The sequence below is a fragment of the Taurulus bubalis genome (genome assembly GCF_910589615.1).
Source record: "Taurulus bubalis genome assembly, chromosome: 6".
NCBI lineage: Eukaryota > Metazoa > Chordata > Actinopteri > Perciformes > Cottidae > Taurulus > Taurulus bubalis.
Genome location: NC_136594.1, coordinates 25108601 through 25233230, shown reverse-complemented (window position 1 = coordinate 25233230; position 124630 = coordinate 25108601). Strand labels below are relative to the sequence as shown.

The following is a 124630-nucleotide window of genomic DNA, read 5'->3' as shown; positions in this document are numbered from 1 at the left end:
AAAACCATTCATACTTTCTTAGCACCTCTTTTTATTCCGCTCGCCTGATGATTCATTTTTGTGAAATTGATCATCGGTTTCGAGCTCCACTGCCATCTTATGAATATGAAACATCATTTTGGATGCATAAGTGTGTCTTTTGCTTGTGCTTTCACACTATTTGTCGGTTTGGTGAGCACAATGACTCCTCCAAAGATGGAGACATTATAAGTGAGCGGGGTCAGGCACCAGGGACAACTTCACTGATAGTGAAAAATCTAATGAAACAAACAATGTAGACTGCAGTTTCGATTAAAACAATCTAAAAAAGCCTTCATGATTCAGTGTGCATTGATTCTGCTCTCATTGCATTTACACACGTTGAGTTTGTTAACGGCATAGAGGCCAAGAAGCATGGGCAGGAACAGCATTGGTCCTGTCATGAGCTCTTAACCCTATTCTGCAACACTTAGGTGGCAAAATCTGAACATATTTTATGTATGTTTATTATATCTATTGGCATTTAAATCCTAGGTACTATCAGGTTTAACCCATTGAAAATGTCACTCACAAAATAGACGAGCAACCTTGTTTCTGCATTCATAAACTTGACTATAACACATTGGCCCGGTTGCCACCAGAAGCAGGACGGAGTAAATGAACATATACTCTGCAAACCGTCATATTTTAAATAGACACTGTCAGATAGGTGGTGTTATTGTCTGCAGTCAAATCATATGTTATTAGAGGATTACTGTATCTCTGGTAAAGCCTTTCATCACCGCTCTCAGATGAGAGAAAGCTCCAGCAGATATGAGACTTCTTATTTCTACAACAAAGCAGTATGTAAAAAAAAAGAAGCAAATAAAAGAAGATCTTTCGTCTCCTCGCAGGCCTCATGTCTTATCTCCCCTCGGGCCGTGTGCTCTCTCAGCGACGACCACGTGGAGCGAGGAAAGCCCGACCCCGGCGCTACAATGGCGGCTTTGTCCTCCCGGAGGTGGGATGAGGAGAGATACCATAATTGCTTCCTTTTGCTCTTTTCACACCAACGCTTCCCCACTCGGGGTCATCTGTGGCCGGGAGGAGAGAGAAGAGAAAAAAAACACAGAGTTAAGGATCTAAGTTCACACGGCTCGCTGCAGAGAGAGAGAGAGAGAGAGAGAGAGAGAGAGAGAGAGAGAGTACAGTATGTACAGATACTATGGGATGCATTTTCTCAGTGGCTACAGACGTTTGTTCAGCATCATCAATGGATGTAACGATCTGTGGAGACTCGAGGCAATGTGACAACCCCAGAGGGCGGTTTAACTGTTCTGGATGTATTTACAGAATCCCCAAAGACTCGTCCGAACTTTCTCTAAAGTTTCCAGCATTATCTAATCCAGACAGCCAGGACATAATGTCTCTTCTCTTTTTTTGTGCTGAATATTAATACACTTTTGTATGAAAATGTGTTATATTGGCACGAAACAGCAACATATTCCAATATAACTGATAATATATTTGGGCATGGAGTTCCGGCTGCCATTATTGCTTTGAATTTTGTAACAGCAATGGTGGACGAAGTAAATAATAACACACTGTAGAAATACTCCACTTCAACTAAAAGTCCTGCTTTCAAAATGTTGCTTAAGTTAAAACAGTATAAACAGCAAAATGTACGTAATGCCTGTAATGTAAAATGTCCCCTGTGACTGATCTCTTACATTATGACATTATTGGATTGTTAGTCATGCATCAACGTGTAAGAAGCATTTTGCTCGAATCAGTTTTAGCTACTTTTATTATTTTATTAAATAATCTGCTATAAATAACATAGGAGGGACATTTTTTGTAAAACAAAGTTAAGCACCTGTACCTCAAGTATTATACTTGAGTAAATCCTCTACTGGAAATTTGGGACAGAAGCACATCGATGTCCAAAGTACCGCCTAATGCAAAAACCCCCATCTGCGAAATGATTCAGGAAAAGTGGGGGACACCACCTATCTGCACCTTTTTTATTATTATTTTGTATTATGTATTGGGTATCCTTAACAAATATCATTCTGCAAGAAAACCTTTTTATTTATTTTTTCTCAAAAAAGTGAATTTTTCAGATAGGAGGTTTTGCTCTGCGTTGTTTCAAAGATTGTTCGGTAATCACCTCTCAGAAAACTGGATGCCTATCTCTGTGACTTGAGTGGAATGGCGCTGTCACGCGCTCGAGGTCCAAACTGGGGCGAGGTTTTGTCGAAGTCGAGCATCTGTGGATGAAACTCATTGAAACCTAATATCTCTTTTAGAGGGAGCACGTTTCTCACAGGCTCTGTGTTACATAACTGTGTGCTGTTTGCCGGCTGGGCGCTGATGGAGCCATTAGAGTAAGTTCTCTCAGCGTATCGGCGGAATGACAATCACATCGAGGTCTGTTATTATTGTCACGTATAGGAACAGACGAGGGGAAGCACTTTCTCTCTGGTAGTAACTGAAGAGAAACCCCCACCATTATGTCTGACCCCCGATGGTTTGTCACATCCTCACAGTTGAACGGTGAGTGGGTGCTCAGCAGCGCTGGTTTCGCCTGATCTGAGTCACTGGAGTTTTCTATTCCCGGCACAACATGTGGGCCTCCAGAAAGTGCAATCTATCGTCCACTGTGCATGTGGGGAAAGACGTGATGGAGAAGTAGCTTCTTTCAGGAATGAATGCTGACAGTATCTCTGTGGATGGCTATAGGTCTGACGGTCGGTCCATTTGATCTCTGGGCGATAAGTCAATATGATGATTTACCGTCTTGCAATGGAGTCACATTGCGATGTAATCATGTCGAGATGTCGTGATACACAATTACGTTGACTAAATTGATTGTAACGAGAAAATCTGATTATTTTGCACTGAAATTCTTAATTAAATGAGAAATTGCTCTTCATTTGTCAAGTACTTCAATTACTCAAGAGAATACAAAACATGTGGTTATTTCATATTGACTATTGATTCATGAGTTACTAGAAAACAGGTTATACCGTGACACATATTGTTATTGAGATATATAATTCCCTATATCAGGATCAAACTGCCTGTACAAATGGATAATTATTTTCCTCTAATCTATTTTTGTGTATGTGCGTGTTAACTAATCTTATTTCATTAGGACCCCGAAAACTGATTCACTCTTCAGTTGAAATGGTCCCAAGTCACAATGTGTAAACATCGGTGGTGGATGAGCGGCCTTACTTACACATTGCTTTGTTTTAGGGTCACGAGCTGAAAATGTTCTGAAAGACTGCTCAGGGAATAAACTTTGAATCCGAGCAGCCACCCTTTCTTCATAAAACCCCTCAAGGTGTCAGGGATCAGGTGTCTTTTCTTGTCTGTGATGAAAGAGGACACAATCAGTATTTCGTGCAGATTTTAAATGATGCAGGATGACCTGTGCTTCACCCGGCTTCATCCTAGCTAAAAGGTGCTGCAGGCATATTAAAAAGTCCAAACTGATGAAAGAGGTACACGCACACTTAGATCTATGAGGTCAAATAAATTCACTGCGTGGATCCAAGTGTGCGTTGGACCTCATCGCTGCGGGTTTGTCTCTTGGAGTTCTTGGCAGTCAGATAACGTGATGCAATGTGTTGAGACAAACCTACAGAGCAGATGGTCTACAGATGTACTGATTTACTGACATGCGGACGTTTGTTTTCAATCAACGAACTTAATGCAACTAGACCAAATCATGCTCTTTCAAAAAATCACATGCATTCAATTGGGATCATATGGAGGTTCTAGGTGACCATGTGTGAGATTTTAGGAACCTAAATGACTGTTATGCTCCACTATGACCTTGACATGCAGCTCAGTTTGTGTAGTAAAACTCATTAGTGGAGACACAATTGATGACTCCAATTGAGTTACTGTGCTCATGCCATGAGTGGTAACGGGTATTAAATAAAGTGTCACTGTGATAACCACCAAAAAGAGTGCACTCAAGCATCTGGTTATCCATATTTGTCACTCAGCAGATTCAGCCCGACCGTCGGTGCAGCTCTTCCATTGGTCCATTGCTGATGACTCTTAATTGATCGCGTTCATGTTCAGCTGAGGTCCGTGTGCGCGCGTGAGCGAAAAGCATCAACTATACGGCAATGTCGTGTAAACACAGAAGAGATAAATTAACTTCGTTTTTATTCGTTGTAACCGTTTATTTGTTCACCTTTCAAGTGAGTCACTCGGTGAGTTTGGGACCGCGTGGGGAAGAGGTAACCGCGTACAAAGTTGAAGAGTCAACCGCCAGCAGGGAGAGGATCAAACGAGATGAGGGCGTCCAGCGGGGAGACCGGGACCCGGGTGGACCGGCTCAGGGCCCACGTCCGCGGAAATACAACCGGCCGCGTCGCAGGGTGCTTCGGCCGGAATTTGCCGTCTTCCCCGCGAAGCCGGTCCCGTTTCACAGCGCCCCGACACTCAATGACAACTTGTCCTGGACTGTTGGTAAAGTCAGACCGGGACCGCGGCCCTCGGCCTCCGACTCTGAACATGGATATCAAGCATATTTTACAGGTAAACGGCACACCGCCTAGACAGGAGGGGGTTGAGAGTAGCGCGCTGCAGCAGTTAAAAACAGTTAGCTAATTAGTATAGCAGTTAGCCTGCTGTGGCTCCAGAGAAAACTGCGTGACTATATGGCCTGTAATCATTTGGTGTGTGAGTTTTTAAAACGCTCCTCGTCTATCTTTGAAGCTAGCAGCTCGAGGCTAACGTCACATTAGTTCGAGGGGCCAACGTCACATTAGTTCGAGGGGCCAATGTCACATTAGCTCAAGGCTAACGTCACATTAGCTCAAGGCTAACGTCACATTAGCGCTAGTGTAAGTGTAACGTAGCATGTTGAGGTAACCTTACTTTGTATGCTCTTTTTATATTTCTTCTCGCCACATAATATTATACTATAAAAGTTATACTTTTTACGTCACTACATTTATTTAAGAGCTTTCGTTACTTTTCAAAACAAGAGTTGACAAAACAAACGCCACCAATTTATATAATCTGCTCCGTTGTTACAGATTTTACCATTTAAGTAACGTTGCATAAAATGGCTACACTTTGCTCCACTGCTTGCATATTATTACAAAGTCTGCTTGAAATGTTAACTTCTGGACTTGAATGGAGTATTTTTATAGTATGGTATTGCTACTTTATTTACAGATTTGAATACTTATTTGTTGAGTGCTTTGACATGAACCCAATCTCATCTTTGTTTACATGCCGATTTTTGTCCTTTTAGGTTTTCGTGGAGTCCAGGGGAAAGTTTTGGGCCCATCGTTTGAGTCCAGTTCACATCTCTCTGAGTGGCTGGCTATGGACCCTGTGGTGCAGTGTGACGATGGGGTCATGACCTTCACTGCCTCTGGAAAAGAATTCCGACACCTGTTCGTGGACAGAGGTAAAAGGCGTCTGGCGCCGCGTATTAAGGGAACGGTGCTGTTGGTGGAATATGCTAACGGGAACATTTATTTACAGGTCATTTTAAAACTAACATGTTGTGGAAACCATACTGTGCTATTGCGTTTATGCTGAATAACTCTGTTTAACTTTGTTTCAGTAATTGTTTGTTCATTTATGCTGTAAAATGTCAAACTATTAGATGTCCATCCATCCATTTTCAACCGCTTAGCCGAGGTCGGGTCGCGGTGGCAGCAGGTTCAGCAGGCCGACCCAGGCTTCTCTCTCACCTGCAACACTTTCCAGCTCATTCTGGGGGACCCCGAGGCGTTCCAAGGCCAGCCGGGAGATATAATCCCTCCTGCGTGTCCTCGGTCTTCCCCGGGGCCTCCTACCAGTTGGACGTGCCTGGAAAACCTCTAATGGGAGGCGTCCAGGAGGCATCCTGACTAGACGCCCAAACCACCTCAGCTGACTCCTTTCGACACGAAGGAGCAGCAGCTCGACTCCAAGCTCCCTCCTGATGTCCGAGCTCCTTACCCTATCTCTAAGGCTGAGTCCGGCCACCCTACGGCGGAAGCTCATTTTGGCCGCTTGTATCCAAGACCTCGTTCTTTCGGTCACGACCCAGAGTTCGTGGCCATAGGTGAGGGTTTGAACGTAGACCGACCAGTAAATGGAGAGCTTCGCCTTCCGGCTCAGCTCCCTCTTCACTAAGACGGACCGGTACAGCGCCTGTTTTACTGCTGCAGCCGCACCGATCCGCCTGTCGATCTCCCGCTCCACCTTACCCTCACTCGTGAACAAGACGCCGAGATACTTGAACTCCTTCGCTTGGGTTAGGCAGTTTGTCCCCACCTGGAGGGAGCAATCCACCGCTTTCCGGCAGAGCACCATGGCCTCAGATTTGGAGGTGCTAACTCTCATCCCTGCCGCTTCACACTCGGCTGCAAAACGCCCCAGTGAATGCTGGAGGTCACGGTCCGAGGAGGCAAACAGAACCACATCATCCGCGAACAGCAGAGAGGCGATCCCGAGACTCCCGAACCGGAGCCTCCTTTCCACCACCCTGGCATAAGCTTTTCCCAGGAGGCTGAGCAGTGTGATACCACGATAGTTTGAGCACACTCTCCGGTCCCCCTTCTTGAAGATGGGAACCACCACCCCGGTCTGCCAGTCCATGGGCACTGTTCCCGACCCCCATGCGACACTGCAAAGGCATGTCAACCAAGACAGCCCAACAGTGTCCAGCTCTTTCAGCATCTCAGGGCGGATCTCATCCACCCCCGGCGCCTTGCCACCACCGAGCTTTTTGACTACCTTAGTGACCTCTACCAGGGATTTAGGTGCATCCACCCCAAGGACTTCAGGCACTGCCCCCTCTCCAGGGGACATGTTGGCCGGGTTTAGGAGTTCCTCAAAGTGCTCTTTCCACCTCCCGACGATGTCCACAATCCGGGTCAGCAGCCCCCCCCCCGCTAAGAACAGCCTGGGGTAGGCTCTGCTTTCCCTTCCTGAGCCGCCGGATGGTTTGCCAGAACCTCCTTGAGGCCAACCGAAAGTCCTTCTCCATGGCCTCCCCGAACTCCTCCCATGCCCGAGTTTTAGCATCCGCGACAACCACAGCTGCAGCCCTTCTGGCCTGCCGGTACCTGTCAGCTGCTTCAGGAGACCCCTGGCAGTTAGACAATTAGATGTGGCCATCCTAATTTCCCAGAGTCCTTAAATCGCTAGTTTTGTGGATCCCACAGTTTTACCAGATCTGGAACCTGCGGATTTGATATTTTAAGCTCTATAAATGCCGACACTGGATCGACCAATCAAGTGACTATTTCAGTACTAGAATGAGCTGGCCAACATTCTCTCTCCACAGAAAGAGCTTCTCCCATCTCCCTGTTCCAGTTGCCTCCGTACTGCCGTTACTCAGTGAGGAAGTCACAGAGGGACCTTGAGATGATGGTGCCTTATGATGCATGTTACGTTACACAGCAGGTACCAGCAGCACCTGCATTATATCGCCACCAGTAGTTATTCCCTTGTCCTGTGTTCATTGCTCCCCTTTTCTTTCTTCTTTCTCTCCGTTAGAATGGCAGTTACGTGTTGCCCATGAAGTGGTGGGGTAGCCCACTGAAGCTCTCTTGTCCGGTGCACGCATTCACTCCTGCCCCGTCTGTCTCCAACTCTGCCCTCTCCGTCTTGTGCTCCTCCTACGGCATGGCAGTGCAGATAAATGAGCTGAATCAGGATGTACAGATACTGGGGGTCATAGGTATTTTGGTTTTATTGGGAATAATGCAAAGTTGTTTGACAATATTTATTTTTGAGTACAACAACTCACTTTGTGCATGGTACTATATAGCTTAGTATAATATAATTCATATGCATAAGTGTGCATGTGACTTTATTAATCCCGTAAGGGGACATTTTTTCGTTACAACAGCATTTATACAAACAGGTGAGCAATAAAATATGTATTTGTCCATAGTACATTATATATGAATAAATCCACTTTTAGCTAAAGAATAATTAAAGTATAGATTTTAAATATATACAGTTTGTGTAGTTTGCATTCTGCAGTTATATATTATTAAAATGTGTGACTACATTTAGGCCAACAAAATTCATTTTGGGAAATGAAGTGGTCATGCTTTATGTAAGATTATCAAAATGTTCAATAAACAATACTTCAGTGGCATCTGCGTCATTGAATCTGAACCATTATCGACTGAATGAGTCTGACGTGTAATCTGCTTTCCAGTGAAGGAACGTTGGAGTCCGTTTGTGTCTGAAGAGTGTGCGTACGATGTCACCTCCCATACTGGAACCCTCACCTTCTTCATCCCCTACGGTGCTCCTTGTATCACTAGTGGAGTAAGTAATTTAAAGCAACTACATGGAACTTGTGTTGATTGTCTTGTCTGCTTATGTTGCTCATATAGAGACGTCAGTCATGACTGGATTATTGTGGCCGGCTTGTACCAATTATATTTGTGACTCTTTTTTTCCCCCCCAGAATGGTCTCCATCTCCTGTTAAATTCTCAGGAATACATCTTCTCTTGTCCACTCAATTCTCCCTACATCTTCTCTCCTCGTAAACTTCCAACCCAGGAGCAGATGGCTCTGCTTCCTGGCATCCCCCACTCCCCCCACCCTGGATTCCAATACCCCCACCTTCTCCAGGTCTATCCTCCTGCCCCACAACCTACCCAAACTACAGTGGCACAAGCTACATCCACTCATCAATTTTCCAAATTACCTGTTGGCTCTTCTGAATATGCATCTGGTTGGTATTTCCCCTACAAGCCGTTCCCCTACTCCCCTGCAGCAACACCAGCTCCGACCTCTGCAGCTAAAGAATCTACAACAACTACTATTACTACTACTACTACTGCTGTTCCTCCAACAAGTCCTAATTACCCTTGGTATTATCGGCATATGCCTTACTATCCTGCAGTACCAGAGACCCAAGCCCTTGCTTCTTTTGATCCCAGCCAGCACCCAGTCCGTGGTGCATTTCACCCCCTGGATTCTCATAGCTCTTATCCATATGGAAAGTTTTTCTACCCGGGCCTTGAGGTGCAGCCTGCTTCCTCTTCACATCCTATTTCTCCAGCTCCGACCTCTGCAGCTAAAGAATCTACAACTACTGCTGTTGTTCCTCCAACAAGTCCTAATTACCCTTGGTATTATCGGCATATGCCTTACTATCCTGCAGTACCAGAGACCCAAGCACTTGCTTCTTTTGATCCCAGCCAGCACCCAGTCCGTGGTGCATTTCACCCCCTGGATTCTCATAGCTCTTATCCATATGGAAAGTTTTTCTACCCGGGCCTTGAGGTGCAGCCTGCTTCCTCTTCACATCCTATTTCTCCAGCTCCGACCTCTGCAGCTAAAGAATCTACAACTACTGCTGTTGTTCCTCCAACAAGTCCTAATTACCCTTGGTATTATTTGCATATGCCTTACTATCCTTTAGCACCAGAGACCCAAGCACCTGCTTCTTTTGATCCCACACAGCACCCAGTTCCTACCTCCGCAGCTAAAGAATCTACAACTACTACTACTACTATTACTACTGCTGCTTTTCCTCCAACAAGTCCTAATTACCCTTGGTATTATCGACATATGCCTTACTATCCTGCAGCACTAGGGATCCAAGCACCTGCTTCTTTTGACCCCAGCCAGCACCCAGCTCCGACCTCTGCAGCTAAAGAATCTACTACTGCTGCTACTACTACTCCTACTGCTGTTCCTCCAGCAAGTCCTAATTACCCTTGGTATTATCGACATATGCCTTACTATCCTGCAGCACTAGGGATCCAAGCACCTGCTTCTTTTGACCCCAGCCAGCACCCAGCTCCGACCTCTGCAGCTAAAGAATCTACAGCTGCTGCTACTACTACTACTACTCCGACTGCTGTTCCTCCAGCAAGTCCTAATTACCCTTGGTATTATCGGCATATGCCTTACTATCCTGCAGCACCAGAGACCCAAGCCCTTGCTACTGTTGATCCCAGCCAGCACCCAGTCCGTGGTGCATTTCACCCCCCGGACTCTCATAGCTCTTATCCATATGGAAATTTTTTCTACCCGGGCCTTGAGGTGCAGCCTGCTTCCTTTTCACATCCTATTTCTCTACCATCTCCTCTTCCACCCACTACCACCGTGGCTCCCACACAACCCATCTATCCATCTAGCCAGTTTCCTGCCCAAACACCCATTTGCTTCCCACTGCCCACAACTCTGCTGCCTGCCAAGGAGACTGCGGCTCTACAAGCCAACAGCCCCCCTGATGCTCACGTCATATGCATCCCCTACCCTTATCCCTATTACCATCCTCTCTACCCGCCACCCTACCAGCCACCTTATCAGTCTTTGCCCCAAGAGCCAGAGACTCAACCACCAATCACTAGCACTACAACTCCTCCCACCACAAGTTCTACAGCATCTACCACAGCTGGACCCACTTCACCGATCTCCCACCTACAGTGTCTGGTTGGTAGACTCGTCGTCTTCCTGCCTTTTGCTCACCCAGACACCATCCAGGTCAGAGGTCAGTGTTTGTGTAAACATAAGAGAGCTTTGTGTTCATAAGAAGTGTGGCCTTTTACGTTCTCAAAGGGGCCATATGTCCATCTTCAATGGGCAAAAAACCTCAAGGGCCCCATGTAAATAACTTTTAGCCGTGCTAGCTGCATGGCTGTTGCAAATGTTAGTCTGCCTGTTGGGCCTCCACTTTGTTCCAGGCTGGAATATTTAGCTATTTGGAAGATGCTCAATAAATAATACAGTCATGGTCCCCAGAAGCTGAATCGTATTAGCTTTAGTGCACCGACACAGCGACCCATCCGTGTACCTAGATCAGCTTTTACTAGTATAATTACTGTCGGATATCAAAGATCTAACCATCCTTGTTTCTAACATCAGACCAAAAGGAGACATGGCTGTTGCTCTCCGGTGTGTCTCCACTGTGTGGGTACATGCTGCAATCGGCTGAGGGCTACGGGGTAATCCTTCACTCTCGTCTGCCCTCCTGCCACAGCCAGCTACCGGTGAGCTCCTGCATGTTGTCTCGTCACTGCCTGCTAATGTGTCACCATGTTTATGTAATTGCTTTACTTTAATCACGCCCCTGCTTTTTAAATGCATTATAAGATTGTTTCTTTGATTGAGTTTAGTTATCTGATGACAGAATGAACTTGTAAAGTTCAGTTAAAATATAAAATATTATCTTTTAAATTTGAAGTCTAAATTAAGTGTCATTGTGTGAGCCTTTTTAATCCATATATAAGGCAAAATAACTGGCATATGAGAAGAGCGCAAGTTTCAAGGAAGTTCTTGTCCACCGTAAAGTCTCATGCTGCCTTCACACGATGAGCGACGCAGGAACATTCAACATGGAAGTCGGTAACATGAAGCCACTGACTGCCGCCACGTTAAAATAATTTAAAAAAGGAGTGTCGATGGTCATATTCCAATGCTTCTTACCAACATAACGGCGTGCGTGTGTAAACCACTTTCAGTGCCTCAATGCAGTCCAATATAACGCCACCACAAAGAACACAATTATCTTGGATTGCTGACGCTGGTGGTTTGCACCACTTGTGTTGTCACTACAGCGATTTATGACACCAGTCGTGTGTGTGTGTGTGTGTGTGTGTGTGTGTGTGTGTGTGTGTGTGTGTGTGTGTGTGTGTGTGTGTGTGTGTGTGTGTGTGTGTGTGTGTGTGTGTGTGTGTGTGTGTGTGTGTGTGTGTGTACAGTTTTTCAGCAGCTCATATTTACAATTATTCTCATATGCAGCAGTTGCTCTGTATGCATCTGTACTGGGTGGAGTTGTTTTAATGTTCTGTGCAACCTACATAGTAAAAAAAGCCTCTTTTGGGTGAGTTGAGCACAACTCTATTTTTGACTACAGTAGCTGTGAACCATGCGTGGTAGTTCATGCTGACTTTATTGATCTTGCTTTCTCTTTAGACTCCCACGACCATTTCCTTAAATCTGAGGTTTTGGGACCTCTCCGTGGCGCTGTATAGAAGTCTGGATCTGCGATGCCCGTATTCAACTACCAATGAAACCCTCGTACCAGTTACCCCACCAGTGTCACCCACCCCACCAGTGTCTCCCATACCACCAGTGTCCCCCACCCCACCAGTGTCACCCACCCCACCCAGCACCACCGAGGACAAGGTCGACCATACTGTTGTTCCAAAGTGTAAAGTCTACTGCTCCTCCCATCAGATGACCGTGGAGCTCCCCTCTGGTCCCTTCTCTGGAATAGCTTTTAAAGGTGTGTGTCGATGTGTATGTTCCAGATGCATATGGTTGCCATCAGCTCTGCATGAGTTGAATTTTAGCATTGGTTCACGGGGGCCACTCTGGTGTACAGTGACTGGGGGGAGGGGAACAAGGTAGGCGTGGTTTTTGTTTAGATCGGGGCTGCACTGAAACGCTTTGCCATGCTGAGAGCTCTCATTGCCTTTTTTTGAAGTCTACACAAAAGTAACCTATTGTATGATTCCACATGTACACCTCCAGACATCAAGGGGAACCAGATGAGTTTCCAGGATGCCCCAGAGCACTGTGGGTATTCTGCAAGAAAAGGCAAAGATGGCAAAATACGTCTGACTATCCAGTTACTCTCGCGCTGCCACATGAGCGTGCAGGCAAGTATTGACTCGGATTTCACGCTGAGCACGTGGCCTTTTTGTTTAAGTGGCCATTTGCTGGGCCCATTAACTGTTGCATAAACATTTTTCTCTAAAAGGGAAACATGTACATGATCACTGTCGTCTACATGACTGCAAATGGGAGACGGGAGGCTCCGTTTTCCTGTCCAGTTGTCATCCCAGAGTCTGGACAAGGTAACTGGGTGTTATGTCTAACGCCTCCAGAAAGGCTATTCACTTTGCAAAAGGGTGGTTTTCTCCCGGCCATTCAGAGTTATTTTAACTGATGCGGTTGACATTTGTCGTGCTGTCCCTCAGAGTGCAACCTTCCCAGTGAACAGCACCTCCCCTGCGGACCCACCGCTGTGTCCCAGCCACAGTGCCACTCCATGGGCTGCTGCTTCGACAGACACCCGCCTGCCTGCTACTACCCCATGGATGGTGAGCCGCAGTTTGCGTCCACCCCCGGTGGCATTTTCACGCCACTTTAGCCGAGTACAGCTGAGCTGATTCGGGCGCGGGTATATTAAAGAAAAGAAGGGGCCGGGGGGGGGGGGGGGGGAAGGGCGCTGGATGTGTGAAGCGGTGTATTCAGGACCAACAGGGGCATGATTCAAGCTGGCAGTGATTCAGAACCAGAAAAGGGTATAAGATACCGTGGGTCTCATTATCAATCACCTCCTGAGATTTCTGACCTTTTGTTTGTTTTCATCTGACCTTTCCATGACGGTTTGTGTCCTCCTCCAGAGTGCACTATTGACCGCCACTTTGTCTTCTCCGTGTCGGCCTTCCTCACGGAGCCCCCTCTTTCTCCTGGACTGCTCGTCGTTGCCAGCAACTCCACCTGCAAACCACAGAGGGTGACTGCCGACTACGCCTTGTTCAAGATCCCGATGGACGGCTGTGGGACACGCAGAGTGGCAAGCTTTAATAAAAGACAACATTTCTAAAAACATTGAAAAGCCAGAAGGGCCTGTTGTCATAACTGCTTGTGTGGACGGGTTTCAGTTAATGGATTATTGATTTTTAAAGGCCTTGTCTGGTGATTTAGTATCTCTAGTGTCCACACTCTAAATTTCATGTCTGCTTCCGTCCTGACAGGCAGTCGGGAACGCAGTGATCTACATGGTGGAGGTCATCAGCCAGGTTCAGGCAATCCGCCTCAACTATGGCGCCATCACAAGGGATTCTCCTGTCAGGTCAGAGCATGTTGGGTTTTGTTCTTGGAGTAAAACACTTGTAAAACACCAGATTAGATTAAGGGTTTCAGATTATTTAAATGTCCTGGGCCAATTTGCATACATTTGCTTATTACACATTGTGCTTGTGTTCATCGGATGCAACCAAGTCCAGTATTTAGACTCTTTTTTTAGGATTCAGCATTGTTTGCAAAATGATTTCCGCCTATACTAGCAAGCCTGAAACAAATGGCACATGAGTATTCATGTACACCGGGCATGCGGGTGCCGGTGTGAACGGGAAGTAGCATTGTTGCTTAGTTACAGAAAATACGACTGAATATTATAGTAGTCTTTTAATGTAAGGTAGTACTTTATACTTAAGCTCTTCCGCTGTAAACTAAAACACACATTTTGTGGAAAGTTGTATTTTTCAATGCTGCAGGTATTTCTCTATCTCTGACACACACAACTACTTCAAAATGAATACTTACAAATAAAGGTTTACTAGATTATGGGTCTAGTCCTTAGTTTTGTTTTAGTCTCCACCTCCTAAGAGAAACCTCTGGTTGTTTAGTGGCGGTTTGATGGTGCTTTTCTGTTTCCCTGTCAATTGTCAAAAAAGCATTCTGTGTGTTTCCATCCTCAGGTTGTTGGTGGAGTGCAGGTTTGTGCCAGGCACTGTCCTGAGTGTGAGCTACTTGGTGAAAACTCGCACCCTCGGACCTGAGGTTCCGGCCCAGGGGATGTTTGGGGTCCAGCTGCGGATCGCCAAAGGTAGACTGTCTTCATTTGAATACCAACAACTGCTCTGCATCGTTAAGTGTGTGGTTTTTGTGTTTACAGACACAGTCAAGAGGCATGGAAACTGACAAGTGTTTTAGCGCCGTGTGAATGCTTCAAGTGCATCCGGATCAGCCGTTGGAGAACTAGCTTTGAGTGGTTGGACTGTGGTTTTGAGAACTAATCCCTCTTCTATTCCAACACACCTCTTCTCACTGCAGACGCAGAGTACAGCAGCTACTATCCCCAGAATCACCCGCCCCTGCAGATGCTGCTGGGGAAACCCCTCTACCTGGAAGTGCGGCTGCTCAATGCCTCGGATCCCAGCTTGGTGCTGCTGGTGCACTTCTGTGTGGCCTACCCTCTCACCGGAAAGGCTGTGTGGCTGCTGCTGTACAACGGGTACGTCGAAACACCTCTATGAGGAAAAGTATATTGAGTGGTGTGTTTTTCACTGAGAGGCAATGAAGAGAAATATATATTTTGCCACCTGCTTCCTGTTATCTAATTGGCTCACTGATTTTAAATTTTGCTGCCAAGATGTTCCAACCCCATGGACCCTGCCCTGCAGGAAGCTGTGCTCTCTAGTCCTCGGCCACCCACTCCTCGGGCTCAGACCCGCCGCTTCACCGTCAGCACCTTCCAGTTCCTTCCTGATGGTGAGTCCATGGACCCGGACGAGGAGGTAAGGATAAGAAGAGGCCCTAAAGTTCTCTCAATAACAATGGTGGCGCATCATAGACATCTAACTGTATTTGTGGTGTTCTTTTCATGATTATTTGTGAGACCTCTTACAGAAGTATTTGTTTCCCTCAAGTTGTCAAACCGAACTAGAAGTCAGAAAATGGCATTTCAAATCATTTATGGCCATATTTGAAAGAATGGTAGGACATTTTGGAGTAAGATGAGATGATGGATGAGGCCTCGTAATTAAAGGACAGTTAGCTTAGCATAAAAACTGAAAAAGACTATTGGTCCAAATGTTGAACAAAACATTTAAATATGCCTTCTGGACCTCCTAAAGCTCCCCAATTATTTGATCTTGTTTGCTTTAATCCATGCAAAAACTGAATTGTAAATAAGTGCTGGAAGGATAAAACTTTTTTTAAGACTTATGAACATGACTGCTGTATGCGCTAGCTTCTAATTTATTGGACAAATATAGGAGAGTATCGATCTTCCCAACTAACTTTTTGGGGTGGAAACTAAATGGGGGGGGAAAAGGCGTATTTCCCAAATCGTCTCACTATTGCTTCAAGCATGCTTCCCGTATAGTTTCTAATGTGTTGCTGTAAACCGTGCAGCTGTCTGCATAGAGTGCCTGTGAAATTCCCCCCTGGGAATCGATGAAGCTTTATCTTAGAGTGGATGTTGGCATTGGACCTTTTTCTTCAGACTTCCGGTCTTTAGGCAATTTAATGTTAAAGCATGTGGGAATTCTTTCAGTGCAAATTCCCACCTTTTTTATTTTGTGTGGCGTGGGCATATAGTTTGTGGTAAATGAAACCATTGACCGCCGTATCTCTAAATCTCCAAAGTCAGCATTCATTACGAGGACATGTGGAGAGGCCATTTTGTAAACCGCAAACTCCGGCCAAAATCTCAATTGGCAGCAGCTGTTTGTCAAAGTACGCTGCATCAAATCCTGCTCCACTTTATTTGCGCTCTCAGAACAACTTCATGTGCTCAACCGAGATCTGCTCGCCGCGTGATGGGCCCTGCGTCGAGGGATGCTTCGGCCAGTGAAGGTGAGGAAAATGACACGCTCACACATACAGGAACGAGCCCCCATCACAAGGCTCGTCACTGAACAGAGCCAGCGGTAGCTGCAGTTCCATAGACAGCAGGCCGATTATTTAGTAATGAGGATTGTTTGTGAATTATTTATCAACTCTGAACCATTTCCTGTTTTTTCAGTTTACGGCATGGAAGGCGATTGAAGGCGGTGATGACCTGGTAAGTGGAACCAATGTGTTCCTCACGTCAAACTACAAAGTCACTTTTCTGTACTGAACATGTCTCCTCTCTCTTCTCCCTTTCAGGCCTGCAGACATCACTTGTACCACCGCCAATAAAAGCTCTGAAAGGACACCCGAGTGTCTGTTTATTCCCAAGCTGGCAGCCACCTGGTTTTACAGCAGGAAGTGGCGCTCGCACAGAAAGCACGAGGCGGTATTGTTTACATGAAGACTTGAGGACAGAGCGATTGAGACTCGGGACTGCCTCGCTCCGCCGCCCTTCATGTGGAGCACGCCGGAGGTTTGAAGCGGCGCGTGTTTGAACACGTGCGTTTGATCGCTCAAACTCAGCCAGATTAACATGGCTGAGGATCCTGAGACAAGAATGAGCTGTGAGCCCCCACTGTAACGCGTATGGTATCGTACACCGTCCTCAAGTTTCATGGAAGTCAGGCCGGTAGTTCTGTTATCCTGCTGACAAATGTACCGACTGAAAGACGAAGTAATAAAGCAAGACCTGTACGTAATAATAAATGCATGCTTCTGTTATGTCAGTTGGTACTGTGTGTATGTTTTTTTTTTTTTCTCTCCCCCCCCCCCCCAATAAATAAAATGTATTTACATTTAGGTAATGCAGCCACGGGTACAGCAGCTTCAAGTGTAGGTTATTTATAATGACCCGAATCACCAAGAGTCACTGCACATTTGGGCCTGTTTCAAATATAAACCTCAGACATGGTTTAGATGGAGTAAACTTGACCTTAAGGCTCCCAACTTTGCCGTTGCTTAGTTTAGCATAAAGACGAGAGACGGTTAGCCTGGCTCTCCGACCAGCACCTCAGAAGCTCGCTAATCCACACGCATCTCAATTGTTTTTAATCTGCACAAAAAAACAACTGGGAAAAATAAATGACACATTGTGGTTTCTGTGATTCACAGGGTGGCAAAGCAGTGAAAACCCTCAGGTTTTTCTCCAGGATGAGAAATAGTCAGATAGTTGAGGGTGCTGGTAAGTGAACATTATCATCTTTGGATTCCAGTCTTTATGCTTCATATTTAACTATAGGCCTTGGTGGTATTGATCTCAACTATGCAAGAACACAAATATAAAATAATTAGCTATTTTTTATTTATATATATATATATATATAGCAATAGTTAATTATTAGAACTTTATTCTGGGGATGAATAAAGTATATAACGTATGTGTTTTATTTATATATATATATATATGTCTTTATTCATCCACAGAATAAAGTTCTACAACAAACGTGTTTATAGCAGCAGAAAGAAAAGTTAAAGAGTAACATAATAGTAAAATATTAAGGATGAAAATACTCAATATAATACAATCCAATAAAATGGCAGAGCAGAACATATTACATTTGAGAAAATTAAATAAAGAAAATGCAAAGTATAAACGGTGTCTATAAAGTGCATAAAGTAAACCTGTCGAAGTATAAATCAGATGTCCAGCCCCCTATAATCCCGTGTTTCATAATTCCGCTCCACCAAAGTGTCTCTTCCCTCGCGCTCGCCTCTGACCACTGGGTGTCATCCAAGCGATGCAAATGCCAACAGGAACATAAGGTACTCCATGCTGCATGACTCACAGCTGGGCGAGTGTGAAGACCTTGGCCTGTGTTATCGGTTGTGTAATGAGTTAGGAATGGGATCTTGCCGAGCAGGACTTGATAAAGCAGACGTGTCACGTGACCACCGTTAAACACGCTTTATAACGAGGCAAAACATCTGCTTTACTAAAATATACACATTAAATGGTGCACCGCTAGATATCAAGAGCTAGCGCTTGATCTACATGTTTGGGTTTGTATTGTAAGAGAGGGTCTTTCTGGGGCCATACCACACACTCACTCACACACACACACACACTCACTCACACACACACACACCTCCCCTCGGTGAAATGTATGGAAGCACTGCGGCACACTGCGTGTATTCTGCAGGCTGCATGGCTGTCTGGCGCTGCGTTCAAAGGGAGAGCGGAAGATAGGAGGAGGGGAACGACTACACCAAGAGGGGAGGAGGAGGAGGAGGGAGGGCAGTTTCCTTTCTGTAACACACACGCCACAAGATCGCACCGGGAAAACGGGGAGAGGAAAAGAAAATTCTCGGCGAGAAAAAGAGCGCGCGAGAGGGGAGAGGAAACACCGCAGTCCTCCGTGCGTTTGCTTGTGTGGCGTTTTTATTATTTATTTATTTTAAAAGGGGGGAGAAGTCGTGTTTTTTTTTGTCTTTCTTTTTTTTTTTACGCAGACTCGCGGACTAACATGGGGGAAAGAGCGAGCTCCTGACGCGGATTGACTTTCAGTGAACCTCTGCTCTGTGGTACGAGGCTGATAGACGGAAGGAAAGGAAGGAAGGAAAGGAAATAAACGGAAGACATGTTAAGGTTTTTTTTAGTCTTGAGGTTTTGCGGTAGGATGTTGATGTTGCGCTCTTGAATAGAAAGAGAGAAACGCAACCACACACACGGATCTTCGTGAAGAGAAAACTAGACGAGGGCAAATGGACATTTGGCGGTAGGTTGTGCTGTTGTTTTGATCTGTTTTATTTAATTGGTTTGTTATGATCTGGAACAACGTAGGCCTCTTGGGCAGCCCAGCAGAAGGCTGAATAAACACACGGTCAGCAAGCTGGGTATTAAACCCGACACACAGCTGGTTTTAGGTGTATGTTTTTTTTTAAACGTTTAGTAGTGAGGTAGGAGCAGTGTCTGTGAGCTACCAGTGTGTTTTGTTTTAAACAAACGCGCTGGTTAGATTGCATTTCTTAAACCAAGAGCCAACCCATTTCCAGATAGATCAACTCCTCAGTGGGAGGGTCATACAAAGGCCCAGAAGGAGATACAGTAAAGGCGTCTTTGCGGCATCAAAATATAATTTTTTTTCTTCTTCTACTGCGGAGGAAAACCATCCGCTGCTGCCTTGTTACGCACAAAAGGTGCACGCGAGTAGGTGAGCCGATCCTCCTCCCCAGTTTAGCGCAAGCCACGGGGGGACAAACACACGATTTTTTTCAATGTTAATGTCGACCGACGTTGCATCCATCATGCTGCCCGTGTCCCGGGGTCTCATGGACCGGGATCTGGACGCCATGGCCGGGGTGGTGCACCCCAACGCCGGCGGCCCTCCGGCGACCGTGCGGGGCATGAAGCGCGGGGACCCGGAGCCCGACGCGCAGGCGGCCGCCGCGCTGCTGGACTCCACCGGGGCGGAGTGCAAGCGGCCCCGGATCGACGGCTCGGGAGTGATCGGCGAGGTGGGCCAGGTGAGGAGGCGACTCTTTTTGTCCAAAACACAGTAACGTAGGCTCGTGCAAAAAATACAAAATAAAAAGGAAAGAAAACCCCCAGAGACCCTCGTGATGCAAGGGTCTCTGGGGGTTTCTTTCCTTTTAATTACTTTGCACAGTGGCATTATTCATACATACTACATCTTGTGTTGCGGTTACATTCGTAGTCTAGTTGCAGACGCAGCAGAAAGGCCCCCCATAGACTCCGCTCAGTCCATTAGCAGCACTGCAGGACATGCCACCACGTTTCACAGCCGGTAATGACTACGTGCTGTTAATTCACTTTTACAAGGGAGCTGCATTATAGCATACGCTGTCCACTGTGCTATTTTGAGCTATAGTGATAGCTGCTGTATTGCAGCTCAGGCAAATAATAATAGTAGTCCCAACATGTATGCGTCAATCCACTTGGGTTGTTACATTGCAACAAGACACCCAGTTTCCTCTAAAGGTCCCCAAAAGAGCATCTTCTGTTTTATGAATTTCAGTAAAGCCCAGACATGTTCTCCACTGGGGGTGGAGAATGTAAACAAACCTGACCTTTTTTATTATGCAAAAAAATCCTCAGCTATGTGGTCTGGAATGGAAATGGATGTCAGTGTTTGTGTGATCTTTGAGGAAGGGGAGCAGACACAAGGGGGGTGTTTGAGGTAAACAAAGACCTCCAGCGTTGTGTGTGGTACTTTAATCAAACTAATTAGCATGGTTCTCAGACCCTTGCTGCGGTGTTTGGCCCCCATGTGGTAGATTCCCTTCACCTATTTTCTTTCAATGTCAGTAAAAATCAATTTGCGTCTCCCCCCCTCCGCCTCCCCCCATGCACAACAATGGTCAAATGTTTCTTAATAGAGTGTCACGGGGAAGGCAGGAGAATGTTCTGGTCATCATTATGTGGTGTATTATCTATAGTGGGAAACACTCTAATTGGGTGGGGGTATTTCTCGGCCAGTGGAAGAAGCGCCAGTAATGGAGGTGAAGTGGCCTGTTTGGAAAACTAAAGGGCCGGCTCCACATCGTTATGCCGCCCGGGAGTGCTGACATACAGGCTTAGGAACGTAATGCACTTAAAAACAGGTGTGTGTGTGTGTGTGTGTGTGTGAGAGAGAGAGAGAGATAGCTTCAGCCCCTAAAACGTATTGAATGTGAGCTAGCTGGTTATTCCGGAAATGAGGGAGGGAGAGGTGCCCCCCCTCCCTCTCAGTTGGTGCAGGAACAGATTTGCCCTATCACTGGCAGTAAAGAGGCTTTGTTTCCAGCTAATGGGATCACAGCTCATACTGGAGGGGCATTAGAACCACACTGATCCTGAGATCCTTATCTAAGGCAAAGGGGTTTACACCCACACACCCATACGTTAGTGATCCACTCAGATTCATTTCATAGTCAACCCCCTTTTTTTTTTCTTCTTTTTTTTAATCAATTGAAAATATATGCGGTTTAAAAATGTCTCAAATGTAACGATTTTTTGTTTAATTGTAAATTGCATGTGTTTGAGTTCTGGACAATTGGTCGTACAAAATAAGACATTTTGATTATTTAAAATGAAATTAATTAATACATATTTTAATATATATATATATATATATATATATATATACCTGTGTATTTACAGTAAACACTGACATATTTATTGTATTTATAACCCGGTGACACCATCAATATTCCCAAAAGGAAACTGGGTTTAGTGACGTTCAGTTTTCCTGCTTTTTTTTATTTTTTATTCGGAGCTCTTGGATTTCAAAGAAACCTCTATTAAATATGCACACCAGCACTTCTGTAAAGCTAATCTTCAGAGGATGGAAAATATTACATCACCCGGTTTCCTGGCTCTCAGGAAGCACAGTGTCTCACTTCTTCCGTCCTTAAAAAAAAAAAAAACAGCATTTATCCGCTGGGATCGCGGCAGGACTCAAACTCTGACCTGGAACTGAAACCAACGCGGTGGTGCGTATCCATTCGTACCGCTGCAGCCCATTTCTTCGCCAATTGGCCGTTGACGCCACTGTTTTTCTCACCAGGGCGTGACGTCATCACGGTGCAGGGGCGTGTCGGAAACGTCTGCAAAGTTTTATCAGAGCTGAGCGGCGCGTGTCAATCGGTGCGGTTGAGCTAGCGCCGGGCGAACGGAACTAACCGAATGCATTCAACGGTATGAGAGGAAATGTTCACTGCTGCTCAAAGACATTAGCCGCTGACCTCCTGCAGCCGGCACTGTGCTCATCCAATAGTATGGATTTTAAATGAATATGAAGTCCTCTGCGGCACAGGCCATCAGCGAGAGTGCTCCCAATTTTTTATCAAGTCTATTTTGCATTCCAGCTCTGCACTGGGGAAGTCCTGCGCTTTGTTAATGGCACGACGACAGCGGGGAGGTTTCATAACACCCAGCATCCCCGGCCCGCGTCAGAAATGTCGAGGTGGTTGAGGTGGTTGTCCGCTTCCATATCCATCTGGCGTGCTGCTGAGCGGCTCATGTTTTGTTGTCCCTGCGTAGGAACCGGGGCTCTCTCCTATCCTAATACGGTCTCCCTCCCTCGGGGGGTGACAGCGCCGAGGACAAATGACTTGATTTGGACATTAATGTAGGTGGATCACCCCGCTGTACTTTCATCTCGGGGCCCGGCGCTGAAATAGGAAGAGAAACGTCAGCGAGAAAAATGAACTCTTGCTGCCGAGTTGAGAACATTTATTTAGTTTTTGGGTCCGTTTTTTTCCTTCCCCCTTCTGTGATGAACTGCCGGCTGAGGGTCTGCTGACTGTTTGAGTCGGCTGTGGGTTTTTAGTGCTCTGCTCCGGGGGAGCAGATTTAGTGTCCCTTTTAGTGTTGTTATCCTCACGTGTCAATTACTGTTAAGTGATTTGTCACTCTTGCAGTGCTGATTTGTAAAAGTATACTTTATTTCCATTAAAAAAAATGAATGCGTCGGGCTCAGAATTAATTTGTACACGTATGTAGAACATTATCCATCTGTGGTGGATAATACTGGCAGATATATCAGGTGTGTGTGTGTGTGTGTGTGTGTGTGTGTGTGTGTGTATCGACTAATAAACAAGATCATTATTAGCAGGCAGCAGCCGTTCGCATGAATCACATAAAGATGCTTCAGATTAAGAGATGTGTTGATTGTCACAGTTAACCAGGTGTTTTCAGAGCCACGTGCTCATCAGATATAATGAAACCTCGAACAAGAAATGCACAGCAGGCAACATTCTCCACAAAAATGGGCATCGGCATGACCCCGAAGAGTCCGTGCCGGCTCGGGCTTTGGTTTCAGCGGAGCGATGTCTCAGCGAAATAATAATCACCGAGAGTAATCATCACGGGCAATTATGTTGTGCAGTAAATAATTACATGCAAATACTAATCTTCTCCAATCAAATGTGAAATAAATTGGGGGATTAAAAACACCAGTTTTATCTTGAGTTGCGGATCAACGGACACAAGTTTGATTATGATTCGCTATCCGCTGATGACAATGATTATTATGAATATTATGATGCCAGAACTGTCAAGCCGGCTTCCAAAACCCGCTTGTCCCGCAGCTCTCATCCTCTTGGGGATAAAAAGCATGTGTAGGTTTACCGCGGAAAGCCAGAGGGACGTGAAGTACATCCCTATAAACTTCAGATGGCCCGACTGACTGCTCGGAGGTTTAGCACACAAGTGCTCTGTGGAGGAAATGGATTCACATCCTCTGCCCCGCAGCCAGGTAGGATGTCTCTCTCACGGAGCAGCGAGACGCCAGAAGAGCAGCGGTCCCCGAAGGCGCGATGGGAATGGACACGGGTCTCGTTACTCAATTAGACGTTGCACGCTCTCACAAAAACAAATCGCACACGCGCGGACATTTCCCACCGCACGTGGTTTTCAGAGAGGAGTAGAAGTTCCTCGTTAAAAGATGGTGTGATGGAGGACGGTGCATGCAACCATGCGTGTTCGCCTTTCCTCCTCCCTCCCTCCTCGCCATCTGCTGACATCAAGTCATTTAGTTACTTTCTCCTGATTGCTCACTCGGTATTCCCCTGCAACCTCTTCTTTTTGGCCTCCCCCTTTTTAAAAATAAAAATAAAACACTACCATCATCACCGCCCCCAGACAAGAATCAGCTGCGCTTCATTTGTCATCACCAAACAAAAGAAGAAGAAAAGAAAAAAACAACAAGTTTCAAAAGCATGATTAAAACTATCGTACACAGCTTGTGGTGAGAGTGAGACGCACTCGGCTTACTCGACTCTGGCGGCCTCTCATTCCTCCCAGCTCCTTAAGGAAATTAAGCACATGACTCCGCTCATGTATGAGTCATTGTCTTTGCTCCCTCCATCTCAATATTTTTTATTTTCCCCTTCCCTCTTTGCTGTCCATTTCCTGTTGTATTTTCAGCTCTCCCATCGCCCCCCAGCCTCTCATAATAATTCCAGATGTTCACAGATGAGTCTCCCCCCTTTTTTTTTTTTTGACGTAACATCTCTTTTTTTTCCGGAGGGGAGGGAGTTTGTTTTGATCTTGACTCCTCGCCCGCAGTGCGTTGTGTTTAGAGTTTGGCCTCGCTGTAAAATAAGGTTTATACTTTATTCATGTTATTCAAGCCTCTAAGAGGTGATTCATTATTTAGAGCTTCTGCCTCTGAAAGCCAGTTCGCTAAGTACATTTTTGGCTCTGAGAGACTCACACAAACTGCTTTTTTTCTCTCCTTTTTTCTCATTGCACGGACGCTTCCTTTTGCCTCTTGCATTTGGAAACATTGTGCTTCGTTTTGGTCGGAAATGGCCCACGGGGTCCAAAGTTAGATGGCTACAATATTAATCAGGCGAACTGAAGCCGTAAAACACGGCGAGCAAAGTGTTCCCCCCGAGGACGGCGCAGATGAGGGACATTGGTTCCAGATGAAAGGAAGATCATGTGGTGGAGGGGAGGCAGAGGGAGGAGCCGAGTTGTTTTATAATCTAGCGATATGAAGCCAGAGACGGCAAATCTGTTTTCCCCCCTTCAAAGCGCGTTGTAATTGCTGCGTAAAGCTCCCTTTCTCATAATGGAACACATTAGCATAGAAGCACGAACACGGTGTTATGAGTGCGAATAAAGCGAGTTACAAACTATTTTGGGGCGCAGGGGACGTTCTTTCTGTTCATTTGCCTCCAAACTAATTCTCCTTTCTCTCTCTTAATGCGTCTTGTTAAACTGCAATTACTCACCAGATGTTTCGACGCATCCGTCTTTGCCCGACGCCGCCAGAGAGAGCGTTGAGAGGAATGTGTCGGAGATTGCATCAGGGCTCACGACACCCCTGACCTATTTATGATTTAAGAGCCGCGGCGAGAGAACCTTCCCCTCCGCCCCGGCGTCTTTCATCTCCCGCTCGCACGATCTGACTCGCCCACCCTGTGTGTGTGTGTGTGTGTGTGTGTGTGTGTGTCGCCGTGTGTTGATTTGATTAGGAGACGGTGACGCCAAGTCGTATTCAGAGTGTGAAAGAGCGGAGGCGAGTGCGACTGCGTGACTGAAAACGGCATTCCTGTACATCAAGTTGCCACGTATTTAAAAAAAAAAGTCTGCTCTCTTCTCTTGCAGAACAACGACCCTTTGACCCTCGGTTACCATGGCTACCCCTCTCATAGTCAGGTAAGGACTCGCACTCCATGTTTTCTAATATTCCACCACCCTCTTTTATTCCTCCTCTGATCCGTCTCTCCTATTCATAAAGCATTATTTATGGCGCTCTGAACCACAAGGTGGGGGTGTAGATTCTAATCAGTCGTGTAGAAGACGACGGGCCTCCACACCCTTCACTCCCAGCTTCCCTCCCACCGCTTTCCTCTCCGTTCTCTCCGATCAGCATTATCATTCACCATCTTTTGAGCTTTTAAATCCAACTTATTCTTTGTTTTTCTCCTCCAAACAAAAGCTAATGCATCTTTTAAAGGAACCGTCTGTTTTGTGTGTGACTGCAAGGCCGCAGTCTGTTTACCCGTGTTTGTATTAGCCTGCTGATTGTGTTATTAGACGGTTCAGTTTATGTGGTTAATCCTTAGATCATCCTCCGCTCATCCACTCATCCTCTGATGCTCGGCCCTTAATCCCCTCATCCCTCGCTCTCCGCGATGCCCAGCAACCTCTGGCTTCTTATCTGCACTTCATCTGTTTTTTTGTTTTCTACTTTATTTATTTATTTATTTATTTCACCACGAGGTGATGCGGCTTTGAGCCGCTTCCTCGCTAATGATGAAGATCGCAGAATGATCCTGAAGGCCAAAGTGTTCCTCTTGTGTTTGGGCGTGAAGAAGTCTGTCAAGTGCGGCTTCAGGGACTCGGAGGTGTAAACCGGCCTCTGACCAGGATTTTTCTTTTAAAAGGTCATACAGTAGAGGGAAGAAAACAATGCCGGGCAGCGGAGGCTCCCCCAACACCGAGGTGCTAAACTGTCAACAGCAGTGTGAGAGTGATGCGATCAAAGGGAGGAGCCTGGAGAGCAGCAGTGTGAGGGGATATGAAACTTTTCTCTTTAAAAAAATATATCTAATAAAGTAATGTTTTGGGGGCGTTGTATATAAATATTGCGGTGAGTTGCAAAAAATAAGACAATTTTCCACCTCATATTTAACCCAGATATAGCCACCTTCTATTATTAAAATGTAATTATTTGCAATCTATGATTTTCCTCTCGAGATTTTCCTTGTCTCCCAGGAAACGGCGCTTGCGTGTGTCGGATGCCGCGCTGAAGGCAAACACTGTGTGAATGTTCAGTATAACCCTATTTGGAGGACACTGTGGGTTTATGTATTTTTCTTTAAAAAACCCAATGTGACGCGATGGATCCTCTCTGTGTTCCCCTCTGTTGCCGTTCTGACGGAGCGGCTCCTCCAGGCATGTCTTCCTGTCCCCAGTGGTCCACGCACGTGTCATTAAATGTGTCTGAGAAACGTATCGGGCTCTTACGCCGCTAAATGCTCCTCTCCACCATGATCGACACATGCTTACTGTCTCTGTCTGCGGTTTGGTGCCGGGAAAGTAGTGAAGTGTTTTTTCTTTTCTTTTACTGAAAACGGCTGTCTTATGCTGATTTAAAAAAAAGGGTTGATGGGTGTGGTGAGAAGAAACAATGAGCTGAAAGATGCTGAAACGCTAAAGCCCATTGTTAACCATTTTGAATACAAAGAATATTGATTGGTGCACAGTGGTGTACGGTTGGTATAACAGGAAGTGGACGTAGTAGTCACCCATTAGTTTAGACTGTCTGGTTTTTTAATCCTCGAGTTTGGTCATTTGGTCGTCGCCATCTTGGCTTTTTGAAACCAGTGAAATATTTGGAATGTGGAGAAGTGAGTTAAAGACGCTGTTTACGTCTCTGGTAGCGGCAGTAATCTGTCAATCACAGTAGTCCCGCCCTAAAGCATGCTCTGCTTGCTCTGCGTCTATTTGACTCTAAATGGCCATAATTTACTACATGAACATCACGCTGTATTGAAGAAGTATTGAAACTAGAGATTGAGACATAAACTCATGTTTACGATGAGGTAATAAATCGAGAGTAGTCATTTTCTCATAGACTTCTATACAATCTGACTTATTTTTGCAACCAGAGAAGTCGCCCCCTGCTGGCCAGTAGAGAGATTGCACGTTTAAGACTCTTCCGCATTGGCTTCACAGGAGGTTGCCGCCTGGTGACGATGGGCCCCAGTTCAACTATTAGGATTATGATATATTATGGTTCTTGTGCACGATAGTTACCAGTCAAGCACCCACTCCCTTGCGTCCCTGTTGGTGCAGCTTCAAGGGTCCTGCCTGTAATGTGGCTGCATTGAGACTGGAGCAGAGCTGGGAGGGTTAGGACAACGTCTTCAGGTCCAACGTAGTCCGGGTGCCTTCTACAGGAAAGTGAGTTGGCCGCTCGTTCAAACACGAGACAAACATGTAAATTGCCAGCACGTTTATGTAACATGGTGCATCTCTGAGAGATGGCTAGAGAGAGAGAGAGAGGAGAGAGTATTCACTTCCTCTCCCAGTGGTGCCAGCAGCCCCAGTTAACTCACCTACATGGAGAAAGAGAACAGAAGAAGAGAGAGAGTGGAGGGAGGGACTGCGACATGAGAGGGAAGCAGAGGGGAGGGGAAAGTTTGCAGGTGTGACAGAGGCAGAGAAGTAGGGAGGGAGGGAGGTGGGGGTGCGTCAGGCTATCTGGGTGAGAGAGGAGGAGGGAGAGATAGAGAGGGAGAGGAGGAGGCGGACTGGAGAAGAGACAGAAGAGATGAGCAGGCAAGGGCACAGCAGCAAAACAGAAGGCTGGGGGTAGAGGGAAAGGAAGGAGCGAGTGGGAGAGGGAAAGAAAAGAGTGAGTGGGAGAGAGAGAGAGAGAGAGAGACGCAGAGAGCGAGAGGAAGGGAAAGAAAGAAAGCAAGCAAGCGAGGGAGAGTGACAGGGACAGAGGCCAGCATAGGAGGAGGGAGGAGGAGGAGGAGGAGGAGAGAGGGGGGATTGGCATGGCAGACAGAGAGCGAGCGGGGGCAGAGAGAGGGAGATTTTGAATCCGTGAGACAGACGAGAGAGACTGAGCTGGTGAGGTGACACGGGATCGGGGAGAGAGAGAGAGAGAGAGGAGCGACGACGGTCTCGAGTTGTAGCACGGAATACGATGATGGGGCTGTACTATCCTACCGTGTTGTCGGTGAGTGTTTATCTCTCTCCTCTGTTCTTCTTTTTTTATTTTTATAAATGTCCTCCTCCGTTGTGCTCGTCCGCTGCATCTCTTTTTGCCGCGGCCCGGCTCCACTGTACGCGGAGCGCAGGCAGCGCTGTCGCCGAGCATGAAATGTTAATTAACTGCGAACAGATGAGGACTCTTCTTGACCCCCTTTTTTTTTTATTTATTTTTTGCTGGAGTGGTCCAGTCTAGCGCCGGGGACTCTGTGTGCTCCCTGGTTGCTGCGAGGGAGACGAACAGTGGAAAGCGCCGTAGAGATGAGATCGCTGTACGGTTATGATCCGTCGCGGCGGAAACGCTCGCGCGGTGGCGTGCTACTCTCCTGCCCGGAGGGCGAGGAGCGCATGCAATCTGAACATCAAGCGATTCTGCCAGCGCCAGAAACGGCGCTCTGCCATGTATTATGTATGCTCAGAAGATTCATTCAGTGCAGCGTGTTGGTGTGCTCAGCGGGATGTAGCAGTATGCTGTTTCTGCGGTAAACTCTCTTCGGAGTGGAAACAGTGAAGGAAGAGGGAGGGGAGGGGAGGGAGTCTTTCTCCTTTATTGCCTCTGCAGCTGTCTCAGTACGTCGCTCAAGCCCCATGAGCGAAAAGGACAGGTGTACACACACACACACACACACACACATACACACAGAACAGTTGTCTCCTTCCTGTTCTTTATCTTCCTCCCCTTCTGCATACTCTCCTATTCCGCTAGCAACACCTCCTCACTGTAATTTCTGTGTCACACATTTCTCACACACAGAAGCACACAGTGGGCCGCGAAGTTGTTGTCTCGCTCATATCGTTACGTTTCGTTCGGCGTGAGTCAGTCCCTCCAGCGTGTGCGCCTCTCGTTTTCAGCAGTACCTTGGATTCCTGCTCTCTTTACTGTTTGACCTCGTTCCCCCCCTTCCTCCTCCTCTCGCTCTCCCCGGGGCCCTGGCAGCTGTTATCTCAATGTTTCCCCGTCTAAGAGCCCCCCTGGAAGAGGGGGATGGGCCGGGAAAAGAGTGAGAATGGGGAGCGGGAGAATAGAGACATTGATTTATTTTTTAAGGTGACGGCAGAGGTTGGCGGGGAAGCCCGTGGATGAGGAAGCTGAAATAATGCGGAGATGGGCAAAACAAGGAGTTGGAAGGGATGGAGAGCAACAATATGAGGTCAACTGGAGAGAGCTGGTTTGCTCTGTGACGCAATTTCTGTCGAGCTGACTTTGCAGTTACGCGTGTGCGTGCGTGTTTAAGTGTGTGCTGCCTTCTGACGGCGGTTATTTAGAGAGTTTGGTGCTCCATGGTGCAAAAGACTGAAATATTTTCTCAAGCCCCACCTAAGCGTGTGCCCTAAGGCGAGGGAGAGACTCCTACCTGCTGCAAAACTACACACACACACACACACACACACACACACACACACACTGCCACGCTTTCATAAACTGTAAACGGGTCATGCGGTTTCAATCCCCTCCCCCTCACCCAACCTCCTGCACCTCCCACCATCCACAAATCTTGTTATTGATTCTTTCGCAGGGTTAACAATGATGGTCGGTAAATGATCCCAATGAGCCGTGTTGCCGTGGCAACTTGCATGAGTCATTCATTTTGTATCGGATTGTTAAATGCTTCGTGGAGTGAGGAAAATGTCGACGGGAGAGCCATGTGAGGTAAACACCTTTTTTGTTTTGTTTTGCACTATGCTTCTGGGGGAAGAGAGGAAAAACACAACAAAAATAATGCTTATGAAATTGTCCAAACCCTTGGAGCTGCTGTAACGGCCGTGTCTTCCTTCGCAGACATTTGCATCTCTAATGGCTCTCCAAAAAGAAAAAAGCGCTCGCTGCGAGGCATCTGCGCCGAATTTCAAAAGAACCTTCCCCTTTTGAAGCGGCGAGAGAGAGAGAGAGAGAGAGAGAGAGAGGGGTTGCCCTCGCCGGCTCTTTGGCCGGCACGCTTTGTGTACGTTCTCCAAACCGCCGCTCCACAGCCGGACGAGTGCTTTATTGTCACAGAGCATCGCGGCTCGAGCTCCAAAACGGGACCAACTCGTTTTCGAGGGCCTTTATTGTATTGGAAGAAGCTGGTTCCATGTTGGGTAAACACGCGCTCCGTTCCCTTGCGTCTGTGTGCTCACCTGCACGCGTGTTTGTTTTGGGTCGGCGTGTGGCCTTCCTGATGAGCAATAGATGCGGACCAATAATGTCATCATCTTCTTTTGTTTAGTTTTTTAAATATTTACTTCATAAAAATGCTGCCGAGCAGATCGTTGACACAGCGTGTGGAGGGAGGACAGCCAGTGATGCTGCGAGAACCCCTGCGCACATGTATGTTGAAGGGGAGGGGGTCTCGCAGAAAATGTTTCTGAGTCACGTGACACCCTAGAAGGAAAAGGACGGGGAGGGGTTTGCTTGACAAGCAGACACGCTACCCTATAAGGAGATGGAGGAGAGTGTAGGAGGAGGAGCCCAGGCATCAGCGATATCTTGTTGCTATGAAGCAAAATGGGCTTGATTGATATGCGTGGTGGGGGGGGGGGGGGTTGCGAGAGTCCCGTCTGGATTTTATGAAGCGTAAAGAGGAAAAGCACACAGCAGAGAAAGAGAGAGTGGGAGGAAAGGGAGAACGTCAGCAAGAGAAGAGCAAAGAGGGGGGGAGGAGGAAGAGCGATGGAGGAGGGGATGATTAACAAGAGGGTGTCTCCTGGCTCATCGGTATGCCACAGGCTCGCCGTAAACGCTTCCCCAGCTGTTCGCAGCTCGGGTAGCATCAGCACGGAGTCGGAAGCCAAGATCTGAGCCGAGCACAACTTCCCCATTTAATGTGATTTATCGAGCCAAAATGTGAGCTGTCGCTAAACCGCATGAATCACATTCTCCAGCATCAAGTTTGCCGATTCAGGCTACAGACCAAATGTGCCGCAGGGCCCCCGAGAAAGTAAGCTACCGAAATGTCATTATTCGAGTGAAATGACCCGGTGTTGCCCCAGTTAGCTCTTAGCCATGTTCCTCTCCTCCTCCTCCTGTAGCCGGGTGAGACTGCTGCAGACGAGCACATTTTATAACATGTCTCCTCAGACACACTTGCTGATGCTAACTGACCCGAAAGTAAGCCTGCTACAGCTACCGCTCTGAGTCACTGGCTTTGCCTGGCCAACGCACACACTTACACAACCCTTGATGCCTTCCGCAGGGGAGCGGAAGCACACACACACACACACACACACACGCACGCACACAAGCGCGCCGACATGCACACGACGTGTACACAAACGCAACGTTCACACAAAAAACCCGAGTGCTGGCCCAAATGCTCGGCCTCCAGTTCGTCTGTCCACAGGGCTTCACTTTTCTTCAGCTTTGACCAGGAATGCCCCCTTTGTCTCCCTCCTCTCATCCCGCCATCCATGTGCATTTTACTCAGCAGAAGCTTTTATCCTGATGCGAAAGCACAAAGGCCACTCGCAGTCAGCAAAAAAAGAAAGAAAGAAAAAAGCCTCAGAACTTGACGGTTTTGAGAGAGCGAAAAAAAACAAAAATAAAACCAAGCAGCACGCTATTCTTGTAGATACCGGAGCTGTTGACACGGTGCATCAGGTAGAGAGAGCGGGGCTGTGGAGATGCGGCTAAAATGGATCTCCTCTGAAAAAGGCCGGTCGTCAAACACAAATATACAAGGTTGTTTTTGGCTCGTGTTCCTGCTTCTATTTTGGTCGGGCGAAAAAGGAACAGGAGCAGCAACAGCCGGGGTTGTCCATTCCCCTGCTAGGCTGTAGTCTGTTTCTGAGGGATGCTGTGATGGAGGGGGTCATGATCCCATCGGAGGTGTAGACTCAGGGAGCAGTACACAGTGTTGCAGCCGCTATATATATATATATATATATATATATATATATATATATATATATATATGTATATGTGTGTGTGTGTGTGTGTGTCTCGAGTCCTAAGCGTGCAGTATTTAAAATACAAGTCACTATCACTCTGAGTTGCATCACAGCTTGCCAAGTCCAAGACTGACTCATCAGTAGATGAGTGAGGTGTGTCGTGAGTCAACGATGTTGGGACTCGAGTACGGCGACACTGGAGCCGTGATGAGCATTCTGATGCAGAGCAGGAGGGTAGTTTTCCCAACAAATGTCACCAACAGGTACAATGTTTTTTCTCTCTTTTTGGGTGTGTGTAGTCGGTAATATATTCTGCACCAATCTCTTATTACAGGGGGAGGGGTGGGGGGGTTTCTCCGTCTTTTGCTCATTGTTCCAGACTCCCATAGAGGAAGAAAATCCCTTTTGCAGCAAGTAGCACAGAAAATACACCGTAGCATCAGATTGGAAAAACTAGACCAAAGCGTCATGCTGGTGCTTTTGTGAGACGGCACTTCAGCTGCCAGTGAACTGCTGGTCGGGACGATCAAAACGCTTCAGAACCCGCCGCCCCAAAGCAGGATTAAAGAGAGCGGTGTCCTCAACTCGACAACCGAGAACGACTTCAGGGAGAGGCTTTTTTGGAAAATCTGCATCGTCACCCCCCATGTTAAAACGAGACCTGAGCTCAGCGCTAACGCCAGCATGCTAACGTAGTCACAGCGACAATGCTAACATGCTAATGTTTACTGCGTATGCGATGATGCTGTTAGCCGTTAGTCGTTGTGCTAATTGGCACAAACCACAAAGTGAATTTGAAAGTTAAATGTCATTATCATGAAATATCATGGTACACTAATGTCTGTCTGTCTGTCTTTCTTTCTTTCTTTACCCATTTCACCACTTGACCCCACCCCGGCTGATCAACTTTCCCTCGGTTTCAGGTTCCCTTATTTCTCTTCGTCAGCCGGGTATAATGGTTCGCTCCGCCCGCCATCTCTCGCCTTTTACCGCCACGCCAATGCGGTCGATCCAGAGCCGGGGCTGACGCAAGGCGACGCCAACCGCTGTGTCATTTAGCACATAATGTGTTTTGTCGCCCGCAGTTAAAAGCCCCCATTCTGCTCTCCTCTTCTTCTCTTTTTTTCTGTCTCTCTCTCTCAAATGTAATGAATTCAGGATGTCTCATCAGAGGATTTCAGCTCGTGTTCACATTATTACCATCAGTGATGTAGCGGTGATACTGAGAGGAAATTCTTCGCATATGAACCGTTTTTTTTTTTTTTTAAAGCTTTTGTTAATTAATGGAGCAGAGAATTGCAACTGCTTTTAACTGAAAATGCTTTAACAAGGATGGAGTAATCTATGGAAACGCCTTGTAAATCCATATCTATCCAATACAATGCTGTTAAATGAACATTGTCTTTGCACAAAACTAGATTTCGATCTATAGTTACTGCAAAACGATCACAGGGCACAGTGACAGTCTGTGTGAACAATGAGCAAACCAAGGTGAGACGTGAAGGATGTTCTCCCTTCTCGAAAAATATTAATTTGGGACGCTTGTGGATGAGATTGGAAGAGGTTCATACAGCTGCAGGGTTTCAGAGGAGCGGACACAGCTGCCATTTCAAAAGGAAATAATGTGAAAGAAGTTCGAAAAAGAGAGTTGTGGCTCGAGTGCGAGGCACTGAAGATGGAGGACGCGGCTTCTGATCCGGCCGAGGTGGAAACTCTTCACCTGGCGGGAGAGCGGCGGCAGTTTGGGTTCTGAGAGGAGGACGTGTGCAGCGGCAGATTAATGATGAACCCACACTTGCTGTATGTTATCCGGGAGAGGGGGGGGGGGTGACGGGATCGCTCGGCACAATTACTGAAATCACAGAGGCGCTGCAGCCGTGAAAGGTTGAGTTCAAAGCATCTTGATGCGGTTTTCCTTCGCTCCGACATCGGAAGGAAAAAGTCCCTCAGGTGAAGTAGTTTCTGATGGAGCGCAGCAGGGGAGCTTTTAAACTTAAAGCACGGACCTGAAGGATGTTACAAAATGCAATTACTATCTTCCGACATTTGTTATTACAATACATGTCCAGGTAAAGCAAAACATTTATGTTTTGAATTTGTCACACCTCAGAAAAATGTGTTCTTAAGCACTGCGCATTCATGGAGAAAAACAAACATAGAATAGTGTTTTTAAAACTAGGTTTCAAACAAATCAGTGCTCCCTGCTCTGATGCCCTTAAGGGAGGGAAGGGTGAGCATAGCACGGCTTCCCTCGACCAAAACCAGCCTCTCTCTGATTCGTCCACGGCCGAAGTAAAAAGCTCAAGGCCGAGAGATTCAGGATGAACGGATGCGCGTTTGCAGGAAATAAATAATGAAGTCAACGTCCATCGCACATGTCCTCGCCCCAAGGGCTATATGTTAAAATCTGTCTGACCTCTTTACCCGTGAAAAAGCGCACCGCTGTAACGGTTGACTTATTCTCCGTCCGACTGAGACGCCGACTCGGTGCGGCTCGGCCCGCGACCGCTCTCTCTCGTCACGGTACCGACGTGATCCGTGTCGACCGCGCGCTTCACCCCGGTTTGTCACTGAGGCGAGGGGGCCAGCTACCCTGTCACAGGTGTGACGCCGAGAAAGGTCAAAAGCTGGGAGACAGATGGCACACACACACACACACACACACGTATACCCTCCCACGCACTTTTAACACTCCCAAAGGGACAGAAATCTATTGTGCAACTCAGATGGGCATCGCCGCAGCCTCTCTCTCGCTCGCCCCACACACACACACACACACACACACGATAAGTCAATGTAGCCAAGCAGATGTCTAGCAAGCATGGCGTCTCTTTAGTGGTGAGACCCATTTATTCTGATACACAGAAGAGCAAGACGGAGAATATTACTTTTACTAATTGGTTGTTATTATTATATCTGCCTGTCTCTGCTGCTATACTATTACCACTTCTGCTGTTAATAATAATGGAAATAATAATGATTTAAAGTAGGAGGCGAACAAGAAGAGGGAGACTAAGAATACGGAGAAAGAACAAGAGCCATTGTTTAGCCATATATATCTATATAGATATTATGTAATACTTTTATATTATAATCTTCTATTTACATTTTTTTTTATTTTCTGAATCAGTTGTTCCGTTCTAGTTCTCTTCTATTTTCTAGGTATCAAACCGTTCAAACGCCAGGGCCAACGATGGAAACAAGTCGAGGACTTAATCATTCTGTCCCGTCAAAGTCCGATTTGATGTATTTTTTATTTATATTATTAATATATTTTAAGCCATGCTCTCACAGCATGGAGTATCATACGAAGGTGAGTTTTAACAAGACGGTTCAGAAAGCCCTCCCTCTCATCCTCCTCCTCCGTTTTGCATTTGGCATTCGGCTCAGTTTGCTCCACTCAGATGATAAACACGACCAACATTACACCGGCCAAACATTAGCATGTTAGCGTGCTGGTTAGCAGGAGTGGGGGGGCGCTTGGCTCTGAAAGCAGCGGAGCGGCGTGGCTGTAGCCGCAGCTATTAATACATCCGTGCTGCTACAGTCTGATCGAGCATCCAGTGTCGTTATTCGCCGAGTTATAAAAAGATCTGAAAGACAGCGATTGTTTGGTTTATCTTCTGGAGCGACGGATGAGAGGCAGGGCCATGCTTCCAACATCACTCATCACCTTTTATCATCCCATGCCCCCCCCTCTTCTTCTCTCCCGTCCCTTCGCGCTCTAACTGTTACCATTTAGGGTATCCATGCCCCACTGCCAACACCGAGGAATGTGTGTTGTGTTATTGCCTTGTGTCGCGTTTGTGTGTGTGTGTGTGTGGGAGCCTGTATTGTTCTCCTACGCACTCGGTGCTGCTTTTATTCCTTTTTCTCTTTCTTCATTCTGGGGGGGGGTAATAATAATGTTCACCAAATACTTGGGCATACTTCCTTACTAACAGTTGGTCTTTGTGTGAGCGTTGAGTTGTGTGTGTGGGTGTCTGCGTGTCAAAGGTGTTTTTTGTGCACGGAGGCGTTTGTGAGTGTGTGTGCAGGCGTTAGACACTCGCCATTGTACAGCGAGGAGTTTGGAGGCATCTGACCCTCAATAATAGATGTGGCTGCAGTGAATATTTAATGGGTGGAGAGCCGGGGGGGGGCGTGGATACTTATACACACACATTTACACACACACACACACAGACACGTACATGCAGGGAAATGGAAATTTAATATCCACGTCCGTATTACTTTTTAGACCGAAGCTCTTGGAGAAGTGGTGTCTGTGCAGTCGGGTGATGCTCTCGGTAAAAGGTACTGTGGACGTTAGCCAGTGGGCTACTTTAGCTTTCACTCTGTCCTCACCTCTCTCTCTCTCCCTCTCGTCCAAACAGGGCTCTCAGGATAGTGCTGGCGGTCAGGAGGGACTCGTTCCTCCACCTTTCGCCTCATTCCCGCCGCCTCCGCCGCCGCCCCCCCAGAACGGCCTGGCCCTGGACTACGGGGGCAGCCTGTACGCGGCGGGAGCCGTCCAGGGCCCCGTGGAGGCCGGAGGAGTGGCGAACAGCGTCGCCAACGTCGTCAGTGTCCAGGTGAGTGCCCCGCTGCTTCCTCTCAGGTCTATGGCTCAAAGAGAGAAAGAGAGAGCAATGCACGTTACAGATTAAGAAATAACAGTAAATCAATGGGATGCACCAATCTGACTTCTCATGATACAAACTCTGAACTGTGAAAATCAGTTGACTGAACTTGACTGAATCACTGAACTCTACCAATTACAGAGTCGATACCATTCTCCCTTTTCAAGTAAAAAAAAAAAATCTACAACCTCTCTTATGTGTAAAGTAACATATTCTTAAAGATGGACATAATCACAAATTCAAAACATTCGAACCCAAGACTGGTTCTGGCCCGTTTGAACTGCTAGCTTAGCATTAGCTTAGAGAGGCTGAAGCAAACGTTGGACAGGGACAGAATAGTGGATGTGTGAATTACTGCTGGTACTCAGAACTATTTGTTGGCACGTATGTTTTCACATACAAGGAATTTATCTTGGCGGGTGGTGCATGACATTAAACAATAAACAGACTAGTAGTAACATTTCTACTGCTGTAATATTTATATATCCACTACTTCGCTTTGTCCACAGGACTGACGGTCGATTGCTGTATTTATACTTAGCTGAAGCTAATAACGTCCAATCCAACGGTGCGTGAGGGCTGTAATGTTTAGTTTCTATTGAAACGTCTCTCTGTCCATTCAACTGTATTGTGTTATGGTTCTGGTGACAGGCATCATCCACCCCACCTATATAATTAAGGGAAGGCTGATAATAGAAACCCACACACGTTTACTCTCTTTCCAGCTTGGACAAGCGTAATCTGTAAGCCTTTACTTTGGATTCTGGGAAAGGATGCTCCTAGACAAAATGATTCGATCAATGAATAATTGTTTCCTGTGTAATAAAACTCTGCCTCCTCTTTTCCCAGCAGGTGGACGGGTCCTCTCAGATCGACGGTCCGTCAGTGGTCGGCTCAGGAGGCGTCGGCGGCGGAGGGAGCATTGGGGATGACTCGGACAAGGGGACCCCCAAACGCCTCCACGTGTCCAACATCCCCTTCCGCTTCAGAGACCCTGACCTACGGCAAATGTTTGGGGTATGCAGACCGCAGGAACACAATAGGCGTCATCACATAACAGTAACCAAGAAAAGTAGCTTTGGATTAAAAGCATGTCGTTATTCAAATAATCAAAGGAGCGCTGCGGCGACGTCGGCACCGTGTCGATTGCTTTTGGCGGTTTGTGTCCCGTCCTCGAAAAGAGATTTCATAAGAATATCAGGCTCAGCCATATCTGTAGATAAAAGGAATCTATTTGTTTGTAAGATTTGACTGAAAAACCAAACCTTGACCAGACGCATGTTCATCTTGTAGAAAGATGACTCGAGCAATAGGTGTAAAAAAAAAAAAAAAAAAAATCTGGCCTCCGATCAGCTTTTTTTTTTTTGCGAGAGGAATGCGTCTAAAATGTGGTGCAGAGAAAAGAGCAGAGGCAAGGAAGACATGGTGGAAGGAAGAAGAAAAAAAAGCCCATGATGCACTGGCTGGCTGCCAGCTCTTCATGCTTGAACAGTGCTGACACCCTGTGGTGAGATGCAGCACAAGACTTACATGCGTCTTCATTTTCCTTTTCAGCAATATGGCAAAATCCTCGACGTGGAGATCATTTTCAACGAGAGGGGGTCCAAGGTACGAAGAACGGGAACGACGCAGTATCTTGAATAATTGTTGTGCAAAAACGAGCTCAGCAAAAAAAGCTCACCATCCATTTTCAACCTTCTCTTGCTCTCTCCCTCCCTCTTCTTCTTCCTTCACATTTCCCCCGGCTCCTCTCAGGGCTTTGGTTTTGTAACATTCGAGACGAGCGCGGATGCGGAGCTGGCCCGAGGGAAGCTTCACGGCACGCTGGTGGAAGGCCGGAAAATCGAGGTAACTCCCAACCCTTGCCCCCACCCCTCTTTTTTCTTCTTTTTTTAAATTTTTTTTTTTTTTATAGAAACGCCGACCATTTTCTCCTCTGTTTCCCCTTCCATGTCCGACAATGAGAATGAGTTTGTTCTGGTCGTCTCTCGAAGGGTTTTCCGGGTGGATGTATGTGTTTGACTCTAACCCCTCTGGCTTCACTACAGCATGGTGCAGCGGGGCCCCGCACACAGACGTCTCCTCTGGCGGCACTTCCTGTCGATGTTTATGCTGTTGTTGTTGTTGTTTTTGTGGATGTTGTTGTGGGCTGTCCATTGCACCTTGATCTTAACGCTGTGTGGTTTGCAAAGCATGCTGTGTGGAGCGGCTACGCAAACAGGCATGGCCACACGACGCGGTCGATATCCGCTTATGTCACAGCATGTAGGATCTTTTCTCTTCGATTTTTATTTTTTTGGTTTTCCTGCACCTTTTTTCATGACCATCATCACTTCTTCCATGATCATGATGAGTGGCCATCTTTGGTTTATGGTTGTGTTAATGACTGGAAGGGCAGTTAATAGCCTTGGTTGTTTTTCCTGTGCTTGCCGGTGTCTGAGAGGCTACTGTATGTTGCATGGATGGGTCATGAGGTCAGATATCGTCGAGGAGATTTTACACGGGTGCCTCTGGGTAGCAGGTGTGATGCGTTAACCGACTGATGCATGATGGGGTTTTCAGGGGCCAGTTTGAGTCTTGAAATGAGTCTGCCGTGAGAAGTGTGCCATTTCTGATGCTTCATAAATAGGTGTAAATTCAGGCGTGCAAGATAAAAAAAAAATGTTTACACACACGGTTGCATCCACCACTCCTGGGGAATACAAATTTAAAAAAAAGATCTCATGGAAGTGCATTTTGCTGTGACATCTTTTTTTATTTCATTTATTCGTTAGCATGAGCTCGGTTTTCAGTTGCAACTGGCCTTTTGGAGAATCAGATGCACCATGCTTTTCGCCATTTTGCTCTGGCTCCTGATTTTTTTAAATGTTATAAATCACGCTTTCTTTTGACTCGCTACTAAAGCTCCTCTGCATGCATATTCTCGAATGTCTTGCACTCCTCTCTGTCTCTGTGTGGGTGTGCAGGACTAAAAAAACATGGAGGGCGGAGAGGGAATAAACACGAGGAGTACGCAATAGATAGCTGTCGTTCCCTCTCCTTCCTTCCTTCCTTCCTTATTATTTATTGGTTCTCCTCCATCTCTCTTCACTCTCTTTTCACCAGGCCAGTCTGTCTGTCTCTCCCAGTTTGTGTGTCTCCATGTGCACCTGCATCTCTGCTGTCCACCCACCATCTCTGTCTGTTTCCCTGTGATGTAGTCGCATAAACATTGGAGGTTAAGTTTGATTTTGAGTGATTTATTTAGTCAGTTATTTGAATATATAACACGGGTAGTCCCCCTCCTCCCTCCCAAGGCCGATTTATTTTTATTTCTGACATTCTCTGTTTTCATTTGTTTGCCCCATTATCAACTTCTATGATCTGTGTCTGTAGTGGTATTTCTTTCTATTTTTTTGTTTGTTTATTTTAACCAGTAGAGGTGAGAATGTTGTCAAATGGCCGATACTTGCAGCTGACTGTTGACACATGACCTGTTGCATCACTTCCTCTCTACCACATGGTTGGGGGTTGCTTTTCATTACCTCGTTTTTTTTGTTTTTGTTTTTATTTTGTTTACTTATTTGGTTCATCATTTCTTTATTACATATATTTTTCTCTATTTCCCTGATGATTTTTGTATGTTGTTGTTGTTGTCAGTCTCCACGGTAACTGCTCGCGTGTCCTCACGCCGTTTCCCTGGCAACGGTAAGTTGTGTACACATGGCATCATCTTTGAATGACCCCTCCCCACCCCATCTGTCAAAATAGTGAAATAAAATGCACCCAACACCCAAAATGAGAGGGACTCCTTTACTGGAGGGAGCCCGCTTGATTGGATGAATGAATGAATGAACGACAGAACCCAATTGGCTAATCCTGTGATTGATCGGGGAGGTGGTGAATGAAACGATTTAGCGAGATTAGCCATTGATCGCATGGCGGTATAACGGCCACCTGCATTACTGAATGTACTGCATCTATCTGCAAGTGCAACGACTTTGACTACCACTTCTTAAGCATTCATTCCAATCACCTTCTCTAACTGCATTCAGCATTTAATTCCAGAGCCGTATCCTGCATGATTTACTCTTCTTTCTCGTCACCTGTGCGACGCAATATAGTAAATCTATGTCATCTCTCCGTGTCGTGTCGGCCAGCGGCTGCATTTCCTTCTTGCACCTTAGCGGGACAGCATGCCGACGCATGAGTGCTCTGTTAGCGTTGCCGGAGAGAAGATTCTAGTTGTCTGTGTGTCCCGCAGTACTTGACCCTCACTCTCTGTACCACTTTGTAGACTGCAGACCGTTGTAGAGGTACGGGCAGCTTTGACTTACATTCATATTTAAGATAGAAATGTGCAGGAATAGTGGATGCAAGCTTATTCTACTTCAAAGTGAAGCTACTCTTCATATATATATATATATATACACACACACACACACACACTTTTAGAATTTGAGTTTTTTTATAATAAAAAAAAAAAAGCTGCCACAAATTAATTGGTTGACCCCACTAGAGCAAACGTAAGAATCCGTGCAGCTTTTTCTTGGTCCTGATGCCCGTAACGAGGTGTCCTTGTTTTACTTTCTGATCAGTTTGGTTCTGGATGGTGTGTGTGTGTGTGTGTGTGTGTGTGTGTGTGTGTGTGTGTGTGTGTGTGTTGGTGGTCTGTGTGCTTCGAGGTCTCTCTGGTGTGCGACACTGATCTGGAATGCCTGGCAGTGTTTCACAACCATGGTTTGATTTTTATTTTCATTTTACTTTTTGTTTTGTTTTTTGTTTTGAGGAATGATATTTGCATCCCCCATCCTCTCTGTCTTTATCTAGACCTCTCTCTCTCTCTCTCTTTCTCTCTCTCTCTCTGTAGTCGTTCTCTCGCTCCATTCATCCATTGTTGCTCTTGTACAGTTAGACCCAATGTAGACAAACGGTCAGATGTATATTTTGTTTGTGTGTATCGCATCTTGTCGTTTGTTCATTAGAAGAATTGCACATTTGAATGGATTGTTCACTCTCACTCTTTCTCCTCCACATCATGTTTGTGTGTTTCTGTGTCTTCATGTGGACTGGCTCCTCCTCCTGCATCCCTCTATATTTCTGTCTTTTCTCTGGCGTTCGCTCTCCCTCCCTCCCTCCCTCCTCTTTTTTCTGTATGGTGTGTATTGGATCGGGAGGGCTGCCGAACCTTTTTTTTGATTGGTCTCTTGCTGCATCTGATGCTTGCTGATTGGCTCGTTTGGCTCACCTCTGGTGATGTGATGCGCTCTTGACTGGCTGCGTGTAATCTGTGTATGAACTCCTTGATTGATGTTTTTTTTGCATTGTGTTCAACAGATGAATCTGCCGCTTAATTCACCTTCTTTTTCCCTCTTATTTTTTTTTGTGGAAAAAGGTAGCACTAAACTGGTCTTGGATTTCTTTTTGAATGCTTTCGTTCTGAAATATTTTGTGTTTTTTTTTCTTTGTTCTGTGTGCCAATGGTTGCATTGTTTGTGTCCGAAACTGCCTGACTTACTCACCAGGATCCTCGTTTTCAATGTCTCTCTCCTTCAAAAGAAGCGCATGCATCAAATACCATCGCTGCTCATCAACAGAATTAACCTCCGTCATAAGTAAACGACTGTTTCACGTGTAATGACACCTCACACTTCAAGTTCAATACGACAACTCTGATCACCACGTACAGAGTATCTCCCTCAGAATACATTCAGATAAAACAGTTTAGATCCTGCATCATTTTGATAATTCCTCAATGCTTGTTTTTCTGTTAAACTGCGTCGACTCGGCCTCTGACCTCTTCTTCTGGTGTCCAGGTGAATAACGCCACCGCTAGAGTGATGACGAACAAGAAGATGACCACCCCTTACTCTAACGGAGAGGGCCTCGCAGCGCTGCCATACGGTAAAGCGCCTTCAGCTTCACAACAGATCCCATCTATTTATTCTATTTCTTTTTTTGGCATTGGTCTCTTTTGTTCTGCATTTTAACCAAAAGGGGGCGGCAACTAATCAATTGACCTGTCGATAATTTTCTCGAATTGGTCACAAAACGATGACGATCATAACGACGACGTCGTCAAATCACAACTCATTTAGTTACTGTCATGGAGGAGCAAAGAAACCAGAAAAAAATATACACGTTTAAGGAACTGGATGTTTTTCCTGAAAGAATTACTCAAACAGATTAATCGTTCAAATCAAAACTGATCGATTAATCGTTACAGCGCTAATATCCCACAAAGCAAAAGCCTCAGTAACTATTTTGAAAGTAGAAAACATCATATATATATATATATATATATATATATATATATATATATATATATATATATATATATATATATATATATATATATATATATATATATTACACACACACACACCCTCTCTTGAACAGCAAAGATCACTCTGCAGGGATGCAGAAATCCTAAAATACGTGCCCGCTTCTGTCACATATTGATTTAAATGTACTTTTTATTTCCCTGTTGGTCGCCTGCAGCTGGATGGAAGTTGAGTCCCATGGTTGGCGCCATGTACAGCCCCGAGCTCTATACAGGTACGAGCACAAAGATTTAGCTCTCGCACTGATTAGCCCCGTTGTGTTGGCGACAGGATGCACAGATAATGTTTTTATCCTGAAGGCACTTCAGCCGATCTCTCCCACCTTCTCCGTCTCTCAGTACCGGGGTTCCCGTACCCGGCGGCAGCGGCGGCGGCGGCCTCCACCGCCGCCTCCTTTCGAGGCGCTCACCTCCGGGGCCGAGCCCGACCCGTCTACAGCGCCGTCAGGGCCGCTGTGCCACAAGCCGCCATCCCTACCTACCCGGGGTAAACACACACACACACACACACACACACACACACACACACACACACACACACACACATAGAAACACATGACGCTAGCAAACTGCTCTTAAAACTCGACATAATGTCTGTCTTCTTAAATGCATGCCTTCACTTGGTCAACAATAATACTTTATAATTGTGCATGCGGTGTGATTGAATATAGTATATAAATAGTATAGTAGTATCACTCTAAAGACAAAGAGGTGGTATTTTGTCTTGCATGTTGCACGGTGTGTAATAATCTCACTCTTTCTTTTTTTCTCTCTTTCACAATCGGTTTGGCACCGTTCTGTCCCTCTCTGTCTCTCTCTCTCTCTCTCTCTCTCTCTCTCTCTCTCTCTCTCTCTCTCTCTCTCTACCCCTATCACTCTTTGTTTGCTGTTTCCTGCAATGCCCACACGGTGGCGCATCACACCATTTTTTTGTTTGTTTGTTTGTTTGGACTTTCCACCACTGCTCCTCTCTTGCTCTCTCTCCCTCTCCCTCCTTTACCCTCCTCTCTCCTCTCTCTCCTTTACCTTCCTTTCTCCTCTCCTTTACCTTCCTTTCCTTTCTCCTCTCTCTCTACTTTACCTTCCCTTCCTTTCTCCTCTCTCCCTCCTTTACCTTCCTCTCTCCTCTCTCTCCTTTACCTTCCTTTCCTTTCTCCTCTCTCCCTCCTTTACCTTCCTTTCTCCTCTCTCTCCTTTACCTTCCTTTCTCCTCTCTCCTTTACCTTCCTTCTTTTTCTCGCCTCTCTCTCAGTGTGATGGCCTATCAGGATGGTTTTTACGGTGCAGCTGATCTCTATGTAAGTATGCCTCTCTGCCCTCTGCTGCCTCACTCCTCACTTACATCCCCTCTTGCCTGTGGGTTTTAAAGTGTCGCAGCACGGACTAAACCCAAAGAGACGTGTACTTTTGGGTGTTTGATGTTCCCTTGGACTTAATCCTAAATTAACTTTTTATTTGAAATGGTTTTATTACAAATATATTGACCTCATCTTTTGTATTCCTGTACAATCTCAACTGAAATGTCTTTTCAATGATGCATACAGACATAATAGGATCTCACACACACACACACTTTCATCAGTGTTCATTCACGAGTACACTCCTCTCGGGTTTGTCTCTGTGCATTTGTGAGTTAAGTTTGTACCAATGTGATTATGAGTGTGTGTGTGTGTGTGTATGTGTGTGTGCAGGCGAGTGTGACCAGGTTGACAATAGCTGTTTCTGTTCTCTCTGTAGACTAGTGTTTCAGGACATTAGTGGCAGATTGCCCCAGGTAGGGTTTACACACTCTGTGTGAGAGCCAGTGTGCATCCTCCTCGTCTCCAATGACTGCGTGCTGCTAGACATTATTGACCATCTGAGATTGAAACGCCTTCTGTCTTCTTCTACTAACTCACTGGATTCTGACATGGGTGGAGTTGCGGAAGGGGGAGAAGAGAATTAAGTTGAAATCTGACTTTGCGAAGCATGCCAGACATGAAAATGTCCACTCTCAAATGATCTACAGGAAGGGGGGATTAGGCGCAGTATTGCAGGTCAATACTTGAACAGTGGGCCAATTTCTTTTTACCCAAACCTGCACTTGTGGTTAAGTTTTCAAGTCTATTCTAAGATGCATTCGGTCTTATTTTGGCCTCGTCCCTAGGCGACACCCCACAGCAAGAATTCATCTGTGAATTTAGGACCTTTCACTATGGCGAGATGCATTAAAACACATTTTATTGTATTATTTGACATCTTCATCACACACACTTTTATCCCAAAATCAGAAAACACGTAAAGAGAACCGTGATAGCTGAGATAAAAAAAGGACATGCCCCTTATTTAATTTATTCACACAAACATATGGATGTCTATGTGTCGGCGAGCTGCATTGCCATGACTTGAAATACAAACAGGATGCGAACTAAATAAGACAATACAAAATAAAACCTTGAGCATGTTCTCAGTAGTCAGAGGGATGTAGGACAGTTTCCATCAGCAGTTAATTCCGACCCCTTCCAGGAATCTCCCTATCTGTCTCACCTGTGGCATGCTAACTGAATCAATGTCGGCATGCAGACATATTGACAAGGCTGACTCCTCCCCCAGTCCCTCCTACTTCCTCCCCCTTTTTCTTCTCCGTCTATTTTTATGTCACCCTTAATTGCACTTCTTCCTCAGTCGATAATTAAACACTTTTTTGTCATCTGGCATTCTTATTATTTACTACATCTTCTTTCCCTGCTCTGTGACTCTTCCTCTTCCTCACCTATTTTCTACATCTCTGCCTCTCTCTCTCTCTCTCTCTCTCTCTCTCTCTCTCTCTCTCTCTCTCTCTCTCTCTCTCTCTCTCTCTCTCTCTCTCTCTCTCTCTCTCTCTCTCTCTTTCTCTCTCTCTCCTCCTCACCCCTATACACCATCTTACTCCTTCCTAAACCCCTCCCCCCACCCCGTCCAGCCTCCCTCCCATAGCGGCAGCTGTGTGGTCCTGAATGCGGGGACTTGGTCGTGACTGATCCTTTAGGGTAGAATGCAGCGGTGTTTGTTTTGTTTTGTTTTCATAGGGATGTTTGGCCTAATCCGCTGTGCGTTCTGAGTTTGGGGAAAGCATGCAGTGTCTGTCAGTGATTGGCCGCTGGCCACGTGAGCGTTTACGTGGGTGTGTGCGCGCGTGTGCCCTTTTTTTTTTTTTTTTTATCCGACTGGCTGACTGTCTTCTTTCACCCGTAGTTTTTTTGTTTTTGTTTGGTCCATCAGCTGTTCATCCAAACATAAATAATGACACAATCATCTTGCCACCTCTTCCCCTTTCTTTAACAGTGTTTTTGGTAGGGGAACCGGGGTGGGGCACAGTTATCGGTATGAACTCTCTCTCTCTCTCCCTCCCTCCATATCCAACGCACAGTGGGGGGGGAGGGAATAAAAAAAGCACTTTTATGTTGCACGGGGGAACGCTTGCAAACAGCAAAACACATGTTGTATTTTGCGTGTTGGTCATGGAGGGAGAGACCCACACAGAGCCTGAGCTACATCCTTGTGAATGCCGTACTGCACCAGATTAGCCAGTTTTGCTGACTGTCTGCTTGTTAATCTTTCGCTCTCTTCTCAGCAGTGTGTTGCTCACAATGTAACCCTTTTTAGATTAACCACTTGTCTGTCTGTGTAGAGGAAATGCAGCTAACCCTTTTAACACTGATCTCCTCTTGTCTCTCCCTTCGTCGTATTCATCTTTCTCCTCCCCCTTACTCCCAACTCCCGTCGTGGCATCGTCACAGGGCGGCTATGCAGCGTATCGTTACGCCCAGCCGACTGCGGTAGCGACTCCCGCGGCGGCGGCGGCAGCGGCAGCTTACAGTGACAGGTGAGCAGTGAAGCCTCCTCTGGCCAGGAGTTAGTCCGCTACAGCACATTCAGCCAAATTCCATCATCATGTATGATGATGTTTTTTTGTTTGTTTTCTATGTAGCTACGGACGAGTTTACACGGCAGACCCCTACCACGCTGCGCTCAACCCGGCCGCCTACGGCGTCGGAGCCATGGTAAGTCCCTGAGGCCCGTACGTTGTCAAACATTCAAAGGATGAGGCGAGTGCTATTCTATGTGTTTCTTATTGTCTGCAATTTCCAAGAAAGAGCAAAACCATCAACGTGTTAGTCCGTCCCTCAATACTTTTATAACGGTCCTCTTCTGCCCGTGGAACTCCTCCAGTTCATGCTTAAGAAAAAGATATTTAAAAACTGGTCACCAATAGTTTGTTGAACCAAAGAAAACCGCTGAGCGCTGCAGAGTTGAGAACACGTCCTTCAAAAGGGAAAGAAAATAGGATATTCTTTAGAAGAGTTATTATGTTTTTAGTGCATTCTGTGTTCAGGATCATTGTTTGGGAACGTGTTGCATTGAGACACTAAATTAACTTGTTTTGAGACTGTTTATATTTATTATAACACAGTGAATATGGAGCCAGGTAGTATTCCAGCAGAGAAAAAAAACAGACGAACAGTGGGAGCGAGAAGAGGTTAAGATGGGCGTGACCTGGGCAGTTTTTGGGAGATATAATAAATAAATAAAAAATCAGGGTTCGGTTTCAGTCTTTTTAAGGAATTTGTTGACGATAAGAGAAGCGTAGAAAGTGAACAGACAGTAATGACTAATGTCATTTTTAAAGAGCTTTATTCACTAGATGTTTTTATCTTTTGTCGTTCCACAGGCCACACTGTACAGAGGAGGCTACAGTAGATTTGCCCCTTACTAAAGACACTACATTTCCCAGGAGCTCCCCTCTTCCATTGAATTTCTCTGAAAGAGCTCCCTCTGTTGTCGTGGAGGAGGACTGCACCCAGTTTTAAAGTGTGGAGTCGACTCAACAAAGATATTTCAGATCCCTCCCCAGAGCAGTCCCACGTTTTCGTATATACGCTACTACAGAAATAGAGGAATGCTGTATTAAAGACTGACAGATGGCCTTTACAGTAAAAAATAAAATAAAGAAGAAAAAAAAAGACTTAAAATGGCCACCTTCCCTATTGCACGGCTGTATTATAGTCCCCTCTTCTTAATCCCTCGGCACTCAGCAGCACAAGACTCGTGATGGAGCCCAGATGTTCTTCCAAAGGCTGTGTGTGGATAACTGACATTTTAAACAGCTGTCAACCGTGTGCGAGGAAAAAAAAAAGAGCTGAGTTCTGTGTGTCCTGCACACACTCACCATTTGAAGGAAGAAGGGAGGGAATCAAAAGTGTCCATGTGGCGTCGGAGCGTAGGAAGCAGGAGGCGAAGAAGCTAAACAACAACATTCTGGACCAGAACGACGAGTCACCGATGATAAAAAATAAAATAATCAACCACTGATGGGATTTTTGTGATCCCACCTTAATGTGGGCGGATAGTCATGAGGCTTTCCGTGGAGGATGTGTGACGGCGTGCGACGCGACAGGAATCCCGTCCGAAAGCTGAAGGGAGGGAGGGTTATTAGAGCTGTTCCTTACCTCAAGTTTTCTTAGTGTGTGGAAATGGTGAACCTTTAAACTTTAAAATTGTTATGATATGCAAAGAAATTAGTTTAGAGAAAAAAAGTTACCAAATTATTATTATTGTAATTATTCTTATTCTAATAAAAAAACATTTAATTTTGTTTGACTCGGCAGCCGCCGCTGTCCCGGGTCAGCAGATCAACAGAGAACCTCGGGGTTAACGTCCGACAATGAGCATCTGTTTTTAACACCTTGTGGACTATATGACACAACTACAGTCTCACTACACTGTGTGCAGCCGCCACGACAACACTATGGACAGACACACACTACTACATTGTCGTCTTGAATTGGTTTTATTTTTTAGCTTTTAGATCCAAACATCATCCACCCACAACCCTGGGGTTCTAGTATTTGTTGATCTTTTTAATGTAGAGATTTATTATTTGGATCCCCCCCCCCTCGTCCCCCCCAATGCTCCACCTTTTCTAGAGCAGAGTCCAACATTGAACGAGTCTTCCTGAAACATACTTTAGTCGGTAAATGTGTTGGAGGCGCTGCCAGCCAGCGCCTCACTGAGCAAGAGAGAGATTCTGTCTGAGTTAATAGAAAATATTTAAATGCAAAACACCTTACTATTGTGCATATTTCTATACCGTTGTATTCTATATTTCCAGAACGTGGCTTTTTTGTGTGTTTTTTTTTTTTTGGGCTTTTGGTTTTTGTTCCAAAGATTTGTAGAAAGCACATTTTTCTGCCGTATGTATAAATATGTTATCTTTGTTATTGTTATGATCATAATCCTATGGCTGTCTTTATTTACTTAATTTTCACTTTGTTTGTCTTTTTTTAATATATATATATATATATATATATATATATATATATACATATATATATATATATATATATATATATATATATATATATATATATCTTTAAGTGTTGTTCCTTCTCCAGTAAGGTGCAAGTTCGATTTCAAGTTAGTTTGTTTTTGTTGTTTTCTTTTGCATTGGAATAAAGTTCTTGAGTCGAGCGCGTGCCTGAGGAGCGACGCACTAGAGGTGTGCATGTAACACTATCGAACCTTTGTCCTCTTGGGGAAATATTCAGTCAATCCAAGCGACCGTTTGTTTTTAGTTTTGGGTTGATTATAGGATCCGTTAGCATGACATTTGATTATTTCAAAAATATATAGCAACGGCTGGATTTTTCTCTATTTTTGTGTCCACGTTTTGGTGACTGAGACATTTGGAATGAACGAACATAGGCGTGTAGCACTTTGTGTGTTTTTTTTTTGTTTTTTTTTGCGTTTTTCATTTATTTTTGAGTTTGAAGCAGACTCCTTACATTTCAGTGGCTCGACCGGCGCGGTCGCTCCAGGTTCATTTGAAGATGTCCAGTAAAATGTCTGAAAGTGTTATCACTCATACATGAGCGGGTTGCTATTTCAACATGGTGAAAAACTAAATGTCATTGTGGGATATGATATAAGCTGTGTTGAATGAGATTCTTTTATTTTTCCACCAACATTTTCACTAATTTCAATTTTGTGTTTTCCATTTCTCACATTTGGAAAAACAGGTCAATAAGATATTTTTGTTTTACTATTAAATGTGCTGCTGTTTTAATTTTAGCATTTGTTATATCTTCAAATTACTACAGAATGTGCTCTGGACAAAAAAAAAAAAAAAAACCTAGCCAAAGATGCTAACTTACGGTCCCCAGCACGTTCTGGTTCTCCACTTGAGAAGTGCGACACAAAATACACACAAATGGACTTATGAAGCCACTGACGGCATGGACAAACCAGCATGAGCGATACTTGTCAAGTTTGACATTTTTTGCATGAATCTTGTGTCTTTTCATATTCTGACTCCTGAGCAGCCGAGTCCAGCTGCGTCTTCTTTACCACTAAACTACATGGGGAGCGACCGGCAGCTAGCCGCTTGAAGCTAGCCGCTTGAAGCTAGCTCACACAACAAAGAGCACAGTGCTGTTTGGCAACAAAATAACTAAAAATAAAAAGCCTGCTGACAAACAAAACGGCTGCCGCACAAAATAACACGTGGCAGCTTTATTTTTCCTGTCATGGTTTTCTTGCCACTGTATTATAGTAAACTATGTGGCCCTCCTTCATAGTTGCTATGGTTCCCTCAATGAACAGTCCTCTCCCTCTGTCATGTCTATATCCCCCCTGACTGCCATTATGTTTTTTAGTTATTGAATGTCCATATAAAATGTTTTATATAAAAATGTTTGGTTGTGATTACGCTTTCAGGTGGTTTTCTTTTGGTATTCTATTTATTTAGTCAAATGGAAGATGGTATTTTTTTATTTTTTTCACATTGTACACATAGACCGTGAGTGCTAATTACTCATTTAAGTCTCAGTATGGATCCCAGTGTGCATTCAACACACAGCACTGGGCAGAAAAACTGTCTTATTTTAACGTATACATAGAAAACAGTTCGTATCATATCTAACGAAAAAATGACTTCTAAGTTATGCTGCTCTCTCCGGCAAAAGTCCAGCAACTAGTGCAGATTTCCGCTGCTCACATGCAAACAGTCTTTTAAGAATATCTGAAACACTAGCATCCATTTGGAGCATTCTCTACTTTTAGCTTTGTTTTGGTCTCCACCAACTCGCCTTATAAGCTCCATGTTTCACTGTGTTCACCAGCTAGTTGCTAACTTTGACCGTCGTTTGTTTGATGCTGGACAGTTAGCATTTAGTGGGTCAGAGCTTTTTGTTTTACAATGCCTTCTTGCTGTGGTTGCAAGCCCACTGGTCAGACTAAATCATACACATGCAAGCTGGAAAATCAAGACATGGGCTGAAGGATGCTAATGCGGTGTGTTAAACAATACGAGCTGAACTTATTCGTCATTACACGTCCTTACCTTGGTGACACCTAGCTGGATGCGCTACTCTTTACCCATGCGATGCTAATGCTGTGTCATCAAGGCCATCCGTCTCCAATCGAGCGGCACTCGAACATCGTTCCAATTTTGTTGCCGCAGAGTTTGACTGACAGTCTAAATACATATCACATAAAAGAGCAATAACCACCGTTACATTATTATCCCCACCAAGAGGATCATGCGGTCGGTGCGCGTCTCATCTCTCATTCTGCTGCCGCTAACTGCATAATATTTTGTGCGGGTGGTCATGGCTGCATGCATTCGTCACCACTCTTAAATGTGTTTTACGTCTTAGAGCGGCGTAACCCTCACCCTTTTCAAGCCAGGTAAGTTTCAATCAACTAATTATATATTATAGATCGATGATCTGATCTATATGTTTTCTGTCGGACTGGAAGGCGGCTGGATAGAAGAGTGAAGGAGATCGGGGAGGAAAGTTAAAAATAAGATTACAATTGATTTCAAATGATGTTCTTGAAATAAAATACAAATATGGGAATATGTTCACCAATGTTATCTAAAAACGTATTATTTATTAAAGTAAGGAAGAGAGGAGCGCTGAAGGGAGGAGAAAAGTTTGGTGGAGAGGTTAACGTGTAGTTGCCAATCTAATCGTAATATATTTATGCATTAGATTACTTTGTTGTGTACATCACATATGAGGGAGACTGGGAGATGCCATGCTCCCATTTCCTTTGTGAGTCCACACAGGAGAAGTGGCGTGCCGACCAAAACGCAAGCAAGAAACTGATTTCCAGGTAAGAAAGTTGATATTATATTTTGCCCTGTATTTATTGTGGTGTTGATGCTGTGTAATGGCCTAACTTATAAAACCGTTCCCTCTAGTTTAATGTGTTTTAGATTCATGCTAACCTCAAACCCACATGCTACACCTGTTGGCTAGCTTACTGCTGCTTGTGTTGGGGATGCTGTGTACACAATACGCACACAATAAAATACATGGAACCAGAACTTAATGATATATTAAGCCCCAATCTGGAAATACCCCAGGTTTTCATTTCAGAAATCCGAACACTTGGCTAAGTAACGCCCCTCACGTATGATGCAAGTGATGCATGTTTTTGTTGTTGGCATTTTAGAGTTGCATGCTAAAACGCTAACAATAACGAAGCCAACATGCTAACGTTCAGCAGCTTAATGTTAACATCCAAACTTTGCCATTTTAGCATGCTAGCTTTGCTAATTAGCACAGAGCAACCAAAACAAGAAAGGCCTAACAGCTGAGGCTGATGGGAAGGCCATTTGTTTAGCAGGTATTTGGCCGTTTCATACTGGGAAAAATAAACGTGGCGTTGGACAGCTAAATGTATCTGCATGTACATGGAAGTGTGCACATGTCATGGCAATGCATCCGAGTTGTTGAGATATCTCAGACTGTCGACCGATATTGACTAGCAGCTTTAATTATGCAGATACTAGGCCTATATTATATTACATTTGTTAAAGGATTTGTCTTCCATTATTTTCTTCAGGATCAAATTGGAAATTCCCATCAAGTTTTCCCGTGTGCTTACAGAAGACATTTCTTTGGGGGAAATATTTATTGACAGTTCTACTTATTGATGATGTGCACAAATTTACATCCATAGTTAATAAAAATAGAAATATTTGTGTGTGTGTGTATATATATATATATATATATATATATATATATATATTTATATTTATAATCATAAACGTCTGTACATTAAAATGAATAGCTCCAAAGAGGAAGAGGGTCGTGGTGTAGAAAAGGCAGAAAGGAGCAAAGGTTTAGTGGTGATATACTTCAAAACTGGTATAAAACCATCTTGCAGCAGTCCATCGTCTCAGAAATGCACACGCCAGGTGCATTATGGGGGAGGAGGTTTGAAGCTATTGCTCGAAGCATATACACCTCAGCGAAGTGCACATATATACAGTATATAAATATATATGTAAATAAATAATTGTGATAATTTTTTTATTTTTTATAAATGACATTTGCCAATTTTGTCACATTTTGCTTCAGCTTTGGGTCTCAAACTTTGTGCATGATTCCCAAAACCTACGGGGACCTAACGCAGCAACAGAGGTCAGGTATTTTGGAAGGCGAAGGAGAGCAGGGCGAGAGGGGAGGACTGGGCTGACGGGCAATCGGTGCAGGGAGGTAAAATAGTTTTGGGGGAAGTGCTGCAGTTTATTTATTTTTAAACGATTCCATATTTGGCCAGGTCGCTGAGCTCCATGTCCCCGAAGGCTTCCCATGGGCACACCACCGTGATGTCTGTGCCCAGGCCCTCCATGCCGGGGATGTCGTCTCCGAATCTGAAAAAAAAAGTTCATACATGACTTTTACATTATGAAAACTATCCTTTACCCCATTGGCTAAATCGTATTAGCGTATACCATGAATATGTTGTTTTTAATGTAGCGTCTTAACCTGAAAAGTAGTTTGTAATGGATAAATGTGGTGGAGTGAAAATGACTATTACTGGAGTAGAAGTATAAAGTAGCAGAAGATCTAAAATACAAAAGCGGAAGTACGACTCTCACCCTTTCTGTCCGGGTTTCGGCGCCTTGCTCTTGAAGGTACGGGTAGTCCTCTGCTTGAACTTGGGAGGGCCCTTCTTGTCGGAGGGAGCTGCTACGTCTCCCATCTTTTCAGCACTTGGGAGAAAAACAATTTAAAAGTCAATTTGTATGTCTTAATGTGCACGACCCCCCGCCCCCCTCCTCTAAGCCCTCTGCTCCGTGCTCGGATGATGTAACGTCTTCAGGTTAGCGCCAAAGCGTGGACTAAAGCTGGCACAAAGCTCCTTCCACCACTGTTACACAAACAGCTTTGTCTATTTTCTGCACCTTGGCTTTAAAGATTACTCTTGGCCAGTGACTTCTTGAGGCCAGGGTGTCACCAAGTTGACTTAATTCCAGTCTGAGGTCAACACACGTACTCTATGTTGTGAATAGTAACACATGAGTCTAAGGAGATTTTGTCCCTGACGAACACATTTTCAATCCGACCTTTCTGTGACTCATGCGTCTAATCTTACTCTCCGATGGTCTCGCAAACAAATCGAGTGATTTTTGTGAAATCTGCCATAAAGTTTAAACATAAACTTTGCACCCAAATTCATAGTTCAGTTACAGAATTATCCTGATTGGACTGAGAAGTTGTTTTCAGATTCACATCGTGTATAACAAACAACTCGACTAACACTGCACCTCTGTGTGGTCGCCAACCCTTAGTGATGAAAGTACCAAAAGATATCTCTTTTTTAATTGCTTTTACCCTCATTAGACTAGGATGCTCTCTTGAGATCTCAATCTTCTTTTGAGAGGGGGGGCGCGGGGGGGGGATGGCTGCCCAATTATTAAATATAAATCAGCAGAGATTCTATATTTACTGAATTGAGGAAGGAGAAAAAACGTCCGAAAGGTCACTGAGTTAATGATGGTTTCCAGTGGCGCAAACATCCAAATTGATAGTTATAGAAACAATTAGAGATGTGATTAGAGAAGTTTTGCTTGGCAGCAGACAGTCTCGGTTTCATTGGCTCGTTGGTTTCCATTTTCCTTTAACTTGTTCTTATTAGTGTTTTTCTTTTCTTATTTATCGCTACCACTTATGTCATTACTGCTATTGCATGTTGCTATGATTCATCCTTTTACTATGCTGCAGGCAAATATCCCATGAACTAAACAAAAAAGGAAATAAATATATATATATATATATATATATATATATAATTATATTCTCACTCTTTTACGTATACACAATCAATTTCGTTACGACTGATTAACTGAAATTTTGGGGAAAAAGTCCCGCCGTGTTAATATTCAAACACGTTTTCAGGTTGAAAATGACAGCAATCAAAGGTCATTCTCCACTCCAGATTATCAATTAAATTTAATCAAATTGTCTTTATTAAAAGATGTATATACGTTTCTGGTAATTCCTTTTTCTTTTCCAATCTAGTCTTGGATGTCTTAAACCTGCAGAATACAAGGAATCCCTTCTGAGGAGTTGATGCCAGGTATTGCAGGGCCTCCATAATGTGAAACGAAAGTAGCTAAGTGAAGTCAAGTTTACTTCTATATGTATTACTGTACAGAAGGTAGGAATAGAAAATAGACAGAGAAGATGTATAAAACAAAAGGATGCAACGTGCACAAACCACTAAATACAAAGTTATACGGTGGGTAAAACAACAAAGAATAATCTGGGTTTTCGTTCGCATAAAAACGTTTTTGGCTTCTTCGAGACGTCTGAGGCTTTTTCCAAAATTGATCAGCAACAACATCACATCTCTTGTACAGATTCTAACCTTCTAACCTTCATCAATAAAAGTTAGCCAGAAGATCTGGGTGGGTCTTACCTGTTTCCTTTAGTGTTTGCAGTCACACAGTTGGCTCCAGGCCAAAGTCTCTGGTCAGTTTGGGTCTTATGGTCTTTTCCCGGGTGTCTTCTTATATACTCCCCCTGCTAATCCCCCCGACATGCTGCTCTACGATGGTCTGCCCTCAGATTAAGGAGGGGCTCAATAGATGAACACATGATGGAGCCTCTGAGGGGAAACTCAACTCGCTAGATGATGAGTTGTTTTGGGACCTGATTCTCAATATATCAATTTAGCTCACGGTTGGCATTTAAAACAAAAACAGTTAAAGCTCGTTCTTGACCTTGAAAATCATAATTTGCCAGAAAAATCATAATTCAAGGTCTGTTTACTTCTTCAGAGCTTTCACCAAAATCTCCCATTTTGAATCGGCATATTAGTAAAAAAGGGCAATTAAGCTAGAACGTTGACTTTAAATTGATTTTTTCTGTATCAAACAATATAAATAAATAAGATTTAGGGGCAAAATGGGATGCTCTGACCAAATCATGGAGTGTCCTTAATGTTTGACCCCCTCACGTCTTTTCATGTCACATTAAGCGTCTTCAGTGAAGATACCGTCTCAGTGCAGCCCATGAGGAGAGGGATTAAGAGCTGAATGGTTAAGTGTTCTTTTTCCGTCATAAGTGATTGATCTCAGGGATCAGGGCTTCCCTGATCTTACATCACATGATCCCTCCATCGTGTCAGTTGCGTCAGTAAACATGCTTGTTTACCAATAAGGTGAAAATACGTGCCAATCTGTAGTATTTTACAATTACTGCTGGGCTCTGTGTCTTTATATGACGAGCACTGCCTTATGGAGTGGCATTAAATAAATGGTATAACTGGGAACTAAAAACCACATATTCCATACCATCAGTAGAATTAAGTGGGAGTAATATTGATGGAAGAAAAGGAGGAGTAGTAGTGATGGAAGAAAAGTAGAAGTACAAATACCATCGTCTAAAAGTGTTGCATGAAAAGTAAGTCTAGATTTCTAAATTTTAACCAAGCAAAAGGACAAAAGTATTATTGGCAAAATGTATTTAAAGTACCGCAAATCACTATCACTATTGATTATATGCATATAAGATCATTTTAATGTTGTAGTTGCTTAAGTAAAGTACAAAAATGACAAAACTGCACTTGAATAGCGTACAGGGAGTAAATGTCCTCAGATTCCATCAGCGGTCAAGTGCAGAAACATGCACATTTATAAATAAAAGATATTCTTCAGAACAGCTGCTGAGTCACATATTTTTGTGTTCAAGTTTTTTTTTTTTCGAGTTCCTTTTATTTTTGCACATTCATCATAAACATATTTGATAACTTTTCGACCTTTGACACCTCCCCTAGGCTTTTAACAGTAAACTGTTTGAGAAGAATTTTTTTATTAAAGATTTAAAACAAACAACAAATAATTTTTTTTACGTCTGCAGTTATTTTTTATATACAATAAATACATTACTCCTGTGTCTAAATCAAAATGAGAAGTTGTAGAATCTGATGCTGATGGGTAAAATCAGAATTAGAACCATTTATTGCCAAGTATGTTTACACATACAAGGAATTTGTCCTGGCAGGAGGTGCATAATATATAACATTAAACATTTAGCGATAAACATAAAGCAGAGTTCAATAAAAAGGGAGCATGAATATTTACAATTCGGTCTACAGAATATAAACATTTAAGTTCAAATTAAAATAAAGTGCACGGAATGAAGTGATTATATGAAAGTGACAAATGTAAAGTGGCAAGTGTATTTAAATATGAGGTGTGGAGGGATGTGCAGGGGACCTCAGCCTCCTGCCAGAAGGAAGGGACTCCAACAGTGTCCAGGGTGAGAGGGGTCAGCGACAATCTTTCTTGCCCGCTTCAGAGTCCTGGAAGCGAACAAGTCCTGGAGGGATGGCAGATTACAGCCAATCACCCTCTCAGCAGAGCGGATGATGCGCTGCAGCCTGGCCTTGTCCTTGGCAGTGGCTGCAGCGTGCCAGACGGAGATGGAGGAGCAGAGGATGGACTCAACGATGGCAGTGTAGAATTGCACCATCATTTCATTTTCTTTGGCAGGTTGAATTTCTTCAGCTGCCTCAGGAAGAACATCCTCTGCTGGGCCTTCTTTGTGATGGAGCTGATGTTCAGCTCCCACTTGAGGTCCTGGGTTAGGATGGAGCCCAGGAAGCGGAAGGACTCCACAGCGTCGATGGGGGAGTCACACAGGGTGAGCGGGACGGTTGGGGCTGCATTCTTTCTGAAGTAGGGGTACAATAGCGGTACCATAGGTGTACCATAGGGGTACAACAGTGGTATCGGGTGTACCATAGGGGTACAATAGGTGTACAATAGTTGTACCATAGGGGTACAACAAGGGGACCCATAGGGGTACCATATGTGTACAATAGGGGAACCATAGGGGTACACCAGGGGTAACATAGGGAACACCAGGAGTACCATAGGGGTACAACAGGGGTACCATAGGGGTACAACACGGGTACAATAGGGGTACCATAGGGGTACACCAGGGAACAATAGGGGTGCAACAGGGGTACCATAGGGGTACAACACGGGTACCATAGGGGTATCATAGGGGTACACCAGGGGTACAATAGGGGAACCATAGGGGTACACCAGGGGTACCATAGGGGTACAACAGGGGTACGATAGGGGTACAACAGGGGTACAATAGGGGAACCATAGTGGTATACCAGGGGTACCATAGGGGTACAACAGGGGTACAATAGGGGTACAACAGGGGTACCATAGAGGTACAACACGGGTACAATAGGGGTACACCAGGGGTACAATAGGGGAACCATAGGGGTACACCAGGGGTACCATAGGGGTACAACAGGGGTACCATAGGGGTACAACAGGGGTACCATAGGGGTACAACAGGGGTACAATAGGGGAACCATAGGGGTACACCAGGGGTACCATAGGGGTACAACAGGGGTACCATAGGGGTACAACAGGGGTACAATAGGGATACCATAGTACCCCCACAAAATACAATAGGGGTGTACTTTGTGGGGGGCTTTGACAGACTGACAATGACTTCAACTTGATAATCGTGTTAGTTCCTGCCAATAAATGACACATCAATAATTCAAGGTAACTTGAAGTACACCTGTACTGTATTTTGGCACATGAAACAATCGCCCAGCAGCTGATGGGATTAGCCACTCGGAGGACTTTAAAAAGGGACGGTCGGACTGAGAGAGTCACAAACAAGCCAGCTCATCACACAACATCACACCACTTTGAGACTCCAACAGAAGGTGAGTTGAAACTGCAGTTGGCTCCGCTCTGGTCCAGCTTTGATAACATGTAATGCTCCGGAGAAGAAAAGGACCGACGGAGTGATGGCTTCTAGCTTCTTCTTTTCTTGCTGAGGATCATGGCTGAAAAGGAGCTGAAATGAGATCTGAGATGTTTACTGGGACTTCAAAGGGAATTGTTCTTTGTGCCGCTAGACGCCCAGGCTCTGTTTCTTTATCACGGCCTCTTTTGGTTGAAGGAGGAGTTTTGAATATTGGTTTTACTTATTTTGTATCAATGCTGAACGTATAATGCTTTGACGAGCCATATAGTTTAGATTTGACTGTAACTACACCTCTATAAAAGGAATATTTTATCTACTTTAAAGGGAGACTATTGGCTGACGGTAGCTGAGGAATCTGCAGAAGCAGGGCACTTTTATATAGAGTTACACAATTTAATAGGTGCAATGCAAGATATGAATGGATTTGTCGGTACACGTTTATTTTAATACAAAGCAGTGGCAAACGTAAAAGTTTATGGAAAACGGAGTGTGTCGTGGATGCTCATGTTTTGTTCTTTTTCTAGTAAATAATGGAAATGGAAGACGTAGTTGTTGCACTCCCCGCCGACAAGAAGGCACCGCCCAAGTTCAAGCAGAGGGCCATGCGCACCTTCAAGAGCAAGGCGCCTAAACCAGGACAGAAGGGGTGAGATGGATTTAAGAACAGGCACGCACACACACACAAAATATACACAAGCGTTTACTTCATTTGCCATTCTAGTCCTTTACTTTCACACAACACTTCTCAGTTTGTGCTGATCAGGTCTTCTTTGTCTCGTGCTCTCAGATTCGGAGACGACATCCCCGGCATGGAGGGTCTGGGCACCGACATCACGGTGGTGTGCCCATGGGAAGCCTTCGGGGACATGGAGCTCAGCGACCTGGCCAAATACGGAATCGTTTAGCCCTCCATCCTCGCCTTTACCCGTAATGCCACAACTGCCCCTCATGTATTCCAACTTATGACTGAGTAGCTGAACATGTTATATTTGTGCCCTCGAGAGGAGGAAGATATTGATTATGGAAAAAGAGATCCAGCACTTTCTCTGGCCTTCGCCTTTCCACCAACTCTCCATCGTCAGCAGCTCTGAACCTGAGCTTGTTCTTTCCACAGAGGAAAGACGATTAATTAAATGGAGTATTTTGTGTATTCGCTAAATTTACATTCATGTACTTTATCAATAGAAAAGAACTGTTCCATATTTTCCACACAACTGTCTCTGTGTCGTTCCTATGACTAACATCACATGCTGCCCTGGTGTTTAAAACAATTTCAACATTACACTCAATGCCAAAAACTTCCCAAAAAAACACAGATGTAGTTTGATGTTTTTCACTGTTTGTATTTTCTGTCTTCAGAGAATAATTCAATATATCTGCGCTCAATAACTCACTCACTGGCGCTGCCGGGGCTTTTATCTTCAGCAATTGCATATTGCTCCAAATTGTATGTTGCTCATTCCAATTTTAAAAATAAAATAAAAAAATCTGGATTCAAGCACAGCGGTTGAGAAGATGACTGAAGATGTTGTCGTGGGAACCAAAGCTACTTGTTCACAGAGAGTACAGTAAGTCTTTTTCCCCCAGAAGTACATTGAAGAGAGGTTTGACAGCTGGGTGACGTCATGTCAACACCACGTACAAAGAGACATCAATGTGTCTGCTTTTACAGAAACCTGTTTCTAAGACGTTTTTAAAGAAGTAAACAAAGATGGTTCGACCCCCTGCTCCCTGGTCTTGCTGGTGTTCCCGAGCTGCAGGCCGAGAGGTTTTCTGCTCCGTCCCTGTTCGGCTCGCAGCCCGCTTGACCCTGAATCCCTCCTCTCTCCCCTTTCCTCCCTCCTCTCTCCTGCACCAATTAGCTGTTTGAGCACGTCGGCCCCCTGAAGGCCCGCCTCCTAATGAAGCGGCCAAAGGTTTTACACCGATGATTGCGATGTTTATGGAGGCACTGACCCTTTTCTGCTCGCTGTTTCCAGGCTCTAACAGCTAACTGGTGCAGTGACACGAATGCACATTGATATCTGGAGGACACACACACACACACACACACACACACACACACACACACACTGGCAAAAACAGAAATGTTACCATGGAGCTGCTAATTATTGCATTGTGTGGATTGCATATCAACGATGGCCGCAAGGACCAGTTTGTAGGATTTTGAGGGATTTATTGACAGAAATGCAATATTATATTGATAAGTATGTTTCAATGGTGCATATCGCCTGAGGGCTTCGTTAGCTTAGCATCGGTCCACATATGCACCCTCTCATGGGGAGGGGTCCTGTTCCATGTTGCACCGCCATGTTTCTACAGTCATGTTTTTGAGTTCTCCTCAGTTGGTTGCAATCTACAGCTTCACCACTAGATGCCACTAAATCCTCTGTAGAAACCTTTTCAACCAACAGTAGCGTGTACAGTACATATTGTTTTACACTACAAAGTCGATGGACTACATTCCCATTGGCAGTACACGAGTATGCCTTTCCTAGTTTTTAGCTGGTGTCGTGTTTGACCAGCCGATCCGGAAGCAAACGGTGTAAAATGTTGTGGTGATTACTTCTTCTTTTTATGTATATATCTGTTACTGATTCTGTCTTTTAAGCTCCAACCAGAGTTGGTGATCGTTAGAACAATAGAAAGACTAACACGGATGGAGTTTATTTTTATTTAGTTTATTTTTTGTAATATAACACTGTGTTCCACATCACACTTATCTTTTTTCACTGTTTTCACAGGCTGACGTTTCATAATTCTGTCTTTTCGGATGAATCCTTGCTCGTTAAATTGTTTCTTACGTCTTTAAAAACTTCTTAAAAGTGACAGATTTTTGTAACAGCTGATTAGTTGGTGTTATTAAATGATAATGTGAAGCCAGAAAATAGGAAAAGTGAAAGAGACAAGAGGCTTGCTGACTGTTTTGTTGTGTGTTGAGTGTGAGATGTTGAAATCATTTTAAACATCAGGGCAGCGTGGTGTTAGTAATATGAACGACACAAGGTCAGATGTTTCACCATTTATTGTGTTATTTAATGTTATTTCCTGAGAAAATACATAACAGATCTAGCTCACTGAAGAGTGAAGTGAATTTCTTATGAAAATAAAATTTGACAGAACAAATACAGAACATGTTGAATCAGCAGCATTGAGTTGGAAGAGGAAGGGATCAAAACATTTCCCTGATACCACAATAACCTCTTTCATATTGCAAAAAGACATTTGATTGATTGATTGAAAGAACAAGCTCAGGTTCAGAGCTGCTGACTCGTTAACGAGGACGATGGAGAGTTAGGCCAGAGAAAGTGCATGAGACGAGAGAAAGTGCTGAATCTCTTTTATTATTAATCGATATCTGTCTCCTCTCTACGGCACAAGTACAAGATCTACAGCTGCACAGTCAAAAGTTGGAATACATGAGGGGCTTTACGGGGCGAGGGCAGAGGATGGAGGACTAAACGATTCCGTATTTGGCCAGGTCGCCGAGCTCCATGTCCCCGAAGGCTTCCCATGGGCACACCACCGTGATGTCGGTGCCCAGGCCCTCCATGCCGGGGATGTCGTCTCCGAATCTGAGAGCACGAGACAAAGAAGACCTGATCAGCACAAACTGAGCGATACAAGTTTGTACTTGAAAGTAGGACTAAAGTCGCAAAGTAAACACTGTGTATATTGTGACTTTGTGTGTGTGTGTGTGTGTGTGTGTGTTTGTGTGGTCTTAAATTCATCTCACCCCTTCTGGCCGGGTTTAGGCGCCTTGCTCTTGAAGGTGCGGGTCGTCCTCTGCTTGAACTTGGGAGGTGCCCTTCTGTCGGCGGGAGCGGCTACGTCTTCCATTTCGATTATTTACTGGAAAAAGAAAAAAGAACAAAATATATGAGATCCGTCGGCCGATAATCTCTCCTTTTTTTACAGCGTCATTACAGTAAAATCCAACCAGTAAATAGAGGCCGTGATAAAGAAACAGAGGCTGGGCGTCTAGCGGCACAAAGAACAATTCCTTCTGAAGTCCCAGTAAACATCTCAGATCTCATTTCAGCTCCTTTTCATCCTCAGGAAGAAAAGAAGAAGCTAGAAGCCATCACTCCATCGGTCCTTTTCTTCTCCGGAGCATTACATGTTATCAAAGCTGGACCAGAGCGGAGCCAACTGCAGTTCCAACTCACCTTCTGTTGCAGTCTCAAAGTGGTGTGATGCTGTGTGATGAGCTGGCTTGTTTGTGACTCTCTCCGTCCCTTTTTAAAGTCCCCCGAGTGGCTAATCCCATCAGCTGCTTTGTGATTGTTTCATGTGCCGAATTGGCTCATTCCTCTTCTGTAACAGCTCCGCCTGGAATAGACGAGATATAAATACAGTACAGGTGTACTTCAAGTTACCGACGATCTCTCAACGTGCAAATTGATAACCCGTCAGTCAGCCTGCCCCACTTTACTCTACATTTGTTTTGGTTCACAAAGGAATCATTTATTTATTGTATATGAATAATATGAACAATAACTGCAGGTGAAAAACAATTATTGAGCATTTTCCGCTACTTTATACTTCTACATCCCAACATTTCACAGAGAGATATTGTACTTTTTACACGTATAGCGACTAGATACCTTTTACATTAAACACATAATGTGCTTTAATGATATGATGCAGTCTTATACTACTCATCTACCCAGCAGTAAACACAGTATCTGAACTTGGCTCCACATTGACCAACGACCAAAGAAAACAACTATTGTATAAATATTCTTTATACAGCTTTATTTGCGATACTTTAAATACATTTTGCAGATAATACTTCTTTACCTTTACTTTAAATGCATTTTGAATTCACCACTTGTAATGAAATATGTTCAGTATTTCTACTTTTGCTTCAGTAAATGATCCTAGTACTTCTTCCACCACTTCGACGTCCAACAATAATACTTCTAAATGTCTGATGGTATGGAATACTCTGATTTCACTGACATGAAAACAGCATTTTTCCAAATATGACATGGCAGCCTTATGAAACAGAGCTTAGCAGTAATTGTAAAAAACTACATATATTTTCTATTTATTTTTGTCAATGAATATATCCTGACGCAAAAGATCTTTCAGCGTGTGATGTAAGATCTGGGAAGCCGTGATCCTGAGATCAATCACTTATGACAAGAACAGAACACCAGTCAGCTCTTAATCCCTCGCCTCATGGCGACAATACTGAGACGGTATTGAACTACTAAACACGCATTAATGTGACATGAAAAGACACGTGTGAGGGGGTCAAACATTAAGGACACTCGTGATTTGGTTAGAGCATCCAATCGTGCGTCTAAATCTTCATTATTTATATTGTTTGATACAGAAATTCAGATATTCAGAATCAGAATCAACAACTCTCATCATCCAGCGAGTCCGTTGAGTTTCCCTCAGAGGCTCCATCATGTGTTGTCATGACTCCTCCTTAACCTGAGAGGCAGACGAGCGTCTTTTCTTAATTTAGCTGATGAAGACTGAGGGAAAAGCTCTGGAGTAAATAGACCCGGAGTTGAGATGTTTCTGACGAGCTGTAACACATCAGAGAGGCTCATAATCATACACAGCTGTCTTTGGGCAGCCTGCAAACACATTTTATATGTAAAATGATTTCATCCATAAGCAATTACTGAACACACTTGTTTGTTTTACGTGGGAGAAACAGCTCGTTGTTTGAAATGTGTTTGATTCAAGTTGCAAATTATTCAAAAAACACATCATCCCTCTCCTCCATCTTATTTTCCTCTCATCCAACAACTCGCATGAGAAAAGCAAACACTAGGAAAGCCTGAAACGACTCCCGGGTATATATGTTAAATGAATATCCATACAGGAAAAGGTCTATTATGAATAGAATATTTAGATTTATTGATGTATTTAAAGAGGCATGAGAGAAACAAAAACAACAAAAAACCCTCATAGCAAGTCCTTGTTTCTCCAACTTCAAACAATGATGCCTTTGCAGGAATTGGCACTGCTTATGGATGAAAGCAAAACATCCGTTTACAGACGTTTAAGGCTGCTGCGTGAGATGGTGAAATGTTTCTTGTGTTGATTGTGTTGTAATCGTCTTAAAAGGAGATGATCAACATGGTGGACCGAGCGGAGAGAAAGAGGAGTCCGTGTGGGATGTTTTTTTTTTTCTTCTGGCTCCTGCAGAGGATTTAGAGCATCGTTGTTTGGTTATTTTAAAACGTAGGAACTCCTGACTGTGTTGGCTACCTGGTGTGTTAAGTCATCATCTGGTCTATTTTCACTCACTGGCTGTGGGATTAGACTTTGCAAAGTCACAGAAAGCCCATGCACAGTAATCATCTTGACTGAATCTCCCTGTGTACCTTGTTTTGAGTCCTGATGTCCTTTAACCTGCTCTACTTTATGAGAGGTTGAAGGCTGTCAAAACTAATTTGAAGCTGCTCTGGTACTTTATTTTGCAAACTGTCCTGAGCCATGGACAATGACATAGTTTATATAGTATATAGAGAATATAGTATATAGAGAATTGTCTGCTGTATCTTTTCTTTGAGAAATACTGCACATGCATCACAAATAAATAGTTAAAGAAAAGTAGTATTCGTTAGTTATGTACATAGCAACACACACAAAACTAAATCATCAATATAACTGCTGGTCAGTGCAGAAGTCAGAATACTTCCGGTGACGTCTGTCTGGTGCTGGTCAGAGGTTTCCTCTCCACTTAACAAGGAGGTTCAATTCTTCACTCTGGGGCGCGACCAGCTGGCAGCTATGAGGCTGTAATAGGATTGGGACTTTGTCCATAAGTGTCACTGCAGACTGATACACCGTGTGAGTTTTATCAGCCAATGCTATCCTCCAAACTGATCGCTAAATACAAACATGCACATGCATGCATTCTGGGTGTTTTGCTAGCTGGCATATTATTTTCTCTTAAAATAAGAGGGTAATTAACATGAAAAAGGGTCATAGTAGTTTGGAGTAAACATAGTATGGTATGTTTAAAGAAGTCATAAAGTTAAGTTATATTATTTAAAAGAAATAAGTCAGAGTATATTGTGTCCAAAAAAAACATAAAAAGTATAGTATGTCAAAAAGTCTTAAAAGAGGCATTGTTTTTTTACAAACTATTCAGTTTGTAAAAAATCATCATAATGTATCGTAAAACAAATCATAGTATAGGTATATAGCAAAAAGTCATGACGAAGTCTTCGTGTTAAAAAAGTCATAAAGTCAAAGTAGGAAATTCAAAAAAACATAAATATGTCTTTCTAGTTCGTAAAAAAAGTAATGAAAAGTCATACTATATTATGTAGATAAAGAAAACAAATGTATAGTCCATCATAGTACAGGAAAGAGTCATACCACACAGTTGGGATCATTAGTTATTTCCCCAAAATGTTCTATTTCTCTTGCATAGCCTTTATCGAGACACAGACACACCACAGGAACATCCAGTGGTCACTTCTCTTGTCTTTACTTGTGGATGCAGAGGCAAGTAAAGTCGTCAAAAGGTGACAAAATCAACTTGAAACCTATTTGTTTTTGGATCCAGGAAGCATTCTGCTCTAAAAGTTTGATGAGAGAGTTGAAAGTGAATAGAAGGACTCAAATTAACTTGCGTACAATGGCACCAGACCAGGAAGTGCTAATTCTTTTTCTTCAAGGTTTGGAGATTGCTGGGTACAATGATGACCTGTTCTGTGATGTCGTTGGGTAACATCATTTCAGATGAGGAGTTGGCAAACCGTTGGCCATATTTGAAAGGCGCCCTTATCCCTTTATCCAAGCTGATGAGGATTTGCTGATTGGTACTAATGCTTTCAAGTTAATGGACCCCTGGGATGCATGAATGGTGTTGGAGATAGACCGTATGCCATTAACACCCTGTTGGGATGGGTGATTAATGGACCCCGTCAAGGAAGCAGAAGCCAGCAGAGTGGCTGCTCTGCTGCAGCTGTGCAGAGGACAGATGTTGACAGATTGGAAGAGTTCCTCCTTCATCAGTCCAGTCGTGATTTTAACGAGAAAACCGCAGGTGAACAGGAGGAGATGTCCCGAGAAGAAAGGAGGGTCATGGATCTTGTAGCTCAGTCCAGCGTCAAGACGAGCAATGAAAGATGAAGTTTCCATTTCAGGCGGATGCTGCGGTGCTTCCAAATAACCACAGTGGTGAGGGCAACAACTCTGTGGACTTGAAAGGAGGTTTCTGAGAGACCACGTCTTCCACTGTGGATACAGAGCTTTCCTTGAGGATGTCATCGCCGTGGGAAGTGCTGAGAAAGTACCGCAAAAACATCCGCCGAAGCAAACAGACGGCCAAGTGTGGAACGTTTCCCATTTTGGAGTACGCTATCCAAAGAAAGGAGCACCGTGGGCGGTGGTTGGCGGTTGGGTAGCGGTCAAAGGAGCGTCTCTAAATAAACAACTGTTGCAAGGGCCCAATTTGACACGCTTGTTGTTGGAGTTCTTACGAGATTCCGACTGGAGCCAGTGGCAGTCATGGCTGATGTGAAGGCTATGCTGCATCAAGCCAGGGTTGCTGATGAACACACAGACTTTCTGAATGTTCTTGGGGTGATCAGAGGTTCACATAAATCAAGAACTGGTGGAGTACCGCATGCCAGTTCATCTTTTTGTCGCAGTATCTTCACCACCTTTACCTTTTGTAAGACAGCAGAAGAGACCAGGCTTCCTTCCTGCTGAGGGGATGAACACGGTGACACAGTGAAAGCATTGTCTATGGAGGAGGAGACTGAACCCATAGTTAAGAACCTCATCATGACAATAAGCAAAAAAAGAGGATTTCAGCCGACGAGGTGGACCAGCAATAGTCCGTAAAGTGTTGCACGCCATTCCAGAGGAGCACGGGTCAACACATGTACATGAACTTGATCTTGATCATGCTGTGTTCACACCGGACGCGGCAGAATTTTGCAGATTACATGCAAAGTCAATGTACAGACGCGACGGCGCGAGGTTTCCGCCGGGCGACGCGACTGACGCGTTTGAGGCGGCGCGAACTGAGCGAAGGACGCGGGGCGAAGTCACGCCAGTTGAAATATCCCAACTCCAGCGACAAAAACGCGTGAGTCATAGTTGCGTCAGCCAATAAGCGTTGAGAATCAGCGTTGAGAAGCTCCGCCCATCACCACCGCCGTCTTGCCGTCTTGCAGCTGCTCCGCTAGAAGTAGCGCTGGTAGCGGCTTCATTCAGACGCTGTTGTGCGGCTACGGATAATATTATGAACCCAGACATGAGGGCGTTTCATGTTTCGACATGTTTGGGACTTCCACAACAAGTATAACGCAGAACTAGTGGTTATTTATTCCATAGTCGATACCAGATAACTATTTTTCACGGAGAAAATCGATGGCGATAAGCCACGCCCCCTTTGTGGCGTTTGGTGTGAACACCCTCGTTTCACTCGCGCGACCAAACTGAACCGTGTTCACTAACCGGCGCCCGGTGTGAACACGGCGTTAGAGTGACAATCAAAGAGCAACCACACAGCAGACGGGGTATTTTGTCATACATTGTCATAATGATCCTTTGGGATTTTTGGCAACCAATAATCTTGTTGCAAGAACTTTGTTGCATGAAATATCATTGTGTGATCCAGCGCCTCGAGCTCTGCAACCTTAATGGCTGACTTCAAGGTCTTGGCTGATGCTTTACACCAAGTGTTCGGCTTCAAGCTGAGCTGCAACTTGAACTGGAGAAAGACTGACAGACTGGGTTCTGAGTGTGTTGAAGGCGATCCAGAGGTAAAGAGGGACCTGGTGGTAAAAGCTGTTTGATGACTTCTCAAGGAAATGCAGCAGAAGTTCGTCTGTTGGTGATCTTAATGAAGCAAAAGCTGCCATAATTTCACAGCTATTTGCAGCTGGGTACTATAAACATTTCAGGACTTTTTTTTTTTACAAACAATACCATGACTTATTTTTGCCCTACTGCGCACATTTCTGTCCATCCTATTTTTATTTTACTCTTTCCTTTTCATTTTGAAACCATTCTCTAAGTTGGTTTTTGTGTCAGGAATGCTATAAACATCAACTTTACTTCAAAGCACATTCATCAGCCCTCTTGTCTGTTGCCTTTGAAATGCAACTAAGAGAGAGTCTTACAGCAGCACTGTGACACACACTCTTAAAGGAGATACAGACAAGTAGAAGCGATTGGATTAAACTGAAAATGAAACAGAACAGACACACAAAATTAGTCAAAATGTTTGATCTTCACAGCTGTACAAGATTACATCCTAAAGTCACTGAAAGTATACATCACCTCATATATATATATATGTATATGTTGTATACAAAGGAAATACTTAGGTACCTCCAGTATATCTAGATAAGTACAGGAAACGAGGGGTTAATAAATGTGTGTCCAGTCGGGGACCAAGAACTAAATTACACCTTTGGTACTTTTTATTTAATAACCTTTATTGAATCATTTCAAAGTACAAACACGCTACCAGTAAACTCATTTTCACAACAGCTATGTCATGAAAAGATGCAAAATGTTCCTCATTATATTTACATACTTTTATGAAGTAACATTTTGAATGCAATGTTTACAAACAAAAAACGTCACTGCAATTACAGTGAAAAGTGCACTTTATTGTACAGCTCTTAAACAGGACTGAATACTCTATGTAATATATTATTGAAAAAAATACACAAAGAGTGATTAAAACTATAGTAATAATAAGTACACCATCTTTTGAATTTACCAAAGTTATTCTTTAAATACATCATCATCTAAAAATAAATGAAAATATAAGTCGTGCCACTGTTAGCTCGCTGTTCCTGGCTTGTTGCTTAGTACGGTAATTAATAAATTAAAAGGTTCTCGGCCATTTTCTTTTTTTGGAATATTTTCTTTTTCAAAATATTTTCACACTGCAAGAGAACATGCAGAGCACACTACATTAATTACATTACAAAAACAAGTTAGGAAGAAGAAGAAAAAATACACAAGTAGATGAAATAAAACTAATTAAATAAATAAAGTAAATAGAGGTTCTCGGTCATTTAAAATTTTTCCAATTATTTATTTATTTCAAAGAAGACAAAGTTGTTGCCCCTCATAGTCCCTTTTCGTACATATACAGTATATATGTACCCAACAAGTATCATATGGTTACCTATACACTCAATAATACACAGTCATGTGGGCTGTGATGTAAATCCTAATCTTTCACTGGGCTGTCACGCTCGTGTAAGAAGCTTTATTTTCTTTAAGAGTTGCAGTGTCACCATCACAGACGCCACCTGTCCTGCAGTGACACAAGTCCTGAGCCGATGGCGCTAAGCGGCGGCCTCGTTTGCAGCATTAGCATCAAGCCCCATGTGAGCAAACATCCCACCCTAGACATGGAAATAAGGCGAGACTCGTCACGGCTTTTTGTTGTTGTTGTTGTTGTTGTTTTAATCTCAAGACGTTTGTTGGTGTTGTGATGCCATCAAAGTAATGAGTCTCTAACTCCCCCACGACATTTGTTTGTTTCATTCCTGCTCTCATTAGTCTACTTGCACTGAACACATTAGGACATTTTACTGGTAGAAATAGATCTATGGGGCTATTTGTTGTGCTTCTTACAATCAGAATGATCTTTTTCATCTTCAATATGTGTAGAATTATATTTGTATTTTATTGAGGCACAAGACAACAGTTTACAGGGTTCAGAGCATTTTGTCTTCCAGAGTTCATTGTATTTTTGTGCATCCAGCTGTTTTTCTTTTTGCTCTGTGGTCGACCAAGCTTTACCTCGCCAGAACATTTATAGCAGAGTCCTCTGTCAATGGGAAAATGTTTAAAATCACTGAGTGAAACATCAAACTTCATATAAATTATTATTCTGGAGTTTAGTTTAATAATTGCGTCATTGTCGTTATGAATACATCTGCATTTCAAAGGCTTTTAGTTTTAACATCAACACATGGTGGTGGTTTGTGGGCTTTTCTGTCTCTGAAAAATGTTTTATTGTTCGTCTTGGCTGATCGTATAATAGTTGTTTCTTTATTATTATTTGTGGTATTAATCAAATCTAGATATTTCTTTCAAATATGTTGCAGTCAAGATACTCGCTTGCAGAGGTAGTGTGCACTTAATCTCCTCATACAAAATCCTGATGAACACACTAATAATTTTAAAATCTAGTATTGAAAATGTCACATGTGGACACATTTTATTGTGCGACGTGAATTTTTTTTGTCAAAGAAAATCAATCACTTAAAGTTATTCAGTTGATCTGATCAAATCTTGTTCTCCCATAGTTTGGTTTGGGATGTTTATGATAATTATTTAGATATCTTGGTTTCCACTCACTGAATGTTGGAAATACCTTTTTATTTTAAAATTATTTATATAGAAAATGTAATAAAACTGTTTTATATTGCACACTTTTCAATGTACTCAAAGACAAAAAAAAAAATAATAATAATAAAAAGTACAACATTTAGATTCACACCTTGATTTCTTGTAATAACATCTATTCATAAAGAAATATGGCGTCTCCAAATAGCAAACTTTGAACCCCATTCAGTGAGCATGGATCGGCTGGGAGCCGTGTCCCTCCTGTGGCCAATGCCCCGAAATGCAGTCCAGTTATCCACCGGTCACGTCGGCCTGCTGGCTGCGGATCTGCAGCCTCACACCCTCGACACACGTATGCAGCACACGGCGGTACGAGACATGTGGGCAGCAACGACGCTCTAAAGATGCTACTAATGAGAAACACATTAAATGTGTGCGATGTTTCACAGAACCAATTATGTTGCTGCAGCTGACCTTTGACATATTGTCCTCGACCTCAGATTGCCACCACAGTGCACACACACACACACACACACACACACACACTCACACTCTTCCACCTGTCCCCTGTCGCGCGGTGACACGTAGTCCAACGTCCCAGCACCCCACGCCTCCACGACACCTGGCTGCTTCTCATGAAAGACTCCACTCACGTCCCACGTGGCGACACAACTCCTCGCACAGAGTCCAGCGGCTGCAGAGTCTCCAGGACGTTTCCCTGCTCGCTTCTCTTCGCCCGCCGCCCTGAAACATGCTGATCACGCTGTTTTTCTCCCTCCTGGTGTCTTCAGGCGCTGCCGCCGAGAAAGGTAAATTGATTTAAGTATACAATCAATCAATCAAACTTTTATTACAGACTCAAGGTCCAGATAATACAAAAGACATAAAATAGAATAAAATAAATAAAAGCACAATTAAAATACATAGACCTCTCAATGCTTTATAAATAGATGTCTCTGATGGGACTGGTAGCGTGTGGTACTTTACTTTATGTTTGATAAAACCAAGATGATCTCATTTTCAGAATTTCTTCAAACAGCTTGGAAAGTATTAACTCCTGCAGACACGAACATGTCACTGGCACTACACCATCTCTCTCTTCAGTAATATTCTCATGGCGTCATTATAAGCTTCTTGAAGTCTCTGTAGGCTTCCTTTTTATACAGTCTACTGTTCTTTTCTTTGCTTTCACTGCAGAAAAATCAAACGCACCTCAAAGTGTTGCAACTCTGCTAATATACATTTTGTAGAACTTGTTTGGTCCGTCTTTCACTAAACATCAAACATGTCCAATTGCGTGTGATGTGTGTAAGATTAAAAGTCCCCGAAGGAGGAATCCTTATCACGTTGGTGATCCCGGCCTTTACCTTGACCATGCGGTGGACATTTCCAGGTGTATCTTACCTCTTACCTTGACTCTGGTGACCCGCTTCTCTAGTGATCTCAACATCTACTTGATGGATTGCCACATACTATTGTCTCAATGTTCATATAGTTCCCAGACAATGAATCCTGATCTCCTGACTTTTCCTTCAGCGACACTATGAGGTTCACATTTGTGGTTTTGAAAGAAGACTTGTGTTACTGTCGACACAAGGACCGAGGCTGTCAGCCGCAAGATATGTTGAATTGTGTGTTTTTCTGTCCCAGACGGTGCCTTTCCCAGACTGACTGACACCAAAGCTGTCGAGGCCTTCGTCGACTCTGCCGATGTGGTGGTCATCGGATTCCTGGAGGTCAGACATGAAAATTGCACATAGAGAAAGAAAAAAGTCTCAACCATGGGCTCAAATCATCTTTTTGACATCTTTTATTTAACAAGCCCCCGGCGGGGCTGTTTGATGGCTGGGTTTATTATGCCAACAGGCATGCGGCGAACAACACACGATCAGACCAATTAGCTGAGAGAGAGACTGTGAGGGCTTTTGTTTGCACCCTGGTGTTTGGGATGCTGTTGTCACGGCTAGATTTGGAAGAAGAATAGATTTCCCGCGGCCACACCTTTGGCAGCGCTGCTGCTACGAGGACGGAGAGAGCGGCTCGCCATCCCACGGAGGCGAGCCCTTTGGCCGGGCTCTGTGTGTGCGGGGGAAGATGGCGGCCACTTGACAGGAAACGCATGCATATCTGAGGACTTGTGGGATTGGCTTCATTGGCCCTCTGGTAAACAAACGTGGGGAGAAGGTTCATGAGAGGAGAAATGGAAGAGAGAGCACACGAGGATAAGGCATAGTTGGACCGTGAGGCTGAAGGCAAAAAGAGACCAAAATATTGGCGCTGTGACTCACTGGGAAGGAACACATATTACAGGCTGCAACATGATCAAATGCAGTGCCACAGCTCATGCAATGCTGCCTCAGAATAGACATGATTCACCTTCCTTTGAGTCAGCCCCCATACTCCCGGTTTATTCCTTTGTTTCTCCATTTCTTAATCTTTCAATACCCCCGTCATTTTCTTTCAAATTCACATATTCTTGGTGTAAAGAGGATTCGCTACAGGAGCTATCGACCGCTATCGGAACCAAGTTCTGGTAGAAAACGATCGTTGGTTAAAGATCCGATTGATCCAGTAAAAAGTACAACATTTTCCTCTAAAAAGAAATGGAGTAAAAGTATGAAGCATGGAAACATTTAATTGAATACTGCATATTGGCACACATATTGGTCTCAGAGTGCCTGCCTGGATTTAAAAGTCTAATTTTACTCCCTACCGATGGATCAAGGAACGTTTCCCTCTCTTCAAATTAGAAATTACTGTTGAGTCCAAAGCAGGTTGTGCAATAATGACTATTTAAGTATAATAATCCACAAATGTTACGGGAAAAGACAAGAAATGTCACTGCAAAGTGTGCAATAGTGAATGAAAAACAACAACAGAAAATGATTTGTCGAAGATAGAGGAATGTAAATGAGAAGATGAATGTAACTCTGTTTTCCTCTCACGTCCCAGGGAGAGGAGAGTCGCGGCTATCAGGAACTGGTTTCAGCTGCGAAGCTTGTGGACTCCGTCCCTGTGGCCTTCTGCACCGTGAAGGAGGTGTGGGCGGACTACAGCCTCTCCTCGGACACCATCACCATTTTCAGAAAGGTATTCTGCACCACCAGGCATCCTTTTCAACGAGAAGCGTGACGGCAGTGGTACCGACTGAGAACAATGACCCACACGGTAGCTTGTTGGTGATATATAAAAAAACAAAGAAACAAACAAGATTATCGTTCAAAAAAACAACAAAGAGATGAATAAATATAAATATCTATGGACTCTTGCCACTCCCATAAGAGGCCACAATGTACTGCAGTAAGCTCCATTTCACACAAAAGCTAAGATCAGGTGTTTTCATGGCGTGGGCGATATGAGGTTTCTGCTTCATTTACTCTGTCATCGTGTGTCTTTGTCTCAGATCTCTTTTCACCAGGCATCCTGGCTCAAAATACATGCAACTATACTGAGATAGTCAAATCAAAATCAACTTAAAATGCATGCGAAATAACACTTGTTCTTTACGCATGAATTCTGCACGTGTCTTTCACATTTTAACGATGATTAAAAAGAGTGGGCAATTATTACTAATAATGTGTTTTACAGCATTTCTCATTCAGTGTTCTTCAAGCTGTGAATTAAACCGTTATTATTTTATGATTTTTTTCTGAATATTTAACAGCTTCCTTACTGTTAACCTAAACTAGACTGAAGCCAATGACAGCTATTAGCACCCTCTACTGGATGAACTGTGTCATAGCACGGAAACCTTAATTTCAGCAGATAGGATTCATTTAGTGTCATGAATGTTAGCGATTATGAAATTTGGGAGTCTGTTTAATTTGTGTCTGTTTTTACCCAACTTTTTTTATTGATCCCTCTGACACATATTTTCTAGTCCCGTACAGCCTACATCAGTTTTATGACGATGATGATGATGACGATGATGATGATGATGTGTGTCATGTGATCAGGCGGATAACCACCAGGACAACCTTGTTGTTGACACAGTCAAGAAGTTAGAAGCTGACGGCCTTGTAAACTTCATCACCACCAATGAGGTCCGATACATCACCGAGTACAACCAAGTGGTACGTCCAGCTCTGCCTCCACTGTGAATGTTATGGAGCAACTGGAGCCTGTCTGTCACACTAATGGTTATGCATTCATCTCATTTATCCCTTAAAACTGTACTTAAGAATACATCTTTATTAAAAACAAATGCATACACTTCTTATGTTCTCCACTACCAAACTCTCCATTATCATGTCACCACCACAGTGGTGAAGAAGCATCCAGATATTTGACTTGAGTAAAGTAGAAATACATTAGTGCAGAAATACTCAGGTCAAAGTCATGCATTCAGGAAAAGTATAAAATTATTAGTTACAAATTGTAATGAAAGTACTCAATAGGCAGCAGAATGTCTCCTGTCAGTGTTATATTACCTCATTATATATCATATTTCATATTTTTATTCCTGATGTATCTGTGCAAGCAGCATTTGGAAATGATCACCAACGTTTTATTCTTAAATAGTTAAACAGTGTTTAACTATTTAATACTGTTAAATAGTATTAAACAGTGTTTAACTATTGTACTGTTGGGTAGTTTTTCCTTGACAAAGTATAATTTAAAAAAGTCTGATTTGTTCTGACAGTAACTATTTACTGTCAGATACATACAAAAAGTAAAATATGTCCCTCTGAGTAGTACATGTTTCCAAACTGTACTTAAGAACAGTACTTGCATAAACGTAGTTACTACCGCTAGTATTGAGAGTATTCCTGGAACATGAATGTATCCAACATGAGCCAGGAAGTAGTCGCACAAATGTCGGTGCAAAGAGAAAACAACACAACGTGACACTACAACACTACATGATGATGATATGAAAAGAGCCTGCTCATCACTGGTAGAGCTTGTCAGGTGAGAGGGTCCTCCCGCCTCGACCCTCATTCTTTGTATACTGTATTTACTAAATATACTACTGTGTATATATATATATATATATATATATATATATATATATATATATATATATATATATATATATATATCTTGTGCCTCCTCAGACCGCAGTGGGCCTGTTCAATTCAGAGGTGAAGACACACCTGCTGCTCTTTGTCAGCATGGGGGGTAAAGAATACACGGAGCTGAAGGAGCGACTGGGAGCCCTGGCCCCAGACTTCACCGGCAAGGTGACAATACTCAAATGACCTCGTTTCAAATACGGCAGAGTGATTTTTACAAGTTGCATTTCTGTGTGAATTAAGTCATAAAAACTGTGTTTCAGTTCTTGTTTGTGCTGATTAATGGAGCCGTGAAGTCCAACTCCCGGTCACTGGGCTACTTCGGCCTCAAGTCTCAGGACCTCCCACGAGTCGGCATATATGACGGGGCCTCCGACATGAAGTGGCTCCTGCCGGCCGGGGAGATCTCCACTGAGCGCGTGCGGGAGTTCTGCCAGTCCTTCTTACGAGGGGAGCTGCAGGTGAGCCGTTACTGTGGCCCACCAAGAGCGAATCACTCCTGATGGTTATGAATCATAACCTCAACAGCCGGTTGAGTAAAGTAAAAAAGCGTCACTTTAGTGATTTCAAATAAACTAAACAGGAGCTCTCGTTGACTCGTCGTGAAAGTAAAAGAGTGAGTGAGTTGGAGCGTAGCAGCAATGCTCAACGAGGATGAAAGCACTTCTCGGCCTCACTGTAAAGTGTAAAGTATACACAACACAACACACAGGAAACCTCCCACTGGGCACTAATTTGCTGCGCTGCAGCTGGTGTGACGTCGCGTCTGAAGCTCTGCAGCAAGAGAGTGAGAGCAGCAGCACCAAACACACTGAAGCCGTGTGATATAGGAAGTTAAAATGATAATAATAATGTAGGTGACAGTTATATCACATTTAAATATATATATATATATATGATATAAATCAGTTAGTGATGCACAATGCAGCACAAGGGTGTCGTACACAAGAAGTTGCGTTATTTAAAATACCCTCTTCAGTATTCCCTAAATGTTTCTCCACAATTATCAACAACCAGCCCAAATCACCAAAAACACAAACAAGCTCAACCTTGACGCTGCAGTTTTCTGCTTTTCTCTCTGGCTCCATCACAGTTTCTTCAGCTTTCTGCAGGATTACTGCTTAAACAGGACGACTGTAGCTTCCCTGGGCCGTTGAGTCAACTCTGCAAATGTGGTTAACACATTCAAGTCAAGTCAATTTTATTTACATCGCCCCAAAATCACAAATTGGCCTCAAGGGGCTTTACAGTCTGTAGAGTTATTTACAATTCCTGAGAACCAAAATAGATTAAAATCCATGTGTTGGTGACACTGATCCCCTAAATGAATGCATTTCTCAGAGCTTCCCTCTGATAGTAGTATGTCTACATAAATACACGTGTGTTAAACTAGTGTCACGTGTTCACTCTCTCCTCTGGTGTCACTTATTTGTGTTTTCAGGAGGTGAAGCAGGCGGGAGCCGAGGCCAAAACAGAGCTCTAGGACTCCTAATCAGATGAATTGGTGTGTGTTAAATAAAAAGACTAAATGGAAAGAGTCTGATTATTTCTTCTGTGAAACTACTCTGGCTGTGTGTGTGTGCGTGTGTGTGTGTGTGTGTGTGTGTGTGTGTGTTAGAATGCAATTTCTCCCGTCTGACACAAAAGAAACTTGGCAAAGTAAACATGTGCATGTCTGTCATGTGTCCTCATGTATTTAACCGTGTGTGTGTGTGTGTGTTGTTATGTTTTGTCTGTTTACGTGAGTGTGACCCCGGCTGCGGTCTGGCCCGCGGGCCACAAGCTGCTGGCCACATATGGCCGAGACCTGGCTCAGTTTGTGCGTCTGTCCACTAGCGTTACTGTCCGGACCACAACACGCCGCCTCAGAGAGACTGACAGGGCCGAGACCGAGGCCCCAACCTGTCCCATACGAGTCGTCCTGCACAGAAAAGTGTGTCAATAAATATACGCACATGATAAACTGACGTGAAAAAAGTACCAACGATGAATAGCAAGGAATCAGAAGCAGCAATCACACGCAGCTGAAAGCAGGGCATCGAGTTTAAAGAGGGATTTGACTCGAGACATGTCGCCTTAAATACGTATTTCGCAGTAAAAGCTCTATAAAAGCCAAACAGACGGGCTGTGGAGCGCAGACAGACATCAAGAGTGAAAACGTTTTGGGCTCGTCCCAGAAATATGAAGAAAGAAGGGAATTTCAAGGCCCGGACTCGGGATCAGTGTAATTACTGGTGCTGCTGCCAAGCGGACGCATCCGGCGGAATGGAGAGCGCCTGGCAGGTGGAGCTTCTCTGAGGCCAGGAGGGGATGTGGAGCGCGGCGCCCGCCATCTGAGGTTGTTCACGGCTGCAATCGAGACCGTCCAGATGAGACCTGCGTTACATAATGCACCTGTAAGATAATGCCCCTGTGTTATTAAATGTAGTCTAGTAGCATAGTGTTATCATGTTTTATGAATAAGGAATACAAGTAAGCTAAGTTGTTGAATAATAACAATTGCTCTAATGTTGATGTTACTAAATATCACAATGTGAGAAATTTACCGTAAATATGTACGGTAATTAACTGGCAGCAAAAGTACAAAAATTTATAAAATCATTGTATTAACTTTTATACAATACATTATATATTTATACAATGAAATAGTTTTTCTAAAGTTATATCATTTATTACTATGATTTTCACTGTATCTTATTGATTGCTGTACTTTTTGATTAAATACACAGTATTCTACTGTGCAATAGTACGCAGTAATTTACGTTTTTCTTTCTTTTACAGTGTTGAAAACATTGTTGTTTTTCAGAGCTCATGAAAGGTTTACATCATAGAGACACGTAGTTCTCACAAGAAAGTGACGCTTTAATAGATTATGAGTCATTGCTGTAGATGAAACATTATATAAAGTAGTCCAAATTTAACACAACCATAATGCACATAATCTACAGCAGCAAAATGCAACATACACATTAAAGGACTAGTATTTTCACAGTGAGGTGTTGCTACTGTTACTTAAATAAAGGACCTCAATACTTCTCCCGCCACTGGTGAGAAGCCTTTCTTTCATGACATGCCAACTCTCTACTCCTTCATCTCCTGCTCTGGTAACTGGTACTATTTCCAATATATATATTATTACTTTGTATGTCATGGGCTGCTGTCTGTTTATCCTTCCATGAGGTCATCCGGATGCATTTGACCAAAAATAGCAATTCTGTACAGTAGTAGGTTACAGTATGTGGTTCATTGTTAAAAAGCTGTTTTATATCTACATATTATCATTGAGTTGTGTCTCATAAGTCTCTGGCCCTGCAGGAGATCTGCTATCAGTCTGCTAAGCTGATGAGATGTCTTTTTGGGTTTTTCACTGTTTATAATATGGAACATCATTATTGAATGGATTGCAAAAATAAGGACACTTTCAGGTCCAGTCTCCCTTTAACCCCACCACACTGTTATATGCTGCATTATATCTCCCATTTTACATTTTCTTTTATTCACATATTCAGAAATCAGAAGTCTATCCTTCCTTGACATTCAGTGGGTGTTCTACAGGAAGTTCCCTTTAAGTGAGACCTTGTTGAGGTTAAACATGCTCTTACCTACAACCTACAATGTTCTCTGCTGGTCACGAGCCTCCACACACGCACCCTGAGGCAATGCTTTAAACGAAAGGTCTGAACGCTCGCCTGCAACTGGTCATTTAAAGGTTGTTTGTTGCAACCATGTGATGCGGGTGTATCATGCAAGTGGAGTAAACCTGGCACGGACCAAAGACAAAATAAATACATTTACTATGAAGATTCTTGAAGATTTTATCAAAAACATAAAAAAAAGACTCTTTGCTGTGTAGTACACTTTAGAAGATAAACATGCTGTTAACACTGATCCCTCCTTTCGTTATCTAAGCGTTAACGTGGAGTCACCGTTCTTGGTATTGGTATATTAATGCAGACCTTTTGGAGCCTGGTCATGAGGGCTGAGCTCCATCTCAAGGTCAATAAACAACCTGTTGATGTACTCAAAGGATGGGAAGGAAAAGAACATTGAAAATAACCCTCCAGCACTGAGAAACAGAAATAATATTTAAAATGAATTAATTACAATATATATATATATATATATATATATATATATATATATATATACGCATATATATATATATATATATATATATATATATATATATATATATATATATATTTATATATTTATATATATATATTATATATATAAAGCTATGAAAGACAATTTAAAGACAATAACAAATATAATATATGTGATGCAATATAATATTTTAATTATACAGCTTCAGTTGCTCTCTTATCCTCAGGCAGGCTCGGGGCAACAAAAAAGACTTTTGCTCCCGGAAGATGAACCTCAGGGGAAGACCTTTCAAAAAAAGTGAAATCAATTTAAAATCCAATCATAACCTGACAGGGACCCAATGTAGCGACTGTCCCTCACTCTGGTCCTGGTGTTGTAAAGATTGGGCCTGGTCAGTAAACACAGTGTTATATTTGACCGGAGAGGAAACCGCATCACCTAACATAGAAGAAGATCAGACTGATATGAGTTACACTAAGGTGTTACTTTATCACACAGTATATATATGTGTGCGTACATATGATGCTGGACAAACAGGAAGTGTGTAACCTCAGAACAACAGTAAATAAAAGTGAGCATTACTCATCGCCTAAATTAAGTCATTTCAAAGCCAACAAAAGCAACAACAACAACAGAGGTCAGAAACCAGACACTGCATTTCCAGGGATGCTGTGGCAATTGTTTTCCCCCTAACAAGACGCAACCACAAAAATGGATGCTGGACCAGACATCGAAATTACACGGCACACGGTCCAAGACAAATCCCTGACACCAGGAATAACGGTAGACTCCATGAAACACGAAGAACACCAAGGTCACCCTGCAGCAGCGCTGCACTTCTCAGAACCTGTCAGTACGGGATGGATGGAGCTGTTTGGGGTCCCTCTGGGGTGTATATATATATATATATATATATATATATATATATATATATATATATATATATATGTATATGTATATATATATACACATGCAGTGATATGTGTGCATAAACCTTTGGGTATCTACTCAGCATTTAAGTTACAACATGGTTTAGGACCAATCTGCAGACTCAAAATACAATGTTTTTTTGTCGTAAACCACACTTCAACTGTATCGCACAAACAGAAAACTGCATCCAAAGCCGCATAAATCATGCTGTTCGTCCAACACGTGGGGGCTGCTTATATTTAGCCGTATATCTGCTGAAGCACATCAAGCGGGGCAATGCGTCGGGCCACTGGTTGGCATCGGTAGACCGTGGCCGTGCCTCGTGTGCATCTGGCCAGCAGCTCGACCCAGATGCGTCTGTAAATAGGGACTGACTGCGGTTCTGGTGGGACTCTGCAACACTCTAATTAAGCTCTGTCGCATAATGAGGCTCACTGCCGTCCCGTGTCACCCGATTAGTAGCCTGTGGTCGGCCCAGGCTATAGTTTGGGGTTTGTGTGGGAGGAGCGCAGCGGAGCAACACAACACAACAGCAATGGCAGAGCTGGCAGACCTCATGTTGGAGAATCAACCCTGCAGCGGGTCTCCCTGATTAAAATCCAATCACATGTGAAGGGTATTTTATAGAGACCAGTAACACCACTGGTTTGGACTTTCAGGGGGTTTGTTGCATTATTTATACTCCGGTGCTGAAGGCCGAGGATTGGAAAGGAATTTAAACGGGGAATTTACAGGATTGGTAAACACGTCGAGTATAAAAATTGATTCGGTTTGACCTCAGGGAGTGATTGACAGGGAATGAAGGCATTTTGTTGGAGAGAATATGAGAAAATTACTGTACCCAAAAGCCAGAGGGAGAAACTATTTTAAGATGCCAATTTAGGAATTAAATATATCTCTGAGACCTATCGGAGTTCTTTCGAATTAAAAGGTAAAATATGTCTGAGTGTGTATAACAGTGTGCAGAAGGGGAATCCCCTGAGGTTAGTCCTGCTTTCATCCTGTCACTCCGTTTGTCTTGGACCGGCTTTATTGTCAAGTCAAGGCCACAAACACAAGTACGTATATGTTTACATACAGTACGTGCACTGTACATGCACTGTACATGCACTGTACATGCACTGTACGTACAGTCGAATGCCTGAATGTTTGTGGCCGTGTACGTTTCTGCGCGGGTGAACGTTTTTTTCGGACTCCGTGCCAGGCCTGCGTGGGCGTGAAGGGGAGCTTTCGTGACAAGTGGAAGCGGAAACGTTGACGTTCGATTCCCCGGCCAATCACAGGGCTCCCTCGGGTCTGAGAAAGGAGGTGGACTTCAGTATATATTGACCTCGAATTGGGGGAAAGAAGCAGAGCAAATTCATCGAAGCAAAGAAGAGCGCACAGTCAAGAAAGCAACTTTTCTCCAGAGTGAAAGCAACTGCGAGGCACCATGAAGACTCTGATCCTCCTCTCCATCTGTGCCCTTCTGTCAGTGTGCTGGTCCATGGGAGGTAAGAACGGACTCATCCCATCACCGCTGTGATTCCTGAGATTGACCTCTCTGTCATTTGGAACGATGCAGACGCCTTACAGTGTCTCTACAAAAGTGTTATTTTCTGTGATTCCCCAGCTGTTGAGCCAGAGGTTGTCGTGGACCCTGCCGCCGACACAGAGGCTGACGCCGACCCCGCCGACCTCGTTGACTCCACCGACCCCGCTGACTACGCTGACGTCATTGACCCCGCTGACCCCGCTGACCCCGCTGACTCTGCTGACCTCGCTGACCCCGCTGACCCTGCCGCCGTCCCTGATTCATCCTCCTCTTCCTCCTCCGAATCCGATTCGTCTTCCGCGTCCGACTCCAACTCTTCCTCAGACTCTCTATCTGACTCCAACTCCAACTCCAACTCGTCTTCCTCCTCCTCATCTTCCTCCTCCTCCTCATCTTCCGAATCGTCTTCCTCTGAGTCCAACTCCTCCGCCTCCGACTCTTCCTCCTCTTCTTCATCCTCCTCATCTTCATCCGAGTCAGCCAGCGAAGAGGGTATGCATCATTTCTGTAGAACCTTTGCACGGTTTCTGAATTACTTCAAATTTGACTGTAAAACAAGTAAATATTGAAAAAAGGTTGATTTTGTGATGCTCGTCCTCACAGCGCCTCCGGTGGTCATGAAGAGAGACCTGGCTGCTGTTCTCCTGAGGAGAAGGAGATCTGCTCCAGGAGGATACCTCAGCCCCTTGCAGCTGGAGAGGTACACTTATTTACTCTGTTCCTTGCTGTAAAGTAACAAAAACAACCCAGAAGTCAGAAGGCTGAGTGATTTTGCATCCCTTCTAACCTCCTCCTCTCCTCTCCGCTGCAGCCTGAGTGAGGTGTGTGAGCTGCACATCGGCTGCGACGAGATGGCCGAGACTGCAGGCATCGTCGCCGCATACGTGGCCTACTACGGACCCGTGCCCTTCTAAGAAGAAGACACCAGAACTGTTTTTTTTCTGCCAAGTTCTGTCACAGAACAGAGCAGCAACTCCCCTGAATCCAGACACGGGGCAGACAATCCCAAAACCAAAATAAAGGAGAAAGGTTTGGCCCATGTTGTGTTATGATGCTAGATGGAGATTTTCTTTTTTTTTCGTGCACCTTGACCGGCTTTAAAGGTCGTGTAAGAAAAGGCCTCTTCCAGGCTTTCAGAGAGAGGCACATGGAAACGCAAGCCTGTGAAGTATTTAGTACACGAGATTATATTATTCTCTATGTCCGTAGTATAATGCAATGAATGGTGCTACAAGTGAAGATGTATGTTAATGTATTTGTGTTTTTTTACGTTGTGCTTCAGCATTACTTGAACTAGAAGTAGTAGTTCTAGTAAGTAGAGGATGTAGTAATGAGGTACTGTAGTTTTAGTGTAGTGGTAGTGTACAGTGTGTGTAGAATGCACATCAGTTATCTGTAAGGACTGTAACCACAAATTGCCTCTGGGTTTGAAAAATAATAAATTATTTTGTTTTGTCAAATTGTTTGTCTTGCCCTCGATGACTAAAAGGTGTTTGATGGAATGCTGATGTAATGAATGACATCATACAGGTGATCATTCCCTTCAGGTTCCTCTCTACGATTATAGCTGCTTTAATGCTGACTGAGATATATTCTGCCGAGGATTAGTATGAGATTCTCTCTCATACATAAACATGCACACAATACAAGTGGCTTCATCATCAGCCACAGCGACAGCGCTCCATTCAGCATTCATGATGTTCTCATGTCGGCCACTAGAGGGCAGAGTGGGTCAGTCAAACAGGTCAGGAATTAATCTTGTGTTCATTTGGAATACATTAAAACACTCTGACAGAATATTATATTATATAAATCAAATCCCATCAAATCCCACAGAAATAATGATATAGATTATACCCAAAAGTGTTTGAAACATAGAAATAAATTATGGATCAGAAATCTTGGGCTGGAAAGAAATAATCAGAAAATTGCATTAAGTTAAAGAGGAACACACAACAACATGATTGCTTATTAATAGAAGTGATTCTAATAAGAAGTAATTCTGCACAGAGAAAAAACAAACAAAAGGCCTCAATCTATTCGGTACATTTCGTTCTTCGTTCTTGTTGGAGATTTCAAAATATTATACTTCAAAAGATGCCAAAGTATGAAAAACATTTACGGGAAGAGATAAGATAAAAGTGTGTAGGCTCATCACGAGGCGTGCCCTCTGCTCATCCACAGTGGCACAGTTAGTTATTCCAGTGGTTCCCAGCATAGGGGTCGGTTCCCCTCCGAAGGGTGTGACCTCAACATGTACTTGACTGCAGTGCTTAAGTAAATGTACATATTCAGTCGAAGTGTCTCGTGGTTGTCCGTGCGCCGAGGCACAGTTGTGCGCCCTCGATATTGACATATTGATAATCCATCTCATGTCATGTGTTAACAACATGACGGTATAGCAGACAGCACAACAGCGTCCTGGACACGGGCAGTTTCCTGCCCAGATACAAAAGAAACATATTAAAAATTGTGGATATTGTGGATAACGTTTATGATACTTTGAGATAAGGAGCATGTTTGTCACACTGAACTGTGCAATCAACTTTTTTTTATCAAAATCCTTCATTCCCAACATGCTTTACTAAAGATAAAACTCACAGGAGAGCAATAAATAACAATACGTAATCCCTTATCATATCCATTATACAGGGTTAAAGATTGGATAATAAGGGAACATCATGATGACTCGGGTGGTTCCTGGAAAAGAATCTTTCAATCAGGTATCATTTTGAATTATTTTATTTTGAAATCATCATTATGGAGACAAAATATACAACTCAACATTAACATAAAAAGTCAAAAACAATTAGTTAGATGCACATTCATCTATTTTCAAACTACATATTCCTTGAATACAATTATCCGTCTCAATTAAGAAGTATTTTTTACACCTTAAAACGATGCAATAAGGATCTCAACGTGTCTTTTATACAAGTTTTATACAAGTTTGATCCTTTTCTCCGAACAAGTTTAGTGCGGATGATCCTGACTGTCTACTGGAGTCATTCCCAAGACATCCACAGGTACGCGGAAGAGTTTCTTAATAAATCTGCAGAATTTCTTCCATCGGCTATAAATATAAATATTAGTTTATTTCTGCATCACACCTTTGAGCACGTGTACAAGTTTTCAATCACACATACATTAAACAAGGGGGCTGGTTTTCCTGTTTGAGCACATTAAAGGTCATTTTCTCATGATTTATAGATAAGGCCTTTAAATAAAGACAAACCATTCACAAGGTTCGTCTTTTTTAAAAGTGGCTCCTCAGAAACTGTTCCACTGTGTATTCGTCCACAAAGACCATGGCATCCTAGGGAGTTTCTCATTTTAACGACATAGAATACAACGCAACCTTTGCATTGTTCTGCTCTTTCAATAACTGTTCGCTCTGAATGCCAGGTATTGACTTTGTTCAGCAATAGTTTACTACGCATACATTTTTATTTCAGCATTTTAGTAATCTCATAAGATCAAAGCCGTCTGTAAAACTTTAAATGGTGATTTATTCTTTTATGCTATCAAAGTGGCATGTTATGTTAAGGCAATATTCTATTTATTTACTTGTTTAACGTATTGTCCACAAACACCCTGATCATTCCTCCATGACATGGACCTCTTCTTGTGAGAGTCGACAGCCATGCCGGCAGCTTTGTGAGGCACAGCGGTGCTTTGAGATAAATGCTAACATTAGCGTGCTAACATTAGCGTGCTAACATGCTCACTGCACAATGCTGATGTTTAGCAGGCACAATGTCAACGTTGTCATCGTGTTGAATGTCAGCATGCTTACATTATCTAATTAGTATGTCACATTAAATGAATATTACGATTAATTGTAACATGTACCTCAATTAATAAACAATATCTAACTAGAAAGCAAGGAATCTCTGTGTGTCATTTGTCTATCTTTAGGAGCGTTGATCTGATCTACTGGTGCATCGGCTGGAGACCAGAGAACCAGTGGCGTAGTTGGTGCGATTTGGATCCAAGTTCAATATTAATAAACTGAGAATAAACAACCGATGGCGCTCTGTGCATCAGAGGGGGTTCAGGGCTCTGTGGACAAACGTGTCGCCTTTCGCAGTTCAACGTAACAACCAAAGTCTCAAATTCAAAACCCAATGCACCATTCACTTCTGTTTGAGTAATGTTTACTGTAAATTGCAGTGTCCAGCTGCTCAAAAAATTAAAAAAATGAATTGATACATTTTGTGAGTCGTTTTTAACATGTACGTCTTCAGCAGAGACAAACTGGTTTGATGGACCAACATTTTGTGGGATTTGTTGACAATAGGTAAAATAAATTGCTTTAAAAGGTCACTTCACTTCTCTTATACGTTGAGATGTGGAATTCTATTTCCCATCTTACTCTAAAGTAATAACATAAATATTTGAGAAATTTGAGAGTTTTGCCAAAATGTATTTGGTCCTTGTCCCTTGACCAATACACTTCTTTGAATCATCCACAAATAGTCACACGTGTGACTCACACATGTCATATGTGTAAATACATTCTCAAAGCCGAGTCATTTTTAGAATCTTCAGCTCTAAATCCATCTCATCTTCCACCTCTTTTTCTGCACTCATTGCAGGGTTGTCATACACCTCTGTGTGTGATTTATTGTTATTTCCCGCGTACTCTTCCTCGCCGGGTCCTTGGTCGTCAGCGGCCAGCTGGCAGCATTTGCAGCAGCAGCAGCATTTGGCGGTACACACACCAACCACTTTGTCCCAGGGAGCCAGGGAGTGGGCCCAGAGAGGGAGGAAGTCCCAGGACCGCAGCGCTGCAGGCAGACACCCGGGCTTCCGTTTCTGCAGCATGTTGATCACCAGGATGATGACCAACAGGATCACCAGAGGTGCGCCCACGCCCGCTAGTACCTGCCAGCCGGCCACTGACAGGCTGAAGATGAAGAGCGGTAAAAGGAAGAAGAAGGAGATGATGTAGACGCCAGCAAACCAGCGGTAGGAGGCCGTGATGTTGCCCAGGCCTTTCGCCAGCCGGATGGGGATGCGGGTGAAGGGGATTGGGTACCACAGAAGGATGCCAGAGATGTTGAACAGGAAGTGCACGAGGGCAATCTGGGAACAATACACACTTTATTGATAGGCTCCAGTCACAGTTCAAAATAACTTACGATGATACTAACATGCTGTATTTCATGAAAAGAAATGGTGACAGTTTACTTTACAGGTCTGTAAATTCATCGTAATTTCCTATGAAGTTTCATGGAAAGAACTACGTACAATGTATGCTACATGTGGTACTCAATACAAGAAGTATTCAATTGATACACTTCCAACTATTTATTCTTCTAATTAATTCTCCATCAACAGATAAACATGTAGAAAACTGCAAATCATGTCCAAGAGTCTAAAGATTTACAATAACAGTGTATATTTAATTCAGTTTAAATTGAGCCCCCATCAGCAAACCTAGAAAAAAGTAAGTACCCACTTCTCCTGTCAAGATGAGAATATACAATTGCAATTAATACATTCTGGATTATTGATATATTTTATGGGTGATGATACAATTTTAGAAAGCATCAATTTAAAATAGGTAATTTGGATGTTGGTATAAAAGCTCAAAATCTAAGTTTGGTACTGGTCATTTTGTGTGTGTGTGTGTGTGTGTGTGTGTGTGTGTGTGTGTGTGTGTGTGTGTGTGTGTGTGTGTGTGTGTGTGTGTGTGTGTGTTCTTTTACTCACCTGTAGAGCATTAGCCAATGTTTCTCCAGGACTAGCCATGGCTGCCAGGATGGCTGTGGTGGTTGTGCCAATGTTTGACCCCAGAGACAATGGGTATGCTCTTTCTATGCTGATGACACCAATACCTATTTTTATTTTTTTAAACGGGAAAACAAGTTAAGATTGTGTGCTCCAGAGATCTCTCTTCACTGTATTCGACAGTGATTTCCAACAAAAGGCAAATGTTGCTTTTTCTTTTTTCTTCTTCTCCAAATTGTTTGATTTTATATAGAATTCCCCAACTCAAGTTAAAGTTATAACACAAAACGACTTGTTTTCCCCTCAAGTATGCCTCTGTGTGTTTTCGATGAACTGAGTTGTAGATTTTTTCAATTAAAATAAACAGAGATGCATGAAATGGATGGAAGGATGAATGACCTCACCAACAAGTGGAGTAATAGCAGAAGTGAAAACCGAACTGCTCTGCACAATGAAGGTCATTCCAGCTCCGACTAAAATGGCAATGTACCCGGTGACCCAACCAAACGGAAAAGGGAAATCTGCACACACAAACAGACACACAAACATTCGTGCATTACTAATGTAATAAGTGCATCACTTTGAACTCGTTGCACACGCACAGTTTGCTACTCACCGGTGTTGAGGATCTTCTTGATGACTGCAGCCACCTGTCCCTTCAGCATGGAGTTGAGCAGCTTGACGATCAGGATGAGGCAGGAGCAGAGCACCAGCAGAGAGAGCGCCAGCAGGATCAGACCCACTGCCAGGTCAGACAGGCTGGCATTCACAAAGAGATGCTTACCTGTGGACACACAGAAACACACATGAAAGTTCTGCAGAAAATGCTACACAATACGGACACAAGCAGGCGATGGCTTTTATCCTTCTATCCTTCTTATTTTTATTCTGCACAAATAGAAAACATTCAGGCCAAATGGGGTGCAGAAAAACTCCACAATTACCTAAAAAACACATTAGAATTACTGCATAGAATGAATTTACGAGCTATAAAACCCAAAGTATTGAGCTAAAATAAATACAAAGTTCCATTAAGGCAAGGATGACTGCACATATAAGCTGTTTGGTTGAATGAGGCCATGTTTATCAAGGTGAGAATATTATACATTAACTTAATTACTCAGATTACAACAAAATGATCTGGTCTTACATTTCTCGACATTGTGCGTTTCAGAAATGTTCTTCAGCGTGAAGGTGTAGTTTCCATCGACCCAGCAGAGCGACGGGGTCGTGCAGTTCTCGGGGCCGGCAACTGTGACGTTCATTAGGGTCTGAAACGCAGCAGCAGTTTGACAATATGGAATCTAATCCTCTCCCTGTTTTTGAAATGTTTGGCACGCCGCTGACATGCTTGGGTCTTACCGTGTTGGTGAAGGTTCGGCACCATATCTTGATGAGGCTCTTGTTCCTGGCTTCTGGGTCTCCGCTAGCAATCCCGCTAATGACGGACTCATCCAGCTAAGTTGGAGGCAGAAATGTAAAACCATGACATAGATATGTTAAATGGCGGTATTTTGTTTCTCCGATACACTGGTCACTTCTTTAAAAGAGTTAAAACAACACAAATTCCAAAGAAATGTCTAAATTATGATGTCAGAGAGGCAGTTTGCAGAAGGAACATCACCGGGTGCTACATGTCACCTGGATAATAGACTCAGTGACGACATCAGTGATCACGTTTAACAGGGCTGGGGCCTCTCCGCTCTCAATATTGAAGGAGTCGATGATGAACTTGCTGACCACGTACAAATAGCCAGAGGCGACTTCCAGAGGCAGCAGCACGAGCACAGAGAGCCAGTTGAAGAAGTCGTGCACTGTGGCCCCCGCAAACGCCCTGAGAACATCGTGAAAGGAAGTAGATCAACGTAGAGTCAAATGACCTTTGATCTTTCTAATGGGAGCGACATATTCTTGCTGTTCAATGAGTCATCTTGTAAGAAGGAAAGGATAACTATTTAAACAACAGTAGTGGAGTGCAAGGAGCACTCCTAAAGACCTTCTTTGACTCTGTGTTGGCATCAGCCATCTTTTATGGCGTGGTCTTCTGGATCAGCAGCATCACGACAGCTGACTTGATAAACTAAATCAAGCAGGCCAGCAGTGTGCTGGGGTGTCCACTGGATGCGGTGGAGGTGGTGGGAGACAGGAGGATGATGGATAAACTATTATCCCTGATGGACAACACCTCCCACCCCATGCAGGACGCTCTGCAGCTCTGCACAGCTCCTTCACACGACGGCTGAACCCCGATGTGTGAAGGAGAGGTACCGCAAGTCCTTCCTTCCTGCTGCTGTCAGGCTGCACAACCAGCTGAGCTCCCAGTAGACCACAAACACACTTTAATCACTTCAACCGGTGCAATATAAATACATTTTATTCTGTCTGTATATATAATATTTTGGATTCTTGCAGTTTTTTTTATTACAGTTAATTTATATTACTATTTTTTTATTATGTCTCTTGTGTGCACTTTACCCATCTGCTGCTGTAATCCTGCAAATTTCCCCACTGACTAATAAAGTAATATCTTATCTTATCTTAGTAGTTTCCCCATTTGGTGTTTTTTTTCTTGAGGGTCATACATAATAGGTTGAAGAGAAACTGCACACATAAACAAGGTTGTTTCAGGAAGCCGGAGAACCCAGAAAAACAGAAAAAGACGGTGAAGTTACACCTTAAATAATTCATATTTGTCATTTGTCTGATGAAGGGAAGGATTTCATTTTGTGCATTGGATATTGAAGATGTAATGGGTTGAACATCTATTTTTAAAGTGTTCTTACTGCTGAAGTCCCTGCATGTGGAGTCAACTGATAGTTACAGTGGCTTTTTGGAGGGCAGGAGGCTTTCTACACTGCAGAGAAAGGAGAGTCAGAGGAAGCAATCCATCAAATACAAAACAATTACCTGCGAAAGGTGTTGCGGTCACCCGCCTGCGTCATGGCGACGAGCGTGTTGGTGACAGAGGTGCCGATGTTGGTGCCCATGATGATAGGAACCGCCAGCTGGACCGTTAACACTGCCAAAGCAACACGGGTCTGCTTCATCATCATCATCATCATCATCATCATCATTCAGCCATTCATGCTGTACATGGATGTGTGTGTGTGTGTGTGTGTGTGTGTGTACTCACGTCCAGAGGAGACCATGCTGACCACTATGGAGGAGGACGTGGACGAGCTCTGGACCAGCAGGGTGACCAGAACCCCGATGACCAGACCGGCCAGAGGGTTGGACAGAATCGTGTTGTCCTTAAGGATGTCGCCTGCTGCTTTACCTGGGCACGGGGAAAATGGGAACTTGTGAATATAACATTTTTAAAAGTATTACTGGGATAATTGAATGGAACAAAACAACGCTCATGTTATCAGAAACAAATGTTCCAGCGAGGACAAGTCAAAATGTCTTCTGTGGTCCGGTTGACGTTCATGGCCGTAACGTGTGATGGGTTTACCTCCGACGAGCTGGAAAGCGGAGCTGAGGACGTCGAGGGAGCAGATGAACATGTAGAGGAAACCCAGCAGCAGGATGAACTTCCCCACCGACACCACCACTCTCCACACCTTCGCTTTGGTGCTCAGAGCTGGGACAGACAAGACATGAATGGGATTATAAAGCAAAAGACAAAAGAGAACAAATGTATATTTGTCGTAGCAGGAATTACAGAGGGGTGATTGAGGCCATGGATATCGGCTCTGTTACATCTAAGTGTCTCATGGGTTAGTCCAGTGAGCCAGCATGCAGCCCCTTATTAATTATTAGTAATCACACCTGTGGTTTTTGCATTATTGCACAGCCCACATAGTTGAGTCATTGGAAACAGCCGATGCCCGCAGTGTGTTGGCACAGCCTCAGCTGTTTGTCCGGCTACTGTTTTGATCAAATCCATTACTATTTATGACCGCTATGCTTTCTAATCAGATCATAAACTCTGATGTGATTTATCCTCCGTCTCTCGCTGCATCGATGTCTTGTGAGGGCCTAGAAAGAGTATGAACCAACGCTGGACGTTTTGAATCAAAGTAGATTGAACGTGGCTTTTCTGATGCTGCTGAACAGAAGAAGAAATATAGAAAAATAATAATAATTAAATGTCAATTTAATGCCAATACCTGTAGTGCTACTTTATGTTTATTATGTTGCTCAAAGGTAATCCACGTATCTTGTGGTGAGCAGTTTCATGTAGGAACTATTTCAATATTATTTTAGTTAGATTAGAGAAAAGGCAGAAGGCCAATACCTCCCAAAAAATAAAATAGGTAAAAAATGTATTGATTCTACTTTGATGTGATGTTGTTGGACGTTAAAACATAAAAACTTCCAAAGGGGGTGAATACTTTTTAATTGCACTGAAAGAGGAAGTTACGTATACTGTGAATTCATAAACATGGGATGTAAAGCTATGCGCTTAATTATTAGACTGCTCAAAAACAGTGTACTTGATAGCTCTGGAGGTTATGTAACGATGTGTGGGACACTATATCACATCTACCGCCATGGAAGTAATCCATCAGGAGGCGTGTAAATGTATTACTTACTGACCATGTACTGTGTATCTAATCAGGAAACCTGTGTTCCTTATTTGGCACAAGGATAAGACAACGTCTGTTCTAGTTGTAGGAGCTATTTATTGGATATTAAGTTATTTTACCCACAATTATTATTGTTTAATTAATCTAGTTGTTCTAGATTTTTTGATGTATTAGAATATTTTTTTCTGTTTTAGTTTAGTCTAAGTATTTGTAGTTGTAGGTTTACTTAGTCTTTTGGTTATTTATTTGTTTGTTAATTGGATAACGCTGTGGACATGTTTATGTATAGTAGGCAGGTACAGGTTCAGCATGCACCTGGGTAGGCCTATGTTTTTTTTTTACCAGCGTGGGAGAGGCAGCTTGGAGACTTCCTTTGTTCTTTTGTTTGTTTGCTTGTTTAGTTTAGTTAAATAAATCATCAGAAAAACAGAATCCCGCATGGACAATGCATTCTTTTGGCTGCTGATCCACATACCCACGGTGCGTCATGGCCCTTTGATTTATGTTTATTTTCCTTGATTCATTGGACAAATGGCCACTACACTAGTAATAATGTGACATGACAAGTCCCCACCTGACCATGGGACCCCGGTGTCCTTCAGCTGCGGCATGTCCCACAGGTCTGCGTCCTCCGCCTCCTCCTCCTCCTCCTCAACCAAAGCCACCGTGGAGTGTGCAGGGCTCGCTTTGACCTCTGGGACAAACATGCCAGAATAAACCATGTACATTATATGAAACTGTTTTTTCATGTTTTATATTCATCAGTTGCATTTTAATACAATATGAACATTACTTTTGGTCTTGCTTCCATGTCTCTCAGTGTGGTCTTCGTTGCCATTGCTCTGAGCAGCCGTTGGCTAAGAAAAAGAAACACAAATTATATTGGGGTTTAATTCCAAAATGCGATATATTTATTGTTGAAGATGCCCCTTATGTTTTTATTTGTCACTATTTAAAAAACGCAGATGATTCTCTCTAGGAACGGTATGCAAGGAAAAGCCTCAGTGCAGCAAATCAAATATGTCGACCTAAACGTTTGTCACATGCATCATGTGGTCGGCATCAGATCATGTCATCAAACTCACTCACTCACTCACTCACTCACACACAGACACTTACACTCTCACACACTCTCTCTCTCTCTCTCACACACAGACACACACACACTTTCCCCTCACATGCCGGGTTATTGATCTTCTCGTCACATGGTCTAGCTGCAGTAAAATTCCATTCACAACAGTATGTCACAGAAACAAAGCCACCAGATACATTTATATTTTAAGAAAGAGTTTCTTTTGGACGGAGATGTTAAATCAGATTGTTATTTGAACGCATCCATTACGATTTATACAATTCTCTTACGTATAAATGTATTAATAATATATTATTTCAACTAAAATGATCTTTTATGTAATTTACCTAATTACTTCAGTTCACAACATGGATTCTGTGTTTCAGTGGTCTTCCCCAGGCTAAATGTCGTATGAATATTAATGCAGTCTACTAGTCTGTCATTGGCTAGATTCATTTTGCCACTTGAGTTCAGAGTCCAGGTGCACACATGCTTTGTGGTCTGCTTAGAAGCTCATCTACTTCATTTGTAAAAAAAAAAAAAAAATAGCAATAAAACAATACTTCATTTAAAAGTATTACTTTGTACATCATAAGGCACAATGTATCTTTTGTATGTTATCATACATTAAAATGTGTTACCATTTGAATAGTAGCAATACAAATAATGGCATCATGTACAAATATTACCATTATGTTAGTGCAGTGTGGTAAAAACAGTGACATTGGTAATAATCTTAATAATAACAATAACACTTTGTTTGTGTTTCAGGCATATTATTGAAAGTATAATGATGCAACATGTAAATCCCAGGTGATAAAGCAAACAGATCGACAGACATGAGAAGAGAACAGACTGCGTGTCCTCACCTGTGGCAGGCGGAGCGAGTCCATGCTGCCTGTGTGTGCTGAGCTCACCTGGGCTGCAGGTGTAGGAATGAGTCCTCCACGCAGGTGGAGTGGAAGGTTGAGGTGGTTGAGGTGGGGGTGGGTGGGTGGAGGGTCCGCTGAGGGCAGAGGAGAGTGTGATGTGCACCGTTCACATCACCGGGGACACTTCCGCCTCATAGATAAGCACACCTTACAAACCTCGATTATTCTTACCCTCACTGTTGTAATCTCTCTTGCGAGATGTGTCGCAATCCAACTCACATGGGACCTGATAAGTTTTGAGTCGGTGGTGTTTATGCCGTTACCGTCACCTTCACCTGCTGTTACTGACCTGTGCAACTTACCTAGACACCCTGCTGGTTTCACGCCTCAGATTCATATATGGTTCTATTGTCTTGTTAGTTCGCTTTCCAAATATGTCTATCCATTTTAAAATAAAATGATTAAATCCTGCATTTCCTTTAGAAAAAAAGAACTGTACCGCCCCCAGATTGATGATAGCTGGAGGAGTGGCAGAGATGACATTCCCCTGGCCACGGTTTAGCCCACTAACAGATAGACCACATGAGGGTGGAGTGGGTTGGGTTGCCGGATGTGTGCACTGTGCCCTACGTATGTACGTCTATTTTTGGCGCACAATGAGATTTTTTTTTTTTGGAGGAATCTATTGATTCTTTTAATACAGCTAGTCATTGTTCAATACTTCAACAGATCAATGACCCACGTTTAGGCCCGTACAACTATTAATGATAACTTAGAGGAGAGAAAGACAGCCGAGGCCGCACTGAGCCATTGAGCTTCCATGGAAGTTGTGACCTGACGATGTTAGGGGAGGACGTCATCTTCGACAGCTTCCATCCGTCTTTCTCTCATTGGGACACACGTGTTCTTTGTGGAAAATTATGAATCCGGGGAGGGCATGTCCTAATGAAAGACCTCCTTGCCTGATTTCTGCCTTAGTTGCCAGTATATTAGGTACATCTAGCTACAACAAATGCAGTGTAACGCATCCTTGCATTAAAAGGCGTACCTGAGTGCCCAGGTGTCCCACAACACTCTCCTGATGCCCACCGGCACAGATCAGATACAAATATATTTTTGGCCCGGCACTTCCTGTCATGCCATGTTGCCAGTAAAACCGAATGGATGACAACTGGGACAACGAAGGAAAAATTATTCCCCTCTATTTTTAGTTTTATCAATAAATGTTAGTCAATTGATTGTGATCGAGCCCCTCTTCTTCTCCCTCTGTCTCTTCCTCTCTAGATCTGCTCTATCTCTCTACTATCTGTACTCTCGCGTTACCACATTTTCAGTACTAGCATCAAACTTTTTTTGTGTGTACATTATGCAACCACATATAGAGGCAATCAAAATCTTCTTGGTCATGTATTGCGCCAGTGCAACAGCATCTCCTAGGCACCGCACAACGCCATTACAACATTGTACCATTCTGGCAACTTCTTGACATTAATAACATACAACTTATATTACTGTATTTTTGCCTCAAACCATGGATTGAAGTGGTCAATACTATGTGGACACACAACCGATGTAAAGGAAAGTAAATCTCGCATTACAGCAGCACAGCAACGAGCTATGAATGTAAGACATTTTATGTTTCTTAAAATGATTTGCCTACTTATGTATTTAGTAAAAGAAAGTGAGTATGATCGCATAAAATAAACAATATATACATTACAATATGCTAGATAATATTTATCTACAGGTGAATTGTGTCAATACTTTTACAAAAGAAGTCCAGTTGTGCAACTCCGGCAGCCATGATGTGTGCATTATATATATAACAGTATATATAGGTGTAAGTGGGAATAATACATACATTATACATAAAGGCATATACAAGTACAACGTGTTATATACAATATGTGCAGTTTATGTAATATACAGTAACAATTCGATGAAATGTATCATACAACTGGAAAGGAACACTACAATGATTTAGCATATGATAAAACACAAATATATATATATATATATTCTATATATGATAACACAATAATAATAATACAGCAGTAATGATTTATTAATATACTGTGATATAACTTATATCACAAAATAATACATTATACGGAATTTTCATATAGTGATATAAGATATGTAATGCAGTGTAAAATGTTATTATGTGATGTGCTACTGCGACATAAACTACTATCTTGCATATCAAGAAGTCTCATTCCTACCACTAGGGGCAGTAGGTCGGTATTTATCTTCGCTGAGCTTTCAAAATAAAAGACCCAGTTTCAATCTCGACAAATGTACTCTTTGTGGATTTCGTACACTATGACCGTTATATGTGATTATTTTAAACATGATTTAAGTAATAATTATTGTTAGAACGACAACACCTCAGCTAACCCACAAATTGAACTCTTTTTTGTTTTGTTTTACTTCCGGGTTATGCGAGTGCAACCTGGAGTAATGACATTGTACCAAACCGAAGAAGTCAGGTCGCTGCGTGGCTTACATATTGGTGCTTCACGTGCTCTGAACGCTTAAGTTTGCTCCGTCACTGCCGTCGACATGTCGTCCGCCACCACGGGCTTCACCGAGGAGCGGCCGCACGTGGGGGCTCAGGTAAAATACACACCTTAGGGGAAGCTAACGTGCTAGCTGGCTAGCGTCAACTTTAGATGAACTGCGGGTGCTTTTGTTGTCTGCCGGTGGAAAGCAGACTCTTTGACAAGCCGCACAGACAGTCCCGCTCATTAGCGCACTGGATTAAAGTTAACGCTGCTGGTGCGTGTGTTACGGTCATGGGGTTTTAAAATGGTTATTTCCAGGCCTGGAAAAGTCCTTGAAAAAAATAAAATCCCCAAAGTTTTGGAAAAGTCATGTAAATGTGTTATATTCATGTGTCCATGTCGTTCATTTACGCTGAGTTTGAAATAATTAATGTTTTTAAAAGAAAGACGCTCAAATTATAAGCATGCATACATACATGCATCTATAAAATGTTTATTCTTTTAATTAAACTAGTCTCTCATGCATTTGTGTCATTTAAGGTTTACTGTATGCTTTGGAATTCTCATTGTTAGTTTCTATACTACATTTACTCACTTTTTCATGTATACACTGATATTTCATGGAAATAGTTATGGAATCTGGTCAAAATGTGTATGAACCCTGTCTGTGTTTATCTGCAGTCGCCAGTGGGCATGGAGTACGTCCCCACGGAAGAAGAGAAGAGGGTGTTCAAAGAGTGCAACCAGGAGAGCTTCTGGTACAGGTGTAAGTTTTCGTCTTTCTCACACGCACGCACACACACACACACACACGGGTCAGACTAAACGTGTCAGCTAGAAGACGGGAACGTTGATGTTTGAGTTTTGACGCCGACATGCTTCCTTCACAGCGGTGCCCTTCTCTTTGGTCGCCGTGTCCATCACTCAGGCCCTAGTGGCCAAAGGTAACACTCTGCCTACTGCGGAGGAGTCGGCACCATGTCTGTGTAATGAACACGAACACACACCTTTGAACTATAAATAGACCCTACTCTGTTTATTTGCAGGAACTCTGTCTGCCTCTCCAAGGTTTGGATCTCTACCTAAAGTGGCCTGTAAGTTTTTACCAGTTTAGCTACAGTATCATATTCACAAAACTAACTTTTTTTTCCTCTTTGAGGAAAATCACCTGCCCCTAGCTGAAATTACATATTTTTAAAATGGTACGGCGGGGGTATTTTAAAATATAAGACATTGATACCTTTACTCTGTCTCTCCAGTCGCTGGCTTCTGCGGCTACCTGGCGGGGAAAATGTCGTACATGAAGACGTGCCAGGAGAAGTTCAAGAGGCTGGATAACTCTCCTCTTGGAGAGGCCCTCAGGCAGAGGACAGGAATGCCTACACAAGCGTGAGTGACGCACACAGACACACGTGATTGCGGTGCTATTTGTTTTCATCCAACGACTCGCTGACCGTTTTTCTGATTCTGCCCCCCAGTTCCAAGGGTCCTCAGTCAGAGATGAGTGACCCAGACACCCCGTCGTTTGACACCATGTTCAGGCCGGCAGACGCCTCCGACCAGACGCCCGCCAACACCAGAGCTAATGAATATGGGCACAACGCAGAGTCGCCAGTGCCAATGGGCAGAGGAGACGACTTCACCGCTCCAGGTATCACAGACGACGACTGTATGTGGTTTTTTTTTCATATATAATTTAGTGACGACCATCTGTTGTGCGAATGCACATAAACAAAAGCGGCGTTTCAGGCCCGCCTCTCAATTGACAGCAACCACCGTTAATCTGTACTATGATAATTGTTAAAACAGTCGTTTGCGATGCAAGCCAAGCCTTTGCTAGTTTACAAAGCATTCATATGGCAAACAATGGAGCAATTAACCCCTATATATATATATATATATATATATATATATATTTATTAATTATTATAATTATTTATAATTTGTATATACATTTGTATATACATTTATGAATATAAATTATTCTGTTATTCCTTTTTAAATATGTTTTTCTAAGTCAAGTAAAATAACGTTATGATGCATTTGGACATGCATACTTTCTATAAAACATTCTACTTCCTGAAGTCAGACATATATTAGTTATGTTGCATACAAAGACAATAAAGTGAGCTGAAAATGCTTCTTCTGCTCATTCTAGTGCTTTACCATTTTGCCAAAATCGGCCCTATTCTGAAATGTGCTTCACACCTCAGGTAAGTAACTTTTCTATGAACTTCCCCCAGATAATTCTCTTTGTCCCTTTTCCTTGTCCCCCACCACCGCCAGTCGATGACGAGGAGCCCAGGAAGAAGGCCACCCTCTACGAGGACCTGAGGCTCAAGAACAGAGAGAACTACGAGGTCACGCTCACTCAGAAGGCCGAGACGCTGCTCAAAACGTCGCCTGAGAAGGAGCCGGGGAGGCACAAGATAGACCGTAAGCTTCCACCGCAGTGATGTGGGGAAACTCGGCGTCGGAAGGTTGTTGTTAAAGTACATCTGATGCCTTCAGTGATGAACTCTTCCTGCTTTTCTTTTACAGATAAGAAAAACATCTACGGAGACTCCTGGGAGGAGTGAGTCCCTATTTGCAGCCCAGTGGCCATTTTGCTCCAGTGGGACTCGGAAGTGTCATGAAGTTGTACAAGTCTGTGGTATATGTATTTGCACAGGAGTCAATTAAACCAAACTACATAAGGATTAAAACGGTCTGTCTCTGTGCTTTGATTGGAAGGTATTGTCGATCTTCTTCTAAAACACAACATTTTAAACAACAAAAAGGAAAAGTAAGATTGAAGCCACATTTTCAGCTTGAATGCTTGCAAGATAGGGTGCTTGGGTGTTATCTAAATATTTTAGTGTTTAAACATGAAACTGATTACATTCTGATTACATACACAGGGGTTTTAAATGTCGAGGGGTAAGGTAAGGTAAGACCTTTTAACAAGATAATTGATTTTTTTTTTCCGAAGAAAACTATCGGACAGTATTTGTATTGTTTTGTTTTAATTCATGTATGGAGTATTTTTAAATAAACGATTTTGTAGGATTTGTGATTCTTGATGTTTCGCAGATATTTCGATTTTTGTTCATCAGCAGGATGTACATCGATCTTCCATCAGGTTATAATATTAATCATCGGGTCAATTACGCTACACGGAAACAACACATGTCACTCGCCACCCCATCAGTACTACGCACGTGCAGCGCTCCATCGACTTTAAACACAGCGGTCGCTTTTTTCCTTTCTTGAGCCGATGATGGAAGCAAGAGTCAAACGGGCGCAGTGCCGATCAGCAGGTGCTCAGCAGAGTTAAGCCACAGCTAGCCATATTTTACACTGCAAACATTTACCAAACTAGATGTTGAACGTTCTAATCTATGGCATCCATTCTGTATGTATTGCATCATTTGCTAAAAAAAAAATCTAAAGACGTTTTATGTTTTACACATCATACTTTATTTGTAGAAACGAGGGGAAATTTGTACAAAAGTATATTTACAAAAAAAATGTATATACAAAAGTCAGCCGTAACATCTAAAACACTGAGGGAAATGTCCACCCATGCAGACGCCAGAAGCCTACTAGTAAAGTCAGCTTTAAAGTCCAAGCATTTGACATTTCAGACGACGCAGGCCAATGACAAGAGAGGCAAGTGTCCACACATGTTAAAAATATAGTATTGACAATTATAAATAACCATGACTCTGGCCATGACTATGCCCATGACCATCACCATGACCATGACTATGGCCGTGACCATCACTATGGTTGTGGCTGTGACCATGACTGTGACCATGACCATCACTATGGTCGTGACCATGACTGTGACCATGACCATCACTATGGTCGTGACCATGACTGTGACCATGACCATCACTATGGTCGTGACCATGACTGTGACCATGACCATCACTATGGTTGTGGTTGCAGCCCTGGCCAAAACTCTGCTCTGATAAATGTCCTTGACCGAGCCCAAAGCTATGTGCGGAGCCATGCCCGTGAGGATTGAGGGGTGGCGTGGGACCGGACGGAGCACCGGTTGACTTCGGCCAGCCTTCGTAAACATCGGCCCGGTTGTTGGCAGTGCCAACGCTGGACGGCGGAGCGTAAGCCTGGACCGGGTAGGACCCGGGTGTTGGATTGATCTGCGGAAGGAGGGTCTTCCTCCTCTCCTCTATGGAAGAGGCGACAAACGTCACTCCTCTGATGCTCCTCAACCACCTAAAAGGCGGCGTCTTCTCCAGAGCGCCCGCCCTGGCCTCCGACATGTTCAGAAGAGACGGCCACCCTTTGCCATACAGCCACCCAACCAGGATGCCAAGGATGTTGCAGGGGAGCACGCTGTGAGGAACCAGGGCCGTGGTGACGATGAGGAGCACCCAAGGGAGGGCCATGGTGGGGAAGCTGATGCCGCACAGGAATCCTTTGGTCATTTTGGTGTGCATGGTGGTGAGAGCCACGCACGCCAGGGTCACGGGAACCAGCCCCTCGGCGGGACTCTGGCCGCCATCGCTTTGCAAAAGATCCAGGAAGCTGTAGGCCAAGCCCGTGGTGGTCGACAGCAGGAAGAACGAGAACAGGAAGCGCACAGTGCCGACCCCTTTCTCCAAACTGCCGCTGAGGAACACCAGGACGGTGACGTTCAGGAGCAGCTGGGTGGGGGTCTGGTGGTAAAAGGGGTACGTCACCAGCCGGTGGATGTGTCCCTTCTGAAACACGCTGGCCCCCACGCTGAGATCACCCCGAGGGAGGTCGAAATACAGTTGGACGCCGAACACAACGCACGACAGGAGGACCACGGTCAGAATCCCGCTCGTGACGACGGGAACCGCGTCTTTGAACACTTGAAAGATCATTTTAAAGTAATCAGTTCGCGTCATCTTGCGAAATAACTCGGGACGTCCGACACCAAGTGAGCGGAGGAGAAAGTTCACCTGCCGGTTCAATTGTCTCCGCACTTCCTAAACAGGAAGTAGCGCTACTGTCATGTCCTCACTGCTTTGCTTTCAGTCGACGTCTCCGGTTCTCTCTGGCTGATTAAAGCTATGATGGATTACTAGAAGGGTGACGGTCATCAGTTCACTTTTGACGTTGTCGCGGCTCTCAAAAGTAAGCGCTTGGCTAGCTTAGTTGAAGAACCAGGTTAGCCGGAAAGGTTTTTAAAATACTTCTGGACAAACCTTTGAAAATAAAACGTGTATTGGCGAATAGTGGCACATTTTGAGTAAAAGTTTAACTTAATCGCGGAGCAATTTAAAGAATCAAAACGGTATATTAGTCAGGACTGCGGAGACCAAATACACATAACATAGGCAAGCTAAATGTAATTTATTAACACCGTTTATGTCGTATTTTGAAGGAAGATTTGTTCAACTTCCGGTTTCCTTTTAATCCTTTAAAACTATTTTGTTGTATTTCCGCATCACTAGTTGTATTACTATCGTTGTTATCAATGTATGACAATGCAGTGCAGACTTAAATCCAACTACTTGTAGAGCTAAGTAACTAAATACATGCACTCAAGTGCTGTACTTCATTTAAGGTATTTGTATTTTACTTGAGTATTTCCAATTGACTCTACGTTATACTTTCCATCCTCTACGATTCGGAGTGAAATGTTGTATTTATTTGAACGAAACAACCAATAATACAATACAATATATAATATAACACCACATTTAAAAGGGCAATACTTTTGATACTTTACGTAAACTTTGTTAATAATGCTTATGGACAGTGCTTTAATTAAGTAAAATGAAGAGTGCAGGACCTTTTGAGTATTGCTCCATGGTATATGGGTATTTATAGTAAAATAATTCCGGTAGTTCTTTATAGAATCTGCTGGGGTCAAAGAAACCAAACAAACATATTTTCCCATTTAAGTGAAAGAAAAACATGACATACTGCAATGTACAAAAGCATCAACATTTTATTTTTGTTGAAAGAAAATAAAAAATAATTTAGACTTAACGCGTCTGCTCCATTTCCGGTGTCGTACTGCTGCGGCGGCGGATGTTGATGTTTTGCTCCGGAGCTGGCTGAACGATGTGAACTGTACCGTCTCCGGGACGGGTTGATCTTTTTTTACACAGTGGTTGTGTCTTCGCATTTCCACTTTGTGCTTCCTTTTTTTTGCTCGGTAAAGTCTCGCTGTCTCGTCGGCGGCATCGTGTCTGTCCCGGTGTCTCCTCCGGGGAGCGCGAGGCCGAGTCGTGCGATGATGGAGGACTTTGATGAGATCTACGAAGAGGAGGACGAGGAAGAGGAGGACGAGGACAGGGCCGCGGAGGAGCAGCTCCTCAAGTACGCTCCGGACCCGGTGGTGGTGCGAGGGTCCGGCCACGTCACTGTGTAAGCGACCGGCAACACTTACGGCGAGAACCCGGGAGCCGTTAACCGAGCAACGGACAAACCGCCCGTTGGTGACCGAGCTGAGCTACCGAGTTAGCAGCGAGCTAACTCCTGCGAGGAGTGGCTCCTTAAACCGAGCTTTCGTTTGAGCCCTGAAACATAATTATGCACATTGTCTACCGCGTGGCGCGATTTGTTTACCTACAATGTCCAAGTCAGGTTTGCTGTTATTACTGCTGCTTTAATAGTTTATAGTTTATCCCCGTCTTTTGTTCCACTCTTTCGGGACTTGAACACATAATTAGAGGTGAGACTCGGTAGTAGATTATAAAGAGGTAGACTTTAATATATATATATATATATATATATATATATATATATATATACTTCTGTCCTGTAATTCATAGCCAGTGTGCATTAATTTGAGATTGATGAATTGCTCTGAAACTACTATTGTATTCCCATAAACGTGCAGACAGGCCAAATATTAACACGTTGTTGTTGTTGTTGTTGTTGTGTCTGGTCGAGGCAGACAGTGTGCTGGTGCCCTCAACAGGCTCGTGCGAGATGAGCCAATCCTGCAAAGAACCGGTTAAATGTGTGTCCGATTTAACTTAATCCCAAATTTCTCTGACGTCATGCACACGTGGTCAACGATAAACTCCAGTTTTTTAGAGCCAGGCGCCGCAGTAGCTCAGTGCTCACCTGTGTGTGTGTGTGTGTGTGTGTGTGTGTGTGTGTGTGTGTGTGTGTGTGTGTGTGTGTGTGTGTGTGTGTGCGTGCGTGTGTGCGCGTGTCTGTGCGCATCGGGGTGGAACTCCGCCTTGCGCGATACAGAGATCAGAGAAGTGTTAACGCGGATGTGGATAAGATCAATACAATACGGCCGTTTAGTTTGTTTAATAACAGAACAAGGTGTAGACCTGTTCTACAGGAAAGAGAACCTTAAATGACGACTTGTGATCTGGCGCTATTGAGAAAATTACAGGGGGTGGGTTCTTCAGGGGGCCCCCTATTATAACGGTAGGGGAAACACTGAGATACACTCACATTTCTACATAAATATATATTGACAAAAGCATGACTAAATCTGACCGAGGTCTGTAAAAACTACACGTAGCCTACAGATTGAATCTAACAGGACGTTTTCTATGACTTCCTGTTAAAGAACACCTTTTAAAGGAGGCTGAAAACTGTTCGACTTGACCTCAGTTGTTGGTCACCGCCCCTTGCTGATGCCGCCTGCTGTCATCTACTTTTAAACAAACCTATTGTGTAGTCGACAGCTGAGTTGTGTTGTTTCCCCTCACCGCTCCCTGTCAACGCTTCGATACCACATTGAATCGTCCACACGCTCCCTCTTTGCGGCTGTGTAACGCGATCCAGAATGAACCAAGAAATGTGTTGTAAGAAGTCGGGGGCAATCACTTCTAGTTTGATTTTAAGTCTATCTCTAATATGATTTTTTATTTTTTGTTTAGATATTATAATAATGTGTCGAGATGTATATTGGAATTGCAATAATTTACCCCTGATACCGGCTGGACGTGGTAGTTTAACCTTTGGATAAGTGCCCTGAAATATAAAGCCTGTTTGTTTGTTTAAGCCAATTATTCAAACCGTGCTGTGTTTACCTCTCCCCCCACAGGTTTGGGCTTAGTAACAAATTTGAGTCCGAATTTCCCTCGGCACTTACAGGAAAGGTGAGTGTCTCGTTGTTCATTGATATTAACTATGGCACAATGTCCCTACAAGAATGTCCTTGTATTCTAGCCTCAAGCCAGCATACGACACGTTTATTATTTTTGTATCAAATTAAATTGCTCAGTCAGTACAGATCTCAGATTATATTATCGTACAATTACAAGAACGCTCCACGTTAATATACAAAAACTGTGCTGCGTGGTTCACTCCCTCAGGTGGCACCAGAGGAGTTCAAAGCCAGCATCAACCGTGTGAACAGCTGCCTGAGGAAGACCCTGCCGGTGAATGTGCGGTGGCTCCTGTGTGGCTGCCTCTGCTGCTGTTGCACACTGGGCTTCAGTTTGTGGCCTGTCATCTGCCTCAGCAAGAGGGTGAGAGACCCGTCCATGTTGCAACATCTCAGTGAATCCAAATCAACCAGGGATTCAGGAAAAGGTTATTGTGTTGATTCTATATATCTATATGTTTTCATCTAATATCCCTGTTGCCTTCCAGACAAGACGATCTATAGAGAAACTTCTGGAGTGGGAGAACAGCAGACTTTACCACAAGGTGAGCATGAATGGATGTGTGTGTGTGTGTGTAATAATATTGTACCCCGTTCGGACATGTTATTGATTCGTTATCTGACCTCTGTCTGCAGTTGTGTTTGCATTGGAAATTGAGCAAAAGGAAGTGTGAAACCAACAACATGATGGAATATGTAAGTATCACTTGTGGTCAGATGATGATGTGCAGCACGAGGAGGCGGGTTGGAGTAGCTGCAGTCGTTTTGTCCTCTGTCGCAACAATTAATAATAATAATAATAATAATAGCTAGGATTTATATAGCGCCTTTCATGAAACCCAAGGACGCTTAACAAAGACATAAATAAACATAACAAATGCAACAGTAGCTAGAGGACATAGGCTTTGGTGAAGAGGTGAGTTTTGAGGTGTTTTTTGAAGGTGTCCAGAGATGGTGTGTTGCGGAGCTCTATGGGGAGAGAGTTCCAAAGTGTGGGGGCTGTCACACTGAAGGCTCTGTCCCCAAAAGTTCGCATTTTTGTGTGAGGGATGGAGAGCTGACCCGTGCCTGATGATCAAAGGTTCCGGGACTGTGTGTAAGGGTGGAGGAGGTTAGATAGATACTGAGGAGCCAGGGCATTGAGGGATTTGTAGGTGAGGAGGAGGATCTTGTAGGTGATGCGGGACTTGACCGGAAGCCAGTGGAGGTGGATGAGGGTGGGGGTGATGTGCTGCCAGGGCTTGGTGCGGGTGAGAACCCTGGCAGCCGAGTTTTGCACATACTGGAGCCTGTCCAGGGCTTTGCTGGGAACCCCGGACAGAACTCCATTGCAGTAGTCCAAACGGGAGGTGACGAAAGCGTGGATAAGGTTATTGTGCAATTAAAGATAATAATTGCAAGGTTACCAGCAGAATGGCCAAATTCATGTTGCGTAGTCATCTACAGTGGGGTGTGTGTTGTGAACAAAGTGGCCTGCTAAGTGGCGGCACAAAAATGTTAAAGGTTCCAACACCTGGACAACACCTGCAGTTTTCTACGTCCGGACCCGGGCAGTGTGAATGTAGTTAAGAAATGAATGAGGAGGCTGTTTTTTAGTTTTTTTTCACACAGTGGTAATGTCGATTAGAACGCATCCTCACTTACACACTCGACATCGGGTTGGGTGATAATCAATTAATCAAAATGTGGAGGTTTTTATATCCAAATAAACACAAAATCCTCAATTAGTTGAAAAAATGTATTTGTTTATTATTAAATACACTTTCTTTAATGACTGTAACTCGTCAGTGCGCAGTCAAATGTTGATTTAGAATGAAAACGTCAACATGGTGAATGAAGCCTCGACCTCTTTGGTACGGCCCAACATGACTGCAATACGACCTGAGATACTAAAATGATGGCTGCTTTGGGAGAAAGGTTGTAGCAAAATCTGTATGTTTTCTCTCGGTAACGCCTCTTCTTCTCTTGTCTCCTGCAGGTCATCTTAATAGAGTTCTTACCTAAGATCCCCATCTTCAGGCCGGACTAGCCCGACTGCGGCTGACCTTTAACCTCCAGCTGCTGCTCTGTCAAAAAACACAATGGCTGCTCCCGAATAAACCCCCCCAATGTTTTCGTTTACAGGGTAGCATCGATCCTCCCCTCTTCTCTCCTTGACCCGTTCTCCCACATGTACACCACCATTGTTGACAAATCCGGCACCACCGACCATTGTTTTTTGGAGTGAATTCACCGCGACCTATCGGAGCGAGCCGGGCCTGGAGCCTTGCTAACCAGCACCAGCCTACGGGATGTTCGTGGGGTACCCAGCATTATGGGATTTTGGAACTGAAGCTGGAAACCGGACTCTTAAATTGAGTCCTCTGAGCTACGACTGGAAGTTTTGTCACTTGTATGTTCCCTAACCTAAGCACATGGCGGACCATGATCAAACCAAACGCGTTCGCATCTTACCGATTGTCTCACCGGCATACTTCACCTGCAAAAAAATAATAAAAATACACCCCAGTGCTTTTGTAGCGGTTGGTCTGGCACTGTGGATGCTTTTCTCGAAGCCAGCGGAGGTAACATAACCCCGAAGGGAACCGTCATCCGAATGGACTCTGTAGCGGACAGACTGGTCTTACAGGCGCATGTGTGGGCGGGCGAGTGGCCCGGACAGCTGAACTCTGTAACGTCACTCTTTCTCACCAACTACCAGACTCTGCACCCTTCACGGTGCATCACCCCAAACCCAGTGACAATCACACACCCTCGACTGTAATCTCCGTAGTATGAATGAATGGGTCTTTAGTGCCACATGGTTTACCTGGAACAAGTTGTCTTTGTGTGTGTGTGTGTGTGTGTGTGTGTGTGTGTGTGTGTGTGTGTGTGTGTGTCCAGCTGATGGGCTGGCTGCCTAGCAACTGCTTCTCGGTCGCAGTGGAACAAGTAAGCTGGAAAGAAAGCCACTCGTGATTAAGAAGACACCTTTTTTTTTAATTTTATCTCAAGTTTTGTTTACTATTTTTGTGGACAAGAGGCAGTCAATGCTTTTCACTTTTCACTGTATTTGTTTTCTGTGCGTGTCTTTCTGAGTGAGAGAAACCTAAGCAAAAAAGAAGAGACGAATCAGACGTGAAGAGATACTCTTTAGGGTTCTTTCTTTGACGCATCTCTTTGCCATAACCAATCTGTTTTACTTTTGTTGTAGTAATTTATAAATGAGTGCACATTTTATCTGTGCATTCATGACATGGGCCTCCAATTTTCTTTTTATTATAATTTTTTTGCAAACGTATGTCATGATTGTTTCCTTTTTGTCCTTATGGTCATGTGTCAACACTAAAGCACACAATCGGTCCTTAAAACCTTCCCATGGCCTCTGTTCCTTACCTGCTGACCGTGGCTTATAGGAGTATTTCAAGTTAGGCATCTGGCTCTTCTGAGAAAGGTTCCCCTGTCATAGAAATAATATGACTAAATTCAGAGAGCGTTAGGTCCTCTTCATGAGGCGTTAGGTAATACCGGGGTTCTGGATCATGAGGCAGGATTACTGAAGCTAGCTTGATAACTGCACTAAAACCAGACCACTCCCAAATCAGGAGCGTGGACTGAAGCAATAATCAGTGTTTCTATATTAACGATGAAAAATGACTGCTGTTAGCGACTAGCCGGTGAATCTAGTTTAGCGGCTAACGGGGCAAACATTTCCCTCGGGAGTCGGAGACCAAAAATGGAGCTAAAAGGTCAGAGAGTGTTGTACTTGTGTTCATTGGGCGGTCAGAAACCTTTCACTAACGAGTTGTTCATGAGTTCAGTTACCTAGCTAGCAATCATGCTTCGTCATAAAGGCCGAGGATTATTTCTTTAAACTGTCGACGTGTTATAGAACGCATCATAAAGCACATCTCCGTTTATTGAAAACATGCAACCGCAAACATGCAAAAAAAAGGGCATGGCAAATATTTAGCTTTTCTCACTCGGCACACCTCATGATTTATATACATGTTTTTTTAAACATCCAGAGACTGAGATTGAACAAAGCCCCTTTTGTTTTAAGTCACACAGCTCCAGTGATTGTATGGGTCACACTCAGGGGATTATACTTCTAACACCCACATGTAGTATTGGGAAATCTCACTGTCAGGTATGTTCCCAAGTCACAACAAGAACACAGTGCAGATTGAAAAATCTGTAATGAAAAATGCCCTGCAAAAAAACCACAACAATGGTGTGGTGATCCCGTTTAGATAGTGAAGGAAACGCGTTCATGGACCCACAAACAGACTTTGTGTTGGTTTACATTGCAGAAGACCCACACTCACTTGATTACCACTGGGCTGCCTATTGGTTCGTCAGTCACTTTTCTATATGTTTGATTATGGTCTGTTCCATGTAAATCAAGGCGTAAGGCCATATGAAAATATTTGTGGCGTGTGTGTGTGTGTGCGCGCGCGCGTATGTGCACGGTGTGTGCAGATGCAAATGTTCTATGTAGATCTCAGACTGTGATTGAACCCTGCACAGAAAATGAGTCCTTTTTATATATCTATATATATATATATAATCTTAAATGGTCTGTGTGTGTGTGTGTGTGTGTGTGTGTGTGTGCGCGAGGGAGAGAAATATACATGTACATATGACTCATGTACAGGTGTGCAGATGTACAGTAATAAACTACCAATAAATAAGGCTATGAGCATCTTCCTCTCTAACTCAGTGTGATTGTTTTCCTGCTTGTTGAAGTCTGAACGAGGACTCCTCGGTCATTCAAGGTCACGGAGAATCTGGAAGCACCAAGTCAAAGGCGACTGGATTGTATTCTTGGTAATGGATGGAAGTTGTGTTGTCCAGAAGCAGGTTAGTCTCGAGGTGTAATGAGTGTCACAAAAAGAGAGACATTGGGGATGTGCACTCTGCTCAAAAGCCGTGAGAGAAATCACAGAAAAGATAAAAGGGCTATACTTCCTGGTAGAAGTTTGAAGAGAGACTAATTAGTTTAACAATAGGTATGTACCTCTCCCATGTGAGAGGTATGCCTCATGCCGACTCACAAATGGGATAGCGAGAGCAAAATGGCTGAAGGAGGTCTTCCTCCTCGCTCTGACGACATGCGCAGACACACAGCCTCCTCTTCTGCATGGAGCCAGTCCACCTCGCCCACCTCCAAGGACAACCTGAAACCGAACTGGCCTAAAAAAATAGAAACGCAGACGCGGCCGCAACCACAGACATGGAGAGAGGATTCTACCCCCACTGAGCCCAGGGGACACTATGCTTCCAAAAAAAGAGAGGCCAAAAACAGAAAGGTACATGGGAGGGGGGTGTTCATGAGTGATGAGCATGCCCTAGTCTGTGTGTCATGTACTATATGAGTGCACTTGGTTCAACATTGTTGGTTACAATAATAAGGATTGCATTCAGATAACAAAACCAAAAAAAGCAACAGCAGCAGTAACTCTCACTCATCTCAGTACAGAGACAGTAGCTGCTGCTGTTGTTGTTGTATTAATAATGATGATAATAGAAAGAGCCCTTCCAGTGGATGAACATGATGCAGTGCCATACAGGCCGCCTCCACGGGTTGTTGCTGTTGGCTGAGAACTGAATGAGGTGCTGTCTGCCGGATCAAATAAGTAGCAGCCAGTTGCTTTTTTGTTTTTAAAGAGGCACTGCGGGAGTGGGGACATTTCTACCGATTGTTGCCACAGTCACACGTCAAATCAATTATGTATCTGTTTTGTTTTTACTGACAATTCTCCCAGACACAGACAGCATTTGTAGGTAACTTAGAGGTGTATAGTTTGGGGGAAGGTGTGACATTTTTTACATTTTCTGTCGGTATCTTGGAGCTCTTATAAGCCGGTGCTTTCAATTCAATTCAGTTTATTTTATATAGAGACTTACCGGAGCAGCCTGATAATAAGGAGTTACAGTAATCCAGTCTTGAAGTAACAAATGCGTGGATCAATGTTTCTGCATCGCTTTGAGACAGGATGTGCCGGATTTTTTAGATGTTCCGTAGGTGAAAAAAGGCAGCCCTTGAGATCTGTTTCATGTGGGAGCCAAAGGACAGTCAAAAATAACTCAGAGATTCCTTACGGTGGTGGTGGATGCCATCCAGAGAAACCATATCATCAGATAATTGATTTCGGAGGTGTTCTGGGCTGAGTGAAATAACTTCAGTCTTGTCCGAGTTCAGCAGCAGGAAGTTGCAGGTCATCCAGGTTTCAAAACTAGTTACTGCATTTCTGCAGTTAAACCAGTGGTTTGCAAACTTTTTCTGTCACGCCCCACTTTGGAGGAAGAAAAATGTTGTCCAACTTTTTGTGACATCCGTGCTTTTTCAAATAATAGAATAAAGAAAATTGAAATCCCTTTAAAGTAAACCAGATTGCTCCATCAGAACAAAACTAATAGCATGCACTCACTTTGTTAGAAGAATGCAAATATCAGTTCTATCTGTGCAAAAAACAATTAATATTTGGCAAAATAATTACCTATTGTGGCTGCAAATAACCTGTTTTGCACTGAATATATTTCCAAGATAATAACACTAACATTTAACCTGTGCAAAACAAAATGAGTGCAGATGTGTGAGCTATCACGTTGTGTCAGTATTAGTGGCTGCAGTGAGCTGCTTTCCTCTACGAATATTTTTAAAACGGGGTTGTAGATTTGATACGGCCGCTCTGAATTCATGCTCAATGTTGAGCTTAGATCTATATTCTGTTTTGAGCAGAGGTGGGCCGTCAGGGCCTTCTAAGCCTTCACTGCTGGCCTAAACAAAATCACAAAGTTATAGCTATTTTATAATTTAATAGTTTTTCACAAATACACTACATGTATTATAATTATTTTTCTCTATTAGCTTATTTTCTCATTGCACAGCTCCTGTCTTCCTCTGTTGCTCTGCCTCCAGTCTTCAGCCTGCAGCAGTGCAGCTTGTTTTAAGGAGAAGCTTTCATCCAATCAGATGTTTTCTCTCCTGTGTCTCTATGTCAGAAAAGCAGTTTAGGAAGGCCTTTGCATAATGAAGTACACAGAGAGTGGACGTTGTGGTTGATTGTCATGGTCTTCAACAAATCAGATCTTTAGTTTGACAAGCTGGGCGGAATCTTTGACGTGCAGGGCCTGCGAAATGGCGTGGATGTATATGATTGGTATGATTTAACAGCTGATAGAGTCTATGTACAGTGATCTTCTTGTCTGAACTTATGCTAGAGCTTCATGTGTTTACACGAAACAAATAATAACCGGTAGCTGTGGTGTCATAATGAGGTGATTACCGTAAAAAAGTTGGTCAGTGTCCCCGTTAGCTCCCCGCTGTAGCCAGCTGGGGCTCCTGCTAGCGCTCCGTTAGCTCCGTGCTAACTTCCGCTAGCTCTCCAAAAACCACAGAAGGTAGCGGGACCAGGCTCGACACCCGACTTGGGTAGAGGGGACGCGGGCAGTAGCAGCAGCAGAGGCCGGTTGCAGCAGCAGTGCTAGCTAGCAACAGCAAGCAAATGCTGTAGTTTGCTTGGGACACTGACCGGAGGTAGGAGCGGCTTGTAACCCGACTTTTATGGTAGGTTTTTCAGCTGTCGAGACGGCATTAAAGCGCAGGTAGAAAATGCGCGGCCCGTCACTCATTTTGGGAGACCTCACAGAGATCTCACGTAGGTAGGCATTTAGCAAAATGGCAAGAATCGGCGAGTCGCGCAAGCGTAACCTGTTAACGGCATAACGTAAACATTACCATGAAAGTACAAGCATTTTGCCATGTATTTATTAATGACGTTTTATGTCTGTGTGTACTTTGTACTTTTGTATTATGTAAAGTTATCATGTTCATGGGGAGAGTGGTCGTCCTGAAACTACAAGGTAGCCGGTTCGATCCCTGTTCTCCCCATAGTTTGTGGAAGTGTCCTTGAGCAAGACACTGAAGCCCCTGTGCTTTACAGCAGCCCACTGCTCATTAATTAAAAATTATTTCTTATTTATTTTATAATCTGCATCTCCCCCGTGCCCACCTGTAATACCTCCGCTACCCACTGAGTTAGATGGTGCAGCAGGAAGTACATTCCAAAAAATAAAATGGTGGGAAATATTGGATACTTTACAAACACCTCAGAGACAGCTGAAACACAACAATACAAACTGATCTCTTGTAAGGGGTAAAGGGCCAAAAAGGTTGGGAACCACTGGTATAATAATGTATTTGCATCCATATAACAAAGTACCATGACAGATATTTAATTCACTGGATTGGCAGAAATCTGGTTGTTTCATCTAAATAGAGTTAGAATAGTTATTAGAATAACGAGAAAAGAAGGTAGTTTCTCCATCTTTATTATATTTTCTTTTTAAAACTGTATTATTATTTATATAAATCAGGGAACAAAATTCCGCACATTCTCGTCAACAAAATGACAAAACTAATCAGTTCACAAGCATCTCAAAAAAAGCGTCCAGGAGTTTTGCAACTTGAAGTCCCATCTTGGCCTCTAACATCGAGTTGAGGGCGCTTAACCCATCAGTGGGCGAGGCGTCGTCTGGGCAGAGCTCTGTGCACACACATTGAAAATAAGACAAAACAGCTCTGGGGGCCACAGTGTGTGGAGACAAATAGTTTAGTAACTCTCACCGTTGTCTTTGTTCATCATGATGAGCTTCGGCATCCGGAGGCACTCTGCCTGGGTCCTGAACGCCTCCACCACAGCAGGCGAGACGCTCTGTCTCCGGCCTGGGAACAAAGTGAAATGAGACGCATGTTCGGGTCAATAAAGAGTTTTGGGACTGGGGAGTGAGTTCCTTACTGAAAAGTATCAGGCTGGTGAAAGAGTCCCCGCCAGAGACAACGTCTTCGTAGACCACCAGACAGTCGGAGCAGTTGGTGGGCAGGTAGACTTCCTTGAGGTAGAAAGGTTGCTCTGTGAAAAATACACAGTAATGTGAGTTTCAATCCAGGTTTCCACCCTTAACGAATCTCTCCGATACGTTGTGTCTCTTCTCCGCTCACCAATCATCATTGTGCTGTTCTTAAAGGTCACGTTGTATGTCAAGCTGGAGCATTCGCCATATCTGCAAAGAAGAAAAGTAAAACGTTACACCATGATGGACTCCTTGGAAAGCCGGAATCAGAACAGCAGAATGAAGCAGGTTTTTTTGAGGAACGTGGTCTGCATTGATGTTCCCCGTTTGAGGGTGCTGCTGAGAAATGTGGCCAGTAAGTGAATATGGCAAGAGCGGTTTACATTCTCTGGGTCTGGATGATATTGAGGACGTCGCTCTCGCCGGTCGCAGTGATGTTCAGCGAGGTGCTGGTCATCAGGTGGGCCAGGGAGCGGCTTCCTGGGATGTCAGAGCTCCCGCCGACGTACAGCCACCTTCCCAACATCTGAAGTAAACGTACACAGAGCACACAGGTCAGCGTTGGGGACGGGGGTCCGGTGGGCTCGTGGGACAATTGGCAACCCTCCATGCTTTGATCACAAAATCATGCAATATTACAATTTGACAAAGCTTTGTTTTACAGCTCAGTAATTTCAGGTCTGGTCTGAATAATTACCTATTAATAAAAATACATTTTCGAGAAAGAACAGTATACATCTTGTTGTAATTGGGACAAATAGAGTGTTTGCTGTAGCATAACTTAATGAGATTTCTCTATAGAAAATATAGGGTTAGTTCAGTCTCTTAAATGACAAATGCACACAGAAAGATTCACAAATGCGAACAGAACAATTCACAAATATATTCGATTTACAAATGTACACAGAAGGGTTTACAAATACATTCCACTGATTTATATAAATGTAAAAAAAAAAAATCACAAATATATTTCTGCATTTGTATGTATTTGTGCGTTGATTTTTCTATTTCTTTGTGGGCTCGTGAAAAAATCGCTCTATTTCACTGGTGTCAAACTCAAGGCCCGCGGGCCGAATCTGGCTCGCCACGTCATTTTACGTGGCCCGCAACGACTTGAAAGCCATGAAATCGCGGAGCTGTTTTCAGTTGTCCACGGACCCGTTTTCAGTCGTTTAAGGACCCGTTTTCAGTTGATCACGGGCCTTTGCATGGGCAAAAAAAATAAAATCCTGTGCTTTTATTTTGAAGGGAATTTTTAATGCAGCAGAGTGCCGTTTATTCAATTCCTGTCATATTCATTGCATGTGCTGTAACTCTGTTACGTTGTTCATTCTGGTCACATGACATCTATTGCTTCTGTCCATCCGGGGAGAGGGATCCTCCTCTGTTGCTCTCCTGAAGGTTTCTTCCTGTTTTCCCTGTGAAAGGGTTTTTACTATTTTTATTTGGGGAGTTTTTCCCTGATATGATTTGAGGTCCTGGGACAGGGTTGTTATGTGAACAGATTGCAAATTTTTATTCGTGACTTTGGGCTATATAAAATAAAATGAATTAAATTGAATATTCACACACTCCTCAATGCTGCAAGTTCGTTTACTTGCGTGAGTTTACACACCGGACAATTTGTGATAGTTCGCTTCATTCCCAACCTTTTTTTTATGTTATGTTAAAAAAGGCTGAAGTTATACAATTATTAGAAAATCCTCGGCCCGTCACTATACAGTTACAACCGGCCCTTTGAGTACGACCATGATGCTGGTCCGGGGTGAAAATGAGTTTGACACCCCTGCTCTATGATAACCATTCGCTTATCTTATTATGGCGGCTGGTACACATATCCAACATCTTAACTGTACTAGTACAGCCCAAAGTGCCCATTTGACCACGGAGACCCGAAGCAAGCGGTCTTCGCCGGTGCGGCGCCACCACTTATTTGAAGACCGCTTGCCCACCGGTGTGAGGCCGCTAACAGCCTCTGTCGCGCCAGGTCCGGTCTTCTCTTAGTCGGTCCAAAGTGGGTGATAAACTCCATCTAGTGCAGTATAACTCTGCAGTCAACTCAGCAGACACTCGGGTCTCCGTGGTCAAATCAGCTGCAGCAGACACTGACATGAAACATTTTCAAACGGCTAGACAGAGCCACGTGACACAACATCCGGTTTTCAAAATACTGACTGATATGGATGTGTTCAGAACATTTCAGAACACATCCAAGCATCTTAAGATGGGCACTTTGGGCTGTACTGGTACAGTTAAGATGCTGGATGTGTGTACCAGCCATTGTAAATCGAATATATTTGTCTTTCTGTGTTCATTTGTCATTTAAGTGACTGAACTAACCCCATAATCTAATGCCGCTTTTCTTTTAAGGAAGTTACTTTATTTTCTTCATAATTTGCACCAAATTAAATAGTTATTTCCAGGAAACCGGAACATTAGGAATTTAAGGACCCGTAAAACTGCTACCCGAAGCTTTAACATAAAGAGGCACCAAGGTATTACTCAAAAATGTAGTCAGAAAGAACAGAAGAGACAAAACCCTGCAGGTAACTTCTGTTCAGCAGATTTTCTTTGGAAAGGCCAAGTCTTATTGCAAGCTTCAATCGCCTGTGGTTAAACAGATAAATAGTTTACAGATATTTTTCTGTCATGTTAAATCATTGCCAGCTATTACTTTTTTATTATGGTTTAACTATGTTTTTATTTATTTTACTATATATTGGCTCTGTGGCACTCTGAGATTCTTTTGAAAGAAAAGTGCGTTAAAAATTAAAAATGCATTATTATTATTATGCGTGGCAACAGGAGTCATCATTGAATTACTACTGATGAAAACCAGAGATATTTAATTTTTTTATTGCCGAGTTTTAATGAAACCTAGATACTCAAAGAGGTGAAGTGCACTTACGTCTTCAGTGCTGAGCGTGATGGGTTTCACCTGCCGGTCACAGCTGTTCAGAGGGGCTGAGAGTCCCGCCGAGAGGAGACTCAGCAGCACCACAGCAGCAACGCACATCCTCATCCTCTTGATGTTTGTCCTTTCTGGGCCTCCGCTGTCTGCTTCTTTTTATTCTTCTTCGTGTCCTCAGGTGACTCTTGTGCCTGCCTGGCACAAGCCATCAACAGTGGGTGCATCACCAGCGTACATTGACCTTTCTGTGAACCCATGTGTGCAAAGCAAACAGGGGGAGGGACTTTGACCTGTTTGAGGAACTCATGGATCCTTGACCCGATCACATGGGACAGTAGAGGCTGTTATGTTATATTTTAAGTAAACACATTTATTTTTATTTTATGAACACGTTGGAGGACATATTCACATCATTTACTACAGTAAAAGTAGCAATACCACAAAAACAACACTCCCATCAGAAATAAAGCCCCTGCAGTCACGTTGCACATTGAGTTCTTATGCAACTTTAGAGTGTTACATTTTAAATTCTGAGAAAAGGTTTTAAAAATGTACTTTGATACAACAAATCAAAACAGTAAAAGAGAGTAATAAAAACAATGTTTACAAAGTAAATAATGAGCTTTCCATACTTCCTCCTTAAAGTGTGATGTATGTAATCACAGCAGCTGCTGAGCCTGAATACTAAAATGAGATTGAGATGAACTGTTGTGGCTGATTTTCTTCAGACTGTCTCACAGACTGGTTCACAGCCGTGCACTTTTTTTGCGAGTGGTACATTTTTGTACAGTGTCGGCGATGCAGAGAACAGAGCTCGTTGAAATATGGGCTGGATGTTCCTTTTTCTAACATGTAAATAGTAGTTTTCGGATTAGCACTTCCATACTTCTCCGTAGTGTACGGCTATAGTAGCAGTCTTTCGATCCTCCAGGAGTCACTTGGCAAGCATGTTTACCCAGGTTTGAGCACTTATGTCCCCCCCAGTGTCACTGGTACATTGAGAGTGGGATTTCACTAACTTTGAACCCAACAAGGTGCAGTGAGACCTATGTGTAGTGAGACCTTGGCATGCCCTTTAGCTGTGGAGCCTTCAGCGCTCCGAGGCTAGCGTTAGCTGGCATTAGCCCACACTCCACACTCTGGGCTCAGGGCTCCGCCTCGTTACCTCCGTTCACAAAGCCCTACTTCGTGAAGTCAGGATTATACTTGCACAAACATTTAGACGTTTGGGGGGGTGTTCGGCAGCATTTTCGTCTTCATGTTTTCGTTTTAAATACTTCTCTATGACTTTCGTCACAGGCTAGAGGCTGGTTGAGTTTCTTGATCTCCATATTAGAGCCTGCTAAACAACTGACTGACGCATTACCGCCACCCAGTGGTGAGAAGCTATATTGTAACTGAGCGTCTCGTGGATAACAGTAATATCTCTGGTATCTTCAATTGATAACCTATGCGTTCACGCGGCCCTCGCGGCCCACAGGTGAAAAACAAAACGTTTTTGGCAGCCCTCTAGGTGGCGCTCGCGGCCCAATGGGGGGCCGCGGCCCTGTGGTTAAGAATCACTGGTTTAGAGCATGGTGCCAATAGAGTTATTTTTAAGTTCACATGTTACATACGCCTACCAAATTGAGTACATCTATGGCAAACGTACTGCGAGGGCTGCTTTGTTGAATTTTTTCCTTAGAAGTTCATTGGTCCTTTTCGTCTCAACACAATGAGATATTAACAAGCTTTTGATCAAATGTGATGACTTTGAACCAGTAATGATCCACAGAAGGTTTTGTAAGAATCCTACTCAGCGTTTAGGAGAAGGGGGAAGAATGTGTTTTTCACAAAATTTTAAATGGCGGAAAATCTAAGTCGGCAGAGCTTAATGCCATGATTTTCTTTTTTGTAGAGCAGACAGAAGCGGACATTTGTTCAAAATCTCAGGTCAATCGGTAAAAGGGGACAAAAACTGTGGGCTTTCACAACTCACGGGTTGTCAAAAAAAGTTAGTTTTTTAGGGGGCGCTATCCGACTTCCTGTACGGTTTAGAGCATGGTTCCAAGAGACTTTCTTTTCAGTTTACATTAGTTACATATGCCTACCAAGTTTCATACATGTAGGTCAACCGTAGCGCTGGGGCTGCTTAAATTAATTTTTGTAGGGGGCGCTGTCGAGCCGAATTGCCATTTTGAAGCAATCAAATCATATTATGTGACATCTTTGCCTTTAAATGCGTGTGCAAAGTTTAGTTACGTTTCGAGCATGCTTAGTCCCTCAAAAGCACCTTCGTTGTTGACCTCGAGGGATGGGTCGCCACGGCAACATCGTTAAGCAAGCCAAAGTATAGAACATTTTACTTCCTGTTACCATTAGGTGGCGCTATGGCTCTGATTAAAAATTAGACTGCACATGTCTTCAGGACTGGAGTCTCATCAAACATGGGAAATCTGGAAAGGATCTGATCATGTGGAGTTGAGTTACATCGGTTTATTCGTTCATGGTGAAGAATTGAACTTAGCCGATGTGCCGTCTCGCCGCCGTTCAACGAATCCTTACAATCTTCAAAGTGATGCATTATCAATGTCTTAAGTCTCTTCCGACACATTTTGACAGTGATCTGAAAAAATTGTGAGCAGCAGGATATAAAGTAGAAAACATGTAACTTCCTGTTGCCACTAGGTGGCGCTATGACTAGGATTCAAAATTATCATATGGATGTCTTCAGGGTCAGAAGGTTATGACATATGAGTAATATGTCATGACGAGTTAAAACAACTTCCATTTAAATGGAAAATTGTGTCTCTTTGACGCTGCTCTGCAATCACATAGTTCGATATTTTTTAAATCCTTTGATAAGGTTTCCCTGCAAAGGTCACAACATCATATTGCCCGAAATTGAAATCAATCATAGGAGGAGTTCGTTAGAATACAACGCCTGGAAACAAGGAAAATGCAATTATTGTGCGATTCACTGCAGCGCCATCTAGTGTTTGAATATTATGAAAAAATTAGGGTACGTTAAGGGACGCGATGTTGACATATGCTACAACCTTTGTGAGGATAGGCAAAGTGATTTGGAAGGTATGTGTATTGACGTAGTAAGCCACGCCCTTAAGAGGTTAATTGGTTCATATCTTCTGTTCCCCGTTTGAGGGTGCTGCTGAGAAATGTGGCCAGTGAGTGAATATGGCAAGAGCGGTTTACATTCTCTGGGTCTGGATGATATTGAGGACGTTGCTCTCGCCGGTCACAGTGATGTTCAGCGAGGTGCTGGTCAGCGTGTCTTTTAGGGAGCTGTCTGATGAGCTCCCGCCGACGTACAGCCACCATCCCAATATCTGAAGTAAACGCACACAGAGCACACAGGTCAACGTTGGGGGCGGGGCTCATGTTGGCTCGTGGGACAATTGACAACCCTCCATGTTTTGATCACAAAATCATGCAATATTAAAATTTGGTAAAACTTTTTTTATAGCTCAGTAATTTCAGGTCTGGTCTGAATATTTTCCTAATAATAAAAAGACATTTTCGAGAAAGAACAGTATACAGCTTGTTGTAATTATAGGACAAATAGAGTGTTTGCTGTAGCATAACTTAGAGAGATTTCTCTACAGAAAATATAGGGAAATACAGATCAAGATAAATAATAAATGATAGGCATATTTACCTACAATTTAATTCCCCTTTTCTTTTAAGGACGTTACTTTATTTTCTTTATAATTTGCACCAAATTAAATAGTTATTTCCAGTAAACCGGAAAATTGGGAAATTAAGGACCCGTAAAACTGCTACCCGAAGCTTTAAAATAAAGAGACACCAAGGTATTACTCAAAAATGTAGTCAGAAAGAACAGAAGAGACAAAACCCTGCAGGTAACTTCTGTTCGTCAGATTTACTTTGGAAAGGCCAAGTCTTACTGTCAGCTTTAATCGCCTGTGGTTAAACAGATAAACCTGCCTGCCACGAGCCTTAAATCAACAGTGGGTGCATCACCAGCTTACATTGACATTTCTGTTGACCCATGTGTGCAAAGCAAACAGGGGGAGGGACTTTGACCTGTTTGAGGAACTCATGGATCCTTAACCCGATCACATGGGACAGTAGAGGCTGTTATGTTATAATTTTAGTAAACACATTCATTTTTATTTGATGAACATCTCATCAGTGATGGAGAACATGTTCACATCATTTAATACAGTAAAAGTAGCAATACCACAAAAACAATACTCCCATCAGAAATAAAGCCCCTGCAGTCACGTTGCACATTGAGTAATTATGCAACTTTGAGAGTGTTACATGTTAAATTCAGAGAAAATTAACAGGTTACGCTTGCGCAACTCGCCAAAAAGCCTACCTATGTGAGATCTCTGTGAGGTCTTATCTGCTGTTGCGTCTCTCAAAACAGATCTCAGCTCAACATTGAGCATGAATTGAGAGCGTATCAAGTCTACAACCCCATTTTAAAAATATGTGTCGAGGAAAGCAGTCACTGCAGCCATTAATAGTGATACAACGTGATGGCTCACACATATCTGCACTCATTTTATTTGGCAAACACATAATTAGCTAATTGTTTTCCACAATGAGCTATTTAGTAGTAACTAAATATTAGTTATTCTTTGCACAGATAGAACTTTATTTTCATTGTTCTAAGTGATTGCAATTTTTTATTTATATGATTTACTTCAAAGTGATTGCAATTTTCTTTATTTTATTATTTATGAAAGCACAGATGCAGTCACAAAATTATGTTATTTACAGAAAACGTTTGAGAACCACAGCTTTAAGTGTTTGTGTCGTCGTCGCCATTGCAATCCTCCCCTATCTACGACTGTTTCTCAATATTACATGTCTATTATATATTTTAAACTGCAAACTCTTCAGTTGTTTTGAGCTAATGTTAAAGCTGCAGTACAAGTGTAATTTAAACCTAATCAAGGCCTCGTCGCGGTCCGTGGTCACATACGGCTCAACCCCAGTACCTCTGTTCTCTGCCTTCGGATCAGGAACATTGGAGGCAGGAACCTTGCCCCTCAGTCGGGGGCCCCACCATGGGTCACGCTCTGGGTTCATACTGCTGTCAAAGTGCCCCTTCTGGTGGCTCCGGGGACCACCCAAAGCCTGGCGGGGCTCATAAAAAGAGTCAAGCTCTGGGTCCATTAACTTGTCGTAATGGCCCAGGCTACGGCTCTCAAAAAAAAAGAGAAATCGAAATTTGATGAATAATATGTGATAATAAAAAAATACACTTACGAAATTATTTTTTTAGGATTAATTGTATTATTAACATGTTAACTGAGAGCAATGTTAACTGAGAGCAATGTTGTCTGCACACTATTAGGGGCCGTTCACACCAGACCAAACGCGTCGCTAGCAAAACCATTGTTTCCCTATGGTACGTCTTTCATGCGCGCTTTTTAAATGCTGCGTGCCGCGTTTTTCTAGCATTTTTTCGGCGCGCTGAAAAGTTGAGAATATTTCAACTTTTAAGCGCATTTTTGAGTCGCACAGCTCATCAATGTCACCGGGCAAAAATCACCCGGCTACCGCCCGGCAGTTAATTATCGCCCGGTTGCACACGCAGACCCGCTCCACCGGCCAAAAAACAGCCCGGTGCGTTTTTGCCAAGGCGTTTTTGAAGCGGCTGCGCTTTTAAAAGTCGCGTCTGGTGTGAACAGCCCCTTAGTGTGTAGGCAAGTGTGCACACAATTCAAAATAATGTTCAAATTGGATAAACTGCAACAACATTTAAATAAAGTGCAAATTCAAATATAGCCTTATGATGTAAATGATATGCTTCAGCAGTCTTCATTTTTGCAGAACCATAAGTTGCTCTTCATATCTGTGACAGCTGGCTTTCACAGCACATTTGGAGTTGCCAGTCAGTTACACGACAGACCTTTTCTGCATCTGGAGCCCATTGTCCTTTCTCTTGACCTGTGAAAGGGTTTTTACTATCTTTATTGGGGGAGTTTTTCCTGATCCGATGTGAGGTCCCGGGATAGGGATGTCATGTGTACAGATTGTAAAGCCCTCCGAGGCAAACTTGTATTTGTGATGTTGGGCTATATAAAATAAACTGAATTGAAAATTGAAAAATCCCACCGGCTTTCTCACGAGCGTTGGATGTTTGGTTTCTAGATACCCCTTTAGCTGTGAAGCCTTCAGCGCTGCATTAGCTAGTGTTGCTAGCGAGGCTAGCATTAGCTGGCATTAGCCCACACTCCACACACAGACTCAGGGCTCTGCCTCGCAACCTCCGTTCACAAAGCTCTACTTCGTGAAGTCAGGATCATACTTGTGTAGCAGTTGGGTACTCTATCTCTTGCGTTGTGTAATTTCTTAGTAACGTAAAGCACACTTGGAATTGTATTGGCGTCACCAGCCGTTTCTTCTCCAGTAGAGACGTGACACGGAGATGTGTCAATGGCACATGGAACCATCATCTTCAGACTCAGTCGGAAGCGGCAGGAAGGTCACAGGCATGATAAGATTCCTGTGGACCACTTTCTCTTGGTCTGTGGCACAGTTCTGGATCCTGAAGGTATGCGTGTTCTCTTGTTTTTCCACAACCGTGTAGATGTTTTTCTCCCAGCGTTTCCTCTTTCCTCGCTCGCCTTTGTTAGCCAACAGAACTCTGTCGCCAACATCGACAGGTGCACCTTTAAGTTTCCTGTTGTAAAGGTCGGTCTGCTTCTGTTGCTGCTTTGTGCTGGAGAACTGGGCAACCCTCATAGCCTCTGCCAAATCCCGCTGGAGACACTGCACATAGGCATCATAGTCCACCACTTGATCATCCAAAAGCACTGAGCTAAACATCAAGTCAACAGGCAGCCTTGG

At 43.6% G+C, this 124630-nt stretch overlaps 10 protein-coding genes across 11 annotated transcripts; 6 read left to right on the top strand and 4 right to left on the bottom strand.

Annotated features, from left to right (window-relative positions):
- Positions 1-19531: 19531 nt before the first annotated feature.
- rbfox2 (RNA binding fox-1 homolog 2) lies at positions 19532-49425 on the top strand (the record flags this gene model as incomplete). Its single annotated transcript, XM_079220061.1, has 13 exons — positions 19532-19780; positions 25374-25424; positions 36740-36937; positions 37838-38002; positions 38540-38593; positions 38741-38833; positions 42781-42868; positions 43466-43522; positions 43647-43794; positions 44560-44605; positions 47066-47151; positions 47257-47329; positions 47998-49425. The coding sequence occupies 13 exons, from the start codon at positions 19532-19534 to the stop codon at positions 48040-48042; spliced, it is 1353 nt and encodes a 450-aa protein (XP_079076187.1). The 3' UTR covers positions 48043-49425.
- Positions 49426-53876: 4451 nt separating this feature from the next.
- LOC306738243 (retinal cone rhodopsin-sensitive cGMP 3',5'-cyclic phosphodiesterase subunit gamma-like) lies at positions 53877-54326 on the bottom strand (the record flags this gene model as incomplete). The annotated part of the gene is made up of 2 exons (XM_079220071.1): positions 53877-53994; positions 54223-54326. The coding sequence occupies 2 exons, from the start codon at positions 54324-54326 to the stop codon at positions 53877-53879; spliced, it is 222 nt and encodes a 73-aa protein (XP_079076197.1).
- Positions 54327-59910: 5584 nt separating this feature from the next.
- LOC306737359 (retinal cone rhodopsin-sensitive cGMP 3',5'-cyclic phosphodiesterase subunit gamma-like) lies at positions 59911-60279 on the top strand (the record flags this gene model as incomplete). Its single annotated transcript, XM_079219081.1, has 2 exons — positions 59911-60020; positions 60162-60279. The coding sequence occupies 2 exons, from the start codon at positions 59911-59913 to the stop codon at positions 60277-60279; spliced, it is 228 nt and encodes a 75-aa protein (XP_079075207.1).
- Positions 60280-62831: 2552 nt separating this feature from the next.
- On the bottom strand, positions 62832-63214 carry LOC306737862 (retinal cone rhodopsin-sensitive cGMP 3',5'-cyclic phosphodiesterase subunit gamma-like; the record flags this gene model as incomplete). The annotated part of the gene is made up of 2 exons (XM_079219665.1): positions 62832-62949; positions 63111-63214. 2 exons carry the CDS (start codon positions 63212-63214, stop codon positions 62832-62834), a joined length of 222 nt encoding a protein of 73 aa, XP_079075791.1.
- A 9223-nt stretch (positions 63215-72437) lies between these two features.
- erp27 (endoplasmic reticulum protein 27) lies at positions 72438-78184 on the top strand (the record flags this gene model as incomplete). Its single annotated transcript, XM_079219076.1, has 7 exons — positions 72438-72495; positions 73337-73422; positions 74639-74776; positions 75643-75759; positions 76744-76869; positions 76965-77162; positions 78143-78184. 7 exons carry the CDS (start codon positions 72438-72440, stop codon positions 78182-78184), a joined length of 765 nt encoding a protein of 254 aa, XP_079075202.1.
- Positions 78185-83095: 4911 nt separating this feature from the next.
- LOC306738529 (osteocalcin 2-like) lies at positions 83096-84732 on the top strand. Its single transcript, XM_079220392.1, has 4 exons — positions 83096-83231; positions 83351-83764; positions 83876-83972; positions 84084-84732. The coding sequence occupies exons 1-4, from the start codon at positions 83171-83173 to the stop codon at positions 84184-84186; spliced, it is 675 nt and encodes a 224-aa protein (XP_079076518.1). The 5' UTR covers positions 83096-83170; the 3' UTR covers positions 84187-84732.
- A 3061-nt stretch (positions 84733-87793) lies between these two features.
- slc34a2a (solute carrier family 34 member 2a) lies at positions 87794-95505 on the bottom strand (the record flags this gene model as incomplete). The annotated part of the gene is made up of 13 exons (XM_079220067.1): positions 87794-88360; positions 88991-89115; positions 89413-89529; positions 89625-89792; positions 90159-90279; positions 90371-90466; positions 90650-90842; positions 91916-92027; positions 92142-92285; positions 92463-92591; positions 94115-94234; positions 94334-94397; positions 95482-95505. 13 exons carry the CDS (start codon positions 95503-95505, stop codon positions 87794-87796), a joined length of 1980 nt encoding a protein of 659 aa, XP_079076193.1.
- A 2446-nt stretch (positions 95506-97951) lies between these two features.
- On the top strand, positions 97952-101002 carry LOC306737587 (OCIA domain-containing protein 1). Of its 2 annotated transcripts, none has more exons than XM_079219330.1 (8): positions 97952-98100; positions 98670-98754; positions 98879-98932; positions 99035-99082; positions 99248-99377; positions 99467-99639; positions 100275-100424; positions 100530-101002. In XM_079219330.1, exons 1-8 carry the CDS (start codon positions 98047-98049, stop codon positions 100565-100567), a joined length of 732 nt encoding a protein of 243 aa, XP_079075456.1. In that variant the 5' UTR covers positions 97952-98046; the 3' UTR covers positions 100568-101002. The 2 variants fall into 2 exon arrangements, with proteins under 2 accessions (XP_079075456.1, XP_079075455.1); XM_079219329.1 differs by having other exon boundaries at positions 99467-99657.
- A 466-nt stretch (positions 101003-101468) lies between these two features.
- LOC306738261 (rhomboid domain-containing protein 2-like) lies at positions 101469-102871 on the bottom strand (the record flags this gene model as incomplete). The annotated part of the gene is made up of 1 exon (XM_079220089.1): positions 101469-102871. One exon carries the CDS (start codon positions 102869-102871, stop codon positions 101678-101680), a length of 1194 nt encoding a protein of 397 aa, XP_079076215.1. The 3' UTR covers positions 101469-101677.
- A 1337-nt stretch (positions 102872-104208) lies between these two features.
- On the top strand, positions 104209-108082 carry chic2 (cysteine-rich hydrophobic domain 2; the record flags this gene model as incomplete). The annotated part of the gene is made up of 6 exons (XM_079219314.1): positions 104209-104342; positions 105991-106045; positions 106262-106417; positions 106542-106598; positions 106690-106749; positions 108032-108082. The coding sequence occupies 6 exons, from the start codon at positions 104209-104211 to the stop codon at positions 108080-108082; spliced, it is 513 nt and encodes a 170-aa protein (XP_079075440.1).
- Positions 108083-124630: the final 16548 nt, after the last annotated feature.

Bases quoted from the DNA above. Each gene is read 5' to 3' on its own strand.
- LOC306738529 (XM_079220392.1), top strand. From the start codon at position 83,171: ATGAAGACTCTGATCCTCCTCTCCATCTGTGCCCTTCTGTCAGTGTGC. The intron at 83,765-83,875 runs GTATGCATCATT...TCGTCCTCACAG, and splicing joins CGAGTCAGCCAGCGAAGAGG to CGCCTCCGGTGGTCATGAAG. The intron at 83,973-84,083 runs GTACACTTATTT...TCTCCGCTGCAG, and splicing joins AGCCCCTTGCAGCTGGAGAG to CCTGAGTGAGGTGTGTGAGC.
- LOC306737587 (XM_079219329.1), top strand. From the start codon at position 98,047: ATGTCGTCCGCCACCACGGGCTTCACCGAGGAGCGGCCGCACGTGGGG. The intron at 98,755-98,878 runs GTAAGTTTTCGT...CTTCCTTCACAG, and splicing joins GGAGAGCTTCTGGTACAGGT to CGGTGCCCTTCTCTTTGGTC. The intron at 98,933-99,034 runs GTAACACTCTGC...GTTTATTTGCAG, and splicing joins TCAGGCCCTAGTGGCCAAAG to GAACTCTGTCTGCCTCTCCA.